This window comes from Cyrtonyx montezumae, unplaced genomic scaffold (assembly GCF_038088225.1).
Source record: "Cyrtonyx montezumae isolate F1298 unplaced genomic scaffold, pur_monq_1.0 scaffold_9, whole genome shotgun sequence".
NCBI classification, from domain to species: domain Eukaryota; kingdom Metazoa; phylum Chordata; class Aves; order Galliformes; family Odontophoridae; genus Cyrtonyx; species Cyrtonyx montezumae.
The window spans coordinates 490,193-608,777 of NW_027072100.1; the positions used below are offsets into that span (position 1 = coordinate 490,193).

Consider the following 118,585-nt stretch of genomic DNA (forward strand, 5'->3'; position numbering starts at 1 on the left):
TTCTTTTTTAAGCTTCTATGACTTCTATGAATCTCTCCTTTGAATCCTTTAATGCTGCCCTTGATACTTGACCTCTGGTGCAAGCTGAAATGTATGCAGCATTAAAAATCCCACTCCCAGCAATAAAATCTAAAGTTTTCTGGGCTAGAGATTTGAAGAGATGATCTCCCTTTGTATGGGAACTGCTGAATCACGGCCTGAACCACTGATTGGTCACCTGAGGTGAGCACCCAGTCAGCCATGGGGGCACAGGTGAAGGTGATATACCTGTGTGATTGGAAGGGGTGGAGCCTGGCTCCACCTCTCCCAGACCCCATTTAAGGGCTGACCACCACCAGGGAAGGTTCTCGTCTTGGAGATTCCTCCCACATGGAGTCCTCTGTGAGCCTTGTCATCCTGAAGGTGAGCCATCTTCTCTTTTGTATTATTTGTATCCTATCTATATAGAACTACTCAAAATATACCATCATTTATACTATTTCTTCATGAAGTACCATCCTTGGGAGTTATTTACCCCACACTTAGTGAGCCAGGCAGACTTAGTGATAATAATTCATACTTACCCAACATGTCCTTTATTTGGAATATGCTTAAATGGGCCAGGGGGGAGAACATTACCCCCCCAGAACCAGACAATCCCTGGTCTAATTCCAGGGTTCATGAGGTCACCCTACTATGGGTTGGCATCCATTATTGAGAAATAGGGACCCCTGCGGGTTCCAGGGACTGCCTCTCCCTCCCCAACTTATTTGACTGACTACTTTCTAGGATTAGATAAGGACATACTCGTTACCAAGGAGCGGCAGCTAGCCACCTCTGCAGTAGCCTGGCCTTTAGTAATGGCCATACTTAAATTAGATGCTGCAGATGTTAACATAGAAACTGAAAACCAATTATTAAGAGAGCGTATTGAGAAACTTGAGCAACAGCTGGGTACATTAACAACCAAAAAGCCTGGCCTAAATGTCCCTGCAAGACAAATATGGAGTATATCGGTAGAGAATGTCCAAAAATCAGAGGAGGCTGACTTAGATATGACAGGAAAAAAGATCTCTAAGGCAGATCTCGAAACTCCATCTATGATGGATTCATTTGAGATTCGGCCTATTGTAACTCAAAAAAACAAAAAAGGTACAAGATAGACCAGCAGGGGTACCTCCTGACCAATGGCCCCCTGCTGAAACCTGCCTCCATGTGACAGCACATCCATATACAGCTAATGAGTTGATGGGCCTAGTACAGTGGTTCCATCAGAAACCGAGAGAAACCATACCATCATGGCTCCTAAGGTTATGGGATGCAGAGCTGAAAGTGTTTTAGTGAATGGGACGGAAATGTCAAAATTAGCATCCATAACAATAAACCCGGCCTTGAGGCAAAGGATATATGCAGCTGTCCACTACAGTGATGAAAACCATTCTATTATAGATTGGTTGGTGGCAACATACCACCTAACATGGCCTAACAAAACCGATATTCCTCTCAGTACCAGTTTGTGGTCCTCTATGGAGGACCTCCAGACATACATCTGAGAGTTAGGTATGAGGGAAGCTATGTACACAGACACTTTTGAAAGCCCCGATACGGAGAAATTTACAGTGGGCATGCAAGATCTAATACTGCAGCAGGCCCCCTCCCACCTATATGGGATGCTAGTTTCCATACTAAATCCATTGGTGGCATCAGAGGCCATAATACAGCAGGCAGGCAGCCCAGTTAGTGGCAGACATAGGGGAGATGGAGCACGTAAGAACCAAGCACAATGTTTGTATAGTGGAAGAAGCTGAGGCCTTCCCTATTAAAACTAAAAAGCCTGCTCCACAGATACCCTGATCAGGCCCCGTAAGGGTATCCCCATGTTTAACGACCTCATACAGGCTGGGGTTGCGTTTACCAAAATTGATGGGCAACCCAACCATGTTTTGTTACAGCTGTGGAAACAGCTTAAAAATGATCAAAAATTTCAGAGTGCTCCCAGAAAATCGGGAGTACGAATTATACAAGAAACACTGACAACAACCTTGAATCTGGCTGACTTTATAATACCAAACAGAAGAAAAAAACATCTGCAGGTGTCACGGGCTACAGTGCCTGAGCCACCTGTGGCAAAAGATTTGGATCTGGCGAAGTTCATGGATTAACGAAAAACACTGGTCCCCATAGGGCCTCCAGATGTGACCGGAGGCCCTATGTAGAATTAACGATATTTTGGTCTAAAAAAAAAAGGTATGGAAGGTGATATCTCTAGTGTATTCTGTTGCAGAAACATCAATTATATATGGAGACCCAACAAAACTTAAGGGTAATAGAGTTATGATTGGTGGGCTTGGGAGACAGACTATTCCAGTCACCCAAACATGGTTGATATTAGGGGTTGGGCATCTCCTGCCCCGGGATTATAAAGTGTCAGTTGCCCCAATTCCAGAATACATCCTGGGCATAGACTTTCTATGAGGTCTGGCTCTCCAGACGACTGTGGGAGAGTTCGGACTACGGCAGAGGTACATTAGAATCCGGGCAATACGGACAATATTGAGGGGCCATGTGAAATATGAGCCTGTTTGTTTGCCAAACCACACTGAATTACTAATGTAAGACAGTATAGACTCCCGGGGGGGGCAAGAAGAAATATCAAAGACGGTGCAGGAATTAGAGAAAGTAGGTATTATAAGACCTGCACACAGCCCATATAATTCCCCCATATGGCCAGTACGGAAGTCAGATGGAACATGGAGAATGACAGTGGATTATAGGGAACTAAGTAAGGTAATGCCGCCCATCCATGCGGCCATACCCAATATTGCCTCCTTAATGGACACTTTTAGTAGGGAAATTAAAACCTACTATTGTGTCCTGGATTTAGCAAATGTGTTTTTTAGCATACTGTCATGGTTTTATGATTTTTGGTACTGGTATTCCACATCATAACATCATGTAGTGCATTTAGAGTTAAAGAGTTAATGCTCCAGCTCCGTGGATCATCGATAGTTCCAGGTATGCCTGTCTCAGAAGAGAAGAAGAACTACATTCCCCAGAGGACTTTGCGATGCTTTGCGTTCTTATGTGTTTACACTCAGAGGGAAAGATAAAAACTGTCTGCAGTCACGGGATGTTCTTTTTTCCTTTGGGATCGACTCAGCAGTGGGTGCTCGCTGCCGTCTGCCTTCAGCGTTAGCATAAGGCCTTCAGTTTATCGGACACTCTCTCTTGCTCATTTTATTTGATCTATTAGCTTTAATTCCAATTATATTGTATTATATTGTGTTATTTTGCTTTCTGATATCTCATTTAGTAAATTAGCTTTCCTCCTCAGATCGTTGCCGCTGTTTTGTTTCTAGGCCCATCTCCCTTTTCCCTTTCCCCCTTCCCCTTTCCTGGGGCGTGGGTCTGTGGGTCCCCCGCACCAATCGTCACGGATCCGGGCCAAACCTGCCCGTAAACCGTTGACATTACCCCACACCTTGCTTTATTTGTCCTTCGAGGAAAGGCTTCTGGCCACCCAGAAAAAGTGTTTGTTAAGACCAGCATATATTGGTATCCCCCTTTTCTAGGGAGTTCTGAGAAATCTATTTGCCATTGTTGTCCTGGAATGTTCCCTTTCCTGATAGGCCCTTCTTGTACCCTGTTCCTGGTACTAGGATTGTACGATTACTATGGTCAAATACTTATAAAGAGTGTCTGCTCCCTGTATGTTTTATTATGTTCCCTTAGAACTAATTTCCATAAGATAATAAAGGGCACGACAATGCATCCATATATGCCCATCCATCAGTTTGTTCCTTTCCTTCTAAATCATTAATTAATTCCTATCTTCTTCAAAATATTTTACAGATTTTGACTCGGGTTAATCAATTTTAAGTTTACCATCTGGAATGAAAGCCAGTTTCCTTCAGCTGCCTGTCCTGCTGCTTGATCTGTCACCTTATTTCCAGTTCCCTGTGCAGTGTTACCTCTCTGATGTCCTTTTCAATAGATGCAAGTTTTCAATCCTTGTTCTTTCCAAATGGTACCGTGAGCATGTACTACTCCAAATGCATACTCAGAATCTGTCCATATATTTAAAGCTCTCATCGAGGCAGTTATTTCTTCCTTCTGAGAGGAAGTCCCCACAGGCAATGGTTTTGCTTCAATTACCTTGTACTGCATATCTTGTCTTACGGTTTGTGTCTCATAAAACTGCTTCCATCGATGAGTCCAGGAATCCTCAGCACCATCCAATGATTCCTCCTTTAGATCTGGCTGACTGGCATGACAGTCTCCAGGCAGTTGCCCTGCTGGATCAGAGGTAGCTCCACGTTGGTGTTCTTGGTGTTCAGCACATTACTTCCTTCTGTTCTGTTCCAAGTCCTCTTTGCTCTGTTGAGATATTTGATAACCATTTAAACCAAGAAAATTCAGACTCACAGTCCATTGTACACAGTCCTCTTTTGTTATTGTGGCATCCACATACTGCAGTAAAATTCCACCTTGAGATGGAGGATCCCAAATTTCAAGTTCATAAGCTGACTGGTTCTCAAAAATCAAAGGCTGTTTTTAACAACCCTAGGTAACACTGTCCAGGTTAACAGAGTCTTCTCTCCCTGTACTGAGGTTTTCCAATTCAAAAGCAAATTACTGTAGACTTTCCCAGGGAGAAACGGCATCCTTCAATTCCAGAGTGGTAAACCCCACCTACTCATTCCTTGACTTGGTTAATAAAGTATATGGATTTATTTCTATTAACTGACCTCAGATTTTGTACCAAATTGTAGCTCTTGTTATCCAAATTTTCACTAGCAAGATATTGCATTTAGATTCACATTCCATTAATAACTGAACTTGAAAAAGTTATTATTTCTTTTATCCCTTTACAATCTTGCACCCTCAAAGGGTACTGCTTTTACCCTGTCTGGGCTGGAACCTGCTCTTAACTCCTAATAGGCTGCGTTTTTGTTCTTCCAGGAGTCCTGATGACCACATTCCTGGATATACTGTATGGGAACTGCTGAATCACGGCCTGAACCACTGATTGGTCACCTGAAGTGAGCACCCAGTCAGCCACAAGGAGCACAACTAAAGGTGATATACCTGTGTGATTGGAAGGGGTGGAGCCTGGCTCCACCTCTCCCAAACCCCATTTAAGGGCTGTGTTGTGGTTTTGTGGTTTTGATGCCGGTATTCCACATCAGAGCATCACGCAGCAGTGAAGGAGTTAATGCTGTTGGGAGCAGCAGAGGGGCGGAGCTCCGCACCGGATGCAGGCGGCGCTGGGTCTGGGCGCGTTTCTCTGGGCTGCCGTGGAGGTTCAGCACGTGTGCTTCCCCTGCAGTTCCTCCTTAACGTCAGCTCACAGATTTTGGTTTGGAAATTATCTCTCTCTCAATTGTTCAATTTTATTAGATTTAGTAAAGTTACCGTTCCTTCTCAGATCGTGCCGTTGTTTTCTTGTAGACCCATCTCTTCCTGCTGTTTCCCCCTCCCCGTCCCGGAGCGCGGCTCTGCTCGAGCGGCCGCGCGGCCACTGACGCAGTTTTTTTTCTCTCCTCTCTCCCTTCTCAGCTTCCCTTGGGTCACTGTCACAGACAACACCGTGACAATTATTGGTGGAGGATGCGGGCAGTGCAGTATTGGTACTCCATTGTAAATCTGGTGCAGAGTGGACTAAGGTTTTTCATGTACCTTATAGCATGCTGGCGTTTTTTTAAGCTCCTCATGTTCAGCACCGGAGTAATGTATGTATACAGCTACTTGAGTGTGCTGGGGGGGTTATATACCTCCTGCCTAAACACCCTGGCTAATGTGACAGATTATGCGGCATTTGGATTGGTTTCCAGTTACTCTTTTCAGGTCTTTACCTATATTTAGGATGTCAGCCTGGCAACTGTGTTATCTGTTTTTCTGAATGCACTCTTGGCAACAGTAATTTACATCATGTGGAGGAAGCTTTCCTCAAAACCAGAGAGTGTTGAATGGCAGGGAAGGTGGAAAAAATTAGGAAAGAAATTAGAAGCGTGGGGACCCCCGGTGTTATGCAATTTTGATCTTGAGCACCTGTGGGATCCTGAGAAATTCAGTGAGTGTTTAGGTAAGGAGTCATGTGACTCAGGACGATCTGAGAAGGAATGTATTGTTTGGAGTCTGGCTTGTGCTTATCGAGCCATAATTGATATTCTGGAGAGAAATGGTTTCCAAACCAAGGTCCAAAGCAAAAATGAAAACCTCGAAGTTAGACCTGACCAATCACAGGAAGCACCGGTATCAGTGTCGGTTGCCCCTGTGGAAGGCCAGAAATGGACACAGCCGTCCTCGCGCCTAGAACGGAAAGAAGAAGCAGAGAAAGAAAAGGAAGATCCAGGCGAGGGGCCCTCCTCAGCACCACTGCCACCACCTAGAAAGGCCACTAAGAAAAGTGAGAGACATGGAGAAGACAGCGATGATGATGGAGTCACTGTTACCACTACTCGTCGGCCCCTAAAGATGACTGAAATTCAAGGTTCAAGAAAGGAGTTTGTACGGCGCTCGGGTGAATCTATTGTCACCTGGTTGCTGCGGTGTTGGGACAGCGGTGCCAGCAGCGTGTCCCTAGATGGCAGCGAAGCCCGCCAACTGGCAAGCATTGCCCGAGACCCAGCTATCGACAGAGGAATTGGCAGATGTCTGAATGGAGTCGCTACCCTCTGGGAACGAGTACTAGTGGCTGTAAAGGATAGATACCCTTACAAAGATGATCTGGAGCCTAAGGTGGAAAGATGGAACACCGTGGAGAAAGGCATCCAATTTTTGAGAGAAACAGCCGTAGTAGAGATGCTGTATGATCCCAATTTCGTCCCTAACAATCCACACCAGGACCGTGATCCTGATAGAGTAAGGTGCACACCTGATGTATATCGCAAGCTCTCAAAAACAGCACCAGAGAGGTACGTAAGTACACTGGTAGCAATGTTCCATAGATTCGAGGGTCAGGACAGAAGACTCCCAGTTTATGAATTGACTATTACACTCCAAAACTTTGAACAACAGTTCCCACCATCACGTGCTTCCATTGCACCTATAGTAGCAGAAGAAGTAGGTGAGATAAAGAAGACACAGGAAACTATACTGGAGGAACTGTCATTAGTGATGAATAGGGATGAACCTGTGTCAGTATTGGAAACACCTGATGAAGATGAGCATGATGCAAAGAATCTGATGAAGCAATTTATCAAACTGTTGAAAGTCTCGGCCACCAAAGGCAACCGCCCCTCTGCACGAGCAAATGACGGCAGTAACATCATGTCACGTGTGGCCATGTGGAGCTTCTTACGAGAAAACGGAGAGGACATGAGGAGGTGGCATAAAAAACCCACTCCTGCACTGCGAGCACGAGTGAGAGAGCTACAGCAGAGATCAGCCACCAATGAAATTGCTCCCGTCACTGCAGGTAACCAATAGAGGGGCCCTGCCCTCAGCCAGGGGAGGGAAAGGGATAATAGAGTGTATTGGACTGTGTATTGGACTGGATTAGATGGCCTGGCACATTAGAGCCACAAAGATATAAGGCACTGGTGCACAGTGCACTCTGATGCCCTCGAGTTATAAGGGGACAGAATTGATTCATATTTCTGGAGTGACTGGGGGTTCTCAGGAACTGTCTGTGTTGGAGGCAGAAATAAGCCTCACCAGTAAAACCTGGCAGAAGCATCCCATAGTGACTGGACAGGGGGCTCCATGCATACTTGGTATTGACTATCTCAGAAGGGGACATTTCAAGGATCCCAAGGGATACCGATGGGCTTTTGGAATAGCTGCTGTAGATGCAGACAACATTCAGCAGCTGTCTATTTTACCTGGCCTGTCAGAAGATCCGTCTGTTGTGGGGGTACTGAAAGTGAAAGAGCAGCAGGTACCAATTGCTACAAAAACAGTCCACAGACGGCAGTACCGCACCAACAGGGATTCCTTGCTCCCCATTCATAACTTGATCCGTCAGCTAGAGAGCCAGGGAGTGATCAGCAAAACTCACTCACCTTTTAACAGCCCCATATGGCCGGTGCGTAAAGCCAGTGGAGAATGGAGGCTGACGGTAGATTACCGTGGCCTGAATGAAGTCACACCCCCACTGAGTGCTGCTGTGCCAGATATGTTGGAGCTGCAATATGAACTGGAGTCAAAAGCAGCCAAGTGGTATGCCACTATTGACATTGCCAATGCATTCTTTTCTATTCCTTTGGCCACAGAGTGCAGACCACAGTTTGCTTTCACCTGGAGGGGCGTTCAGTACACCTGGAACCGTTTGCCCCAGGGGTGGAAACACAGCCCAGCCATTTGCCATGGGCTGATTCAAACCACACTGGAACAGGGTGGGGCACCTGAGCACCTCCAGTACATTGATGACATTGTTGTGTGGGGTGATACAGCAGAGGAAGTTTTTAAAAAAGGAGAGTGAATAATCCAAATTCTTCTGGGTGCTGGTTTTGCTATTAAACGGAACAAAGTGAAGGGACCTGCCCAAGAAATTCAGTTCCTGGGAGTAAAATGGCAAGATGGACGTCTTCACATCCCAGGAGATATGATTGACAAAATCACCAGTATGTCACCACCCACTAGCAAGAAAGAGACACAGTCTTTTCTGGGTGTAGTAGGTTTTTGGAGGATGCACATCCCAAACTACAGCCTCATAGTAAGCCCCCTCTATCAAGTGACTCGAAAAAAGAATAATTTTGCATGGGGTCCTGAACAGCAGCAAGCCTTTGAGCAAATTAAGCAGGAGATAGCCCGTGCTGTGGCCCTGGGGCCAGTTCGGTTGGGACAGGATGTGAAAAACATCCTCTACGCTGCTGCTGGAGAGAAAGGTCCCACTTGGAGTCTGTGGCAAAGAGCCTCTGGGGAGACCCGAGGCCGACCCCTTGGATTTTGGAGCAGAGCGTACAATTTTCTGTATAATTTTCTGTGTCTCCTTAATCTCACCTACTTCTTCTGCTACTATAGGTGCAATGGAAGCACGTGATGGTGGGAACTGTTGTTCAAAGTTTTGGAGTGTAACAGTCAATTCATAAACTGGGAGTCTTCTGTCTTGACCCTCGAATCTATGGAACATTGCTACCAGTGTACTTGCGTACCTCTCTGGTGCTGTTTTTGAGAGCTTGCGATATACATCAGGTGTGCACCTTACTCTATCAGGATCACGGTCCTGGTGTGGATTGTTAGGGACGAAATTGGGATCATACAGCATCTCTACTACGGCTGTTTCTCTCAAAAATTGGATGCCTTTCTCCACGGTGTTCCATCTTTCCACCTTAGGCTCCAGATCATCTTTATAAGGATATCTATCCTTTACAGCCACTAGTACTCGTTCCCAGAGGGTAGCGACTCCATTCAGACATCTGCCAATTCCTCTGTCGATAGCTGGGTCTCGGGCAATGCTTGCCAGTTGGCGGGCTTCGCTGCCATCTAGGGACACGCTGCTGGCACCGCTGTCCCAACACCGCAGCAACCAGGTGACAATAGATTCACCCGAGCGCCGTACAAACTCCTTTCTTGAACCTTGAATTTCAGTCATCTTTAGGGGCCGACGAGTAGTGGTAACAGTGACTCCATCATCATCGCTGTCTTCTCCATGTCTCTCACTTTTCTTAGTGGCCTTTTTAGGTGGTGGTGGTGGTGGTGGTGGTGGTGCTGAGGAGGGCCCCTCGCCTGGATCTTCCTTTTTTTTCTCTGCTTCTTCTTCTTTCCGTTCTAGGCGCGAGGACGGCCGTGTCCATTTCTGGCCTTCCACAGGGGCAACCGACACTGATACCGGTGCTTCCTGTGATTGGTCAGGTCTAACTTCGAGGTTTTCATTTTTGCTTTGGACCTTGGTTTGGAAACCATTTCTCTCCAGAATAGCAATTATGGCTCGATAAGCACAAGCCAGACTCCAAACAATACATTCCTTCTCAGATTGTCCTGAGTCACATGACTCCTTACCTAAACACTCACTGAATTTCTCAGGATCCCACAGGTGCTCAAGATCAAAATTGCATAACACCGGGGGTCCCCACGCTTCTAATTTCTTTCCTAATTTTTTCCACCTTCCCTGCCATTCAACACTCTCTGGTTTTGAGGAAAGCTTCCTCCACATGATGTAAATTACTGTTGCCAAGAGTGCATTCAGAAAAACAGATAACACAGCTGCCACAACTCACAGGCTGACATCCTGAATATAGGTAAAGATCTGAAAAGAGTAACTGGAAACCATTCCAAATGCCGCATAATCTGTCACATTAGCCAGGGTGTTTAGGTAGGAGGCATGTAACCCCCTCAGCACACTAAAGTAGCTGTATATACACATTACTCCGGTGCTGAACATGAGGAGCTTAAAAAGACGCCAGCATGCTATAAGGTACATGAAAAACCTTAGTCCACTCTGCACCAGATTTACAATGGAGTACCAATACTGCACTGCCCGCATCCTACACCAATAATTGTCACGGTGTTGTCTGTGACAGTGACCCAAGGGAAGCCGAGAAGGGAGAGGGGAGAGAAAAAGAAACTGCGTCAGTGGCCGCGCGGCCGCCCGAGCAGAGCCGCGCTCCGGGAGGGGGAGGGGGAAACAGCGGGAAAAGATGGGTCTACAAGAAAACAACGGCACGATCTGAGAAGGAACGGTAACTTTACTAAATCTAATAAAATTGAACAATTGAGAGAGCGATAAAAATTTCCAAACCAAAAGCTGTGAGCTGACGTTAAGGAGGAACTGCAGGGGAAGCACACGTGCTGAACCTCCACGGCAGCCCAGAGCAACGCGCCCAGACCGAGCGCTGCCTGGCATCCGGTGCGGAGCTCCGCCCCTCTGCTGCTCCCCCAGCATTAACTCCTTCACTGCTGCGTGATGCTCTGATGTGGAATACCGGCATCAAAACCACAAAACCACAACAATAGTAAGCCCCCTCTATCAAGTGACTCGAAAAAAGAATAATTTTGCATGGGGTCCTGAACAGCAGCAGGCCTTTGAGCAAATTAAGCAGGAGATAGCCCGTGCTGTGGCCCTGGGGCCAGTACGGTTGGGACAAGGATGTGAGAAACATCCTCTACACTGCTGCTCGAGAGAAAGGTCCCACTTGGAGTCTGTGGCAAAGAGCCTCTGGGGAGACCCGAGGCCGACCCCTTGGATTTTGGAGCAGAGCATACAGGGGTTCAGAGGAGTGCTACACTCCAACTGAGAAGGAGATTCTGGCCGTATACGAGGGGGTTTGGGCTGCCTCTGAAGTAATTGGTACTGAGACACAGCTCCTCCTGGCACCTCGACTGCCAGTGCTGAATTGGATGTTCAAAGGAAAGGTTCCCCACACCCATCATGCTACCGATGCCACCTGGAGTAAGTGGATTGCACTGATTACACAGCGAGCTCGGATGGGGAACCTCAACCGTCCAGGAATCCTGGAGGTGATCATGGACTGGCCTGAAGGCAAGAAATTTGGAGCATCCCCATCAGAGGAGATACCACGTGCTAAAGAGGCCCCACCATATAACGAACTACTAGAGAATGAAAAGACGTATGCTTTCTTCACTGATGGATCGTGTCGTATCGTTGGGAAGCATCGCAGATGGAAGGCTGCTGTGTGGAGCCCCACACGACGAGTTGCAGAGGCCACCGAAGGAGAAGGAGAGTCAAGCCAATTTGCGGAGGTAAAGGCTGTCCAGCTGGCCTTAGATGTGGCTGAACGGGAGAGGTGGCCCATGCTATATCTTTATACTGACTCTTGGATGGTGGCAAATGCTTTGTGGGGGTGGTTGCAGCAGTGGGAACAGGACAACTTGCAACGGAAGGGTAAACCTATTTGGGCTGCTGAACTGTGGAAAGACATTGCTGCCCGAACAAAAAGGTTGGGTGTAAAGGTGCGCCATGTAGATGCTCATGTGCCCAAGAATCGAGCTACTGAAGAGCAGAAAAATAACCATCAGGTAGATTGAGCTGCCAAAATTGAGGTGTCTCAGATCGATTTGGACTGGCAGAACAAAGGAGAGCTATTTTTAGCTCGGTGGGCCCATGAGACCTCAGGCCATCAAGGAAGGGATGCGACCTATAAGTGGGCTAGAGACCGAGGGGTGGACTTAACTATGGATGCCGTTGCACAGGTTATCCATGACTGTTTAATTATGGCACGTGTCACAGGCCAAGAGGATGAAACCCCTCTGGCAGGAAGTGTGATGGGAAAAGTATAAATATGGGGAGGCGTGACAGGTTGATTATATCACCTTGCCACGAACTCGTGATGGTAAGCGTTACGTGCTCACCATGGTGGAGGCGATCACTGGGTGGCTTGAGACATACGCAGTACCCCATGCTACCACCCGAAACACCATCTTAGGGCTCGAGAGACAAGTCCTACGGCGACATGGCACGCCAGAGAGAATTGAGTCCGATAATGGGACTCATTTCAAAAATTCTCTTGTGGATATCTGGGCCAAAGAACACGGCATTGAATGGATCTACCATATCCCCTACCATGCACCAGCTGCTGGTAAGATCGAGCGCTACAACAGGTTGCTAAAAACCACGTTGAGAGCAATGGGTGGTGGGACATTCAAGCACTGGGAGAAGCATCTGGCAGAAGCCACCTGGCTGGTCAACACTAGGGGATCAGTCAACCGAGAGGGTCCTACACAGTCCAGCTCCCTACAGACCATAGAGGGAGATAAGGTCCCTGTGGTACATGTAAGGAGCATGTTGGGAAAAGCGGTGTGGGTCCTTCCAGCCTCTGGAAAGGGCAAACCCCTCCGTGGAACCATTTTTGCGCAGGGACCTGGGTGCACCTGGTGGGTAATGGATAAAAATGTGGATGTCCAGTGTGTCCCAGAAGGGAATTTGATATTGGGGGAATGCAGTCTGTAATTACGTGTGTATGTATGTATATATATATATGTGTGTGTGTGTGTGTGTTTCTATGTAACTTATGTTATTACTGTTTTGGTTATGTATAGATGTGTGTTAAGCATGATGTGATGATGTGGAATAAGGGGTGGAATGTTGTGGTTTTGTGGTTTTGATGCCGGTATTCCACATCAGAGCATCACGCAGCAGTGAAGGAGTTAATGCTGTGGGAGCAGCAGAGGGGCGGAGCTCCGCACCGGATGCAGGCGGCGCTCTGCCTGGGCGCGTTGCTCTGGGCTGCCGTGGAGGTTCAGCACGTGTGCTTCCCCTGCAGTTCCTCCTTAACGTCAGCTCACAGCTTTTGGTTTGGAAATTTCTCTCTCTCTCTCAATTGTTCAATTTTATTATATTTAGTAAAGTTACCGTTCCTTCTCAGATCGTGCCGTTGTTTTCTTGTAGACCCATCTCTTCCTGCTGTTTCCCCCGTCCCGGAGCGCGGCTCTGCTTGAGCGGCCGCGCGGCCACTGACGCAGTTTTTTTTCCTCTCCTCTCTCCCTTCTCGGCTTCCCTTGGGTCACTGTCACGGATAACACCGTGACAGGCTGACCACCACCAGGGAAGATTCTCTTCTTGGAGATCCCTCCCGTGTGGAGTCCACAGTGAGCCTTTATCATGCTAAAGGTGAGCCACCCTCTTTTGCTTGCTATCTGTGTACTATCTGTGTTGGTCTACTAAAATATACCATCTTCCATACTCTTTTAATTGAGTACCACCCTTGGGGGTTATTTACACTACATATACCTAATTCAAAATTTCTTTAACTTCTAGGGAAACAACTTTATTTTTCCCAGTATGGGTTATAGCCAGACTTAAAATTTCAATCAGTTGCTCTTCCTTGACCCTTAGCTCCAATTTTCTTTAATCTCTGTATCCTTATGTTCAATAAGTCTCACTCAAGTAATGGTTTCAGTGAACCTGACATATACAGGAGTTTGTGTTCCTACTTGTTTTCCCCACCTATATTTAAGCTTTTTATTGGCCAGTAGCTCCTACTACTGCTATAAAATAAATACTGTTCCAATCACTTCTCCAAGGGGTGCACACAAAAAAGGTTCAAATTTCTAAAAACACCAAATGCAGAGAATTCTTCCCGAGGAGCCACGTCCTGGGAGGTTTACACACAAAAGTTTCTGGAAGCTATCTTCCTGGAGAGGAGCTGCAGCTCCAGGAGGTACAACAGGGCAAAGTACTTAGGTTACAGGATCATTCAGCTTTTGTGATCAGAGACAGTTCCCTCCCCCTTCAACCTGGGACAGCTTCTACACCAGTGTCCCATTTCCCTGCAGTTTGCACACTGCTTTTGCTCCAGTGCGGGTGGAACCCTCCCCGTGTCCTTCCAGTGCTATCACTGGGATACCAGGTTTCCTAGATCTCTGCAGATGATGGCTGTTCTCACCTGTCCTGCCCCCTCCCCGCCCTGCTCGCAGTAATGCGCAGTTACTGCAGCAGTCTCCAGTCCTGGCTCTGTCTCTCAGCCCGAGATGCTGCGGTGGGGGGGCCCTGCGGGGTTTTTCAGTTTCGGTCCGCATCTGCCTTGGCTGGCGTAGGTTACAAGTTCTAATATCTTGTTTAAGTTTTCCTTAACCCTCTTGCATTATTTTTTCCACAGTTCCACAAATCGTATCCTCAATTACACTTCCAACAATTATACTTCCACATACCATTAACAATTACGCTTCTATACACCATCACTGTCTCACTTTTTTCTTTCAAAACCCACGAGTCAAACGAAACAGTTCTTCAGCTTTCACAAACACCCAATACTTAATCTAATGATTAGAATATTCAGTTATAAAAATTGGTCCTGTAACTTCATTTATGTTCCCCATTTCTTATCCAGTGTTTCCCCTGGCTCACCAGTGGTGCCCTTTTCAGTGAGCCAAAATGTAACACAGAGGGATTCCCCCCCCCCTTTTTTTTTTTTTCCTCTCAGCCATTCTCAAGCTGCTAATCAATAATCTTCTGTGTTTTTACTGGGTAATGGAGTCTGCCTGCTTCCCCAGGGCACAGGAACACCGAATTCTCTGGACAAGAGCCACAACCAACATCCCCCAGTAAAAACAGGGATTTTTACAAGAACTTCGTCTAGTGTTGCTGAGTAATGGAGGAGTCCTACTTCCCCAGGGCACGGGAGCACCGAATTCCCTGGGCAAGAGCCATAACCAATGTCCCCCAGCAAGACAGGGATTTTACTTCTGTATTGCTGTGTAATGGAGTCCTCCTATTTCCCCAGGGCACAGGAACACCGAATTCTCTGGACAAGAGCCATAACCAATGTCTCTCAGCAAGACCGGTTTTACACAGGGAGTAGAATTCTACACAGCACAAACATTTAACAATTACACACACAGTAATGATAGCAAACACAATTCCTATAAGTACAAAAAAGAAACCTAATCCAGACATTTACTCTTTTCAGTAGTCACTTTCATGGCAAGCCCCTCCTGGCAGTACGTTACAATGACAGTTCTACCCTAAACTGTAAATGTCCTTCCTGGCAGCTACCATGCCAGGGCCTAATTCCCTTTTAAGCAGAATCATGGTTTCCATCCCGTGCTGAAATAATTCGGTGCTGTAAGGGAACCCCCGTTAACTTTCAGGCAGACTCACGGTTTCTGTCCCATGCCAAACCAGTTCAGTGCCTTCAGGGCTGATATACAGTCTCATGCCACATACTCTGCGTTGCCCAACACAACTTATGAGTGCCTTTTCCCCAAGGCCTTTAGCAAAGAAAAGAATCAGAGAAGGAAAGAGAATTGAAAGAGAATCCAAGCCAGGGCAATACCTTTTTCCAGAGGGTCTTGTCTGCTCCTGTGGTGATCTGTCTGAGAGCTGGAGTTCCCCTCCAGACAAGCTGCCAGTGGGTGCCCAGGGAGTCCCCCTTTCAGCAGGTCCTGCAGTCGAGCAGAGAGACTCCTGGCTGGCTCACCAATTCATGCCAGGAAATCCGAAAAAGTAACTTGACACACCAATGCAATATGTCAAGCAGGTATTCCCTTTATTACAGCACTGGGTGCATGGGGGATCTCTCCACCAAACATGCACACCAAAGAGAGAAACTAATACATATTTAAAGGTATAGCACATGCATATTCATCACATTCCAAACTCTGGTTATCGAGGGGATTAAATCTAAGGGTCAATTTTGCTGTAAATTTTCAAACCTTGAAGAGGGAGAGCTCTTCATTATTCCTGAAGAGAGATACCTGTTTGCTTATCTTGTTGGGACAACAGGATGTCCATCCTGCTTTCTTATCGACAAGCTTATTAGTTTGATTTATGCCCAACCAACACATCTGGCCCAACAGATAAATCAAGAGGGAGTAGCACTTTTGTATCTGGATGATTTGCAGTTGTCTTTACTGTAGAGAAGCTGTTCTCATGATTCAAAGCAAACCTCACATCTTCATGACCAAGATTTGCTTATCATGCGTGTATCTGGGCCTCCCACTATTTTTTTTCCTCATCATTCAACAGGTGCTAGCACAGTGCTTGAGCAGGTAGAGCTGTGTGCTTTGCTGCAGTGTGACTGATGGTCAAAGTCAGACACAGCATCCCAGGGGAAGGAAGGAAGAAACAATTGAGCTGGGAAAACCTGATGAGAAGCTCAAGGGACCCCCTGTCTTGCACTGGGCAAATCACTTAACTTCTGCCTTGTAGTCCCCCATGAGGCTAAATGTGCAAGGTGGAAAGCAGCTACCTGGCTTCCTGGGGACTGTGTGTCACCTCCAGTTTGTCTCACAGCTCCGAGGCCATTTCTCTCATCCATTTATCTCAGACCTAGACTGCTGTGATGACAGCCTTTGTTGTCAGAGTAATTCTACCTTCTGATTTTGGCTCATCTGCACCTTTGTGCACTGCACAGAATTCACCAATCAGATGTATCCTCTGTATCTGGAGGTCTTCCCAGTGCCTCTGTTCTGACACATTCAGCTGCAAGTGGTGGGTCAAGAACAGAGAGGATTCCTCTGCCCCACTGAGCAGCAGTGCCCCACTGCAGCCTGGAGCAGGCTGCCCCCATGGGGATGCTTCACCCTCCCACTGCGTCTATCCTCTGTGAGCAGAAGATAAGGAGTCAGAGCTGAGTTCAGCAGAGCTAGTTTTGCATGGGATTAGGAACTAGGGCCTCAAGAGTTCTGAGCCCTGTGCTGTGCACCACTCCCTGGGGCTGTCCCATCCTGGCCCCCAGTAGCAGGGCATTTGTGGAGATGCCCTGTGGGCACTGGACAGGGAAACTCATAGGTGACAAAGGGTTATCTTGGAGCACAGAGCAAACCCTGGCATCCTGCCTGCACCTAGCACTCATCACAGCCCTTGAGGGAAGGAGGAAGGGAAGGAGGAAGGGAGGGAGGGAGGGAAGGCTAATGGATACTATCTCCCAATCTTGTTTTTTCCAAGGCACAGTTTTCCTTCAGAGTGCTACTAAGTCTTTGTGGGGCAAGCACCTATCTGCTCATTAGTACATCTGTGGTGAAACCCCTTGCCAAACACCCAGGCAGGGGGTGCAGAAATGTACTAAAGAGCAGCCTTTGTACTAAATGTACTAAAGAGCACTTTGCAGAGCTGAAACATCCCCTACATTGTCATGCTGTACACTGCAGTCACTGCCCTCTGAAGTGGAGCATTGGCCTCAGCATATGCCATGGATGGCCCTCAGGGGCCATTTTATAAACTGGTATTAACCCAGAAGTTTACATGCATGTGGATTATCATTCTTAGTACACAATGAGTTGTACTCTACTTGTCTGGGATATTTCCTTTGGCATGAGGAGAGATACCTGTTACCACCTGAGCATGAGAGCTCCTAGAATGGAAAATATCAGGTTGGGGTTGTTGGTTGTTAATTTTAACACTGGAGATGTTTATGTGCACTCCTTCCACATCAAACCCAACACTTCAGCTGGCTGAGTGATTGCCAATAATCCTTAATGCAGGCAATTAGCAAGGAAGTTGTGATCTGCTTTTTAGGTTGATGGGATACTGCCAAAAGGATTTAATGTTCAGTCTTGACCTGCTTGACTGATTCTAGAAGCTGTCCTCTCTGAATGTGCAGCTGCACAGGGCTCTTGAAAGCACCAGCTCAGATCCTCATGTCTTTGCTCAAAAGAGGTCATTTATCGCTGCTTCACCCCTCAAAACCAGGATGAGTAAAGAAGCTTTGGTTGTGAATGCAGATAAAACTCTGGAAAATTGAGGAGTAATGTTTCCCATTGAAGATGTTGTTTTCTCTCCAGGGTTGTTACTGGAATGGAGAATATCTGTTAACTTCCTGAGGGATTTTCCTTATTTAGAGCCACTCTGATGCTTGTGGTCTTGAACTTTAAAACGTCAGACTCAGAAATGTAGAGAAGAATGAAAAAGTCCCTAAACAACTCAGCTCAAAATTACTCATGGCTTTGAAGGCCTGGACTCTGACATGGGGATCCATGAATTGGAGCTCTACAAGTGATCTCATCTGCCTGTAGAAGTGGATGGTTTTGTCAGAACTGACCAAAAGCTCAGACTGGGCTCAGGCAAAAATAAGTGTGCTCTTCTTGGGTTCTGGGAGACCAGACTCTCCTTTAGCTTGGCCAGCCCTGATGAATGGGAGCTGCATGACAGCAGCCCACCCAGCTGCTGGAGGACTTTGCTTAGGAGGTCACAGAAAGCTGTGTGGGACTGAGATGTGCAGTGGCTTCTAAATCACAGTCTGGGCCAACAGTGCCAACATCCTCAGGCTCCTGTAGCAGTTACTGCAGCAGCCTGGGCTGGGTGAGTTATGTCTGGGGTGGCAAAATGGAGAGGCTGCTGGCCTTGGGTGGTACTGTGAGTACTACTCCATTGTGCTGCACATGGGGAACCCTGAAAGTCTACCCACTTGAGAGCATTTAAGTGAAAGGAGTTATGGCATGAAACTGGACAGTGCCATGCATGTGCTCAGAGCTGTGAAAATGCAAAGCTATGCTGTATTCCTCTAGAGAGAGGTGGCTATAAGACCACAGAACAATAGAATGACCTAGTCCAACCACCAGCTCATCAACACCATGCCCACTAAGACATGTCCCTCAGGAGCACATCTCCACCTTCCTTGAACACCTCCAGGGACAGTGACTCCACCACCTCTCAGGGCAGCCTGTGTCAATGCCAGACATTCATCAGGGAAGAAATTATTCCTAATATCCAAACTGAACCTTCCCTAGTGCAACCCCTCATTCCAAATTACCTGGGAGCAGAGGCAAACCCCACCTCATTATAACCTCCTTCTAGGGATTTGTAGAGAGTGATAAGGTCTCCTCTGAGCCTCTTCTTCTCCATACTGAACAATCCCAGTTTTCTCAGCTGCTGCCCATAAAACTTATGCTCCAGACTCCTCACCAACTTCATTGCCCTAATCCGGACATACTCCAGGCCCTCGATGTCTTTCTTGTAGTGAGGGGCCCAAAACTGAGCATAGCACTCAAGGTGCAGCCTCATCAGTGCTGAGTACAGGGGGATGCTCACCTCCTGCTCCTGCTGGCTACACTAGTTCAGATACATGCCAGGATGCCATTGGCCTTCTTGGCCACCTGGGCACACTGCTGTCTCATCTTCAGCCAGCTGTCAGCAAACACCTAAAAATCCTTTTTCTCCATGCAGTTTTTCAACCACTCTGCCCCAGGCCTGTAGCACTACCTAGGGTTGTTGTGACCAAAGTGCTTGGTCTTGTTGAACTTTATTCCACTGACCTGAGCCCATTGTTCCAACCTATTCAGTTCCTCTGCAATTCTTCCTACCCCTAGGCAGATCAACATTTCCTTCCACCTTGATGTAATCCACAAATCCTTCATCTGATGTCGATGTGATCCACAAACTCACCACCATGTCTCCACCCACTAGCAAGAAAGAGACACAGTCTTTCTGGGTGTAGTGGCTTTTTGGAGAATGCACACCCCAAACTATAGCCTCATAGTAAGCCTCATCTGTCAGGTGACACAGAAGAAGGTTAGTTTTGCATGGAGTCCTGAACAGCAGCAGGCTTTTGAGCAAATTAAACAAGAGATAGCCCTTGCTGTGGCCCTGGGGTCAGTATGGATGGGACAGGATGTAAAGAACATCCTCTATACTGCTGCTGGAAAGAAAGGTCCCACTTGGAGTTTGTAGCAAAGAGCACTAGGATTGACCTGAGGCCGACCCCTGGGATTCTGGAGTAGAGCATACAGGGGGTTGGAAGAGTGCTAGACTCCAACTGAAAAGGAGTAAAAATATGGGGAGGTGTGGCAGGTTGATTATATCACCTTGCCATGAACTTGCAATGGTAAGTGCTATGTGCTTACCATGGTGGAAACAACCACTGGGTGGCTTGAAACATATGCAGTACCCCATGCTACCACCCAAAACACCATCTTTGGCTCGGAGAAGCAAATCCTGTGGCGATACAGCATCCCAGAAAGAATGGAGTCAGATAATAGAACTCATTGCAAAAATTCATTTGTGGATTTTTGGGCCAATGCACATGGTACTGAGTGGATTTATCATATCCTCTACCATGCCTCAGCTGCTGGTAAGATTGAGAGCTACAACAGGTTGATAAAAGCGACGTTGAAAGCAATGGGTGGTGGAATATTTAAGCACTGGGAGAAAAATCTGGCAGAAGCCACCTGGTTGGTCAACACTAGGGGACAGTAAACCAAGAGGGTCCTACACAGTCCAGCTCCCTACAGACCATAGAGGGAGATAAGGTCCCTGTGGTACATGTAAGGAGCATGTTGGGAAAAGTGGTGTGGGTCCTTCCAGCCTCTGGAAAGGGCAAACCCCTCCGTGGAACCGTTTTTGCACAGGGACCTGGATCCACTTGGTGGGTGATGGATAGAAATGGGGACGTCCAGTGTGTACCACAAGGGAATTTGATGCTGGGGGAGTGCAATCTGTGATTCCTTGTATATATATGTATATAGATATGTGTGTATGTAATGCACATTAATTACTGTTTTGGTTCTGTATAGATATTTGCTAAGCATGATGTGATGATGTGGAATAAGGGGTAGAATGTTGCGGTTTGGTGATTTTTGTTGTCGGTATTACACATCAGAACATCATATAAAACAATGGGAGTTAAAGAGTTAATGTTCTGGCGGGCGGATGAAGAGGGGTGGAGCTCCTGGCCGGACACCAGCTCCCCTCTCGCTCTCTCCCGGTTTTGCCGCAGAGGAAGGCGCGTGCGCCTCCCCTGCAGCCTACCAGGGTAAGATCTTGTGTTTTTGGATGCTATTGTCTCTCTCATTTGTTGGATTTAGTAAATGGCCGTTCCTGCTCAGATCGTTGCCGCTGTTTTTTTTTCTTTTTTAGGCCGATCTGGTATCTCAGTACCCTTCCCTTCCCCCTTAGGAAGGAAGCACACATTTGCAAGTTGGTGGGGATCTCTGTTGTCTGGGCACTCCCCACACTGCCACAGCCAGGGCCATCCTGCTGCCCTGGTGGCAGCCAGCACAAAGCAAGGAACAGGAGAGTATGCAGGGGAACACATGCGAAGCCCCCACCACTGTCACTCCCCCAGTGCTGGGCAGAACCAACACGACCACGTGGCAGCCACCCATGTGGACTCAGCTGCTATCACCACCTGCACTTTTTCAGTCTGGCATGCAGGCGAAGCTGTAAGTAGAGCTTGGGCTTATGCTGGCGCAGTTTCCTACCCAGCAGAGCCAGAGATGTGGGCTAATCTAGAGCTCTTCCCAGCACGCTGCTGCTCCTGATCCCAGGCACCCCAGCATTCTCTCACCTTCCATTAGATGTTGGGGAGGGACACTCTTGTTGATTTGCTTAGCAATATGGATTAGTACATTAGGTTAAGAACCAATATATTAGTTTAGCAAAAAGAATCCATAAGTTTTAAAACTTTTCATCTTCAGTGGATGAACAGTCTTGCTTTCAGTAATTCTGGACTGGGAACATAATAGAATACTTTTGCCTCAAAACGTGCAAGGATATTCTCCTTGGGTTCCACAGACATTGTTTTTAAAAAGTGGCTCATTACAACCTAATAAGCAATGGAAATCTTCCAAACTGGGGAAAAGTGAATGAAAGTGAGTCAAGGGTTTCAGTAATGAAGTTAATGATGTATTAAAAAAAAACACACAAAAAAAAAATGGGGGGGGGGGGGGGGGGGGTAAGAAGTAGGTGGGCACTCAACTACCCTAAATAACACTGAGTGTGCCCAAAGAGATGTTAGCATACCTGTGGGTCCTTGAAAAAGAATGAATATGTATGCCAATGTACTGCAGAAGTAGGTTGAAACTGTACAAATGAAGAACCTGAACTCTGAGAGGCTGTACTTGCTTGTCCAGTTGCTGCTTTCTAACACCACATTGGAGTTAGGGAGCTTTCTTCCTGGATTTCAGATGATGCTATCACAGGAGGTAGTTTCCCTCAGAGATGGACCAAAGGCCGAAATTCAAAAGAAACTGGGACAAAACAGTAGGAATTCAGTGTTATCCAGTGCACAGAAGCTGCTTATATTCCTGTGAGGACTGAGTTAGGTCTCTACCAAGGAGAGAGACCCAGAGTTGCTGGTTCACACCTGTTCAGTAAAGGGACATTGTAAGGTCTGACACATGCACATGGTACACAGTCCCTGTAATTTTATAATGGGATGAAAAGTACTGTGATAATAGTAGGGTGGCAAAATCATTGGCTACAACAGATGAGATCAAGCCCAAATGCTGCAGCCACAGAAATGAAGGAAAGGAGCTGCTTACTTGTAGAAGGCCACAGGCAAAGGTGATCTCACCTTCACTGCCAACCCTTAAATGAGCTCTGGGAAGGAATGGATCCTGGCTCCACCCCTTCTGGTTACTCAGGTACATTGTGTGCACCTGAGCTCCCCTGGGTTAGCCCTGCTTTCCCACCAAGTGCTCAGTCACTGATTTAGGCTGTGACTTAGCATTTCTGTTATTGTCCCTCTGCAGCCCCACTTGTCCCTGGGCTTTCACTGAGTGTAAGATGTGAACATGGGCTGATCCTCTCCTCCTCATCAGCATGTGTTGGCAGGCACTCACAAGCAGGATAGACAAGGGAGAAGGCTGAACAGAGACAAACAGATCTTATAGGCCTCCACAAAGTTGTCATGGATGATCTGGCTTGGTTCAAGGGGAAAGCAACTCTTTAGCCACCTTTCCTGTTGCCCTTGAATGTCTATTTTCCAGCTTCAGGCCATAGGCAGGACCTAGCAGCATCTGCTCTACCCATCCTGCTCCATGTTCAAGATGGGTGATCCTTAGCTGAGAGTAGACAGGGCTGGTGTAGGTTATTTTGAAATAATCCTTTTTCTGTAAAAAAAAATCTGCTGTCCCATCTTTGACTAGCTGTGTGGATGTGGCTGATGAATACAGTGTCTCTGGTGAATTTCTGACATGTATGCTGGGATATTTGGCAGGAAATACAAGACACGTGTATCCTGCATGTAAACCCACAAGCATCTTGCCATCTAAACGATAGCCTGAACTGGATTGGGAAGGGAGTTGTGCCCATCTCTTGACCAACTTCAGCACAAGTTTGGAGTACAGAGATCTGAGAATACTTGATAAAGAAAGTGTCCCTCTTCTTACACCAATCCTGTAGCATTGCTATATGGAGCAGAGCCCAAAATGTGTCTTGAAATCACAGGAATTCACTGACGTTATCTATGACATTGAAAGAGATTCAGAATAAGGTTGCAAGTGCAGTTGGGGTCATAAGAACCTGCCTAAAAGTGGGAGTATGAAGAATTTCTGCTCACTGAGTATCTGATGCCCAGAAAAGCGTTTGGGGGCTGCAGGCACCAGTGTAAGGTAAGGCATGTGTATAACAGAGAACTCATTACTCAGGTGCATAGAATCATGAAAGTTGGAAAATAGCATTAATAGTGCCTAGTCCAACCATCATCTACCGTGCTCACTAGACCGTGTTCCATAGGGCCACATCTTGAACACCTCCAGGGATGGTGGTTCCACCACCTTCCTGGGCAGCCTGTGGCAATGCCTGTTTCAAAGAATAAATTTTTCGTAATATCCAACTTGAACATCCCCTGATGCAACTTAAGGCCTTTAACTCTCTTTCTATCACAAGTTACCTGGAACCACAGGCTGACCCCCACCTCACTACAACCTCCTTTCAGGTCTTCCCTGAGCCTCCTCCTCTCCAGACTGAACAATCACAGTTCCCTCAGCCACTACCCATAACATTTGTGCTCCAGACCCTTCACAACTTCACCGCCCTTCTCTGAATGTGCTCCAGGGCCTTAATGTCTTTCTTATGGTGAGGTGCCCAACACTGAACTTGAGTAATCAAGGTGCAATCTCATCAGTTCTGAGTACAGAGGGATGATCACCTCCTGGTCCTGCTGGCTGCACAATTTCTGTCACAAGCCCCTGGGAAAGACCACTCGTGACCAGTCATTGGTTAGATGTAATTCCCTTTGCCACGTCTCTGGGCCCAGCCATCCAGCCAGTTCTTTACTCAGTGAAGTGTACACCTGTCCAGCCACAGGCTGTCAGCTTCCCTAAGGAATATTCTGCGGGAGAGAGAGTCAAAGGCTTTGCTCAAGTCTAGGCAGACTACACCAACAGCCTTTCCCTCTTCACCAAGCAGATCATCTTCTCATAGAAGATCAGGTTAGTCAAGCAGGACCTGCCTTTCATGAATCTATGTTGGCTGGTCTGGTGGTCCTGATCCCCTTGTTGTCCTGCACATGCTGCATGATCACACTCAATATAATCTGCTCCATTGCCTTCACTGATACCAAGGTCAGACTGACAGACCTGTAGTTCTCCAGATCTTCCTTCCAACCCTTCTTGTAGATGAGCAGCATGTTAGCAAGTCTGCAGTCATTTTTGGCCTCCCCAGTTGACCAGTACTGCTGATACAAAATGGAAAGTAGCTTGGCAATCAAATCCTTCAGCACCCTTGGATGGATTCCAAAAGTTCAGTCAGGACATTCTTCTTCCCTAATGGCTCATCTTACAGCACAGGGTGACAGCCTGTTCCTGTGCCTTTCAGATTTCCTTCTTGAGGAATGTCCAGCCTTCCTGGTCCCCTTTGCTCTTCAGAACTGACTCCCAAGGGAATTTCTCAACCAATTTTCTATACAGTTCAAAATCTGCCCTTCAGAAGTCCAACACAGATATTCTGCTGAACTTCCCTCCTGACTTCTCCAAGAATAGATAACTTAATCATTTTGTAATCACCACGTCTAAGACTGCTGCTGACCACTGTATCTCCCAACAGTCTTTGTAAACAGCTACTCTAGTGGGGCACCTCCACTGGTAGGCTCTTACTGGTAAGCTTTGCTGGGAAGTAATCTTCCACATGCTCCAGGAACCTCCTAGACTACTTCCAGCAAATGTCAGATCATTTGAAGTCCCCCATGAGAACAAGGGCTAGCTAGAAATCACATCACTTCTGCCAGAAGCTCATAGAATGCTTCATCTGTCTCTTCATCCTGGTTGGGCAGACTATAATAGATCCTCAGAATGTCAGCCTTATTGGCCTTCCCCTGATCCTTACCCATAAGTACTCAACATTCCCAGCATTGAGCTCTACAACATCAAAACACTTCCTAACAGAGAGAACCATGCCACTCCCTCTCCTTCCTTGCCAGTTCCTCCTGAAGAGCTTACCGTGTCCAGGGAGATTTGGTGGCTGGAAAATGGACTGATCCAAATTATGGCTGAGATGCTGTTTGTATGGAAGAGGTCATTAGCTTTCTCAGGGCAATGGTCCGTTCACCACCACTCCTCAGCTTCCCATGGACACCTCTGCTCAGCCACCAGACTCCAGATTCATGGAGGCTATGGAACCACTGCTTCAGGTTTCACTGTGCAAGGCACCAGGCTGGATGATTGTAAGGGACTTGTGCTTTGTGGTGCCTTTTCCACTTAAAGAGGACTTTTAACCCTTTCTTGATTTATTTTCTGACTTTCCAGCTTTTATACTTCAATCCTCTTTTGTATTAGAAACTGACATTTCAACTGAGCCATCTGGCTCTAGGAGCTGGGACACTAGGACTTTTAACTGTTAGTATGGAAATACAAGATCCAGAACAGATTTTTTTTTTTTGTACGTCCTCTTCATATCTATGATTCTTAATATTCACACAGTCTCAAAATGTTTGCACTGATAAGTAATATCTTGGAAAGTCAATTTATTAAACAGAAACTGCATTTTCTGCTGGGGCAGTCCCCCAAAGTCAGCACTCCTACTGCAATGCAGCAATTCATACTACACCTTCCTCTGTGACTCCCCAGAGCGGAGCAGTTTAGCACACAGCCAGCTTTAAGGAGCATCTATTGAACTAGGGCAGCCAGAGGATACAGGATCCAAGTAGGAGGACAAGACATTTTGTTGGGAGGTACTACCACATGAACCTCTTCTGTCTCAGAGTAGTGAAGTCAGCAGAGTGGTGTTTGCATCAAGGGAGCAAGCATGACCATGTCTGCTCCCCAATTCATGCCTTGTTCTTTATCTTTCTCTGCTTTCTCTTTCATGGGGTTCTGTTGGGTGGGTCTCAGCTGTTGCCCTTGGTAGGCAGGCTGGCATCAGACATGTTGTACTAAACCCCTGCTATTCTCAAGCTGGCCATTAATTAAGTTGTCAGAGCCTCCCCTTTAATTAGAGCATGTCAGACCCACACCAGAATCTCCCCTCAGGAGAACAGATAATTTCTTGGCAGCATTAAAATGAAAAGACACAGGATATCCCATTGCCTTGCCCATCTTATGGTATCTAGGGTAAAGCCTCAGTCTTGTTATGCTCATAACAGGATGGAACTGAGGCTCTCCAGGTGTTTGTGGCTCAGGACTGCATCCAGCTGGTCTGTGCAGGAAGCTTGTGAAGAGAGAGCGCTAGCCTGAGTGGGGAAACATGCATAATGGGCTGGGCCTGCAGCTGGAAGCAGATTGGCTCAACCCTTTCTCATTACCCATACAGCTCAGAAAGAAGTAATTGATTGCCAGTGTTGTTACTCTCTTTATCTCTCCTAAGCCCACCACTGATTCACTGTGGACCACAACTACCCCACAGGCCTGCTCATATGGCTGTAGCAAAAGTGCTTTCCTAGGTTACTCTGCATTTTTAGCTCTGTCACAGAGCAACCCATATCCTGCCCTAGTTCTTAGGTTTCCTGCCTGGAAAGTGGGCCATATTCCTTCCTCCCTCCCTCCCAGAGGTGCTACAATTCTTTCCACTGCAACCCTCTTGTTCCTGCAAGGTGTTAAGTTGGGATATGTCACAAGTATTAGATGGGCCACAAATCTCCTCTAGATACATTTTTAAAATGCATTTCCTGTCACTTTTCTGTTGTCAGTGATGTGCATAACTATCTGAAGCTACACTCAAATTGATGACATTGATGACATTTTGGTAGTAGGTCAGATTATTTGGGAAGCAGAAGGAAGGCTGTGTTTCCATAAAACATCAGGGCTCTAGACAAATAGGGATGTAAGGACTTCGTCTAATTTCTCTGATGACATCTCAGTCCCAGGGACTTCAGCAAGCTCTCAGACACTCAGACAGTCTGGAGGAAGACTGACCAGGTGGCCTCGCATGAGCACCAAGAGCTGGATTTGTCTTTTTTTTTGGATGGAAACATCTGTCTGGAGCTGCTGGAAGGTCACCAGTGCATTCCCATCATCCAGAAAGTGCCTAGGAGCCCACACCAGGAGCCATATTCTCTTTCCAGCTGGAGTGACTGTTTCTTCAAGCCCTCGTGCAACTCCTGTGCCTTGTGGCAGGCACAGCTTTGCCAAGGGGGAAGGAAATGAGGAGCATAATGGGAGAGACTCACTGCTGCCAGATGACTCCCTGGGCCACAAAGGGCCTTTTCACACTCACCTTGCCTATGGAAGTGAGGGCAAACCTTCAATTTCTGCTGCATATCTGACGATGAATACTTTGCAGTGATTACTAATAACCAGTGGAGCACTTCCCTGACATTGATATAGCAAGGGCTAATGTGGGAATATTGCCTTGTGGCTCAGAACTTCTATAGCTGGTGAAAACATCATGAAGCCCTGTGAGAAGTGGAAACAAGTAATGTAGTGAAAAGATCCTTGGGCACCTTGCAGTTGGGAACTGTCTTGTTATAGAGAGGAGTTGCTGTTGTTTATCAGAATGGTTAATGAGTTGTTAAGTACTGTATGTGAGCACAAAGGTATAAGAGGGGATCCTGTTCATAATAAAAAAACTTCTGACTCCTTGACTGAACCCTGGCCCCCTTGTGGTTACCCTGCCACAAGGTAATTAATTCATAGTTGCACTTTGAGGGAGTTTAGTGCTAACAGTTACTGTTTCTGTCAGGGACACCAGTGCTGAATTAAATAGGAGTCATTAAAAACGATGGCGCAATAAAGACTGTAGAAATACCCTCAAGGGTCACCACTGACATATGTGTTAACCCCCTTTGCTTTCTATTCAATAGAAGCAGACCAGGCTCCTCTCAGACATCATTTGTAGTAAGAAAACTTGCTGTAATGAAAAACAAACAAACGACACAAAAAACACAGAGGTTCGCAAGGAGGCCTGGTAAAAGCCTGGTGACCAAATCTGTCCTAACACCAAAACATCAAATGGCTGCAAGCTTTTTCAATTTGTGCCAGTCCTCATTTATTTGGATTGGCACTGTTGTTTCAAGATGATTCTGCCAAACCACGAAAATGTGGCCACCAGATCTCCCTTTGGTGGAAAAAGTATGACCTGACTGCCTGGTGGCTTTCCCTCAGAATTGCTGGCCAGGCAAGGAGCAGTACTTGCAGACTTCTTCTTCCACATCATCACACAGGACACACTGGGCACCTAAAGGTCTCCAGTGGCAAATATGCAGTTACATCTGGCTCTGTAATGGCTGCTAGCTAGAACAAGTCTTCCTGATGAAAAAGCTAACTTCTGGAGACATTTATTTATGCGAATAACCGAAGTAGTGCCGGTTGCTCTGAGTTTTTGTTCTTGCTAACTTGTTATCTTTGCTACCCCTTTCCTCTGCTCCATCTATTATGTGTGGGGTACCTGGACAGGTATCTCCATTGCTGCCATCATGGAGCAGGAATCTGACAAGGATGCAGAAAAGCTTATTCGTCTGTTATTAAATTGTCAGAAGAGTGCCTATGACATGATGGTGGTCCATATTTTGCAAATTAAGCTCTTTTCCTCATTCTAGGGGCAGAGGTCTGTATGGCCGAGTATCCATATAGATTGGATTTTCCACATCTTCAGTACTGCTGAGAAGTTTCAGTTTTAGCTGAAAAGGAGGGATTTAGCTTCCTGGCAGCTAGCAGACAGCTCAGGACCGTCTGCACAGCACTGGGAGGGATTCCTCCCTGAAGGGATTTATCCTTGCATGTTCCAGTTCTGGCTACTCAGCTCCACAGGGGGAATACTCTCTGCCATGCACTAGGAAATGATACTGAGAATATTTGTATGCTTATGGTCATCCACCAAATTTTTGACCCAAATTTGCTTTTAACATTTAAATTTCCCTTTATGATGAGAACCCAACCTCTTGAATAGCAATTGTTCCCAGTGGGTGACCTGAAGGGTAAAAACAGGCAGCAGCCAACCCTCTCAAAGCTGTGCCCAAACCACATCTTTTTAGCAATGCTACTATGCGATCTTTTTCCTGTGACTATTCCTCAGAAATCCTGCACAACAGCAGCAAGGCGTGGCACCCACTTAGCTGCACCTGAAAACATGGCATGGTGGCGGAGGGCCAGACTGTGAAGGAAATCCGTGCAACCAGAGGACACGCCTTCTGTTTGTAAATGAACACCACCCCGTCACGCTTGAATCTGGTGCGGTGGTTTATTCCCGAAGGTTGTTGCTATTACCCAGCATTAAGGAGCTGCACCTCCCGGAGGACGCTGCTCGGCGGACACCCCCCGGTACGCGGCTTCGGCGGCCGCCGAGCTCACCCGCAACCGCACCGCGCCCCGCACAAGTACACGCGGCAGGAGCGGGCGTCCGGGACGTGCCGGGCACCGCAGCGCGCTCCGGGAGCGGTCACGCTCCTGGGAGTTCGCAGCGCTCGCCCCAAACTTGCTGCCCAGAGGAGGCTGAGCTCCCCACCCCGAGCAGGGTCACGCAGCTCCGGCCCGCAGCCCCCTGCGGGATCCGGGAGACTCCGAAGGGACGTGGGCGGAGCAGGGTGCTGCAGCCGCGCGGGCTGAGCCGCATCGGGCGGGGTGAAGGCAGAGCAGCGGCAGCCGCGGGGGCTCACCCAAGAGCATGGCTCTTCCCCGCCGAACCCAGCGGAGGTTCTATTCGAGACGGCGGGGCTCCGGAGCAGGGCCGAACCGAGCCACCGCCCCCACTCCGCCCAGCGCGCTGGTCGCGCGGTGCTTCCGCAAAGCGGAGCCGAGCGGCCCGGCCGGGGGCGGCTCCCAGCGGGCGGGGCGAGGGCGGGAGCGCGGCGGCGCGGGGCTGTTCCCTCCGCAGCACAGCAGCCCGCCCCACGCTGCGCTCCCGCCGCACGGCGGGCAGGCGGCTGGCGGCGGTCGCTGCGGTTCGGGGCCGCGCCCCAGATGACATCGGTGTCGGAGCGGGCTCAGGTGAGCGCCCGCGCGGGGTGCGTTTGGCCGTGAAGAGCGGCGGTTGAGGCGGGGTGGGGCAGGGCAGTGCCGATCCGCCTCGCCGGGCCGCAGAAAAGCGACTGCGGCTCTCCCCGCCCGGCCTCCCTTTCTCTGCGCGCTGGGAGCGGCGAGCAGCGCTTCTCGCTTCTGTTTCTGGGCGCGGGGCCGGGCCTAGAAGTGGAGTACACTGGGGCGTGGGGATGCAGCAGCCCGGCCGTGCGGCGGGACCAAGCCCAGCCCCGGGATCCGCCAGCCCCGCAGCCCGCCCTGTGTGCTGCTTGCGGTAACTGCGTTTAACCGCGGGACTGTGATTTCAGGGAGACGATTTACGTTAGAAGGAGAACGTACAGAGAGCCAGTAACAACTTGGACTGGGTCCTCGCGTATTTCTGTGGTTATTTTTGGAGTATCATCAAATGGCAGGAGGTGGGCTCTAGAGGTATCCTCGAGATCAGCGTTTTCTCCACAGACTGGTTACCCAGGAGATTGTATTAGGGCTACACAGGTCCCTTCTTTGTCAGTGCTTTCCATATCAAACACTCTTTCCACTGCTCCTTCTGCGGTGGTTGTGTTCCACTCCGCGCCCAGCTATGCGTTGCGGTGGTGACCCTTCTGCAGACAAACAATGGTCGGGGTACGTGTGGTTGAGCATTTGCAGCGCTGCAGGAGCAGACAGTGGAAGGGATCTGTTATTGGACTGCAGGCAGTGTGAGGCGACTCCTGATGAGCCCTCTCTTTGCTGACATGCCCTGAGAGGTGTGGCTTTCTCAGCGCACCTAGAGGCCAGCCTGCTTCTGTTCTTCTCACGTTGGGCTTGTCTGAAAGGGGCTCTTGCATTCAAACAACTGGAGATGTGGGAAGCATGTTGTGACCAAGATCTGCCTCTCAAGGATGTTTTGGCTGCTGTGGCTGTGCTCTCTGGGGATCTGCACTCATGGCCTTCAGCAGCATGCCTGCCCGTGGAGTTTGGAGCTTAGGGAAGGCTGAGTTTGAGCAATGATCATGACAAGAAGGCAATTAAAGAGTAATTGTGTTTTTTGGCTTCTGGTTTGGCAGCATCGAGCCTTTCTGCAGACTTCCCTAGGTGCCCAGAGCCCTGCTGTCAGCGGGGGCCCCAGGCTGGTAGGGTATGTTCTGCAAGCTGTACCAGACCCTGATTATTGTACCACATGGAAGGACTAGAGTTATCCTCTTTTCCCAACTTATCCCTTGTGTGAAGACAATCCCCATATGGATTGTCAAATAATCAGTATGTACGTGTACCCAGGGGATGTGAGCTGCTGTCTCTGCTTGCAGCTACCACTGGGAGCAGCAAGCATCTCCTCACAACTATTGTGCCTTTTTTATTGTTTTAACAACAACTTCTGATGGTAGTTGAGCCATTAAAGCAGATACTGGTGCATGTAACAGAGCCCTGGTTGTGACAACAGCCTCATGAGGGGCCCAGGTGTGATAGACAGCCAGGAGGGGGTCTGGGTTAGCTGAAGAAGGCTGTGGTATTGCTGCAATGTGGAATGGAGAAAATTTTCAGAATCAGTTTCCCTCCCCAAGGCAGCTGATTTCTCTTTTCAGCTTTGACTTTGCCTGGAATGAGGTGGTCACCTTGATTTACACAGTAACCTTTCTGCTTCCAGCAATCCTGTAAATGACAGAAGTATCTGCTCCTTGCTCCTAGCTCTGCAGGATAGTCATACATAAGTAGAGGAAGTTTTCACAGATGGACAGGCCAATTGGGTTTCTGGCCAATTTTGTCCCTGAAAAAAAATAATAAAATACTTACCACAGATAATCATGATTTCTAAATGATGGAAGACCCAGAGAATGGTCTGTTGGTTAAAGTGCAGGAGGTGGGCTTGGCTGTGTTCAGAATTGCTCTGGGTTTCATGTATGTTCTCATAGGCTTTGCATGAGTGTCCCTCTCCTTATTTTTGTTCAGCTAGGAAATGATATTACCTCACTACTTTGGGCACAGTGATATGCTGCCTGAGCAACAGCTGGGATATTGATGGTGAAAGTGTTTGTGAGGAGATAGCCCATATTCAACCCTAGGCTTGGTGGCAGATCAGTGTGGGCATTTGAAAGGCCTCTGTGTTTAGCTGTATTGTAGACTTCCGTGTGGTGCTTGTCACTTGGAGATCTGAACCTATTCTGAAGCTCTGTTTTGAGAGTATATGTGAAAAAAAAAAAAAACCAAAAAAAAGCACTGGAGATTCCCAAGCCTGGTGGTTAGGAGCTCCTGCATGGAAGGATTTGTGCAGTTACAGACACGTGACTTCCATACAGCATGTAAAATGTGCTTGCACTGGGGCTGTGACAGTGATGGCTGTGTGGCTTATTGTTCTCATTAGAGAAATCAGATGGCACTGAGTCAGCAGGTTTGGATTTGTCACAGCTTTGCTGATTGTGCTGGAAGACCCATGGGGTTTGGCAGTGTGGGGTGAAGGGGCTGGCCTGTACTTGCAGCCATGCTAGAGTTCGAACCTGGATTCAGGCCTGCTGCTGCCTTGTGCTCTCTGTTGGTTGTGGATAAAGCGGTGGCATTGGTGGCGACTGACAGGCTCTCTGCCTTGGGACCTGTAGGGGTTGTAAAGGCAAAAAGACCAGTGCAAACAAGGAGGTGTTAGAAAAAGAAGAAAAAAATGAATGCTCACCAATCTCTGAAGATGTAGGCTCTCAGAAAGGAACTCCAAAAAGGAGGGATCCTTCCTCAGTGGCAGTCAGCCCTTAAATAAGATCTAAAAGAGGTGCAGCCTGGCTCCACTCCTAGTCACAGGAGTGAATCACCTTCACCTGTGCTCCCAGGGCTGACTGGGTCTTTCCTTCAGGCGCTTATTCAGTGATTCAGGTTGAGACTCAGTTCTCATACAGGACCCCTTTCTTGTATTGTGGGTTCACCTGCTTTGTGCCATTTGGCTCTGTTGAGTGCCAGTAACTCACAGTGACATAGCCTGCCAAACGAACAGTCTTTCTCGTGCATGTCATTTTGTCTAGATTACAGGAGATGGGAACAAATGTTGGGAAGAGGTTGTCTTTTGGTGAGTATGTATTGCAGTATTTTCTTGTGTCTCCAGATCCATCTTTCTTCTTAGCCCTTCACAGCCCTTAGCCTGTGGTTTGTCAAAGACCTCAGTGAGCATGAATTCATAGAATCCCAGCATGCCTGGGTTGGAAGGGCCCCCCACCCCTGCCATGTGCTGGCTGCTCCCCAGCTCAGGCTGCCCAGGGCCCAGCCATGATTTCACGCACCTGGAGGGATGGGGCACGCACAGCTCTGGGCTGCACTGCCTCTGGCAGGCTGACCTAAATCTGCCCTCTTTCTGTTTAAAGCCATTCCCCCTTGTTCTGTCATCAACTGCCTGTGTAAAAAGTCACTCTCCCTCCTGTTTAGAAGCATCCTTTAAATACTGAAGACTGCTATAAGGTTTCTCCATGGCCTTCTCTTCTCAGGACTGAAGAAGGCCAGCTCCTTCAGCCTGTATTTGTAGGAGAGGTTCTCCTGAGGACCTCTGAGCATCAAAGTAATAGAAGATTTGGGCAATTTTATCTGCAGCAGATTTCCTGTTCAGGACCTGTGGGTGTCTCCCATGCCAATTGCTCCACCCTCCCCTTCACCCTCCAAGGAGGTGAATGGATATGCCAAGAGCTGTTGGGCTGAGCTGTTATACAACTGGGGCAGAAGCCAAGGTTTGCTCTCCTTGTGCCAAATGGGGACATGGGACTGTATGAAAACTCTGGTGAGTTTGTCCCAGTACACAGCAGAAGGTGCTTTGAATTGAAACTGATAAGTAGTTAGTGCCTTGCATAGTGTACAGCTACATACATTGCACACCTCCCAGATTTGCTATCTGAGTGGGTGGGGGTAACAGGCAAAGCCTTAAAACTCTGAATATGATGCTCTGGAAGAGCAATTCCTTTCCATCTTTTGCTGATGGTATATGTTTTGTACTCCAAAGGGCACTATGTTGTTGTGTGGGCTCAGCAGTGTCTCAGGCTTGTTCTGCCCCATGCAGGAGCCACTGGGTCTGGTGTGATCACAGAGGAGAAGAGTCCAGGCTGACTCTATTGTGCTCAAACCACGAGGCAAATGAGGCTGAAGCTGCATATCTGCAGTTTCCAGTAGGTCAGCTATTTCATTTGGGCACTTGGCCTCTTTGTGGAGGTGAAATGTGGTACCACTTTAGTGTTTGATCCATTCCCATTTCAGAAGCCAGACCTCTGCCCACCAACTGTAATTGAACCCAATGGTAATCATGTTGAGCTTTGTCTTGCTTGTTTCCCAGCCTGGTCGAAAAGGTTTAACACTCCTTTCCATCCAGGCTGTCAGAGACATAATCAAATCTGACACCAGATTCTTTGAGAGTGTAAAATGCATCCCATGTGTGAGCAGATAGTGAATGGGGTCTTACAGTATGGTAATTCTGGTATGTTCCACCCACCTGATTCCTTCCTCTCCTGTTCCAGCTCTCTCACTGCCTGTGCCCTATTTACTAGTCAGCATTGGTGACAGAGCAGAAGTGTGCTGGTATCCTTTGCTGTGTATCAGATGGAGAGGAAAACACAGGGTGGAGTCTTCTTTTGCACAAAGGAAGAAGTATGGTTTCTGCCTTCAGTGGATTTTTAGGTGGCTGGAGGAAATTAAACAGAATTTTACCACATTCATAGCCATCTTACTACCTCATTTTCCTGTGAATCTGTTGCTGTCTTGGTATCCTTCAGAAGATATTTTTAGCTTAGCTTTTTTTTTTTTTGGTTTTTTTTTTTTCTGCTCGTACAGGCTTCTGAAGGGAAACACGCTTTTATGGCGGAACAAGACAAGCCGTTTCGTGAGACATCCTGTTATGGGCAGAAGATACTGGAATCTGTGTTTTTTAAGTGACATTGTCACTTTGTAATTATCTCATTGTGCTTGCTCTGGTGAGTGCAGAGGCAGCTAGGTGCATGTCCTGGCAGGCTTCTGCTGGGGAGGCTGGCCCTGCTCACCCTTCCCTTGCTCAGCCATCTGGCTTCAGGACTATCGTCCGTGTGGGCAAACGTGAAGGGCTGCAGCACTGGGAGAAGTCCTGCAAGTGTTTCTCCCTAGCAGTCCTGGTAGGGAAGCAGTACCTCTGTGTATCAGAAAAGCAATTTAATCTTCTTATTAGATGCACTATTGATTTGGCTATGTCTCTGCTGGCAGGAGCTCCTGCTGAGCTTTAGATGGCTTGGTACCTGATGAAGTATTGGGTCTCTTCTTTGCCAGGGACCAGAGAGAAATGGCAAGATCTCAAAGTGGGTTAGTGAAGCTGTGTGGAGTCTTGATGGGTTGTCAGAAAGCAAGGTCTGTTGCTTGCTATGGAGCTGTGGAATTTTTTTTTTAATCAGGAATACAAACCCAACATCAATGCTCAGCTTTGGGGTAGAAAGCTTCTAACCTCATTTCCCAGTAGTGCTACTTTTTAGGAGAGATTTATTGCAAATCCTCATATGTGATGTTCCTGCAGAGTAATGGTGGAAAAACAACAACACCCTTTGATGTCTAATCTGTCTCTGGGTATATGCATGCCTATGTGAATCAGGGGCCATTACCTCTGCAAATTCACTGGGATTTCTCTTCAGGGGACTGGTGAAGCTCAGTCTCATGGTGCTGCGTGGCTGAAGCCTAGTGTTCACAGGCAGGACAACATGCAAGGCCAGAGATGGCCATGGTGCTGAGGTCCACAGTCACCTGCTGAGCACTGGCTGGGCTGTTCCCTCGGCTCATCACAGCTGATGTTACCCCAAGTGTGGGGTGCAGCTGTGTGCTGCCCTAGGGCTGCTGTGCTGCTCTGCCTTATTTGTGTTCCTGGACAAGCAAAAGGAATGGCATGAATCCTTGTCCCCTTTCTTGACCTTTGTTGTGCTGATTGGAGTTCCTTGCAATGCACTGGCCTAGATTCGAACAAGCTGGGTTTGACATACAGCTTCCTCCTAACCCCCGTGAGTAGGTGCATCTGCCAGCATTGCTGGCTCAGTTCTGACCCTTGCAAGGGCTGTAGTGTTTGACTGACTGGTCCATCCTCCTGCCTGTAGTTAATGTCCCAGTGCCTGCTTTGACAGCCAGTGCTTGTAGTGTCAAAGTCAGACTGGATAATTACTAGGGGTTTGTGATGATGTGGGTCGTTGTGGAATGTTTTCAGCCTGAAGCACTTGTCTGTGGCTGAGCTGGTGTAAACAGCAGCCTTGTGCTGAGGAGGAGAGCTGCCTGGCAGGAGCTTGCAGTGCAATCTAGCATGCGTTTTTGCTAGCAGGAGTTAACGCTTCTGAGAAGCTGGAAGCTATCAGGGGTGGGGGAGGGTCTTGCTCCCAGATGCCTGTGTTCTCAGGCACATCATTAATATGATGTTAATTGATGCAGTAACTCCAATTCTGAAGTGTCTCCCTGCTGAAATGCACCCAGCCTTGGTGAAAGCTGCTTCATGCAGCAGCAGCAAACAGGAAGGTCTAGAGCAGCTTTGTTTGGTAGCGTGTACTGGTGCTGCAATACAGGCAGGTAGTGTGGGAGTGCTAAGTGTCACTGCCCTGTGCACAGCAACTGCCTCCTCCATCCACCCTTCTGTAGGGACGTGATGCAGCTCTGGTGAGCCCTGCATCCCAAACTGCTGACAGATGCTCATTCCCCAGACTGGACAAAATCAGGCTGGTTCTGTGTGTTTGCCTGCCTGCCTCTGCTCTCGTCTCTTGAGCTGTGTTGGAGAAAGCCAAGTATGCAAGCTCGGGAGCAATGTGGGGGCCCCACGGAAATCTTCGGGCTCAGCAGGAGGAGGAGCAGGGCTGTGGGGACTTGTCCCTGTGAGGGGAGTGACTGGGAGGAAGCCCCACTGAAGTCCCACAGGAAGTCCCTGTGCATTTTTGTGGCCTTCTCTGGATGACAGGCTGCTGGCGTAGAGCAGGGCAGCACTGCTGCACAGCTCCTCTACCTGGCCTGCTGTTCTGGGCAGCATCTGCCTGGGTGTAGAAGTCTGGCGTGGGATTGAGGTGTGTGTATGTAACGACACTCGTAACAGTAGCCTTGGTGCCCCAGTGGCATCCCCCGGCCTATGGATATGGGAGTGAGGAGTGTGGGGCCTGTTGTCAGGGTGGTACTGCCCTGGGGAACAGTGAACAGTGTGCCTGGCATTGATGTGGGGGCATAGCCAGCATGCGCTGGGGTTATGACCTTATGGTGAGCCTGTGTACAATGCAGTATGTGGCCAGACTATGACTGACATGCAGTTATGGTGGGTGTGAAGGGCAGAGCTGGTAGCTGAAACAGCCACAGACTCTGCCCTGCATCCCAGCTCTGCTCCCAGTGCAGACAGACACTCTTGTGAGAAAACCAGGCCTTGCTGGGGCTGCAGCAGCACTGTCCCAGTGGGCAGAGGTCTATGGCGTGCGGCCAGTGTGAGCCCTCAACTACAGGAGCCTTTGCTTTCCCTTGTAAGATGGTGGCAGATAGCTGGGGAAGGGACACAGCATTATAGGGGTGGGCTGAAACTCCCTCTTTTCTATTCCCTGTTGCTTTTGTGCAAATCATCTTGGGGCATTATTTTTTTCCCCACCATGAAGGCATTGTTGTTTTCATGGAGGTGCTGATGCTCCTGGCTTATGGTGTCAGATTTGATGGGTGGCAGAAGATCCTGTCCTTGTTAGTGAGAGCATGGACCTGAGCCAGCTGCAGTTTCTGGCCTAGCTGCTGCAGATTGACAGTGTGAAAAGAGATGCTGTCGTTGCTGCATGTCACCTAATGTTGCTGTGCTGCTTGGGGACTCCATACAAATGGAAGCAGAACAGCTTCTGTGTCCTGAGCAAGCTTTTGAGAAAATTCCTGTGGATCTGTGTCACTCCTGTGGAGCCGAAGTCTGTTTTTGGCATCTCTGTGTAGGACAAGCTGTGTAGGGCTATGTGCAGCTGATGTTTGCTTGTGGAAAATGAAAGGGTTTCACTGCATACATGTGAAATGTGAAGTAAGTGAGCTGTGAGTCCTTGATACTGAATACTCAGGAGATTTCTGGTTTGGATTATTTTTGTCTATGATGTTTATGGAGTGGTTGAGTTTTGCATAGGCAGGTTATCTTGCCTGCTTTGCATTTGTGCTTGTGAGAGGATTGCTTGTGAGTGTTGAATGTATATGTATAAGTTCACCCTTGTGAAAAAGCCTTGTTGGGCTATAGGACTTTGCTTCTTCATTCATGTAACTCTTGTACCCATTGGACTGCAGCTCTTCTCTGGGCACATGAAGGTTGTCTTCATTTATTTATTTATTTATTTCCTCCTTTGTTATATGTAGTTGGCATCTAAAAAGTGGCTCAGAATTGCAGAATCACAGAATTGTAGGGATTGGAATGAACCTCTAGAGATCATTGAGTCCAGCCCCTCTGCCAGAGCAGCTCCCAGCCCAGGTTGCACAGTTAGGTGTCCAGGTGGGTCTTGAACGTCTCCAGAGAAGGAGATCCACCAGCTCTCTGTGCAGCCTGTGCCAGTGCTCCGTCACTGCACTATGAAGAAGTTTCCACATGTATGTGTGCAGAACTTCCAGTACTTCAATTTGTGGCCATTTCCCCTCGTCCTGTCACCACACACTGTTGAGAAGAGTCTCATCCCTTTGCTTCCCACACTGTAGATATTTGTTGACATTGATCAGATCCTCTCTAAGTCTTTTCTGAAGGCTGAACAGACCCAGGCTGCTCAGCCTTTCCTCCTAAGAGAGGTGCTTCAAGACCATTACCATGTTTGTATCCCTCTGCTGAACTCTTTCCAGGAGATCCCTGTCTTTTTTTTTTTTTTTTTTTTTTTTGCTGTTGGAGGATTCAGTTCAGAAATCATTTCCTTTTAAAACTGTTTATTTTACTACTTGTGTGCCAAACCTGCTCTCTCTCTGTGAATAAGTGAGCCAGGCTGGTTCCTCATGTCATGTGTGTCACTGTCTGGGATAAAGGTCCTGCAGACCAGATGTTGCCCTTGCTGCCACCAGCCAGGGCTGTCATTATCAGAGAGGCCATGAAGGTGACATGGAGAGACAGAAGACAGTAACATGGCACAGATGGCCCTGAAATGAGAACTTGGGTGGCAATTGGCCATGCAAGCCAAGAGCCTGTCTGTTTCACTTCTCAGAGGTTCTGCAGTACTGCCTCTAGTAAATATTTGCTTTTATCGTTCAAAATTGGCAGAGCTGGCTCTGAACACGTGTAGAGAGCAAACCCGCTGCTTTTGGAAGTACTGTTTTCCCATCAGTCTCTTTGAGAGTAAAGCTTTATATAAAGTAATCTGTAGCAGAAAATCTCCAGCAAGTAGATTTGTATGGAGTCTAAATGCAGTGCTTAAGCAGTCTGGGCAGCATCTTGTGATGAAACACCTAGCTGCTTGTCATCATTCCTGGGAAGGTTATTTTCTTAATTCTTTTTAACCAAATCCTATTTCTTCTTTGCAGATTCTGAATTGTGCCTGAACAGAGTGCTGAGATCAGCCCCTGGAAACAGCGTGAGTTTATCCTGGAAGCCTTTATTCTCCTTTCTAGTTCCCATGTAAGGCTGAGTAGAAGAACAGGATTTCTGTGTGCTGAAGTGCCATTTGGTTGCTGGAATACTGCTTATGGAACTAGAGGGGTAGAAGTGCAGCGAGAAAGGACCATGGAGTCTGTGTACCTCCCTGGCATTTCTTGTGGACACTGAAAGCAGAGGGTGCTGTGCAGAGCAGACGTGAACTGCTCAGTATGGGAAAGGAATACTTTTCTTCTGAGGAAGAGAGGAAAAAAATTATCATAGCAAGGATGGAATGGCTCTGCAGGAGAGCCCCCCCCCCCAGCACTTATATCATACAGGCAGGGACTCATCTCTGCAGTGCAGGAGCAAAGCTTCCTGACAGGTATCGTGCAGCAGCCAAGTGCTCCCATGTCAGCATTGGCCCTGAGCCTGGCACCCATCCCATTCCTGAAGGAAACTGAGGCACGTTGTGATGCAGAGTCACGTGCAAACAAGCACTCAAGTTGAGACTGCACTTCTACCCCTCTCATTACAGAACTGATATTCCAACATCCAGACAGTCTCATAGCTCTACTGGGAGGAGCTACTCGTAAAAACTAATAAGCTGTTCCAAACCTGGGAATGCCAGGTAAGGTGGACTGGGTAGGATGCTGGGGATGGGAAGCAGGAGAAGAGACACCTCTGCTGCTTCTCTGTACTGGGTGCTACATCAGGAGCTGCAAGAGAGCCCTTTGGTGACTCGTGGCACCCAGCAATGCCTTTACTAGTAATCTTGGTGTCTCAGGTACAGCAGGAGATTGATGGCCCATGTCTGTGTTTCTTATTTCCCTTTATCACTTGTGCTTTGTTAACAGATGTCCCAGTTAGCCGTTCAAGGCATAGGTGCACAAACAGCTTAGAGAAAATGCACATTAAAGCAGAACTTATCTACTGCTCTACTCTTGTACCAGCTCTGGGGAGACTTGCTGAGCCATGCACTGGGGGGAAGTAGTATGAAGCCCTCAGGTCCTATCTTCCTGACAGGTCTGGGCAAGTAGAGGCATGTTGGGGCAGGTGTAGCCCAACTTGCTTTTACTCTGTGTTGGGGAAGGCATCTCTGCACTTCTCAGAGGGTTGGTGATACTCCTGACTTAGCATGATTATCATCCTAGGATAGTAAGCCTCTAATTTATCCATGTTTCTGCAGCTCCTTTGCAGCTGATCCTAGCTCTTGAGTATCACAAAGGGCTTACTGATGGATTTTGTCAGGCAGAGGTGAAGAGGAAAAGCTTTACTCCTGGGAGCTTGCTGTAAGGGAATGGCTTTCCTTCTAGGAAGTGATGCACAAGATCTGGGTGGAGGAAATGGCACTTTGGTCCAGGTCTGAAGCAGTGGATACAAGGCACTTGGAGATGCAGATCTCAGTCACAGTATGGTTATGGTTGGAAAGGACTTCTGGGTCTGTGTAGTCCCACTCTGCTCCAGCAGCACCACCCAGAGCAGGATGCTCAGCACTGTGTGCAGGTAGCTTTTGAAGATATCCAAAGAAGAGACTCTACAACCTCTCCAGACAACCTGTGTCAGTGCTCTGTCACTCACATGGTGTAGAAGTGTTTCCAGACCATCAGACAGAAGATCAGAGGACTAAGACAGTATCCCCAAAGCAGAACCCCCTACAGTGTCAGGATGTACATGGGGATGATTTAGCCCTGTAATTCCGATTGCAGGCAGTTTCTAGTAGCAGCCAGTCACAGGTGAGCATAGAGCAGCTGCTGAGGTCCCTTCTCAGTGCCCCAGGCAAGATTAGCTCCTTAGTGCAAGAACTGGCTCTGGATGTTGCACTTAACCACCTTTTGCCTGTGATTTACTCTTGGTCTGCTTTCCAGTGTAGACAGGAAGATGAAGCTGTTCTTTTTTCCCCAGTCTTTACCTCATATAGTGATGGGATGCTGGCCGGGGCTGTTCCCACCATGTCCCCTGGGGTGGGCTGGGGAACAGAGTGCAGGAGCCTTCACTGCTGGGCAGTGGTGCTGGGACAGTACTGTGCCTGCTCCACCATCCTGACTCAGGGCTGCTGGTGTACTTTTCTCTTGATTTGGGGCCCATCCTCCTGGGATATGTGCCTTGGTCATTGAAGATTAGTCTGTACCATTCCAACTGCTTTGGAGTTGTCTGAGCAAATTGTTTTGTGGTATGTGGCAGTGTGTGCCCTGAAGGCTGGTAAGAATGCTGCCAGTGTTCTCATCTTGGGAAATGATGGCTGCTGGCTGAGCACTCTGCTTGCTTTGACTGATGCTTCTAATCTCTTCTGGATCATTTCAGTTAGGAGCCCAGCTTCCCCCTGTTGTCTTATATCTGCGGTGCATGCCCACTGCTGATCCCCTCTCTCTCTGCTCAGCTGTTGAAGGCTTCTCTAAGATCTGAGCTGAGGCTGTAATCTCTCCCTACCTTTGGGTATACATTCAGTGAGGCCTGCTTGAGTGTCAGGATGTGTGACTTTCCTTTGAAGATGCAGCTTTACTGCTCTGATGGTCTTGTCCTTTCTTCTGGAGTCCTGGTAGGTCTTGGAGTGACTGTCTGAGAGCACTTCACTCCTGAGCTATGTAGTACCCTCATTGCTGCCTTTGGCCAAGAGAATGAAGGGCTAGGCTGGGCTTCTGCCCTATTGAACTGGTGATCTCACTAGCACTAGGTTGAAGGGAAGAGCTGTCCATTCCTAAATTCCTCCAGGAGGAGGACTTTTCACCTGTGGCTGGAGTTTCAGCAGCATATTTAGCTCAGCAGGACTTGAGGGATAAAACACTGTAGGCAGTATCCCAGCAGATGTAGCGTGATGTTTGGATCTGCAGGACTTGCTCGCAGGAGTGGATGCTACTAGAAAAACAGATTGCTGAAGCTGCTTGAAGTGAGGCCAGTGGGATCTGAAGGAGGTGCTTGGGGCTGCTGGGCTTAGCTGCATCCTGGCTGCAGGCTGGGGATGCTGGGGCTCACCTCTTTTCCATTGCCTTCCTGCTGCCAGCTTGGGAGATGCTCCTTTTGAAATAGCTGGGAGCTTTTGGGGCTTTTCTCAGCCTGTCAGGATTGTCCTTGGTGTGCCTGGAAAAGGCCAGGCATCCACTGAGCCATATGTCACCCTGATGCTTGGTTCTTGGTTTGTGTCCTTCGCCACCTAAAGTAATGGCAGGATGCATGGTATGGTGGGGAGGAAGCTGACAGTGTGCTGGGGGGAGGTTGTGCTGTGGTGAGAAGCTTTTAGAACCAGAGAGGTGGCTGAGCATGTGGTTTAGGAAGAAACATCGTCTTCTCCTGAGCTGTGTCACACAAGGGCACGTGTCCTGCTCCCGTGTGCACATGGTGGCCCGAGGGCTGTTCAGTAGAGCTGGTGTTGTTCTTCTGGCCACATACACAACATCTATCAAGCAGCTGCTGTGCAGGCCCTGCTTCTTCCAGCTGGATGCCCTGGAAATGCAGCAGGCCATGTGAGGAAATGGTGGGACAGTGCTTGTTCCTCATGACAAGGTCATGATTAAACACTGCTTTTGGGATGAAGAGGGTGTAGAAGAGGAGAGGAGAGGGCTGCTGGCTTCCTGTTACAGGTCCATATTGCCACCTCCAGCACAGGGTGGCTCAGCTGTGAGTGCCAGGGTGCTTTGTCTTGAGTTGCCATGGAAACAGATAGCTCAGCGTTTGGGAGAAGGAGATGGCTCCAGCACTGCAGCCCTGTGTGTGAATGTTGAGCAGGGGTTGTCGTGGTCCCCTGTGACTGCCTGGGGGCTGCTCCTAGAGCTGTCAAAGAGGACCCCTTGGGTGCCATGTGTGCCCACATCTTCCCACAGAGAGTCCTGCGGTGCTGGTGACAGAGGCCCCTGGAGGGTGACTCCCCAGCAGACCAGGTCTGCTCTGCCAAGGGTTGATGGCTGCCTGCGGGCCACAGGGATCTCCTGCTGGCTGGACTGGGCCAGGCTGAGGCTGCTTGTCTGCAGCTTGGGGCAGTACAGGTCCCCGGGGAAGCTGTTGTTGCCTTTGCTCCCCTTGCCTATGCTGCAGTGGTGACCATTGGAGCTGAAGGACGAGAGCCACACCAGCCTGTGTCTGTTCTGTTCAGCATAAAGCACCCAGAGAGCGCCTACTGTGATGCCAGTGCTGCCGTTCCTGTCAGGAGGTTGTTCCTGGACTGCAAAAAGTGGTTGAGCTGTCCTGGGTGCAGGCAAGAGCTTGCCTTAGTTTTGCACAGCTTGTACCTGCACCCTACAAGTATAGGATAAGCCATTGGAAGCTGAGGGCTGATTTACTCCTTTGCAAGCTTTCCCTCTGCAACTCCTCTGCAGTGGGGGAGCATTTGCTGTAACCTCACTTAGTGATGTCAACGCTTCTTAGGAAGAGTTGGCATCTGATTGTGCGTAGAAGGTAGAAAAGATGTGCTGTGAATGGAAAGAGTTAAGTGAAGCTGTGAACTTGGTGTCCTATCCAGGTTCTGCAAGTGCAGCTGGGCAGAGCAGCAGAGGGGCACCCACCCAGCAGTGACTGCTATGTGGGAAGCCTACTGGGCATAGAATAAGTTAAACTTTTTCTTTCAACTGAATAGGGAAAAAAATAAATTTAAGGCTTTGTATTTTGGGAATAATACATAGCAAACAGAATGAATCACAGAATCATCCTTATCAGTGGCATTGTTTTCAGTCTCAGAACAAGATTAGATCAGTGCTTGGGTAGGTGTCAGCAGCTCAGTCTCTAGCTGAAGAAGCCTGTGGTGTGTAGCAGCTGCTGTGATGTGCTGTCTGCCATGGCCCTCCTGGCACCTTAGACCAAACCTGTGGACTTTTTCTTAAACCTGCATTCAAGAAAGGTTTTTTTTTTTTTCATGAAAGTATGTAAGTAATCATTTATATGGCACAGAGCATCTCCTTCCCATGTTTTAAAAAGTAGAATAACACATCAACTGAAGATATGCTTCTTCACTTCAGTGAAAATGTCTTATTGGTGAGGGATTGGGGCTGGCAGCAGTGTGCCTGCAGTCCAGAGTATCCCAGTGTGTGGCAGAAGGGAAGGTATTTGAGGAGAGCAGACTCACCCATGTGTCTTGGGCTCCTTTAATTCAAGGGCCCTTTGTCTTATGCTGTTGCCTAAGCTCAGCAAGTCGCCTGTCACTGCAGTATTAACCGGAGATCTTGAAAACCTCTCATCTCTTTTCGCATAATTTTAGGGTTTGTGGTTACATTGATTCCTCATAGAGCTGAAAATTAATCACATTTCCACATGCCAAGTCAAAAGGAAAGTATGGTTTGCTCTCTGGCTTTTATGAGTAGTCTGTGCTTGTGAGAGGCTAGACCTTTGCTGCAGATACTGATGTTGGGACAGCTGAAGGAAACCCAGGAAGTTTATTTTCCTGTCTTAATTTTCCATGGCTAATAGAGCAATTTCCTGCTCCTCTTTCTAGATAGCTACTAATCTGTCCTTGCTCAGAAACAGGCTGAACAGCAGCATGAACTGTATGTATTGTTTCCAAGAGCAGTTCCTTCCTTGATCTCTAATTCCTGATTACTGTTTCACTTACTGAATTGCTGCTTTTCTGCCTTTGAACTTACATTACTTTCTTCTCTGCAAAGTCATTTTGTGACATTTGGAAGAGTTTGCCCAATGCACGGCTCTGTAGTGCTTGGGAAATAGCAGTAATGCTGAGGGTTGTGGTTTGCATTTGGAGCAGAGCATTCCCCTCTTCTGCCTGCAAGGCTCTGGCCCTGTGAGTCAGCATGTAACAGAGGTAGAGAAGTGTTGCACTTCTGTGCTTGTTGCTGATTAAAACTTAACCAAGACTGGGTTAAGGGCAGAGGTGAGCTTTTGAGCAGCAAATCAGGGCATGGTGTGTGGTGAAGGATAGAGGCAACCTGGCAGGTTGTGAATCCTGCTTTGGCGGCACAGTTGAGAGCTGGCATGCAGAAGGAGTGGAGCAAGTTGTTTGGGCAGGTGTTCGTGGATTTGTGAGGGTTTGCCACACCTGGCTGTCTCCCCAGTGTTTGTAGCTTGGGGACCTGGGAAAGAGGAGCTAAGCCAGAAAGGGTGGTGCTGGACAGAGCACTTGAGGACCTCAGATGATTGGTGTCCCTGGCAGTGCAGATTGTGTGGTGCTGTGGATGGTGCTGGTTCCCAACCAGCCAGTCTGGCTTCTTGAGATGAAGCAGAATGGTTTAGATTTCTTTTTTCCTTTCTGAAAAAAAAGAAATTTCCTATATTAATCAGCTTGTGAAGGCAAGAATTGGACTTGGAGTGGGATGTAAAGTGGGAGGTCAATCTTGTCTAAAAGCATTGCTCCCTTTCCTTGGATACAACACAAGGTTGGGGACCATGATGTGGGGCACAGGGTCAGGCATCAGGGAGCGGTGGCAGCAGATGCCATGTGAAGGAGATGCAGGGCTTTGTGGCCCCACCCCTGCTGCTGGAGCTGTTGCAGCAAAGCCAGGGTGTGCAGGCAGGTGGCTGTTGCGGGATGGCTGTTGCGGGATGCTGGTTGCTAAGCAACCTCTAGAGGTGGAGCTTTTTTGTTTGGGGCTTCCACATCAACGATTCTGATGATTTGCGACTAAACAAGGAGGAGAGTTGAGGGCTGCAAGACCTTGGCACCAGCAGCTCAGGTGCAGCCCTTTGGTCAGAATGGGAACTGACTGTGAGACGCTGGGGGAGGTAGATGGCATGTCTTCACTTTGAGACAGTGATGAGTTGAGGGTATGAAGCATAAGTGTCCTTGGTCCTTTTTATGTGGTGGCTTTGTCAAGAGAAAGGTGGGCAGAGGAAAGGCTGGGTGCTGCAGAAGCTCAGATAACCTGTGTATGCATTACCTACTGCCCTGCACTGGGGCTGTCTCCCTGGTCAGTTGCGAACTTGCCTGGGTAAGTTACTGCAATGGGTCTATTTTCTTACAGTCTATTCCCAAGCCCAGATGTTTATAGGACATTTGGGGAATCCTTTCCTAGAAACGACAAAATGCTTTGGATTAAATGAGATCCTGAAATGCAGCAAGAAGCTGTGCCTGTAGTTGCCTCAGGGCTGGAGGAAAGAGAGATTACTCTGGATGATGGCTTAAACTCTATTTCACAACATCCAGATGCTTCAACTGGTGACATTGCATTGAAGGATTTTGCATGCTGAATGTTAAGCAACCTGCTTTCTGGTTTGCCCTTTTCCCTAGCAATTGTGAGGTCCCTGCTCCACAGCTGGTACTTCTTGCTGGACCTTTGATGAAAGTGATGAATGTCCTGGGTGCACTTCCATATCATAAAACTCTCTTATCCCTGCTCCTAGTGTCCCCTCTGAACTCTGCTGGCAGGGCTGATGTATTTTAAAATGTATTTGCTTACCTGGAAGAGGCACGTTCCTGGCTTTGCCTGATGTGTTGGAGGAGACCGACTGTGCAATATTGTGTTTTGCAAGAAGCCTTAGTAAACTTCCATGCCCTCTGCACTCTTTCCTGGAGCAGAGGACAGGATGCAGGCAGCCAGCGGAGGGGGAATCCCATGCAGGGTTTGCTGGTGGTGTCTGTCTGTCTGCTGGCTCTGGTGTGTGCAGGACTCTGCTGCACCAGGTCTGTCTGTGCTGCGCTGCTATGCAGCTGAGGTCTGGGGGGGCTATGCTCCGCTCCAGGTGTTAAGTGAGCTGTGGGGTCCCCATAAAGGTGCAGGGCAGAAAGCCATTGGTTCCACAGTGCAGGTGGTCAGTCCTTAGAGCCAGGTGTGGAGCACTGCAACATGCATGCAGCATCCCACCTGCTTTCTGATGGGAGCTCCTGAAAGCAGTACATGCAGAGCACTGAGGATTGGCTGAACTAAGCAGCATGTTGCAGTGGGGTGCTGAAGGCCACAGCTGTCCCAAGGCCCCTCCAGAAGCCTTTGGCGAAAGTGTGACTGCATGTGGGGAGGGAATGGGTGCTGGAGAGCCACTGCATGCCAAGTGCTGCGCTGCTGTGGGGTGGTACAATGTTGCAGCCCTTCCCCAGGCTCCTGTTCCTGGGCACTGACTCACTGACCAGAGAGTCAGCATCAGCAGCCTGTTGAGGGGCTCTGACACCCAGGATGCTGGGGTGGCTCCACAGGGAATAGTGGCAGAGGGAGGAAGGCACTAGGCAGCTGCCTTGCCTTGCAGTGAGTGGGGGTTTTCCAGCTGATGACAGCTAGGCATTTCTACTTTTGCTAATGAGCTGCTGGCGTTGGGGAGGAGAGCCAGTGCCTGAGGGAAACAGTGAAATCAGAGAGCTCTGAAATAGCTCCTGCTGTGGCTGGAGCAGCTGCATGCCTCTGACGTCACTGCTGCTGCCCTGGTCAAGCTGCAGAAAGTGCAGCAAAAGGTCAGGAGCATGGGGTTTGGAGGGGACAATGGGATCTGTGAGTGCAGTGGAAGGCAAAGTCATGCTGTGGGTACTGAGCATCTGTTGATAACCTGCACAGTACACAACACTGTGACATTCAGGCTGTTAATGATGACCCATGATGTGCTGTGGCCATGGGGACGGTGTCCCTTGCTAACAGTCAGCATGGTCTGACTGGCAGTGTGGCCAGCTCTACTTGTCACCACTACCAGAAGCCTCAAAGGATGTGGGAGGAACACGGGAGTAAGGAATTTGCTAGCAGCAGAACAGCTGCAGGAATGCTTGTCTAGAAGTGAGCTGGACATGGGGTAGACACTTGTCCTGTCCTGCAGTGTAGTTGTGGGTGCTGGTGTAGAAGCCAGCCCTGTCCTGGGCTAACTTAGGTGTGACCTTATAGAAGCAGGGAGGGAAGCAATCCACAGTGTGGAATGTATCACAAGTTGCAATCTGTGCCCACTTTTTCAGTTCGCTGTTAGATGTTTCAAGTAGTCCCTTAATCTGGAGAAATACATAGTAGTTTTGCAAAGCTGAATCATGTTCTGTCCTAACTACCAGCTGAGAGAGTTTCATTTGCGTGCTAACAGCACTGTGTGAAAGCTATTTTTTGGCTTCTTGAGGTGTCCACCCAGAAGGGTCACAGCAATTTATTCCTGAACTTACATATTGAGCTGGGAGGTGTCACTTGAAAGGGTGGGAAGCTGGTGGCTGAAATGTGGTTTTAAAATGACTTGGGTCTTGAAAAACAGCTGTTTGCTGCTGTGTGTGGGTGGGAACTGGACATGCATGCTCTTGCGTGCAGACAGGCTTGGGCACAGAGCAGCGTGGTGCCACTGGCCTGGTGGTGGTCATACTGCTGGACAGATGGGCTGCTGAACCCTCCTGGAGCACAGGGAACATGATGCAGGTTGCAGCATTCTTTCCTATGTTTTCTGATGCCAGAAGGACCGTGTGTTGATTTTATTGTTTTCTTTTGAAGCAAGGCAAAGTCTGCCAGGTGGCAGAAGAGAGGCTGTGGATCATGGCCAAGTTGCCATCGTGCCATAAACTCAAGACTGGTGCGTGGGATATTCCTGTTCTCTCCTTGCAAATTTAGTGACTTCTTTTTGCCCTAACTTTCTCATTATTCATATTTGACCCAAGTCCTGTGTGGCGCAGTGCCATTGATTTGGCATCATGAGGGAGCTGACCCAGGCTTTCTGAGAATAGTGTGGTGAAATACATACAGTTTCATTGGCACTGGAGCTGGGGGTTCTTGCTATGGGAGGCTGCTGCCTGTCTCCAGAAGGCAATTCCATTGGAGGAGTGGTGTGGTTTGTGGCAGGAGAGGTGCTTTTCTGTCTGTAAGATGTGTTGGGAAAGCACAGCTTTGTGTTCCAGGGCCAAATGTGTGCACTACTGGGCTCACATATGAAAAGTAAGCAGATATCCCAGCTCTTGGCAACTGCTGACATAATATAACATATAATTGCCCAAGTACAAATTCAACATGTGTCAGTTAAGTCTTAATCTCACTGCATCAGAGCAGCTTGCCAGCCTCATTCCAAGAGGCTGCAAGCCCTTTGTCTGGAGTGGGCCAGTTTCCCCATAGCTGATCTGCGCAGAGGGCCCTGTGCTCGTCTCGCTAAGGCAGAGTCACAAAGGTTGTAGAGATTTTGCAGAATCATCTCTTCCTCCTATCTTCACACTCCTATTTTTCCTGCTTGACCTAGCTCATAGCTCAGCAGCTCTAGCCTTGGCCATCATGTGGCCTGTGGGTGAAGAGCTGCTATCTGCTTATCACCAGTGCTCAGCATCTTCTTCAGCCCTGGATTTAACATATTTTTACCAGCCTGACATCCTTCTTGTTCCCAGAAACTCAGGATCACGTTAGTGATTGCAGAACATGCCAGCTGAACAGCCCAAGCTTGCCAGACTCTGTTCGACGTTAGGAAAGCAGTCATTTCTCCTGCCTATGTGTCTGTAATATTTGGCAAAGCATCATGCTGATTTAAACCCACTGGGCAGAGAGACTTCTGCCTGTCTTCAGAGGGGGAGTATTCCAGGCAACCTTGTTGAGACCGTCCTGCCCTCTGTCACCAGCTAGGCTTTGAGGTTGACCTGTTAACTGCTAGTGGAGCAGGAGCTGCAGGAAAATCATCCCTGCAGTTATAGTAGGAACAATCTCTCATGTTTAGTTTGTGGCAGTCTCCTCTAGTGCCAGACTCTTGCCTTCATTGCTCTTTGCTACCTGAAGATAAGAGCTGTGCTAGGGCCAGGCCCTCCCAACACTTCTTGTTGTGTGGTGTGCTAGTCTTGGTCTAGTGAACAGGGCAGGGCAGCAGAGCTCCATCTGGGCAGCATGAGGTCTGCTTAGTATTTGAAGTGGAGAGGGTGCAAGTATTTGTCATATTTCTAGCGTGAGCTGCTCTGTTGGGCAGAAGAGCATTGTGATGTTGTGGGGTAAATAACTCCCAAGGATGGTACTTCACAAAGAAATTGTATAGATGATGGTATATTTTGAGTAGTTCTGTATAGATAGGATACAAATAATACAAAAGAGATGGCTCACCTTCAGGATGTCAAGGCTTGCAGGGGACTCCACGCAGGAGGGATCTCTGAGAAGAGATCTTTCCCTGGTGGTGGTCAGCCCTTAAATGGGGTTTGGGAGAGGTGGAGCCAGGCTCCACCCCTTCCAATCACACAGGTATATCACCTTCACCTGTGGCCCCATGGCTGACTGGGTGCTCACCTCAGGTGACCAATCAGTGGTTCAGGTCGTGATTCAGCAGTTCCCATACAGATGTGTTGTTCTGACATCTCTTTTCTAAAATGCTCCCAGGAAAGGGGAGGGAGGGAGCAGGTTTGGAGATGATGGGGAAAGTGTGAGTTACAGGCGCTGTATCAGTGAGACTACATGTTCATGTCATGATGGGACTGGATGCATGGTGTAAGGCTCGTGGGTGGATGAAGGGTAAATATCTGCACCTTACGGTTCCAGTAAGGGCTGGGTAGTAGTGGCAGGGGGTGGGTGAGTGTAATTCTTCAGACTTCCCAGTGCTATGCCTCTTCTGCATTAACTGAGTCCTGCCATGCAGTGTGGCTGCAGGATCCAATGGCCATAGGATATGGTGGCTTTTCATCCTGCCTGTTGTGTACACAGTACTTGCTGGGCAGATGAATTAGGCAATTAGCAAAAGCCTTTGGTGCTAAGCAAAGGGGGAAATGCCTTACTATAAAGGGAGAACTTCAGAAGATTGTGATTATCTGGGGGAACTTGGATTCCAGAACATCCTATCTCAGTGACTGAACTGAAGAAAAGACTGAAAATAGTGGGAAACAGAGGACTTGATACAAGGGTGTGAGCATAACGGGTCCTAGAAAGCTTCCAGTATTACTGTTCTCCATGTGTGATTACACAGCAGAAGGTAAGTCGCAGTGCTGAGCAGAGCCTTTCTATCCTGACTAGTGGAGAATCTACAGGAGCCAGGCAAGGAGGAGGACTGAGCCATACAGTTTGTCTAGCTTAGAACAGCAGGGCACCTGAAGCAGACCCTCACCATGTGACTAAGACCCCAATGGCAGAGGGAGTAATCAAATGCTCCCTGATTTGGATACAGCAGTACTCTGTGCCCAACTGCACATGCCTTTGCCACTGTTTTCTGCCCTTTCAGAGTTGTGCAGAGAGGAGCTCCGAGGTTCCACAACCCATCTGGGGCCACAGACACCCTGAGCTGCTGTCTGTGGCTTAGTTTAGGGGCTCTGCAGACCTTCTGCTCTCTTAGGGCCTCCACATCACCTCTGGGAAGGATCAGTGTTATGGTTTTATGATTTCTTTTGTATTATTGATATTCCACATGATGTCTTCATGTGGTGCATTGGGAGTTAAAGAGTTAATGCTGTGGTCTGTTGGTATAGGGTAAATAATCCCCAAGGATGGTACTCAAAATAGTATGGAAGATGGTATATTGCAGTAGGTCTATATAGATGGTACACAGATAGCAAGCAAAAGAGGGTGGCTCACCTTTAGGATGATAAAGGCTCACTGTGGACTCCACACGGGAGGGATCTCCAAGAAGAGACCCTTCCCTAGTGGTGGTCAGCCCTTAAATGGGGTTTGGGAGAGGTGCAGCCAGGCTCCACCCCTTCCAATCACACAGGTATATCACCTTCACCTGTGCCCCTGTGGCTGACTGGGTGCTCACCTCAGGTGACCAATCAGTGGTTCAGGCTGTGATTCAACAGTTCCCATACAAAGTGGTTAGGAGCTGGGGAGTGTGGCTGAGCGGTCTAAGGTGCTGGATGAAGGCTCCAGTCCCTGCGGGGGCGTGGGTTTGTGCTGCTGATGAAAGGACGGTCTGACCTCCCTGGGGCTTGCAGGGGAGGTTGTGTGGGCAGCGCAGAGCAGGGCTGAGGGAAGCAGACACAGGCAGCTGTGGAAGCAGTAGCTTCTATGTCAACATCTGGAGCTGATGAGTCACGGTGGTGCTGCAAGACGTCTGAGCCATGGGCTGCTACAGGGTTGAATTGAATGATTGATTTGTCTGGAAGAAGGGCATCTTGAAAAGAGCAAGCCTGGCTGTGAGGTGTGCCAGCACTGAGCAACTCAGCCCTCTCCTGCTCCATGCTGCAGTACCTCAACAAGCTGAAGCTAGTGTCTGGCTGTCAGCATCCCAGCCTGAGAGCACAGCTCCATGCTTTGGAGCTGCCAGCACATGGCTGTTATCACATGCATCCCCTGCCCTTCCGCATCCTCACTGTGAAAAATGCGATATGTCCTTCCTGCATGGGGTGCGTACTGGGAGACATTGCTAATCTCCAAGACCGGGGTCCTGGAGTCTGCACTGAGTATTATGTGTTCTGGAATTCAAATTACAAGTTGATCCTGGGATATAGGGACCAGTTGCTGTAAGCTGCTGAACTCTCCTGGGGTGATTGGAATGGTGAGAGTAGTCAGAATGGGTTTGAAGATCAAGTGGAGATGATCTCATAATGTGCCCGGGGTGTGAAAGGAGGTTGCCTCCCCTGCTTTCAGGCAGCCCCTGCAAGCAGTCGCTCCTGATTGTCTGCAGCGTGCAAGTTATCTTAAGTACATGTGGACATCCCTGTAAATTCATTGACAGATTCTGAACGAATTTGAGGATGGGTAACAAGTACCATTTTCATGCTTCAAGAATATTACTCAGCCCCTTTCTGGGCTCAGATAACATCAATGTGAGATTTGAATTACCAGAACTACCACCGACCTGATTGTCAGAAGGCTCATCCCTGCCCTTAATGCTGTAGGTAAGCCAGGTCAGGGACTCAAGTACCATGTCCTCAGTGCATGTGTGTCTGTTACTGATAGCCAGCTTGAAATTTCTTTATGGACACCTTAGGGATCTTTGCAGACAAGGTACAGATGTCCTGCAGCAAGCTGAAGCCTGGTGGCAGTACTTGCTTGCTAGCATTTTGAAAGTTGTTGAGGGATTTTCCATTTGTCTCCAGTTTAAGATTCTGTAGTGTATGGGCTCTGTCAAAAGCCAAAGAAGAGATTCTCCCTAGCTCTGTGGCAGATGGCCAGAGAGACAGATGCTGCTTGCAAATACGTATAAGTGAGACTAGTGAAGTATTTTGTGCAGTAGACTTGGAGCAACGTAAGAGGCTCACAGAGTCAAACAGCTTTCTTGTCTTCCATCTCTGGAAGCTGATTTTTGTCCCTTCCTAGCCCACATCACCCAGGCTCCTGATTACTATTTCTGGTTCCTGCTCAGTCCCGTGACTTGTTCAAGTTGCTTTGATACCTTGTTGGTCCTACTTTCACATATCCATTAAATGGTTTTGAGCATGGAAATTTCCAAGTCACAGTTTTTTCCCATAGCTGATGTAATTCATCTCTCCCACACATATATTTTGGGACTCTGGAATAAAAGCGAGCACTGCTGTGCTGGTTGCTGTGGGTATGCTGAGGGGCAGCATTATGGTGGCCTTGGGAATCAGACCTGAATTCCTGGCAGCCACTGTGTTTGACTGTGTGGCTATGGCACTGCATTAATGTGGCTTTGTTTTCTGTCCTGAATATAAAGCAGAGATGGAAAGCGGCACAGGCAGAGCTAATTGCTGCTGAAAGACAAATGTGGGGTGGATAAAGGGAATATAGAAGGGAATGAAGGGAAATCTGTTCCTGAAAATCAGCTGTTCCATGTAAGAACATTTCTTGCTTAGTGCAGGGCTGGGCTTGCATCTGAAGGCAGAACCCTTGTCCCCTGGGGAAGTGATGGGGAACAGATGAGAGAGCTGAGCAGATCTTGTCTCCAGTCCAGAGAGTTGCTGCTGTGCTTCTAATCCCTGCGCTTGGATTCTGCTGTGGGGCTCACCCAGTGCTCTGAGCACTCCCTTTTGGGGCTAGGATAGGAGGGCTGGTAGGTAGCCTTTGTATTGTCATCTCCAAGGCACTCTGTGCTAAGCCTAGCTAAGCTATGGTCTAGTGAAGTGGAGTCTCAGCAATTGGCTCCACAGGTGCTCCCCCCAGCAGGCACCTTGAATCTAGGTGGCACATCTCCTGGGGAGCTTTGTATTAGGTCTGGTCTTTGGGGCCAGTAGGATCTTTGGGCACTCCAGGCACTGGGACGCTAAGGCAATAAGGAAGTGAGTGAGCCTGGCACAAGGCACTGGGAGGTTTCTGTGGCCAGTGGGAACTGCTCAGTGTGTTGGGGAGCAGAGGCTGCAGGGCTGGAGGCTGCCCTGAAAAGACTGGAGGGGGATGCTCATCCTTACAGCCTTGGGGCTGGCATTGGTACCTGTCTTTGCAGCTGCCACAAAGCACGAACTCAATACAGTGCACTGCCGTCAGGCCAGCCAGAAATGCTTGGGATTCAGATTGGGCTGCTTGGTGACCTGGTTGCACACAGTTCCATCACTAATGACCCCAGCATTGGGGCCCTCGTGCTGCATTGTCCCATGCTCCTGGGGGCACAGCAGGCATGTCTAGCATTTGGTGGGTGGCAGGAGACAGGCTGGAGCCCAGAGCCTGCTGCAGGGCACCATAAGGGTATGTGTGAAGGGTGGCGTGGGTTGGGACGCACCCCAGGGAAGTGGCTTGGGGGAGCAAGACTGAGGTGCAAGCTCCTTGCACCAGCTGTTTTTCTGAGCAGCCCCAGATTTGGCTGTGTGCCCTGAGGCCCTGCAGTGTCCCCTTATGTCCTCTGTGCAGGTCAGAGCAGGTAAGCTGTAGGAAGTATGCATGCTGCTCCGCTCCCTACCTTGCTGCAGTCCCAAGCTGCCTTTCCTTTTCTTCTCCCCACGCTCCTATCCTTTCAGCTGTTTCTTTTATTCTTTAACTCATTTGTCCCTCATATTTGCTAGTTTTCTGTAAGACTTGCACATCTCCAACACCTCAGAGCCATCCTTGCTTTGGAAGGAGGCCAAATCTCCTGCTAAAAGGTGGTTTCTTCCATGCCTGGGCACAATCAGAGATTGTGAGATCCCTTTGTTGCAGCAGCCTGGGAAGCTTGGGATGATACTTCCTTGTTCTGCTTAAGCCAGCGTTCCTCCTTTTTCACGTCTGCTCCTCATTTGTGTAGTGAGTCTTTACCTGTGGCCAGGCTGCTGCTGCTCCTGCCCCTTCTCTCAGGCCCTTCAGTGCTGCTGTTGGCTCTGCTCTGGCCTTCCTGGGAGCCTGCTTGGAACTCACCAAGTGCTGATAGGTGGAGAGACCATGTTTTGCACTATCCTCTCTTGTCATTTAGGCTTATTTGGTTACACTCTGTGATTTCTTAAGGTCCTAACCCTGCTTTGGGGTAGTTTATGTTTTCATTCAAAAATTCTGGAGTAGAGTGGGTGATTACAAGCTTGTGCCAGTGTGGCACAGCCAGGCTGTGTGTGTCTGTTCTGCCAGCATGCAGAACTGTTTGGTCCTGCTGATGATGTCTTTAAGCATTCAGAAAGAACAAGCAAGGATTCATGAGAAGAAAGGAGGTGACCTAAAGACACCCAAGCTATTGTAGAAACTATACGTTACATCTCTGTGGCTGCCCAGGCAATGGCCTTGCACTTATCACTGTGGTCCACATGCGCTGGGCCTTGCATTCAGGCCCTGTCCCCAGCTGGTATAGTCTCCATCCCCTCGCTCTGTCTGTTTTCAGTTGCTTTATCAATGTCTTACTTCTATCTTACATCCTCACTGCCTCCCTCAACTTTGGATTTCATGCAGCTATTTGGATGTTTGCACCTGAAGGATGTAAAGCCTCAGTCCATCTATTTGCTGGCTCAGATGCTTGTACACTAGGAGGCATGCTGCTGCTCCAGGCATGCTGCTGCTCCCACCTCCAGTTGTGATGATGTCTTGTTGCAGGGCTTCCTCTCACACTTCCCTTTGAGGAGCTCAGTCTTGAGCCCAGGGAAGACAAGCTCTCAGAGAACTGTGAACTGCCTTTCCCGCATGGATCTATCCGCTTGTACCCTGGGTGTGTATCCCCTAGTCCCAGCCTTGCTGCCTTTGGCTTTTCCACATGCCCTTGAGTTTGTGGGCCCAGCAAGGTTCTATGGGCATCCCACATCAGGCTGGATCATGCAGTTGTGTCTACCTGCAGAGAGTCAGGCAATGCTGAATGTCTGCAGTCTGAATGACATTGCAGCCTGAATGCCCACCCCCTGCCTGGCTGGGATATGGGGCAGATGGATGGAGACCACAGGGTCCTAGACACCCAAAAGTTCCCTGCTGTTGTTTGGGTCTTAAGGCCTTTCAGGTGCCCTGTGATTCCCAAAGGTCAAACTGGGTGTGGTTTTTGGAGCCAGGGAACAGAACATCCCGTGAGAATGGGCTCACAGGACCTGTACCCTCTGCAGAGCCAAGGGCTGCAGTCAGCCTTTCCTTCCCTGGGCATTCCTTACCAATGAGGGTACCTGGGGGGGATCTGAGTGTCTCTTCTGTAAGGTTAGGTGTGTCCGAGTGCTAGCCCTGCATGTCCAGCCTTACATGTACAATGGGGTGCTGGGCAGTGCACATCCCTCCCAGCCTGTGTGCTCCTGGCACTTGATTGCCTTCCTGCCACTGCTGGAGTGCTTTACTTCTTGCCAGGGACTGAGGTGATTCTGTTGTTTTCCCAGGCTGCCCTGGAGAGCTGGCACAGGAACATTTCACACCATAAAGGGTGGATCTGATGGTGGAGGCATTACATGGTTGTTGCCTGGCCTGCACCAGGCCACTCAGTTTCCTAGGTTGCAGACCTGGGGCAGTAGCATGGTGCTGGCACAGCATGGCTCTCTGCTGTGGGGAGCACTGACAATGGCCAAGCAGTTAAACTGTTGTGTTGGATGGTATGCATGACGCAATAAATTAGGCCCTTCCCATCGTGTGTCAAGTCCTATCTGATCCATGGTTATGATCTCATGGTCCTTGTCTGTGCCATCTTCCCTTTTCTTCCTCTTCTTCCTGTCTGTGTTTTGTTTTCTCTCAGCTCTGATTTTACTTGTCTCCCTGCATTTTCTGTGCTTTCCCTTCCCTGTCCCTGCTTGCTTGCAGCTCCGCCATGCAGCTGGTCCCGCAGCTGGTGCGGGAGCTCTGCGGTCACAGCAGGCACTGGAGAACAATTCTGGTCTGAATCCTCTGTGCTGTCCAAATTTCCCCTTGTTTGGGAGCTGTGGGGTTGAAGCTGCCTCATGACAGGGGACAGGACACTCTGTGAGACCAGGAGCAGCCCCGTCATGGCTTGCTTCTACCTGGATGATCGGAGATGAATGACACCAGATTGGGTTGGGTTGGGAAAGATGTCCTGCCAGCTGAGCTGCTTTGCTATGAGGGAGAGCTCCATACTGTTGGGTTAACAGGGGGGAGGGATCACGTCCTGAAGTGCATATGCTGCTGGGGAAAGGCCAGGTCAGTTTTTGGAGTCTCCCCAGGCTGTACAGTGAGATGCCTACAAGGCTGTGGGGCTGATGTGTGCCCACATTTCATAGAATCACAAGGTTGGAAATGACCTACAGTCCAACTGTCCTCCCATCACCATTGCTGCCACATACCATAAACCATATCTTGTAGCTTCTTGTCCAGGTACCTCTTGGACACTGCTAGGGATAGTGACTCCACCACCTCCCTGGTCATGCTATTCCAGTGTCTGCTTGCTCGCTAAGAGAAGTTTTTTCCTTATATCTAACCTAAACCTGCTCTGGTACAACTTGTGGCCATTTCCTTGGGTCTTATTTGTTGCGTGGGAGAAGAGGCCAATCCCCTCCTCATCACAGCCTCCCTTCTGGAAGTTGTAGAGTGTAATGAGGTCTCCTCTGAGCCTCCTCTTCTCCAGACTAAACAGTCTCAGCTCGCTCAGTCACTCCTCGTAAGACTTGAGCTCCAGAACCCTCACCAGTTTTGTTGCCCTTCTCTGAACACGTTCCACAGCCTCAATGTCCTTCTTGTTGTGAGGGGCCCAAAACTGAGCACAGCATTTGAGGTGCAGCCTCACCAGAGCTGAGTACAGGGGGATGATCACCTCCCTGCTCCTGCTGGCTACACTATTTCTAATACAGGCCAGGATGCTGTTGGCCTTCTTGGCCACCTGGGCACACTGCCGGCTCGTGTTAAGCCGAGCATCAACCAACACCCCCAGGTCCTTTTCCTCTCTACATTCTTCAAGCCATTCTGCCCCAAGCCTATAGCATTGCATGGTGTTATTGTGGCCAAAGTGCAGGACCCGACACTTGGTCTTATTGAACCTCATCCCATTGAGCTCAGCCCAGCAGTCCAGCTTATCTAGATCCCTCTGAAGGGCCTCCCTACCCTCAGGCAGATCGACACATCCTGTCAACTTGGTGTCATCTGCAAACTTACTGAGGGTATGCTTAATGCCCCCATCTAGGTCATCTGTAAAGACATTAAACAAGATGGGCCCCAATACCAACCCTGGGGGACACCACTCGTAACGGGACGCCAGCTGGACTTAACTCCGTTAACTGCTATCTGCTGGGCATGGCCCTCTAGCCAGTTCCTTACCCAACGAAGAATATACCTGTCCACACCACGTGCAGCCAGTTTCCTCAGGAGATTACTGTGAGAGACTGTGTCAAAGGCCTTGCTGAAGTCCAGGTAGACTACATTAACAGCCTTTCCCTCATCTACCTGTCTGGTCACCCAGTCATAGAAGGAGATGAGGTTGGACAAGCATGACCTGCCCTTTGTGAACCCGTGCTGGCTGGGCCTGATCCCCTGAACACTACACATGTGCTGTGTGATCTCACCCAAGATGATTTGCTCCATGACTTTCCCTGGTATCAAGGTCAGGCTAACAGGCCTGTAGCTCCCTGGATCCTCCCTATGTCCCTTCTTGTAGATGGGAGTCACATCAGCAAGCCTCCAGTCTTCTGGAACCTTTCCAGATAACCAGGGGTAGTGATAGGTGGCTGAGAGCGGCTCAGCACTCACCCCTGCCAGCTCCCTCAGCACCCTGGGATGAAGCCCATCCGGTCCCATAGACTTGTGACAGTCCAGTTGGAAGAGAAGCTCTCTAACTGTCTTCACCTGAATCACTGGGGGTGTATTCTGCGCAGCATCCCAGACTTCCGGATCAGGGCATAAAGTGCCCTGAGGGTAACCTATCTGACTATTAAAGGCAGATGTAAAGAAGGCATTGAAGACTTCAGCCTTCTCTTCATCCTCCGTGGTCACATCCCTTGCTGTATCAAGTAAATGATGGAAATTTTTCTTGGTTCTTCTCTTACCATCGACATATTTATAAAAGGATTTCTTATTTTCTTTTACTGCCATGGCCAATCTGTGTTCAGGTTGGGCTTTTGCCTTCCTAACTTCCTTCCTGCATACCTTTGCAACTTCCTTGTAATCTCCCCAAATAGCCTGTCCCTTCTTCCAGAGGACATAGACTCTCTTTTTTCTCCGGAGTCATAAGTTCATAAGTTCATAAGGTTGGAAAGGACCTATAAGATCATCTAGTCCAACCATCCTCCTATCACTATCTCTACCCAACTACTAAATTAAGTCCTTTAGCACCTCATCTAAACGCTTCTTGAACAGCGCTAGGGATGGTGCCTCAACCACCTCCCTAGGCAGGCCATTCCAGTGCCTGACCACTCTTTCAGAAAAGAAATGCTTCCTCAGGTCTAATCTAAATCTTCCCCGGCGCAACTTGTGGCCATTTCCTCTCGTCCTGTCATTATTTATCAGGGAGAAGAGGCCCACCCCCTCCTCACCACAGCCCCCCTTCAGGAAGAGGGAGAGTGCAATAAGGTCTCCTCTGAGCCTCCTCTTCTCCAGACTGAACAATCCCAGCTCCCTCAGCCGCTCCTCATAAGACTTGTGCTCCAGGCCCCTCACCAGATGTCTCAAGATGAGCTCCCGGCTCATCCACCCTGGTCTGCTCGCCTTATGGCACTCAGGGACAACCTGTTCTTGAGCCTTTAAGATTTCCATTGTGAGGAGCATCCAGGCTTCCTGGACACCTTTACCCTAAAGGAACGACTAACAAGGGACTTGTGCAACAAGCATCCTGAACAGGTTAAAGTCTGCCGTCTGGAAGTTCAAGATAGCAGTTTTACTAGTCACCCTTCTGACATCTCCAAGAATAGAGAATTCTACAATTTTATTTCCAAGGGGAGCAGGGAATATGCTTGCTCATCTGATGTGTATCAGAGGAACTGGGGCCTTACTGATCCCTATCTGCTCTGAGAGGGCCCGGGAACTAAATTAGGGCCCAAAATTATGGGCTTGCTATTCACAGAAGCATGGGATGAGGCCTTGGACTGTTCTTTGTCCTGTCATCTTTTTGAGAAGCAATGAGTGGTTTCTGCTTCCTTCAGTATGTTCCTGACTGTAACCATGCTCTTGCCACCTGCATGGCACTGAAGTCCCAATAGGTTTTTCAGAGTCCTGTGTGCACATCCCATCTGGTGTCCTTTCTGCAGCAGGCACTGTAGCTCTGTTTGAGATGCTCATGTGTGTAGCTGGCACCTGATGCGCTGTCTGACTGTGGGCTTCTGCGTTTCATTTGAGCTAGGTCCACTTGCCTTTCTGGCCCCTGCGCAGTGTGACCTGCTGTGGACATTAAGTCCCTGTTGTCTGTGCTGTCCTGTGCTGATAGCAGCGTAGAGGAAACCCTGCACAGTGTACTTCTGGTCAACACAGAGCTCACCAGGAAGGTGTAACAGAGCAGGACAGCAACTGCTGGGATATGGAGCCATGCTGCATTGGTGGGCTTGGTGTCTGCCTCCAGCCAAGCTGCCAGCATGGCCTGTGCAAACCTGGGCAGGGAGCTTTTGGAATGAACTGCATGGCCATGCTGTGGTCCTGGTCAGAGAGTGCAGAGGTGCATTTCCGTCACCAGGAACCAGGAATTCTTCTTGTTGCAGAAGGGAGCTCCTTTTTTGCTGATCTTTTCAGGAGAGGTAAAAGATGTCTGTATTGTGTGTGTCGTGGCATTATGGTTGTTTTGACACAAATAGAATGGTACTGGTTCTGAGCAGAGGATGTGCTGCAAGCAGATAGTGTCACCTGGACCTCTTCAGCTCCTCAAAGTCATTTCGCATATTCTTCCCTTCAGTAGGCTTCACTGTCACCTGTGTGAGTGGTTGCTTTATCTTCTACCAACATCAGCCAGGCTTTTCCTTAGGGCTGCAGCCTGTTCCTTGCCCTGCTGTTTCCCCTGGGGACAGGTGCTTGCAAGGAAGGAGCGTGTGGTCTTGACGGTAGAGAGTTGTGAGCATCACACAGTGAGCTGGTGGGCAGCTGGACAGTTAGGGCTGAGAGGGGGCTTCTCCCTCTGCCTTTCGGTGGGTATGTGCACCCTAAGAACAGGAGCGTGCACAGGGTTTGCTGGCTTTGTCTGACTTGTGCTTTCGCTGGGGGATTCTGGTTGCTTAGAGTACTCTGAAGTTTTCATCAGCATTTGTCCAAACTGTTGGGTGCTCCCTGAGCACACAAGCTGCCTGGCCACTGCTTTTGGTGCCTGGCAAGCATCACCCAGTGCCTGCTCTGTCTGACCATTTGCCCCTGCTTTCTGGACCACTGCTGTCAGCTGTAGGCCACCAGGTTGGGGAGCAAGAAGGCCAAACTGGGAGAAGCCATAGCTGAGAAGTGACCGTCCCTGGTGTGGGACCTGTCAGCTGGGTGGTGTGGTGTGGTTGTGCATCGCAGCCAAGCAGGGCAACCAAGCTGCATCGTTAGTGGGTTACTGGATTCACGGGATGGAATTCTGCAGTCCTATGTCTCCCTGCTCAGGAGCTTTGCTTGTAACAGTCTGTGCTGCATGAGAGGAATCAGTGGCCCAACACTGAAAGCCACCCATCTCTGAACTCAAGCTGGTTGCCTCTGTAAGCCCCAGCCAGCTCCAGGTGGGCTGCAGGTTGACCCTGGGGCTGCTCATTCCCTGCAGAAGTTAGTCAGGCAAGGCAGGAATGAGTGCAGCCCCTGCACTGCCTGCCTGCCATGGGCTGCTCAGGCTGAGGTGCTGGACAGTACCTAGACTGTTCTGCAGCAGCTCTACCAGTGCCCTAGGGTTTCCCACCACTCACTGAAGATAGGATCCATCTCTCTGCTGTGATGATGTTAGCTTTTGGTTGATGGATATTCTCAGGCATTTGGAGTACCACAAGGTGCAGTACACCTCTGCGGTGCAGCCATTGGTGTTTGCTCCATGCTGTTGTTCCTTCCTGGAGAGCAGAGCAGCATGTGGAGCCATGTGTGCCATTAATGGAGCTGTGCTGCCTGTCATGTTCTCTTCTTTGGTATGGACAGGGGTGGTGAAAGAGCTTCTGTTCAGCTCCTGCTGTCAGTACATCTCCAAGCTGACTGTTGAACTAGAGCAAGCAGGGTGCTTGGATTTTGGAGGCAGTGCAGTGTTTTCTGCCTTCTGAACTGTTCAGGAGCCTCTATGATGTAGAGAATTGCTACATTGACTCAGGGTTAAACTGTATAGCAGATCTAGCTCCTTGCTGAAAAACCCATGTAGCAGCTGAGTGACAAAGCTCCTTCCCTCTGGTACCTGGACCAGGATGAGGCAGGTGTTTGCAGGTGAGAGAGGCTGAGCACTGAAAGGAAGGCAGATAGAACTGGCAGTCTTCCATGTGGGGTCTGTGCCTCAGTGAGGGGCTGTGTTTCAGGCACAGTGCTCCTAGTGAGATGGGAGCCTGAGCACTGTGGGGGGAGCTGACGGATGCCAGTGGGCAGGTGGGAAGGCAGCCCAGTTTTGAGCTCCGCTGCGGCTGCAGTACACATCAATCAGTGTGCGGGGGTGTTGGAGTTGAGGAAGCGGTTACTCTGCAGAAAGCGCTGCCTTGTATGTGGCAACAGCCCAGCAGAGAGGAATTGTGCTGGCAGCATGAGGATGGGAAGCTTTCACCGAGGTAGGAATCACTTAGTATGCTCTGTGGCACTGGGGCTGTTTGGGGGGACAGCTGGTCCAGGCAGCTGCAGCATCTAGGCTTTCACCAGCAGCACCTGCCTAACAGAGCAGCAGTCTGGGTTTGTTGCAGGTTCTAGAGTCTGGGCAGGGGGAGAGGGACTGTTTTCCAGCTAGGGAACAGTTTGAGACAGTGCAGATCACTGTCTTTGCCAAGCCTGCATGAGGAGCATTGATATTCACTCAATAGGAGCTGGGAACACCCTGTGTTTCTGACCTCCTCACGCAAACATCAGCAGGGCAACCGCTAGGATTTTTTGGCCTCACTGCAGGTCCTGCAGCAGCATTGCATGTCAGAAGGCTCAGTGCTTCCAGGCATGGTGCTCTGGGTTGTCCACCACAGCACAGTGGACTGGCCATGTTCGGCTGGGGCTGTTCCAGGTTTCTGCAAGTCCCCTGCTGCCTGCAGTGCCAGGAATTGAGGCTCCCCCCACCAGTGGTGGTGTGCCCTGGGAGTTCCTGCAGCCGCTGTCTGTCCTGCAGCTTAGCAGTAGTTTTTATCTGGCAGTCCCACAGCGCCCTTGGCAGCTGCTGTACACAGTGGTGAGAGAGAAGCACATTTCCATTTGGTTGGTGTGCAGCTCTGACCAGCCTGGGCACGCTGTGGGGGGTGTTCATGTATTCAGCATAGGGGGCTTTGCAGGGATGCTTATGTGTGATGCTTTAGAAACAGAATCCTCCGGTCCTAGCTGCTGCATGGCAGCATCCTCAGTGGGGGAGCAAGGAGAAGAAAGCTGAACCCAGGGGCAAAGGGCCCATTCCTAAAAGCAAATCTGGCAGCACTGAGTGAATGGGAAGTGGAAGGAGATAGCAGGCTCAGGTAAAATCCTGCTTGTCTGGAGGGAACAGGGAAGGGAAAGTTTTAGGAAGGGAACACTGTGGAGGCTTGAGCTGTGATGCATTGTGGAAGTGTGGGGGCAGAGTGGGAAATCTGTGAATCCACACACCAACTTGAAGGGAATGAAGAGGAAAACACCAAGGAAAAGAGTAGCAGGGGGATGGTGGGAGAGCACTGGTATTGCAGGCAAGCCCATGTGTGATTCCAGTAAGGCTTCTTTGCAGTTGTTCTAATGTGCCTGCCTCAGGAGCTTGGCTCAAGCTGAAGAGGAAAAGGGTCTGGAGTAACACATGGGTGGGCAGAGCCTTCAGCCAGCCAGGACAGAGTGGAAGGGGACTTCGGAGCAAACACAGCCAGGCTGTGTGAGAAGGGCAGGGCAAGGTGTGAACTAAACCTCTCCTGCCAGTCTGTGGTGTGTCAGTTAAGATGTCCCTTTGGAAGCTTGCTGAGACCTACGGCCTTTTTTCCACCCACTGATGTCCACATCTGGTCTCTGCAGGGGCGCTGAGCTTTCTGCAAAGGGGAGATGGCAGGAGCTTGGGTTTTCCATCTGAAAAGTGCTGTGAGGTAGCAAACACTGCACAGTTAGCTTCTTGCTGTCTGGAAACACGTTCTCTATCTTTAAAACTTAGGCAATTCCTTCTTAATTCACAGAGGTGCTCCAGTAATAAACACCCACTGGCTATGAAGCTTTGGAGAGCTGCACCAAAAACCATGGGGAAAATGAACTGATCAGGCTCCCTGGGGAAAGAAGGGGATGAAATTGCTTGCTAACAATATGCTGGAAGCTGTAGCCATGTTCACCCACATGGATAAAGATGGGGAGGCCAGGCAGGAAGTACTGTACTGCGGCTGCATGACAAAGCTGGGGCAGCTGCCTCGTCTCAGGTGCTCACCCAGTCTGTAACCAAGTTCTGAAGGTGCACTGGCATGCTGGACATCCAAGTACTGTGGGAATGATTGGTGCACTGGTACTCCTGCTCTCCTTGGAGGCTTCCTCCCATAGCTGGGCTTCCAGCAGGAGTGGGCTGTGTGATGGAGTGCAGGCAGTGAAGAGTGGCAGTGTTGTTCTGGGTTCAGCCATCCTCAGGCCTTGATATTGCAAAGGTACAAGAGGAGCCAGGCCAAGGCTTGCCCACAGAGCCTAGCCAGCCTTGCGCATGGCATCCCTCACCCTGCTGATCTCTGGTTCTGTCTGTGTGGATGTAGCATCAGCTTCCCTATGCATCCTCACTGTGTTCATTGTGGCTGTGTCCGGGAGTGAGTCAGTGACAGCATGGCCATCCTGGCCTGTGCTGCCTGTGCCTGGGCCAGACACATCTCCAGGGTTCAGCTGGGTGTTGCTGTGCCTCCAGGGCCCCCTCATAGCTCTTTCCCTCTCTTTCACTGGGAGTGGTTCCCACCCTATGCAGGCCAAGCACTATGGAGGGGCTTCTGCATGAAGTAGCCATCAACCCTAGAGACTGAGTGGCTTTATGCCTGCTCCTGCCTTCCGCCAGGACATACCTCTTCTGCTGTGCCATGACCCTGGGGCTTGGGAGCAGCCATGGGGCTGTGTTCATCAGGGCTGGTGAAATGTGACATAACACAGGCTCAGGAGGTCTCACCTCAGGCACTAGTTGCTGTTGCAGCTGCCTAAGAAAAGCTCCAGTGAGCTTGTTAGTTCTAGATTGTGGCACAGGCATGTCTGCTGTGATGCTCTTCCAAATGACAGCTCTGTCCCAACATGCCACAGCCATATAAGCTCCAAGCATAGAGCTGCAGCTGCCTCTGTGGGCTTTGCAGTTGGGTGTAGACCATGACCCTGGGAGCACTGAGGGGTTCTGCCATCCCTCCGGCCCATCCCTAGCAGTGCTAGGGTGAGAACAGACCTGGGACTTGGACCTGATGGGCCTTCCTGGAACAGGCCCAGTTTGCTCTTCACACATGGTGAGCCCTTGGTCCCTGCTGCAGCAATGGGCTGCAGGTGCTGGTGATCTGGTGATACTTAGGAGCTGGGTAGCACCTGTGTCCAGCAAAGCTGGAGGGGAATGCTTGGTGGGCATGTACCATGCTACGACCAGTGAAGGGAGTGGAGGGGAGCAGCCAGGCCATGGTGAGAGAAAGAAGCGATGGGTTTAGGGGATATGTCAGTCACATTCCTCAGGGTTCTGCCCTTACACTGGTGATTTCATGTTGGCTCAACCACCCTGAAACTGCTGCATCATGCCTTCGTCAGCTCTCCCTACTTAGAGACAAAAGCGTGGTCCCCAGAGCTGGTCCTCGAGGCAGATGCCACACATCCTGACAGGGGCTGGTGCTGCTGCAGGGCCCAGTGCCTGTTCTGGGGCCAAGTGTGGATGGCATGGGGCTGGTAGTTGGTGTGACAAGTTCTGTCTCTCTCTTATGCAGTTTCAGAGCAGGGTGAACAGCAGCCATGATGACAGAGAAAGGCCCTGATTCGGAAGTGAAGAACGTGCAGGAGGAGGCCCCGCAGCAGCAGCTGGAGGCAGCCACACACAGTCCTTCTGCCACAGCTGCCGGCACTGCCAGCCAGGACGCTGAGGCCAACGAGAAGCCCGATACCCGGAACACAGAGCCAGTGAGTTCAGCAAGGTCCCGGGGGGTCAGGAGGGAAAGGCTGGCTCTGAGTGACCATCAGAGAAGGTAGCTTTAGCTTCCTGCTGTTCCCAGCAGCTCCTGGGGTCAGACAAGAGCAGGGCGCTCGGCTCACCCAGCCCACAAATTGCTGCCTGCAGGGAGGAGGGGGCCCTAGCTGTTACATGCCAGACCCTTTATCTGTAAGTGCCATTTTCTGCTGTGCTGTGGCTCTGCAGTCTCTTGTCTTTCCCTGAGGGTCAGGCATGCAAGGTGTGGGCTTGGCATAGCCACTTTCTCAAGCTCTGAGCTTCAGTTAGTGTCCTGCGGAGTGCAGCCTGGGCACACGCATATGAGAAGCCTGTGCATTTCAGGAGGTGAGCGTTATGCTTATGCCAAGGGCAGAAGGCAGCAGGTAGCCAAACATCCTAGAAACTGAGCTACCTCGACAGTGTTGGGAGCAACCAGTGCACCCCAAGGACTGCCACTAGGCAGGGAGCTTCAGCTCTGCACTGCTGCCAGAGCTGCCAGCAGCCACAGAACTGCATCAGCTCCCTGGGCAGGAAGGTCTTAGCTGCTGAACCAGCACCAGACTCACAGACATAGTCTTTCCAGAGACTGTGTCAGCAGCATGGGATGGGGGAGCTGTTTGTAACATGGACTCTTGCCTTGCTAAGGGACAGAAGCAAAGGCTTCCATCTTTCCAGCAGTGCCAGGTTACCCTGTGCTTCTTTCACCCTCCAGGGCACAGACATGGAGGAGAAGGACTACAGTGAGACAGATGGGCTCTCTGACAAAACAACACCTAGCAAGACCCAGAAGTCGCCCCAGAAAATCAACAAGAAAGTCAAAAGTGCTATCTGCAGAGTGACCCTGCTCGATGCCTCTGAGTATGAGTGTGAAGTGGAGGTGAGTCCTGTGCTTGGGGGAGGTACAGTGGAACTGAACAGGAGATGTGTCGGCCCAGGGCTGGCCTCGAGCAAGTCCCCAGTGTAAGGGTTCTTCCAAGGGCAGCTTTGTAGTACCTCTCATACAGACAAAATGATCCACATAAATAACTATTCAAGTTGGAAGTTAAAAAAACGTCTGGGAAGACAGACCCTAGCAGACAGTTTCAGCCCAGAGAGTTCAAACTTGTTAGCTAGTCACTATCAGTGTATAGAAAGCAGAAGCTTCATAGTTGGTGATAAAGCTCTGCCTTAAAATATATGCCTAAACATACGTGCTTGACACATACATATGCCATTGTATCTGTTGATACCTCAGGAGCACAGCATGTTTGCTGTCCCACATGTCAAGGCGAAGGATATGTGTGCATGTGATTGTGTGAAGAGGCCAAGTGTAGGCACACATGGTTTTCCCAGACAGGTTTGCATGTGCACACAGACCCACACACATTTTGGCAGCAGTACAAACTCTTCCTCACCCCAATCTTACTGTTTTCATCTTCTCATCTCTCATTGCTCTGCCCCATGTGGCTGGCAGTGCAGGAACAGTTTGGGAGGTGTGTGGAATCCTGGCAGCAGCATGTGTATATGTATGTATGTGTGAGTAAACAAAGGTGATACACATGTGTTGTTCCTGCACCTTGTGTGTGTGGGCAGGGCAGCAGGCTGTGCACCCTGCCCTGGGCGCATGATCTGCTCACTATTTGTGCACCATCACAAGCATGCAGCGTGGGCACATGATTGCCTCGTAGTGGCTGTTGCTGCAGGAAGGAACAGATGGACTGGTGCCCGCCAATGGCTGCCTTATGCTGGGACACGCTTCAAGGCTACTTGAGCTGCTGTCAGCATAGTGAGAAGACACCCAGCATTAAATCAAGGCTAGAGTTTAGACTGGTTCCTGCTTTTAGGGGACTGGGGAGGGGACTCTGAGGTGGAGGAGTGTTTGCCAGGAGAGCACATTTCTGTCCCTTACTCTTGCTGCTGTCTCCTGCCTGCAGGCACTTCTCTGACCTATTGCATCTTACTGGTCAGAGGGACATTTCTGAGAAACTTAATGTAAAAACGCTAAAGATGAGACTGCTCAGAAGCAGAAATCCTCAAGCCTTTGCTAGGGAGACCTTTGCAATTGCTGCTGGTGAGTGACTGAAGGGGTCTTGTTCCCAGAAGGGTGACAGCAGCTTGTGAGCTGGCTGCACACAACAGATCTGTATCTGTATGCAGGTCCTGGCTCTATGAGGTCTCAGCTGTGCAAGATTAATGAATGTAAAGAATGTAGCTTCCTGCTCTCCATGGCTGCACTGGAAAGTGAGTGCCCCAAGGCAGCTGATGAGGGTTGGGGAGCTGGTGTTTGCACTGCAGCACTGGCAGTGATGCCTTTAATCTCTCTGCTCCTGCAGCCCTAACTGTCATTTCAGTGGTAAGGTCTGTTACAGCAAGCCTTAGTGACTGTGGCAAGATGGATCCTCACAAGAATGAAAGCTCCCTCAGAAAGGAACTGGAGCAGAGCGCTTACCATGACTGCAGTGGGCTCATGGAACAAAGGAGTGACTTTGGTCAGCCCTGAAGCAGCATGAGGTGGTATCATCCTTCCCCAGACCCCATTTGCGTGTGCCAAGCAAAACCTGCATGCAAACAGAAAGCCAGGTTGTACAGTGGCCGGCTGCTTCATTATCAGAACACTACTTTTCACCAAGCTTAGGGAAAGCACAGTATTACAGTCCCAGATCTCACTGAGGTTTGTTTTTAGTCTCATTTTGTTCCCAGTGCTTGATGTTGGCTTGTGCTGTGGCTTGCAGGGCTTTACTCATGATAAGGTCAAGTTCTCTGTTGCAGTGCGAAGGATAAGGTTGACTCAGCAAACAGGGAGTTAAACTAGGTATGAAAGGGAAAGGGGACAAAATGAGGGCCACTGGGGCCGAGGGGGTAGGTCAAGGCTCAAAAGAGGTCTTGTTGGGTGAAGAGAGTGGAGTTCAAAGGCATGGAGAGAGGCAGGGGGATACTGCTTCCCTTAAGTGTCTATACACTAGTGCGCCCAGTGTGGGAAATAAAGAGTTGGAGATCTGTGTGCGGTCACAAGGCCATGATCTCATTGCCATCACAGAGACGTGGTGGGACAGCTCTCATGACTGGAATGTTGTCATGGAAGGCTATGTACTTTTTAGGCAAGGCGAGGTGGTGGAGTTGCTCTTTATGTGAGAGAGCAGTTAGAATGTATTGAACTCCACCTGAGGGAGAGTGACGTAGCAGTGGAGAGCTTGTGGGTGAGAATCAAGGGGCAGGCTGGTAAGGGTGACACTGTTGTGGGTGTGTACTACAGGCCCCCTGATCAGGAAGAGGAGGTTGATGAGACCTTCCATAAGCAATTGGAAGTAGTGTCACATTCCAAGGCGCTGGTAAAGGGGTAAAGGGGGTCTCTGAGGGGTAAAGGGGTCCAGGAAGCCTGGATGCTCCTCAAGATGGAAATCTTAAAGGCACAAGAGCAGGCTGTCCCGGAGTCCCGTAAGTCGAGCCGGAGGAGAAAAAGACCAGTGTGGATGAACCGGGAACTTTTGTTGAGACTCCGAGAGAAAAAGAGAGTCTGTGTCCTCTGGAAGATGGGACAGGCTACTTGGAGTGACTACAGAGAACTGGCCAAGACTTGCAGGCAGAAAATTAGAAATGCTAAAGCCCAGCTTGAACTCAGACTGGCTACTGCTGTAAAGGAGAACAGGAAACCCTTTTATAAATATATTAACAGCAAGAGAAAAACTAAGGAAAATTTCTCTTCTTTACTCGATGAGGCAGGGAATGTAACCACAGATGATAAGGAAAAGGCTGAGGTTCTCAATGCCTTCTTCACATCTGTCTTTAATAGACAGAACAGTTGTCCACAGGGTACTTGCCCTGACCTGGAAGTCTGGGACGGGGCGCATAATGCACCCCCTGTGATCCAAGCAGAGATGGTCAGAGATCTTCTCCTCCATCTGAACTGCCACAAGTCCATGGGGCCAGATGGGATCCACCCAAGGGTGCTGAGGGAGTTGGCAGAGGTGATTGCCGAGCCACTTTCTGACATCTATCAGAATTCCTGGTTATCTGGAGAGGTCCCACAAGATTGGAGGCTTGCCGATGTGACTCCCATCTACAAGAAAGGCCGTAAGGAAGACCCGGGGAACTACAGGCCTGTCAGCCTGACCTCGGTATCAGGGAAAGTTATGGAGCAGATGATCTTGAGGGAGATCACACGACACGTGCATGGCAATAAAGGGATCAGACCCAGCCAGCACGGGTTCACCAAGGGCAGGTCGTGCTTGTCCAACCTCATCTCCTTCTATGACTGGGTGACCAGACAGGTAGATGAGGGAAAGGCTGTTGATGTAGTTGTCACCGGTTTGCGGGACAGTTCGACCCGGTACCGTGACAATTGAGGCAGGGGACCCACGGGTCCACACCCCGGGGAAGGGGAAGGGGAAAGGGAAAAAGGAGAAGGGAGATGGGCCCAGGAACAAAACAGTGGCAACGATCTGAGGAGGAAAGCTAATTTACTAAATAAGATATCAGAAAGGAAAATAACACAATATAATATAATATAATTGGAATTGAGGCAAATGAATCAAATAAAATGAGCAAGAGAGAGAGTGTCCGATAAACCGAAGGCCTTACGCTAACGCTGAAGGCGAACGGCTGCAACAAACACCCACTGCCGAGCTCGGTCCCGAAGGGAAGAGAGAGTCCCGTGACTGCAGACAGTTTTTATCTTTCCCTCTGAGCGTAAACACGTAAGAACGCAAAGCATCGCAAAGTCCTCTGGGGAATGGAGTTCTTCTTCTCTTCTGAGACAGGCATACCTGGAACTATCGATGGTCCACGGAGCTGGAACATTAACTCTTTAACTCTAAATGCACTACATGATGTTATGATGTGGAATACCAGTACCAAAAATCATAAAACCATGACAGTAGTCTACCTGGACTTCAGCAAGGCCTTCGACACGGTCTCCCACAGTATTCTCCTGAGGAAACTGGCAGCCCGTGGTGTGGACAGGTTCACTCTTCTCTGGGTGGAGAACTGGCTGGACGTGGTGCCCAGAGGGTAGTGGTTAATGGAGTTAAGTCCAGCTGGCGTCCTGTTACAAGTGGTGTCCCCCAAGGATCAGTTTTGGGGCTCATCTTGTTTAATATCTTTATTGATGACCTAGATGAGGGAATTGAGTGTACCCTCAGTAAGTTTGCAGATGACACCAAGTTGGGAGGATGTGTCAAACTGCCTGAGAGTAGGGAGGCCCTTCAGAGGGATTTGGATAGGCTGAACAGCTGGGCTGAGCTCAATGGGATGAGGTTCAATAAGACCAAGTGTCGAGTCCTGCACTTTGGCCACAATAACACCATGCAATGCTATAGGCTTGGGGCAGAATGGCTTGAAGAATGTAGAGAGGAAAAGGACCTGGGGGTGTTGGTTGATGCTCGGCTTAACATGAGAAGGCCAACAGCATCCTGGCCTGTATTAGAAATAGTGTAGCCAGCAGGAGCAGGGAGGTGATCATCCCCCTGTACTCAGCTCTGGTACGGCTGCACCTCGAGTACTGTGTTCAGTTTTGGGCCCCTCACTACAAGAAGGATATTGAGGCCCTGGAGCGTGTTCAGAGAAGGGCAACAAAACTGGTGAGGGGTCTGGAGCACAAGTCTTATGAGGAGCAGCTGAGGGAGCTGGGATTGTTTAGTCTGGAGAAGAGGAGGCTCAGAGGAGACGTTATTGCACTCTCCCACTTCCTGAAGGGGGGTTGTGGTGTGGAGGGGGTGGGCCTCTTCTCCCTGATAAATAATGACAGGACGAGAGGGAATGGCCACAAGTTGCGCCGGGGAAGATTTAGATTAGACCTGAGGAAACATTTTTTCTCTGAAAGAGTGGTCAGGCACTGGAATGGCCTGCCTAGGGAGGTGGGTGAGGCACCATCCCTAGCGCTGTTCAAGAAGCGTTTAGATGAGGTGCTAAGGGATTTGATTTAGTAGTTGGGTAGGGATAGTGATAGGAGAATGGTTGGACTAGATGATCTTGTAGGTCCTTTCCAACCTAATGGACCTATGAACCTATGGTGCTTATGGGGGACTTCATTTATCCAGATATTTGCTGGATGAGCAACATGGCCAGGCACGCACCGTCCAGATGGTTCTTGCAATGTGTTGAAGACAACTTTCTGATGCAGATGGTGGAGGGACCGACACGGGGAGGGGTGTTACTGGACTTTATTCTCACTAAGGAAGGACTTGTTAAGGAAGTAAAGGTCGGGGGCAGCTTGGGTTGAAGTGATCATGAGATGGTGGAGTTCAAGATCCTGAGTGGAAGGAGCAAAGCAAAAAGTAGGATTGCTACCCTGGACTTCAGGAGAGCCAACTTTGATCTCTTCCGGGACCTACTTGGAGCTATCCCATGGGTTAGGGTGTTAAAAGGTACGGGGGCCTGTAAGAGCTGGTCAGCATTTAAACAGCTCTTCTTCCAAGCTCAGGATCAGTGCATCCCTGTGAGCAAGAAATTGGGAAAGGGTGGCAGGAAACCTGCGTGGATGAGCAAAGAGTTCATGTGCAAACTCAAAGGGAAGAAGAAGGTCCATGAAGTGTGGAAAAAGGGTCTGACCACTTGGGAAGAATATAGAAAGGTTGTCAGGGCCTGCAGGGATGCAACGAGGAAGGCTAAAGCACATCTGGAATTGAATCTGGCAAAAGTGATAAAGGATAATAAAAAAGGCTTTTTTAAGTATGTTAACAGTAAAAGGAAGACTAGGGAGAATGTGGGCCCCCTACTAGGTGAGGCGGGCTTTCTGGTAATGGGGGATGCTGAGAAGGAGGAGATACTGAATGCCTTCTTTGCTTCTGTCTTCAGTGAAAAAGCTCTCCCTCAGGAATCCCGGGCCCTGGAGGTTAGTGAGAGAGTCTGGGGAATGAGAGACTTTCCTTTATTCAGGGACAAGGTGGTCCGTGAGCACCTAGGCAACACTAATGTTCATAAATCCATGAGACCTGATGTGGTGCATCCACGGGCGCTGAGGGAGCTGGCAGAGGTGATTGCTGAACCACTCTCTATCATCTTTGAGAGGTCTTGGAGAATGGGGGATGTGCCTGATGACTGGAGGATAGCCAGCGTTACTCCAGTCTTCAGAAAGGGCAAGAAGGAAGATCCTGGTAATTATAGGCCAGTCAACCTCACCTCTGTCCCTGGAAAGGTGATGGAACAGCTTGTTCTGGATGCCATCCCCAGACAATTGGAAGAAAAGGAGGTTATCAGGAGGAATCAGCATGGGTTCACCAAGGGGAGGTCATGCTCGACCTTCATGGTGGCCTTCTCTGATGTTGTCACTGGCTGGATGGATGGGGGGAGGGCAGTGGATGTAGTCTACCTCGATTTCAGCAAGGCATTTGATACTGTCCACCATGACATCCTTATAATAAATCTGAGGAAGTGTGGGATAGACAAGTGGACAGTGAACCTGGTGGCTTTCTGTGATGTTGTTTTATTCTGTAAAAATCGAAAAGAGAGGTCAAACCATTTGATGTGATACTCCTTGAGGTGCAATGTACTCTACTCCTGTGTTGGAAGTCTGGGAGGATAACAGAAAGGGTGATGGTTACAGCTGGGGTCTGGAAGATATGGAGGTCAGGAGGAGCTCAAGGCTGGGATCTGTCAGCAGTGGGACAGTGGAGCAGTGCTGGTTTCTGTGCAAGTAGTGCTCTGGGCTCCAGTGCTAGGTTGCTTGGTGGAGGAACTTGAAGAAGTGGGTGCCTCAGATATGAGAGGTCCAGAGTTCCTGGGCTGAGAAGGCTGTGAGTATGGAAGAAACATATGAGCATCTCCATAAGCAATCCTGGGCACTGCTGACACTGGTATGAAGCAAAAATGTATGGGGGAGTTGAAAGGACTGAATAATGAGCACCCTTCTATCACAGCGTGTGGCTCAGACTCTTCATGGCTTTCATTCTTCTGTGCCTCAGGACCTGGCTACCACTGCAGCTGGGGAGGGTGTTGGGATGAGCTTGTCCTTCAAGCAGCATCATCTGCCATGAGGTCTGAAGTGTGTTTGTGCCAGCACTGTGTTATGGGTCAGAGATGCCAGGGCTGACTGAGTCCTGATGCCTTTGCCTACTGGTTCCCTGGGTGCACAAGGGAACTGGCTCCCTGTGAGCATCTCCATATCTTCTGCAGAAGCACGCCCGAGGCCAGGTTCTCTTTGACATGGTATGTGAGCACCTCAACCTCCTGGAAAAGGACTACTTTGGCCTTACCTTCTGCGACTCTGACAGCCAAAAGGTGAGCCTGGGGTACCCCTTTGCAGCCACCCCACTGCTGAGTGGGGCACCCCACCGCCTGATATGCTGTCTCCTAATTTCAGAACTGGCTGGACCCCTCCAAAGAAATCAAGAAGCAGATTCGCAGTAAGTAATTGGAGAGGGGCATTCCTCCCCAGTGCTGGACCCCACAGGGCTCCTAGGTAGCTTGGCCCCAGCTGGTGCTCATGGTTGAGATGAGCTCTTGTTGCTGCTTGTAACTTTTTGCCCTTGGTGGGTTCCAGGCAGGACATGGGACAAGGACAGGATGCAGCTGGGCACCTGGTGCTCCAAGGTGTCAGGCATGGGAAACCTGGTCTGGAAGTGGCTGAAAACAGGGTCCCATATGGATTCATCCATTGCAGTAGGGAAACACATTCTCCCCATTCGTACACCCACCCTTCACCCTGTCACCAGTGTGCCACCCCTGACTGCTTTGTTTGCGCTGCGCCCTCCATAGGCGCACAGAAGGTTCCAGCAAGGTGTGACACTGACACAGCGTTGGGGCCAGGAGCCATTGCTTGTTTGTCTGCCTGTTAGCCCTGTCAGCCTCCCCTTCTGCTTGTGACAGGTGTGGGCATCAAAGGACCCATCTGTGCCACTGGAGAGCTGGGACAGAGTGACTGAGACCTCATCACTCCCTCAGTGCCATTTTTTTCCTGCCCTGAGCAGGGAGGATAGGGCTGGGGGAGGCATGGGTGTGAACTTGCTTGGATGGGTACTAGGATGCTGGAGGGTGTTTATGATGCTGCCCTGCCGGACCATGCATTTGTGAGGGAGAAGGGCCATTGTCTGTGGTGTCACCCCACTAGGATGTGTGTGACTTTTGCTGTGACGGTGGAAGTTTCTGCCTGGAGCAAGCTGAGATGACTCCCAGGGTTGTGATGCTTCTTTTTACCCAGCTGTTTGAGGATGTTTGACCAAATCACATTAGTCCTGCTGGCTGAGCGGCCAGAGCAGCTGAGAGTTGTTCTCAGAGGTTCATCTTCCTCCTGGCAGCTTCTGGAGCTCTCTTGTTCCAGCCCTGCTCTGGACTTGGGTGGAGTCCTGGGACAGTTTAGTAAATACCTGGATGCTCTGCACAGCCTGCTGGCAGCCATCACAAACCCTGCCCTTACTGCTCCCTACCCTTGCTAGGTGGGCCCTGGAACTTCGCCTTCACTGTGAAGTTTTACCCTCCTGACCCAGCTCAGCTCACGGAGGACATCACAAGGTGAGGTTTGCTATTGGGAGCCCACTATGCAATGTGTCCATGATGGGCACAGCTGTGCGTGGAGGGGCAGTGCTCAGGCAGGTCAGCAGCTGGGGTGGACAGGGAAGATGTTTGGGTCTCACTGTCTTTTTTCCTGTGCATGGCACCTCTAAATCATGCAGAGTGGGGCTGGAAAAGCGTCAGTGGGAGGTGGCACTACTCATACGAAGCCAAACAGTGGGGGTGTCCTTTATGTACAGTGTCATGGACTGCTTTAAGGGCAGTCTCTGCTCTCTCCTCTGCTCTACTCTTACTCTCTGTTCCCTCCTGCAGATACTACTTGTGCCTACAGCTGCGTGCAGATATCATCACAGGGCGACTGCCTTGCTCCTTCGTCACGCATGCTCTGCTGGGCTCCTACGCTGTGCAGGCTGAGCTGGGTGACCACGATGCTGAGGAACATATAGGCAACTATGTCAGTGAGCTCCGCTTCGCCCCCAACCAAACACGGGAGCTGGAGGAGCGCATCATGGAGCTGCACAAGACCTACCGGTGAGCCCCAGGTGGCAATGAGGGAAAGACCCTGAGGAGCTGGCCTGTGTCCTATTATTCTTCTGGCCATGTGTCTCCTTCTCTGTCTCTCTGCAGAGGCATGACCCCTGGGGAAGCAGAGATCCACTTTCTGGAGAATGCCAAGAAGCTCTCCATGTATGGGGTGGACCTACACCATGCCAAGGTACTGGGCTGTGGAGCTGTGGGAGTGATGGCCAGCACTGGGCCTCATCTTGCCCTGGTGCCACTACACCACTGACATCTAGGGGCTTGCTGTAGATCCAGCTCTGTTTCCTACAGTCTGTTCAGTGATGTGGGGGAGAGATTCAATATTCAAGTTCCTTTGGGTGCACCTTGGGCACAATAGCAGAGCAGGACTGAAAGTATTGATTCAACAGGGGTACATGCAAAGTCCTGCGTATGGGGGGGAGGGGGTGGGGACCATGACATGCTCAGGGCATCCAGCTGAAAATCAGTTTGGCAGAAAAGGCCGAGGGACTCCTGGTAGAGTTGGACATGAGTCAACAATGTGCCCTTGTGGCTGTTCTGGGTTGTGTTGGGCTGAGTATTGCCAGTATTGTTGGGTTGAGGGAGGTCATCCTTCTCTACTCAGCACTGGTGAGGCCATGCCTGGACTGTTGTGTTCAGTTCTGAACTCCCCAGTACACTAACATGGAACTACTGGATGAAATGCAACAAAGACCGTTGATGATGAAGGGTTTGAAGCACCTTGAGGAAAGACTGAGGGAGCTGGGACTTTTCAGCCTGGAGAAGGCTCAGGGCATTCTCAGCAATGTGTATAAATATCTGAAGGGAAGGTTCAAAGAGAACATAGCCCGAATCTTTTTAGTGGTACCCACTGACAAGACCAGAGGCAATAGCCAGAAATTAGAACACAGAAAGTTCCCTCTGAACATGAGGAAGCACTTCTGCTGGACAGCACAGGTTGCCCAGAGAGTTTGCAGGATTTCTTCTTTGGAGATTTCCATAATCTGTTTGGATATAGTCCTGCACAACCTGCTGTGGGTGGTCTTGCTTGAGCAGGGGGGTTGGACCTCCCACTTTTAACCATCCTGTGATTCTGTGACCTCTTCCAGCTGGTAGCTGAGCAGGGGGGATCATGGTACTCCTGGATGGACTGACTTACTGGGCAACTGAGCAGTTTCTTCCTTTCCTTCTTGCCTCCTCCAGGACTCAGAGGGTATTGACATCATGCTAGGAGTCTGTGCCAATGGCCTTCTCATCTACAGGGATCGACTGAGGATCAACCGTTTTGCCTGGCCCAAGATCCTTAAAATTTCCTACAAGAGGAGTAATTTCTACATCAAAATACGCCCTGGTGAGGTGGGTGCCATGGGTACAGCATAACCCAGGGGCACAGCAGGGTACCTACTGTGCCAAAGTGGGGCTGTGCAGGGTAGTCCTGATCTGGTTTCATCCTTAGTGTCTAAGTCCCAAGCAAATGCCTCAGCTGGTCAAAAGAACGCAGCTTCTGTGGTGAATGGAGGCTTTGAGCAAGTGTTTTCTTGTTTGCGCTCTTGCTCTCATTGCAAAAATGTCTTTGGCCATAGTGGTTCAGAAATTTCAGGGCATCTCACAATTCTTTCACCATAAGCCAGACACTTGTGAGCCTGTATACACAGGGAGGTGTCCCAGGAATGGGGTTTCAGAGTCATTTTTAAAACTCCTCTTCCATACTTGATAAAAAAAAATATCTAAGACATTAGGAGTTTTTTTCTTTTGTTTTGTATCAGTGCTTTCTCACTTTTATTTCACTCTCCTTGCTTTTACATGCACTGATGGAAGAACTCACTTGCACTTATATTCTTCCCAGTGGATGGTGGGAGATGAGTGAGAGTTAGAGTGAGAAATTCCCTCTCAACAAAATAAACTGCAAAGGTTTTCTATTTCTTGAGGGAATTTCTCTTGCACTGAAAATGTATTTGCAGTTGAGGAAGGTGCTCAGGCCAAAAGCATAAGGGCACTTCCACCAGTCTGTGGGTCTGGGTATGAATATTTCCACTCTTTGAAGAAGACATTTCATATGGCCATGGCTCCTGCCAGGGAACCTGAGGGTCTTGGCGTGTCAGATCCCATCCCATTGCATCTGCTAGGGCAGGATCTGCCTGTAACAGCATGTTTCTATCTTCCTCAAGTATGAGCAGTTTGAGAGCACCATTGGCTTCAAGCTGCCCAACCACCGCTCTGCCAAGCGTCTCTGGAAGGTCTGCATAGAGCATCACACCTTCTTCAGGTGAGGAGCCCTTTTCCAGACCTTGAATGCAGGCATGCTTCTGCTTCTGGCCTATCCCAGCATGCTCACTTGGGAAAGGGGAGCTCCTGCAGTGCCCTGGGTGCCTGCACCCTGCCTGGGAAGGAGCTGGCTGCGCTCCCACCTGCAGTGGGGGCTGTCAGTCCCCTGCCTCATGGTCTCTGCATCGAGCCACCCTGCCTTTTGTGTGCAAGGAAGGAAAAGTTCTCTCAGCCCCAGACCTGCTGTGCCCCATGTGTGGTAGGTGCTGCCTTGTCTTTCCCATGTATGGAGCTGTATCTGCTCCATTGGTTCCACCATGCATCGTTGCCAAGAACCACTTGCTGGTTCAGCCCTGAACTTCTTATGGTGCTGAATTCCCTCCATCACTCCTTTAGCCCTGCACTCATCCCAACTCCTTCACCATGGTTTCAGCTCTGCTCTGCATACTGGTGTGTGGGGCCAGTGCTGGGGGTCACAGCTGGGACTCACTGACAGCACTTCACCTCTCTGTCCCCAGGCTGGTGTCTCCAGAGCCACCCCCAAAGGGTTTCTTGGTGATGGGCTCTAAGTTCCGTTACAGCGGGCGGACGCAGGCACAGACACGGCAGGCCAGCGCCCTCATTGACCGCCCAGCGCCCTTCTTTGAGCGTTCCTCCAGCAAACGGTACACCATGTCTCGCAGCCTTGATGGAGGTATGCCCTAACCTGGGGAGGGGGAGTGAGGTTGGTATGCTGGTGGGAACAAGAAGGCCACTTCAGAGGGAATATAGCCAGGGTTACTTCCAGAGACTGTCTGTAACCAGATTCCCCCCTGGCAGAGGATCTTCACCCTACCCCTCCCTCTCCCCCCCCCCCCCCCCAAGTGGTACCTCAGACTGAGCAGCAGGGATATGAGTATGTCTGGCTCCAGCTGCCTGGTCACAGGGCAGGCATGAAGGCCTGGGTGGTGCAAGGAGTGATTAAATACTGAGCTTGGGTTATCATCACCATCAAGAATCCCTAGGACACGCCCTCCGTACTGCAGGTCCTTTTGGGGCTCCACTGCCACTGCCTCCAAACCAGACTAGGGTAGAGGGCTGCAGCAGGTAGGGCCAGGGGGAGTGGCTCACTGCCCATGACCTAAGCTCTCCCTGCATGCACAGAGTTCTCACGCCCAGCCTCCGTCAGCGAGAACCATGATGCTGGAGTAGAGGGTGAGAAACAGGAGGAGGATGGTGAGTTTGGCAGTGGGAGACGATCTGAGACAGAGGATGAGGAGGTGACTACCCCGACGAAGATCAAGGAGCTGAAGGTACAGACCTCATGGGCAGCAGACCATGGAAGTGAATGGGTGGGCTGGCTCATAACCAAAGCAGATAAGCAGGGGGGTGGGACACAGGCATCAAGGCTCTGTGTTCCTCTCTTGGGGCTGGGCTGCAGGTGGTAAGGATTGCTGGGGCACACTCATCTGAAACCCTTTTTCCATGAGGCAAGCCCCAGTGCTTGCTATGACCCATCTAGCTTGTGGCTCTTGGCCTCACCAGTGAGCATGGAGCTGTCATGCCCTACCCAGAAGCAGCTACAGTTCTCCCAACATCCTCCAGATTGCCTCATGGCTAGTCCCCAGGCAGGTCTGGTTGCAGGGCAGCCCCACTTTGGCATGCAGGATGAGAAAGGGCCAAGTGTGCCAACAGTCACTGCCATGCAAGCAAGAAGCTCCTTGGCTGCTGGGAGCTTGCTGGGCTCCTCTTTCCTTGGTGCCCCATAGCTACATGCCTATACCCGGCACCCTGCCGGCATGCAGCCATACCCCTCTGCTCTCTGCCCACCCTTGGACTGGCTTGGGATGTACCCCAGTCCATCTCAGCCCTGCACTGATCAGGGGATTCAGTTCTTTTGTGCTGATAGCAGTCCTAAGTGGGCAGTGACCTGTGTACATGCCCAAATTCAACTGAACTGTGATGCTTGTGAGAATTTCCCTTGACTGACTCTGCTGGTTACTTTTAACCCTCTCTTTGCTGCCAGCCGGAGCATGAAACAACCCCCAGGCACAAGCAGGAGGTATTCTCTCTCTGGAGTATCTTAGTTCTCATCGGTGCATCATATTGTCTGTTCTTTTCAATGCACCACTGTGTGTCACCCTATTTACTGGAATACAAGATGCACCAAGGTGGGGGGAGGGGTTGACCTGATAGAGACTCCCAGTGAGCAGACAGCTGGGGATCTGCCCCAGAACACATGCAGCATCTTCTATCCCACTAAGTAAGGTAGTCCTAACTGTATGTGTGAGCAAGAGCCTTCCCAAGGCACATCGGCCAGGCTGTTATGCTGGGTCCTTGGCCCACTGGGAATACCTGGCTTCTGCTCATGTTACTGACTCTTCCTTGTCCTCTCCTCATGTTTTCTCTTTGTCCAACCCTGTGTCCTTAACTCTTCTGCTGAAGAGACAGACCTGGTGCAGGCTGGCCCCATCACTTTCACCTCCCTGTGAGACCCTGTGCCCTGGCCTGTTCTCTGCTTTTGCTTTTCCTGACCTGGGGACTGCATCACATACCCTGCACAGAGACTCTGCTTTTATGAAGCTCCTTGCTGTCTTTCTGCCCTGCTAGAAGCAAATGAGTCCTTGAGCCCATCAGAGGCACACCCTGACACCCAACTCAGCGGAGTGCCACAGAGCAGCTCCCCAGCTGAGTGTGGCTGTCCTGGCTGGGGTGTGTTTTCACAGGTGGGAGGGAGTCTGTGCTCTCCTCTTGCACAAATTGTCTGTGTTTGCAGTGCCTCCTTCCCCTCAGAAATGTCCAGCAGAGATCTTCTTGGCCTGAGTCTGCCGATTTATCTATCCCAGCCTAAAGTTCAGAGCTGCTCTCTGAGAGGTTTTTCCTCCACTCATAGCAGAGTTTGTTTGGATCATCACTGGACCAGTCAACAGAGGCCAAGGAAGCACTAGCATCATCAGCTGCATGTCCATGAGCTGGGGTTTGCTGTGCTTGAAGTATAAAGTCATTGCCATCCTGCTCAGAACAGCAGGGCAAACCCTACTGGTGCAGCAGCCTGGCATCTTGCCCCACAGCTCCATGCTGAGCATGGTTCCTCCACTGTCTACATCATTGCTTACTCCTGCTGCATGTGCATGTGCTGCTTCTGCAGCCCCGTGCGCCTGGCACTACCCTGAGCCTATAGAGGTGGGCAAACCATGAAGCACATGTAGATGGATTGGCGAGCTTTAAATAAATTCTGCTGAGCCTTTAGGATCTGGAAATTTGTCTGGGCTTTCCATGAGACTCCTTTGTGTCTCTTGGATTTTGCTGAGAAGTATGGGAGAGGGAAGATAATTTAGTTGACTCATTTCGAACCTCAAACCAGGTTTGAGTTTGAAGTGAAAGTTAGGTTCTTGTTCTGAGCTAGTTTGCCCACCTCTGTGGCAGAACAGAAGAAGCCATCTTGGTGCTTGTAACATCACCAAGGGATGCTTTAACACCTAAATCCCACCTTGCTCTTGAACTCTCTGAGCTGTCCTCTTTCTACAGCAGGACCCAACCCCACCCCAGACTGTTGCTGGGCTCAAACTGGACCATGCTGTTGCAGGCTTGGATCCATGTCGGTCATCTTTGAATAGCTTTTCACTCTTGCTCATTGGCAGAAACCCACTTTGAAGGCACTCCATTAGAAATGCCAGTGGGTGACTCCCAGAAACTCTTGCTCAGAGGATGTTTTCCTGCCCTGCTGGAACTGAGGCTCTTGGTCCCTTTGTGCCTTGCATGTGGGGGCAGCAGAATTTTAGTTACTGATATTTCTTGTGCTGGTCCTCAGGGAGACTCCCTGTTTCCCCAGGTGGTTTATCTTAACCTCACAAGGCCGTGCTGGAGATGTCCTAGGGACATGTTGTGCCTTTTGCAGGGGGAAGCCCATTGTGGGTATTCTGCCACTCACTGCCTTATTGTTGCTTCTGGCAGTGGTCTTAGTGAGAACTTCAGTTCAGGGTGCTCATGTTCATTTGGCTCTTGAGATCCTAAATTCAAGCCCAGTATAAAGCAGACTCACTCCAGTGTCTCTGCTTGTCTCTTTGGCATTGGCTAGTGCTTTAATCAGTTAACTTCCTTTCTTCTTCCCCAAGTTTTTAGACAAGCCGGAAGATGTTTTGCTGAAGCATCAAGCCAGCATCAATGAGCTGAAACGGACCCTAAAGGAGCCCAACAGCAAGCTGGTTCACAGGGACCGGGACAGGAGGCTGCCTTCCTCACCAGCTTCTTCCTCACCCAAGCATGAGGAAGAGACACCAAAGGGAACCCCGGAAAAGGCCAGTGAGGTTTGTTCTGCTGCTTGTCTTATAGAGGGGATCAGGCTGTTCAGGGCGTGGTGTTCATCAGCTGGTGGGCTCCTGGTCTCTTCCTCTGTTGTAGCCCAGAGGGAAGCATGGTGGGAATTATGTGTTTGGCACACTGGGAAGGAGAGGGGCCTCTTGCCAGGCTGTTGTTTCTTAAGTTTTTTAATGAGCTAACTGTTTTCATGCTGCTGGTAGTGAGCTCTCCTTGTGCCCAGACACTACATGGGATCAAGCTGCCCCTTTTCTGGGGGCTGTGTTTGTTACCTGTGGGTTGGGCTGTGGCTTTGTTAGCCCATGAGATGGAGTCTTCTTCACCCTTTACCCTCTCAGAGCTCCTGCTTGTCAGCAGCTGTTACAGGTCTTGTGCAAGGGATGTTCCCAGCAGTGTGGGACTGGACTCCTGTGCTTAGGTGCCCCATGGAGCACTCAGCTGCCAAGACTTGCTTGGTGGGAGCAGGAGGAGGGTGAGCAGTGTTATTCTGGGACCTTGTACTCACATCCTCTCCTCCTGCTCACTTTGCAGTGGGGCCTCTGCCCTGAATGAGAATGGGAAGTGTGTGGGTTCCAGAGTGAGAAGGGTGGGATGTGCAGACCCCCCTCACTGCTGGAGGGAAGTGGGTGCATTGAAGCTGGGTGCTGTGTGGAGTTGGGCTTTCAATTGGCTCAACCCAGGCAGCACATGGTGTGTGCATCTGTGGGCTGTGTACACCAGACACTCTGCTTGTTCTCTAAACATTGGCATTCTCTTCTCCATGAGAGCCGTGGAGCCTGCATGGACAGTGCACACAGGGCCCCCTCTATCGCAGCTCTGTCCTGAGGTGGTTTCACTGAGAAAGTGAGGACATGGCACTGCATGGAAGTACTTGCATGACTGGAGATACAGTGCTGGCTGAGTTGGGGTTGCAGAGAAATCCAGGCAGAGATGAGCTGAGAGAGCTCACAGACTCTCATTAAAGCACCAAGCTAGGAGGAAGGAGTAGGGCTTCCACAGTATATCTGTTTTACAAGCAAATGTATATATGTGCAAAGGAAGACCTAAATGGAGCATCCAGAGCTGTCATAGGCGTGATCCCTGTTCATCCATCCATCCCTTCAACCCTTCATTCCTTATGTGTTCTTTCTCTGTCTGTTTCTCTCTCTCTCTTTCCCTATGGGTGCTGGGGTTTCCATGCTGACACAGAGGATGGAAGAGGACACCCTAGACGATTTTGCATCAGAGCATGGAGCTTTCCTAAGCATGGAGACTTTCACGCAGAAAAGCCTTGTCTCTTCTCCTGAGGTTATCACCATCCCTTTTCTTTTCTCACCCTTGATTCTCACAGTTTCCTCTCCTCATGGTGCCCCTCAGGGGCTCTCTGAGCAGAGTTTAAGCTGTTCTCTGGTACCTCTAAGTGGGTTTAGGATCCCTCACTGGGGCGAGGTTGGTGAAATCCGTTCCCATGCCTGTGGCTTTGGATCTGTGAGACAGGGTCCTGGGTGACCTACAGGTGAAGCCCTGATGGCCAGTGTTGGTAGGAGATCTGGTACCAGGCAGTACTTCTGAGACCCATGGCACTGTTGCTCTGCAAGTATCTTACAAGAGGCACCTAGCTACAGACTGTCTTCAGCAGTCCCTTGTGTTTTCCTCTCCCTTCAGTTGCAGTTGCTCAGGCCCAGGCACCTTGAATTAGGACACTTCTGGATTCATCAAAAATATGCTCAGGCCTGTACAAAGCAGGATCACCCTGCTTTGAAGTTCTTGTTTCTGTGAATGAAAATGTACTTTCAGCACTTCCCGCATACAGGGTTTTACCACATATGATGGCAGTTCTTTCCTGGGACAACTAATATAAGGTACTACTGAGTAGAAGAGAACTAGTCTTATAAACTTGGCTCTAATGTAGTTGGACCCAACCACAATAAAATGTGTGCACAGCAGTGCTGGGGTGCACATCCTCCCTGGATTCACCCAAAAAACGCAGCAGAGCAGGAGCAACATCAGTCTGTGGTGAGTAGACAGGGCAAATGCATGGCTGTCTCCACTCTGCCACTCCCCCTCACTACAGGGTGCAGTGCCACTCTATGTAGTATAGCGAGAGCCTCCCTGTGGTCTGGAGATGGTGTCTGTACAGAATGGGCAAAAGTATAAGGTGTGAAGTTAACAGAATAAATAATACCAAATGGTATTATAGCCAAGACATTTTATAGGTGGTATAGTTAGACAGATTATTGCGATGAAAAAGAGACAATCAAGACAAAGGGGAAAAAAATACTCACTTGTGTCCTAGGCTCACAATAGGAAACTCCAAAGGAGCAATCTCCAGAAAGAAATCGTTTCCCAGTGGTGGTCAGCCCTTAAATGGGGCCTGGGAGAGGTGGAGCCAGACTCCACCCCTTCTGGTCACACAGGTGAATTGCCTTCACCTGTGCTCCTGTGGCTGACTCAGTGCTCACCTGAGGTGATCCATCAGTGGTTCAGGCCGTGATTCAACAGTTCCCATACAGATGGCATCTCTGCCAGAACAAAATCCTGCTGCCTTTGCACAGAAGTCATAGTAGCGGGGTGGGCACACAACACTTAATATATGGCTTCCTACCTTCTGCCCTGAAGAGGCCCTGTGCCAGGGCTGTGCTGAAGTGTGGGCAGCCAGCTGGTCTCACCTGAGATTTCTATCCATGCATGAGATTTCTCTCCACTGATATATGGGATCTTGCCCACTCGTGACTGATTGTCTCCATGAGGAAGTCAGAGTCCCTTGAGGCTGACTACACAAACATTGCAAAGTTGGCATCATGCTCAACTCAGAACTCCCTTGGTGTCCATGGAGTTGCTGAGGTTGGGTTGTCTGTTGCCCACCACCTACAAGCAGTCACTTCTTCCCCTTTCCCACTTTCTCTGTCCTGCTGGAGGGAGGCGTGCTGGATTAAAAGGTGAATGGAGTCCCCTCAGCTTTGGTGATGGTGTGTCATATTGATCTGCATTCATTAGTTCATTTTTTTCTCCTTATTGTGAAGCTCATGCGTTCCTTTCTGGTGAGCCAGTCTCCCTGAGGAGACAAAAATAAAAAAAAATTTTAAAAGGCAAGTACATCAAACATAGACAAAAGAAAAGGCCACCTGCCTGCCCTGGGCTCCTCCAAAGTTCTGAGTTTTGCCTGCAGTCTCCGTGGTGGAGAAGGCTGTCTGCTCTGCCACGTTTCATTTCTTTCCTATCTCCCAGTTTGTTCTCTCATAACAAAATGTCCTTCGTAGCTGTTCCTGTTCTCTGGTGGGAGAATGTTAGAAGAGATGAAGAAGACCTGAAAGTAAATTATCCCTTGGGATGTGAAGGTTGCTCTATGGTCTGACCAGCATCATCACCTCTTAGACTTAGTTTCTACCTTGGCACACTCTGACCTGCCAAGTTCTCTGCTTTCCTGGGACATGTCCAAGTATCTGTTTTTTTGCCCTGAGCATGCCCAGGAGCCCTCAAGCTCTGGAGATCCCAGAGCTGCAAATAGCTGTAGAACCAGAGCTGTGGCCAGAGGTGGCTTTGAGCCATCTGGAGCAGAGAGTTCAAAGCATACCATGGAGTAATTGTTCTTTCCCTGGAATAGGCCATACTCATCCCAACAAATTTGATGAGGAGGCTGGTTTGGAGATTAATCTGGAGACTGCAGTTCTTCCTTACTGGTTATGATGTAGTACTGGATCAGCACATTGTTTCAGGCTTCAGAAGACTTAAGGCTCTTCGATATCTGCTTGTGTTAGGGCCTTAGCTCAGAGAAGGAGCCTGACGAAGCTCGTCATCTTTGTCCATAGAAGGTCCCCTCTTGAAAGACTGTGGTTTTCAGCCAGAGAAAGCGAAGGAGAAGGCTGAAATATGTACCTGTACTCATGCCTTATTCATCATTATCTTGACTGCATTAAAAGGGATGAGCAGTGAGGCTGCAGTGCAGGAGCATTGCACTCAGGAGAGTAAGCAGTCATCTGGCTTAATCACTCATGAGCATTCCTAGTGTTGAGTGTACCAGAAACTGACCTGGGCATCCTAGCAGGACCAAGGCATTCATTGAGTTAGTGGTAGTGCTGCTTCAGGGGATCACACTCAACCATGAAATGTGCAAATACTTCTGGGAGTCACTGACCACCTTTGCTGCATCTTCTGTGTAACAGTAAGAAATGAAAGCAACTTGAGAAGCCTGCTGAGACACACGTGTAGAGAAAAGGATCTGGAGAGCAGACAGTGTTTGAGAGAGGTTACACTGCGGAGTGATACCAGGAGGACTTCTGCAAGTGTTGCTGTTTGAAGCTTACAAAGGATGGGTCCCCTGAGGGTTTAACGTCCTCTGGTGCTTCTGTGCAAAGCTGCTGGCATGGCAGGGAAGGGGAACCCCACCCAAGGCATGCAGCCAACAGGGTTTGCACAGTATTGCTGTGCAGTGCTTGATCCTAAGGCAGTTTGACCCCCATGCTGGGTACACATGGTCACAAATGAAACAGAGTGGCTGGCTGTGGGCTGTGTTTGCTCACAGCCCTGTGGAGCCTCCAGCTGAGGCACAGCTCCTAGTGGTGCTCATGGCAGATTTTCATGGTTGCTGTGCAATAGGCATATGCTGTCATTAGAGCCTGGGAGAGAAAGGAGCCAGCGTGAGGCCCATTGGTCACCCAGGTGGTGCTGGAGCCAGAAGCTAAGATGCTGTGTGGCAGGAGCCATAGTCCTTTCCTTGGCACCAGTTTTAAACTGAGAGATTTAGAATTAGGTAATATATTAGGAAGAAATTATTTACTGTGAGGGCAGTTAGGCACTGGAACAGGCTGCCCAGAGAGGCTGTATATTGCCCTATGGCTGGCAATGTTTGGACAGCCTGACCTAGTAAAAGTTGCCTAGTGAAAGTTGCCTGCCTGTGGCAGCAGGGTTGAAACTAGGTGGTCCATAATGTCCCTTCCAACTCAGTCAACTTCATGATGGATTTCTTATTCCTCTCCCTGTGGAAGCTTTTCCATTATCAGTTGTTTATCTTCCCTTCTCTCTCTCCTTTAATTCTACCTTTTCTCCCTCTACTTCTCTCTGGCCTCTGTTTTTCCTTGTTCATTATCAGTTATTAGGTTTCCATTTCAGATGTAAGGGCTCCAAACATTCAACCTGACATCCCTGTTTAGGGCACTGGCAGTCCAGCTGTCCTTGGCACAGCTTAGTTTCTGAAGTTTGAGCAGGGAGAACACAGCCAGCCCCACTCCCCTGAGGCTGCTGTATGCAGTAGTGCTGTGGGAGGTCAGTCTCACCCTATAGAAGCTGTCCTGCAGGCCCGTGCCTTGGGCATCCCATGTTTTGGGCTGAGCCACCCTAGGGTAGCCACAAGAGCCCTGTGGTGAGCTCTGCAGTACTGTGCCCACAGCTCTGCCCTTTGGGTGTGTACCTTATGATGGCTGGGGAAGCTACTTTTCTCCCTCATCAGTACTCATTGCTGTTTTCCTCTTGCTCTGTCGTTCTGGGTTATTTTCAACCTTACTTTACTGAAGTGACTGAATTTTGACAGTGCTTTGTCCTTGGAGCTTGTGATATCTTCAGGTATCTTGCAAAACAAATGCATGAGTGTACTGAGTATGTGTAGAAACAGTGATCCACAGCAGCACAGATGGATTTTGTGTTGTATCACGTACTCACTGTGTCCTTGCTGCAGGTTGCTCTTAGCTTTTACTTGGTCCTTGCTGCAGTCTCTGCAGCTATCTGAGCTGCCAAGCCCATGGTCTTTTACATTTTATAGGTAACCTCTTAGAGGTTACTTTTCTGAACTGCCTGCTTTCACCAAGAACCTCTGCTAAATAATTGGTTCTGTGCATAAATCCGGGCAGTGGTGACTAGTAGAAAAGGGCCTTTCTGATTCTTCTGCTGGCTTCTCTATCTTGCTTATGCTACTTCTTGCTCAGTCTGATGCATTAGGACATGTGGATGATAGTGAAAGTAAAGCTAGTCAAATAAAGACCGCTTCTTACAATAAAATTTCACTTTGCTATTGTAGAAACTGCTAGAGCCAGTAGTAAAATGGGCAGTCAAAGTTTGATTTATCTCACTATGCTCTTTTGCCTCATGGAGAGTGTCCTGGCAGCTCTCAGTTTACTGCTCCCTCTTCTTTATTTCCAAAAAAGTCATGGATTTTGCAGATACGTCAGTAGGTCATCGCCAAGAACAAAATGTGTTCCCAGGCCACATAGAAGATAGAGGTACTTCCTTTCATCAGTGAGTTGCCAGGCTCTTCATATAGAGACTGCCTCAACTCTTGCATGTATAATAATAGTAATTGGTCAGCTCCATCTAAGGCAGATCAGCTTTCTGTGACTTGTGAAAGCAATCACCAGCTGTTAGCTAAAGTATGTCTGATGCTAACTCTTCTTGCTCCAATTGCAATGCAGGGCTCAGAGCATTGGGTATTTATAGAGAGAGAAACTTCTAGGCTGGAAGAGGTAACTCTAAAGAAAGCTCTGATTGTCAAGAGAGAAGAAGAACATGCAGGTACTTCAGAGGTGAAAATCAGTGTGAGCATGCCGAAAGTGGAGATGGCAGTAGGGAGAGCCAAGGAAGTGACAGGCCAGGAAGAACCAGCAGATGCAGATCTGGATACCTGGAAGAGAGCAAAAATGATTGCTAGTCCTGAAGATTTTGAGTCTGTCTGGGAGGATGAGATCTATGAGAAGGAAATTGGACAGGAGCCCAGCACAGAGGCAAAGTGCTTGCCACATGACAGAGCAGAGGAGGAGTCCAAAGAGAGGGTTGAGAGAGTAACCACGGGTGAACTGGGTCTGTCCAGGCCACATCAGAAGCCTGAAGTAAAGCCAAGGGCTGAGGCATTGGGGCCAGGCCCTCTCCAAAGAGAAAGCAAGATGGTCTCTGAGGAGCTTGTTTCTACAGCCTCCAGGAAGCAGGATGCCAGAGAGCCAACTGCAATCACAGAGGTCATTAAAATTAAAGTGAAATCTAGTGACGACAACACAGAGACTTCTGCTACACAGAGGATCATCTACTTAGGAGATCTGGAGGGAGAGGAGAAGGACAATAAAATGGATCTGCTCACAGAGGCAGGACAGCTTGGCTCAGTAGTGAGGCAAGAAACCATGGTGAATAGGCCAGGGGAAGGATCAAGGCCCACAGCATGTCTGGGAGAAAGGTCCCAATACAGTTCCTCAGTGTATGAACAACAGAAATCACTGATAGAAATACATTCTTTAGTACCAGACCAGCCTGAGACAGGCTGTGGTGAGATAAGCCCTGCAGGACATCCTCTCTCGGAGCAGGAGGAAAATTTTTCATTGCAGCAAGAGCACGCATCAGCAAGTCTGAGCGGCTGCAAAACACTGGAAGAAGGTGAAGCCATTTTGTGTTCCAAAGAGGTGGGGTCAGATGAGAAAGATCTGCAATGGTCAGTAAGAGGGTTGAAGCCATGTGTCCTCAAGAGGGCTGAGGATCCCAGACAGGGCCCAAGAGAGAGCCCAACTGCAGGAGAGCAGTGGGTCCTGGATGTCTCCACAGAAGAGTGGGGACTGTCAGGAAGAAGCCTACCTGATGGGGGTGAGAAGAAAAGCGCCACATTGGTTCTACAGATGGAAGAGAGAGAGACAAAATTATGCCCATCAAATGTTCCTCCGCAAAGCTGCCCTTATGCCACTGTGGGGTTGGAGGAGGATGAACTCAGCACTCCCACCCGTGGCACTCTTCCTCAGCAATTGAGCCCTGCAGAACCAGTCCAGGACATGGAACCTGAGGGCAAAGACCTGTCCCAGAGTGCCAGCCTTGTAAGAGGTGTGGGCACACTTGATGATATGAACCCCTCAACAGAGGTGGTATGCAAGGAGGCAAGCTCTGCAGTAGTAGGTAAAAGAGCACTCAAGGACACAAGCCCCGTAACAGAGGTGGAAATACTCAGGGGTATGAGTTCTGAATCTGTAGAAATTAAGCAAGACATGCATTTTGCTATGAGGAAAACACACCAAGATACAAATCCTATTGCAGAAGGACCACACCAAAGCAAAGGCAGTGCAGCAGAGAGAGTCCTGCTAAGAGATTCTGCCGCAGGGGAAGTGGTCCAGAACTCAGATCCTGCCACAGCCAAGGGAACTCAGAGAGCCACAGAAGAGGCACTCCAGGAAGAACAGCCTGTGATAAAAGGGCCCTCCCAGAACAAAGGGCCCACATCAGGAAAGCTGATGGGAGGTGCTGGAATGGAACAGTTGCCTCCCAAGGCAGAAGAACCAGAACAAAGGACTGAGACTATAACAGAACACCTGCCCCAAACAGGTCATAAGTCTGGAGTACTACTTCACTCTGCCGATACCAAAGCACAGGAGCCAGCCTGTGAATTGGAGTTTAATGCACAACAGGCTCTGCAAGGCAGGAGCTCAGTGGCTGGAGAAACTACTACAGACAGTGACCTTGCTCTGGAGCAGTCACTGCAGTCTCCAGGAGATGCTGATGTCTTGCATTCCCACTCCTCTATAACAGGTTTATGTCAAGGCAGTAAGTTGTACCAGCTCTCAACCTTTATGAATGAAGGTGGGGAAGAGATGCAGGTGAGCAGTGGAATACAGAAGAGAGAGTCTGGGCAATTGATGCATATTGCTGTGAAGATGGAAGCTGTGTGCCAGGAGTCCAGAGGCATCACTGAAGCTCCACTCCTGGGTAGCTGGCAAGAGAGTGAGAGCTACAGGAAAACCTCAGTGGCATCTAAGATTAAAATGTTTGACCAAAGTGAAGCTGAACAAAGGACAGCCCAGGATGGACAAGACCATGTAACTGAAACTGAGACACCAGAAAAAGCAAAGAGGGAGAAGAATCTGCCACAGGACACACTTTTGAACACAGGTTCCATCTCACCTTCAGTGATAGCAGATGCTTCAGTGGGATCTATGTCCAGTGTGGACTCCTTTGCCTTCAGGCAAGGAGCTGGTCCAGGAGACTCCTCCCAGCACCTGTCTCGAAAGGAAGATGTTTCTGTTGGTCTGGAGCATGATGGAGAAGATAGTGTTGACCTGGCGTCCTCTGACTCCGGCTGTGAACTCACACTGGCAGATGCCGTGGTAACTCTTCCAATGAACTGTCCAGATGGAAAGTTCATGCGCATGTTGTGTTCTTTATTTACCATGTTCAGTGGCACTTCACACATCCATTGACTGAGAACAGTTGCTTTGCATCCCCTGTCCTTTTATGTATATGTGTGTGTGGTCAGGCTTATTTGCTGAATGCAGACCCGCTGGCCAGTTGATTTATTGGCTTTTGTTTTTGTGACACCTTCCCTCTGCCCAACATTTTGGCTACTTCAGGAATGCCACCCGAGCTTCATGTCCAGGAACAAGAAAGGGAGATGGGGGGCAAGTCCATCACAGATGCGCACACACCAAGCAGCAGTGTGCCCGTGCTTCCAGCTTCACCCTTGCATTTCTTACGTTGATATCCCTTCTTGCTTAGCTCACCAGCTTCACCCATACTACCCTGTCTTCAGCAAGCTGGTGGCTGGATGATAAAATAGCTTTCTTCGCTCTTATAAGCACTAGATCAGCTTCTTTAGAGTTTAATTTCATTAAAACTAACTATTTTCTCTAATCCAGAGCAAATCTAAGAAGCCAAGTGGTGAAGAAAAGGATTTATCTGACCCGTCATTAAAATCCACCCCGAAAGAGGAGAATTTAAAGACTGCTGTTCCATTGGTCTTAAAGGTCTCAGTGCCATTCTACTAACTGCTTCCTGCCATAGTGTGATAGCTCACTTTAAGCAGCTGAGGACTATATGCTTTCAGCTCCTCTCCCCATTGTAGAGCTGTTATGAGTATATTTGTACACGCACACACAAACATGTATGCAGGCGTGCTCCTCTTGAGTTTGTTTGTCCCCCTGTTTCTCATACCTCTCAACCTCCCAGCACTGTAAACAAAAGGTGCCTGTGCTGTCAGAGCTGGCATGTTGCAGGGGATGCTGTAGATGCAACTGATTGGACCAGAGTCCAGTGCTTCCTGTGGCATCAGCTTATCCTAAAGCTAATGAGGAGCTAATCTCATAAAGAGATGCAAAATCAAGTAAATGCATGGGTCTAGATTTCCCATCACTTCATAGCAAAACATGGCAAAGGGAATGTACCCTCTGATGGTAGAGTTGAGAGGTATGTCTCTGTCTGGAGGGGAGCTACTGGAGGGATGTCTTCCCTTGGCTCTGATTGTGCTGTCAATTACACTGACTGAACACAGTCTGCATCCTTAGGAGCCAGCCCTGGTTGCAGGAGGCCTCTGGAGAATGCTGGGAGGTGGGGGGGAGGGGTGTGGCATGCCTGGCCTTCCTCTGGGGCAAGCCCTGCCAGCACTATGCAAATGCTCCACTTGGGCTGAGCTCAGTGCAATTGGCACACTCCTTTGCTTCTCTGCACACATACCTGGCTGATAGGGCACTTTTATAATGCTCAATTTTACTGACATACGATAGCATTGGCATCTGAGCTGTTTCTGAATGTCTCTTAACAGAACTGTTGTTTTGCGTACGTCTGCTTTCACCAGGTGCAGTGATGTGCCTCTAAGCTGGCCAAGCTTTTCTGTGTGACTGACCTTTTTTTTCAGTGATAAATTACCAGTAGGCTTTTGGCAAAATTGGATCAAATATCCTTTCTCCCCACACCCCTGCAAAGTTGCTGCTGTCAGAAAGGTTTCAGTTTCTATGCTTGAGTTGTGTTTGACTCTACTCTGTGATGTTTGCTGCAGCCTTTTCTCTTCTTCCTCCCCTCTCCTCTATTGGCACAGCCAGCAATGCCATGCCATGCAGTGCTCACTGTCTCCATCTCTCTCCGCCATTGTGTCTCATTCAGAGAGCAGGCTTGAGGGAGAGCACCGAGGAGAAAGCTAAGCCACCTCGGCACCGGGCTCCCGAGAGCGACACTGGAGATGAGGAGCAGGACCAGGAGAAGGACTCAGTGTTTCTGAAGGACAACCACCTGGCCATCGAGCGCAAGTGCTCCAGCATCACAGTCAGTTCAACCTCCAGCTTGGAAGCAGAAGTGGACTTCACAGTGATCAGTGACTTCCACGGGACAGCTTTTGAGGACATCTCCCGGAGCCTTCCTGAGCTGGACAAAGACAAGAGCGAGATGGAAGATGAAGGCCTGGTTTCCTTCCAGCATACTGAGAAAGTAGTTCCTGGACTGGAAGAGGATGGCAAAGCCAGGGATAAGGTCACCCAGCCCATCCCAGCCATCTCACAGCTAGAGGTACACAGGGAAGCCATTCCACCAAGGTTGTCTTGGTGCTACCACCTCTGTGTTCTCTGTCCTGTTGTCTGGTATTGCCTTACTGGTGTGCAGTCCCACATGGGTTTGGAAGAGCATGCTAGCTTTCATACAGCCCTGGTTTTCTGTCCGATGTGACTGTTTCACTGTCGTGCACGCTGTTGCCTGTTTTGCATGGTTGTTTCAGTTTGGACCGGTGCATGGCACTGTCTTGTGTTTTGTCAATCTGATAACCAGAAGTCATCTTCATCTCTTCATGTGCCTTTCGGGATGCCTATCCTGCCCCTTGCATCACTGCGGCAAATCAGAATCTGGAAGAGCATGTTTTGTGTTATAACCAATGGCCCTGTCCTTGTGTTTTGCTTTAAATTTGGGCATGAATCTGTCTGGTTGTGCCTGGTCGGGAGAGATTCACAAAGTAGCCTGTGGAGCATCCCCAAACGTTGTGGGAGGTCAGTCAAGCCAGGACTACTTATCAGGAGGTGAGGAAACTGCACATGGCACAGAAGAAAACTGCAAGAAGTGGAGCATGTGTTTCTGAAAGGGGACAGTAGGGACAAAATATATAATGGCCTCCATGCAGGGACAGGGTATACTGTGTGCCCAACCCAGCTGTTGCTGGCCACAGCTCTCAGCCCTGAGCAAGGTGGGTGCTCCTGGAGCCACTTGCAGCACAAGTCTCACTCTTTATCTGGGAGAAAGCTACAGAAGAAAGCAAGTTTCCTCTGAACCAGGGCTTTTGTGAGGCATCGTGCTGTGGGCTGCCAGGCCATAGTCTTGGCTTATAGCCTCCATAGTGCCAGTGCTGGGTAGGGACAATGACTGACTCAGAGGTGCTGGGCACTTGCTGAAAATCTGTCTCCATTCCTCATGTTAGCCTCCATGTGACATGCATATGTCACCACAGCTGTCAGGGACTGATGCAGAACACAGAAATACCTTAGGTCACAAGACAGATTGATTTGTTAGGTCTTACCCACTCTGAAAATGAGTTTATCCTGACCAGTGGTATCTGTGACTCTATCAAAGAAAGACTCCATGAAATTCTGGGGATGGAGTATTGGGTCTAATTTAGGGTATGTCATTCATACAGGGTGCTTTGCGTTGTAACCATTAGCCTAGGGTAGCAGCCTGGCCTCTGCTCATTGACCAGGTGAGGCTCAGCATGACATTTGCAGGATATCACACACAAATGGCACTTACAGAAGATTCCAGGAGAACTCTGTGCATGCAGGCTAGTTCAGGAGGAGCACTGAAGTGTCCCTCATATATCCCATGGCACCCTGGGAAACAGAGTGGCTTGGAGCAGTGACTGACTTGCTGTATTTTTTCTGCAGTCATCAGCCCCAAAAACAGATGATGTAGTAGTCAGCTTGGTCCCAGGCACAAAGAAGCCCAATGATGGCTCTGCTCCTCACCAGATCAGCACCCCAGTAGCAGCCCAAGTGACAGAGCTGGGCCCTGCTACTAGAGCCTCGGTTCGGCAAAACCTGTCCTGCACACAGCAGTGCTGTCAGTGTCAGTGACTGAGTGAGGCCATTGGGATTCTCTGCTTGCACTCGTCTTGCTGGAGTACCCAGAACATCAAACCAAACCGTGCACAAACATATTCTGCACTTTTTCATGCAGTCACCGTTAAAACCAGCCCCTTGCTCTGTCTGCCATGTGGTGGCATGTGGGGATGTCTCCAGAGGGTGATGGGCCCATGTGCCCATCACTTCTCTGGCAGCAAGGATGTAAGGCACCATCCCTGCAGATATCACCCCTTCACGGGCACCTCCTAAACTCACTGGCTTTCCTTTGCCTCTGGCAGGTGGAAGGAGGCATTCCTGGCAGCAGAGATGCATCAGTCTCTGTTCATGCTGTCGCCACAGAGACCACACCAACGACCTCAGTAAGTGGAGCTGGCCTCTTGGGGTGCCAGGGCTGCCACCGTCCCACATGGGCCTCCTACTTTGAGGAGGGAGACCAGAGTAGATCTGTTGCTGGGGTGGGAAGGTAAAGACTCCAGGGTGACTTGCCCTGCTCCAGAGCTGCCCTCTGGAGTAAGCTGTGCTCACCTGTGTGCTGTGTCCAAGCTCACATGCCTGTGTGTTCTTATTTCAGGGTAACACCACCAAGCCTGGGAAAGGGGCTGGCCCCACGACAGAGCTTCGTTCCATGTCACCGGTGAGTGAGCACTGGAGGCAATCAGTCCTGAGGGGTTGGGGCTGGCAGTCAGGGCAGGGTGGTCAGATCATCTCCCCACTGCAGAGAGAGAGCTTTTCTGTAGGTCTGGGCTTGGGGTAGCTATTGCTGGCCCTGAAATACTACTCATCCTATTAGAAGCACAGTGCAGCAGCTCTTTCCTTGCTGTGCACTCTGTTGTGCAAGGCAGGCATGTGCATAGCTTTACAGCTCTATGCCAGTGGAATTATGCTGGCAATTTAGGACCTGTGGACTGGCTTCTTCTTTCTGTCATGCAGATTGCCAGCAGCTCTGCTGGAAAGGAAGTGCTCACCAGCATATTCAGTGCCACTGCAGAAACCCTCTCCACTTCCACCACTACCCATGTTACCAAGGTAAGAGCATCTTCAAACAGGGCATCTAGGGAGAGAGTCTGATGAAAGCCACTGGTTTGAGAAAGGTGAGTTTATACTGCGGTTAGTACAGAAGAAGATTACTTTCTCCTCATTACAAGCTGAGAAAGTGTATGCTGACCTGTCATCTGGCACAGTGCCCTGTGCTGCGCTCATGGAACCCCTGTCCCTGTTCAGCCCAGCTGTGCTACCCATCCCATTCAGCCATATGCAACTGAAGGGGACTTCAGACAAGGATGACCTGTGTTTGACAGGTGTCGGGTGTTCATCACCTGCATACCGTCCACATGGACTGTGCCCAACTGCCATGCCCACCTCAATGCCTCAGTATATTGAGAAGGAAGGGAGTCATTGGGTTGAGAAGGAACTCAGTGTTGCTGAAGCTCTGTCCTGAAGGCAGCAACAGGGATGGAAGTGACTGCAGTAGACTGCCACCAGAATGTGGGCAACTCTCTGTGTAACTGCTTTGTGTGAACTCAGACATGCCTAGAGCCAGAGTGCAGATGCCCCTTGCCCAGAAATCCCACACAGCTGTGGGTACCTCACATCAGTGCCAGAGCACCTCACCTTATCTCAACTATGGGAGCCATGTTCACAAAATTTATTAGAGCTGGAGTGACCTAAGTAAGGGGGATAGATGATGGAAAATTAAGGAGGGATAGCTGCATCAGTGGACCTTACCCATGGCCACTTCATTTCCAAATAAAGTACACATAAATGAAATGATCCATTGAGAGGTCTGAGCAAGCAAGAGAGGTGCTCAGTACCTGCCAGTTGCCCTTTTCCTTACCCATCTCACATTCTTACTCCTGCCTACTTCTGCCCTACCTGTCTCATGCCAGCTCTAACTATGCACTGCATCAGGCTTAGTGGGACATATATGAAAAAACTCAAGGAGTTCCTTAGATTGGCACTACCTCTTCTCTGGCAGGCAGTTACCTCTTCCAGAAACAATTTGCTGGGTGACCTCTGCCTCCTCTGCTTCACACAAAGGCAAAGGCAATGCGATGACTCATGGCTTTTTAGTCTTATTATCCATCCTGTAGCTGCATGCTGCAAGCAAGGCCTTGAATTAGGCTTTTTGCTCCAGAAGCATGTAGCCTGCAAGGTGTGGGGCTGAGGCACGTCTTGGGGGTTGCAAGTGAGTGCTGTTTCTTCTTCTTGTGCAGACTGTGAAAGGAGGATTTTCGGAGACCAGGATAGAGAAGCGCATAATTATAACAGGAGATGAAGATGTGGACCAGGACCAGGTAGGAGCAGTTGTCTAGGTCCCCAGGGCATGCGGTCATGCTCAGGGGAAACCCCAGTTCTATCTCAGAACTAGTGATGTCAGTCAGCACCCACTTGGCCTATGAGAGAGCAGGAGTGTTTGGCTTATATCAGCCAGGAACTTTCAGCACAGCCCCCATCAGTACCTGCTGCAGAAATGAAGCAGCAGTAAGGATTACGTTCCAGCAAAAAACCCAGCTATGAGATCACCTTTTAATTTCCCTAAAATACATTTTCAGTTGCCTTTTCCCTGTTGAAATACCTTGAAGTGACCCAGGTTCTCCCTTTCTTTCCTGCACTGTCTCACTCATGTTTGACATGCTCCAGGAGATGTTATTCCTCCCTGACAGAGAAACAAGAAGTGACAAACTTCTGTAATGAAATACCAGATATTTACATAAATATAACAAATTTATTTACATAAATTTAAGGTTGCAGAGTTCTGTGACCTAATCCTTCGGAATTTGTTGCTTAAAAAAATGAAATTTAAGGTCTACAGTTTTTAAAATAATCTTGTTTGAGCTTTAAGATGATTTTTTTTTTAGAACTATAGTAATAAATTTTATAAGAAAACTATCTTAGTTGTTTGTTTTTGTTTTGGTTTGGTTTTGGTTTTGTTTTTTTGTTGTTTTTGTTTTTTGTAGAGTTTTTCTGCAGAGATAACTGCTGTTCCTTTGCTTGGGTTTCAGTAGGGAGCCTGGGACATTGCACATCTCTACAGAAAAGACAGCAAGTAAAGGGGAGAGCACAGGGCCTCCCACTGCTGTTTGAACTCATGGTCAGTAGTGAGCTCCAGCCTTTTCTGCCAGGTCATTATATGTAGGTTTCACTTTGAATCTCTGCATCCATGTATGACTAGAATCCCATTCAGCTCCAACTGCTTTCTATCCACTGGCTGAGAGCAGTGCTTGTACCAGACACTTCAGGAAAGTGGCAGTAAATGTTTTCATTATTCTGGTTTCTAGGCACTGGCTTTAGCAATCAAAGAGGCAAAACTACAGCATCCTGACATGCTGGTAACCAAAGCTGTGGTATACAGAGAAACAGAACCTTCTCCAGAGGAAAAGGACAAGAAACCTCAGGTAGGTGGAGAAGTTATCAGGTACAATTTATCTTTGCTGTGTAAGAGATATATGTAAATGTACAAGTGCCACTGCATATCTTTTTCTCCATATAGTGTAGAGTAACGTAGTGGATTCTCTTGGAAAGGTTCTTCACTGACGCTGGCCCAGTCCTCCATATGATTACATAAGCAGAGCGTGCATTGCCACACTGCATGGGCTTTACTTACCTTCCTACTCAAAACAGCCAGGGCACATTTCCACAGCCAGCCATGATCAGTGTTTGGGACTGACCCCACCAGCTGCAGGCTCTGGAAAGCATTTCTGCTCTGAGATGTAGGAGTGGCAGCTCTTGGCCGGTGCTTATGTTGTGATCGTGACTGTAGGCATGGCTATGTGGTTGTTGTTAGAAAGCCAGTACCACAGTTATGAAAATCAGTGCTGCAGATGTCCTGCTCAGCAGAGGTGTCAGAATCATTTGCATGTAAAGAGGAAGGACTTGCTTGTCCCCTCTGTGGAGGGAGTAAGAGAGGTGATACCCATATTGCAGACAGCCTGAGAAACTTGACTGCAGGTTTTGTAAAGCCATTCCCAAGATTTGTACCTCCCCACATAGGCTTCAAAGCAGACACAGGTTCACACATCCTCTTTTCCAGAGCAAAGCTGGCTTAAGGAGTCCTGCCCCACTCTTTACCCTCTATACTCTGACCCCTTTGCTCCCCCATAAGAGATTGCCATAGCTCTTCTGTAGCAGAGCAACAGCACAGCCCAATATACTTTTATATCAGAGCAGCTAAGGGGCAGAGGAGTGTGGTGAAAAAGGGAAAGGAGTTTTGGAAGGCAGCTGCACAACATGTATGAGGAGCTCCTTATCCTGACAGACTGTAGGTGCATTTTGAGAGGCCTCTTGGAAACACATTTGGTGTTTATCTATCATTTGAAGGTTTTGATTGTCAACTTCTAAGCTTGGAAAAATAACTGGCTCTGTTGGACATTGGAAGGTTAGAGAGGCTGTTGCGTCTGTCTACTCTTACCTCCTTTAACACTGTATAGATGTTTCCGAATCTCTTAGGGAGCCGCCTGATTTTAAGTGAATGGCTTAAATTAAAGAAGCCTTTAGCAAGTATCTCCCCAAAAACACCAACTCACCAAACTGAGAGAACTCAGTGAACTGAGAGGTCCAGCTAATGGCCAGAGGTTCTGGTAAGGAAGTAGAAACAGTGGCTTGAAGGGTTTGCTGTCCATTGCTCTCAACAAACAGGAACTCTGAACTCAAGTCAGAATGTTATAGCACCCCATGACCAGTCATTTCCATCTGCCTTGTACAGGAATCTTGACCAACATGTTCATGAAGTCACCATCTGTATTCAGACCTGGAGGACAGTGAAGAAGGAGCCTTCATGCTGTATTTGTCAGCAAAACATAGACATCCTGGCTGCAATGTTCATGGCTAGAGACAAAAAGTTTTTAAAAAAGGAATAGCAAATATATATATATATACATACACACACACACACACATATATATATAAAACAGGAAACAAAATGCATTCTTGCACTGCTGCTATATGCTGGAAATTAATAGCAAACAACATCACCAACAAAAAAACAGCCCTCTGCGGAAAAATTGAAGAATTTACTGGATTGGTGATAAAATAAGATTTAAAAATCATAATAATATTGATAATACAGTAAGCCACCATCTTGCATGTTACATTAAAGGATATACAATCATGCGTTCATTTGTTGCACTCTGAATGGAAACAAAAACTGCTTTGCAACAAAGCAAGAAATAAGCAAAGTGAAATAAAACAAACACAAGCAGAAGCAAAACCATCCCCCACCTCTGGAAAGAAGAGAGAAAAACATTGAATTTATTACTTTAGAGTTATTTTCCAATTTGGAAGTGTGGTTTCACCCTTCTCATTCCATGCTGGTTCTTTTGCATCTTTTGTGGTTCTTTTAACTATTCCTCTTCTGTTCCTTATCTTCTCTGTGCTCTTGTCTAACCTCTTGTTCTCTGAAGGTATTTAAGAATGGAGTTCATTTCAGACAACACCAATGATATGTATATGTTTTTTCATTTATAAAAATGCAGTCTTTAGGAGTTTCATATAGATGTGCATTTAAGTTATGTATATTATTATATATAATGGGGGGAGGTGAAGAATACTGAAATAATTCAACAGTGCTGGTAAATATGATGACATTTTAAATTTATTAACTATTTGATTGACTGTGGTTAGTGTATTTTGAGACTCTTAGATCACAATGGGACTCCTCGTCCTGCAAGAAGAGAACTGGGAAGGTATCAGCCACCACTGTTTTGGGGGAGAAGGGGAGGGGGAGAGGTTGGAGCTGTCCTGTTGGCTGATTGGCATGGCAGCAGGAGGTTTGGGTTTGCTGTTCAGTACGCGTTGCTTGCAAGTGGTCTGTCGGTGGTGAGTTGGAAGGGTGTGGAAAGAAGTTCAGGCTGCTCCTGCAGCCCTAGGTAGGGTCCTCTCCTTGGCCCCCACCCAAAGGTATCAGAGTCAGCTGGAAACAAGGTGACAGCTGCAGGGTTCATTGCTCATCTCCAGCTCACTGAGCTCTGATGATAGTTGGATTGTTTGTAATGTTTCTGGATCCCAGTAATGGAGTTACCCGAGTTTTGTAGTAGGAAGGGTTGAAAGCAGAGCAGTTGTTTCTGCCCTGCTTCCCACAGCCCAAGGTGTGATTGAAAGGCTGCCTGAGGCACAGTGGGTTGGTGGTGGTGCTGGAGGGCAATAGCAGGTAGCAACAGGGTGATGGCAGTCCTTTCCCAGCCTCCAGGTGCTGCCCAAAGGCTTGGAGTGGAGAGATGGCATTGTCTCTATCACTGAAGAGCATCCCAAGTGTACAAAGCTGGGCAGTAGTCCAGGCCCTCTATGTAAGGAGGCACTTGTCAAGGTGCTGCCTGCCCAACAGCTCCTGACAGCTTGGCCTTGAGAGACAGGCCTCCTCTGTGGCTGCCTTTGAAAGGGGATAACAGGCTAAGCCTAGGGCCTTGTGCACTGTGAACCAGGTGGTAGACTTGGAACCAAAATCAAAAAGGAAAGAACATAAACAGGTTTCCTTTTTTTTTTTTTTTGGAATTCTCTCCTGCAGAAACAGAAGGGGCCACAATTCTGCATCATTTTGCCTTTAGTCTCCCACTCTTCACTCAGACTGTGCCTAGAGACAGGTGCATTTAGCCTGTGCTGCAATCAATTTGTGGATGACAGTGAGAAGGAAGAGCCTGAGCCATTAGGGTGCTGTGGGCAGACCACACTCAGGTCTGCTGTCTTGGTTTCTGGCAGCCTTGGTGTGATGTCCCTGTGAAGGCTGTTTTCCTGGTCTTTAGGTTTCCCCTGCAAGCATGGAAGACCTGAGCACAGGCCGCTTGGGCAGGGGACAGCTGCTGGATGATGCCAGTACTGCAGCGTTCCTGGTGAAGGTGGTTGTGGTAACTCTTATGCTGCTTCTGTCCGAATGTGGTCACCTGCTTGTGACCTGCTGCTTTTAGAGATGAGGCCCAAACCAGAAAGAGTGAAGGGAGTTGCAAAGAGGCTACTATTCTCTCCCCTTTATAAATGCATCCAAACCAACTGTCAGCAGTTGCACATTCAGAGACAGCGAGTGACAGAGGACCTGCTCTCAGTGCCTGTGCAGGGTATCCAGCCCTTCTCACCTCTTAACAAAGGCCTGCACACTTCACTCATTGTTTTCGACACACCGTGGTTCACACTCAGAGGATCTAACATGGCTTGATACTCTTACAGCCACCCACTGCTACTCTGAAGCTGGTTACCTGCTTTTGGCATCACATGCACAGTAATCAAAAGAAAGGTTACTGTACAAACTAGTGGCCTTATACAGTTAGACAAGTTACGTTTGGAGTGAGTGGACCCCATTTTGTGGTTTCTGCAGTTTGTTTAATGGGTGACAATGTTTAAAAACTAAATTAAACAGCAGTATTTAAAAAAAAAGCACCAACAAATGAATTGGGTGAAATCGAACCAAATACAGCAAGCAAGCTCCTGAACACGGGCATCTCAGCACCATGTGTTTTCTTCCAGGGGCCTTTCTGCTGAAAGGGGTGGGAGACATGAGTGCCTGTTTTTACCCAATCCCACAGATCTATTCCAAACCTGGCCTGTAATTGCATGAATAATAATAACAGTAACAATAACAGTAATATTTATATTTGAAAAGCACTTTACCAACCATCTGCAGTGCTCTGTTGCTCCTTCACTAATTCCCCTTTTCCCTTGTTCTTCTCCCCTTCCAGTCATGCTTCTTTTCAGTGCTTGGTGGTGTACGCGTGTGTGCTCACTGTTCTTGTATTCAATAAAAGTGAAATAAATGTGTTTGAGGCTAAACCAGCTCTGCAGCCTTTTCAGACTCTTTCCGAACAAAGAGGACGGACAGATGGGGGCAGGGGGCTCCAGCAGGGGTCTCTGCACACTGGCATAGCATGCTGTCCCCTGTGGATAGTGTAGGTGGTGGCTGGCGGTGCTGCGTGGCCAGCCATCCTGCTGCGGGGGTTCAGGGTTTTGGGTTAAAGGCTACCATTTAGTGTCAGTATTAAGTGTAGAGGGTTACAATCTTTGCATTGTTTCAAAGTTACCCTTTTAAGTTAGGGTTGAGTGTTATGGGTTATCTGTTGGGATATGTTTAAGGAATGCAGCTTTGCATTAGAATTAAGGGCTAAGAATTACTCTTCTGTGCGATGGTTGAGGGTTAAGTTACCCTTTTTTGTTAGAATTAAGGAGCATAGATTAACATTTTGGGTTATGGATACTGTTACCCTGTGGGGTTAGGGTTAACTGTTAAGGTTTCTCCCTTAGTGTTAGGATGTAGGCTTACCCATTTTGGATTAGGGTTAACGGTTTGGGTTTACTAATCTGAGTTAGGGTTAACAGTTACCCTTTTATGTTAGTGTTTAGTATAACCGTTAAGGGTTACTGATAAAGGTTACGCTTCCGGTTTATGGGTACCCTTTTGGGTTTTGGTTAACGGTTACTCTTTCGTGTTAGCGTTAACCGTCCAGGGTTACCCGTTGGTCAAGGATTACCTCCACAGGGAGACTGGGTGGAAACAGAACGGCTGCCGGGAGGGGCTCCGGGACCGCCGTCCGGGGCACCACGGGACGCAGCGAGGCCGTGCATGGGGAAGCAGCCGGGCGGGGCGGGGCGGGGCGGGGCCGCAGAGCGCCGCGATTCCTCGGGGAGAGCAGCGCCGCTCCGGGGCCGCGCGGAGGCGGAGCGGTCCGGAACGACCGTGCGCGGCGGAGAGGGCGGCCCGGGCGCGGTGCAGAGGGTGCGCGCTTCCGGCCCTCGCTGCTCGCGGTCGCGCAGCGCCGCTCCCGCACGCGCTATGGCGGGGCCGCGCCTGGACCCCGAGCTGGCCCAGCGCCTCTTCTTCGAGGGCGCGGCCGTCGTCGTCCTGGGCGTGCCCGAGGGCACCGAGTTCGGCATCGACTACAACAGCTGGGCCGTGGGTCACCGCTTCCGCGGCGTTAAGATGATCCCGCCGGGCGTGCACTTCGTGCACTGCGCGGCCCGGGCCGCCGGCGGCCGTGAGACGGGGCCGCGCACGGGGCTCTTTCTCTGCTTGCGGCCGCGCCAGGTGCGCGCGCTGCGCTGGGAGCCCGCCCGCGAGGCGCTGCGGGAGGCGGCCCCGGGCGAAGAAGAAGCCCTCGGACGGGACCTGCGGGAGATGGACGCGTTCCTCGGGCCCTACCCCTATGAGACCTTGAAGAAGTGGATCGCCCTCAGCGGCTTCATCAGCGAAGCGGCGGTGGAGCGGCTGCGGCCGGAAAGCGGGCAGATCTCCGCCTTCTCGGAGGTGCTGCCGGTGCGGGCGGGGCGGCACGGCCGGGACCGCGAGGGGCAGCAGCTGCCCCCGTACGACGCGGGATGCGGCAGCTACGCCGAGGGCGTGGCGCGGCTGCCCGAGATGCGGCCGAGAGCGGGCACCGAGATCCGCTTCACCGAGCTGCCGCAGCAGACGTATCCCGACGGCGCCAGCCCGGAGGAGATCACCAGGCACAGCATGGACCTCAGCTACGCGCTGGAGAAGGTGATCGCGCGGCGTTACGCCGGGCAGCCGCAGGACCTGCTGGGTGAGTGCACGGCGTCCCGCCTGGGCGCTTCGGGAGCATTAAGTCGTTTCTCTGCGCGGTGGGAGTTCCGGGCGGAGCCCTGGCCGTTCCGTGGCCGTGCGGAGCACGGGGCTGGCGGTGTCCTACGGTGCTGGATGGGGCTGCTGTCTCCGGGCCCCCCTCTCCCGCTCTGCGGGACCGGGCGCCGCGCTGTGGTGCGGAGGGGCCGGAAGCTCAGCTGGACTGCGGAGCTGCAGAGCAACCTTTTGTCTTTCACGTCGTCCATCGCGTTGTACGATTCATTCCTTGTCAGAATTAACTGTAAACGATTGGAGGATAGACAGAGGTACTCATGTCAAGTGTAGGTAACATTCTTCAGAGCCTTTCTGACAGAGCTGGGGTATCCAGTGAGACTCAGTCCCAGCTCTGAGGAGGAGACATCCACGAACACGGCACTCACCTCCTCCAGTGTTCCTGTCCTTGTGGCTTGTGGATGCTGTCTGCATGCCCAGGCACAGGAGGCGAATGCTTGCCGAGCGCCGGCTGTGTCTCTGTGCAGATCCGCACACCTGCGAGCTTTCCATATGTACGCTGACTGCCAGCAGTGCCACTTTCCAGAGCTGGCAGTCACAGTTTGTAGGAGCCCTGCCCAATTATGCTGTGCTCTCTCTACAGATGAGCTAAGAGCAGGGCATTAGGAAAAAAATCAATGTTTGGAGTATCGATTGCCATTAGCAGAACCCTTCGGAGCGCAGAATGTTGTTTATATACAAATGCTAAACCTACAGTTTATGCAGGTACCCATAGAGCTTTTTAGAGGATGTGTGCCTTGGATATGCTTTAGTTTATGTCTTTTGTTTTGTTTTCTGAATATGTGCAGCTGAGTTACAGTTTGCTTTTATCTGCTTCCTGATTGGGAATGTGTACGATGCATTTGAGCACTGGAAAAGGCTGTTAAACATCCTGTGCCGTTCTGAAGATGCCATTGGAAAGTATCAAGGCCTTTACACCGATCTCATCTTCGTCCTGTATCACCAACTGAATGAAATCCCATCTGATTTCTTTGTGGACATCGTCTCCCAAGACAACTTTCTGACCAGTACTTTGCAGGTACGTCTGTGCTATCTCTTGAACAGTGAGGGCGTCCAAGGCAAATTCAGAGAGAAGCTTCAAGAGGAAGTAAGCTGCTGTTGTGCTCTGTCAGAGATATGGAACCTGTGTCCTATGAGGGTAGTTACGTGTCCTTTTACTTTTTCCCTGTGATGCTCATGCAGAAATGCCCACTCTTGTCATGTATGAGCTTTTAAAGCACTGTGGACTGGGGTTAGTCTGCATGCACATGCCAATGAAGTGAGGCAATGAGAAGAAAGGCTAATGAAGACAGCTGCAACACAGAATTAGGACTTCTTTATTATAGTTTCCTTGAAAATAGTATTGAAAGTGGTCTTGTACATTGGCACAGATTTAGAGTTCTGGAGTGGCACATCAGACATGATTGGGTGGGACAAGCATGCTTTTCCTAAAAGTGATTTGGGCTTTCAGCTGTATTAAGCTGAACATCTCTGAGAGAGGCTGAGCGAGTGCAAAGTGATATCAGTTTGTTGATTTTTTTATTTTTTTTCCCTCCAAATACAATTCATTTAAAAATATGTAGTTTGGCATAAAGGACTGGTGATGATTTTTGGTCAGCTTGAATGGTGTGCTTAGTGTACAGAGAAGCTATAGTGAAATGTTATTGAGCTGAAGGCATTGATAGCACTTCAGAAGCCTTTCTGCTTGCACTAGCTTTATGCAAAGGTGAAGATTTCCTGATCTGAAATCAAGTTCTTGTTCTTAGGGGATTTATGGTTATTCCAAAATGCAGAAATACTCTGCTTATGCTGAGACAAGCATGGGCAAATCTGTAATTTGGCAGTAGTAAAATCAGTTAGTCCCAGTCATTGTAACTGCTAACAGATCAGCAATAGGTCAAAGCTTTATGGAAAATGTGATTCTTAAAAATAAAGAAATAAAATGCCATAACCAAAAGTATGAAAACTCTGCAACAGAAACTTAGTCCCAGCAGGAGCAATTGTGTGCTCAGGGAATGTTAGAGGTGTTTAATGTAAGCATGCAGTGCCTACTCAGTTCTCAGAGATCAGATTCATTTCTCTGCTTGGCACTCCAGATTCCTGCTGTACTCCTGTTTTTGCAGGGTGAGATATGTGTTTGTAACTTGCTGTATGAAGTGATAGGAAAAACATTGCTTTAATCAAGCAAATGGTTTTACTTGTCCCACTGGAATTTTTCAGAATTTGGATTTATAAGTCTTTCTTATTTTTATTTTTATTTTCTTTTACTGTCCCATTGGATGACTGGAAAATCTGCCTCTATCTGCAGTGCAATCACAGAGCAACAAGCACCACAAAGAATTCATCAGCCAGATGTTCCTTGCATGCAATGGGAGTTCTGCGGGCACTCTCTCTCTGGTTATCCTTCCAGTTTAGAGGCACCTAAGTCTTGCATACCCTTGGATTTCATCTGCCTTGGTTTTTCATGTTGGCTGATAAAGCTGATGCCCTTAGTGTGGCTGTGTTGCCTTTCATGATCACTGTTAACCCCTGACAGCAGTTAGCACGTTTCTGGTGGGAAAAAAAGAAATTTGCCTTTGGGCTGAATGGAGGCTGTCCTCGTGAGGAGTTGTGCAGTTCTCTTGTGGATTTTCCTGATGTGCCGAAATAGTGCCAGGGGACCTCTGGGACTTACTACTGGGTGTGTGCAGGTGGATTTGGAAGTGTGTGTGGTAGCGCAGAGGGGAATGCATTGTCTGAGTGTTCAGCTTTGAATGCAGCAATTCTATTTTTGGAGTTTGATCTGAGGCAGGAGCAGTATGTTGTGTTCTTCACTGAATATACAACCCTTATAGTATTTAAAGGGGGGGGTAGGATTGATGAAATAAGTAAGTGTTGGTGATACCGTATTATGAAACTGCATTGGAAGCTCTCGTGATCCATCCAGCTGTGAAAACCCATGGGTGTAGCCAGCTGTTGGCCATGCTAGCTCATGCTTTAAAGCTGCCCACATGTCAGGTGAATTCAGTGCTTTTCTTTCCCCTCTGCTCATGCAGGGGTCTTTTACTCACAGATGAGCATAATTCAGAATTCTGTAATATATATTTAATTGCATTTATGCTGATGCTTTAAAAAAGTTATTGCCTTAGTGTTTGTAACCCCAACTGAAGGCAAGGTGGCTGTGGGGTGAAAGAGGACATGCAGGCTTTGCTTAGGTTGTCCCAGACAGGACTGGTTCTCAGGCTGTCTCATCCTTTCCCAGTGGTCCTGTGTTGAAACATCCCCTCCTGCGTCCTGTTGATGATGTGCAGTATGTGCCACAGATCTCACTGACATCTACTTTGTTCTTTCAGGTGTTTTTTTCCTACACATGCAACGCTGATGTTGACAGGGCCCTAAGGAAAAAGGCTGAAAAATTCAAAGCTCACCTAACGAAGAAATTTAAGTGGGACTTTGACACAGAGCCTGATGACTGTGCTCCTGTAGTGGTAGATCTTCCTGAGGGCGTGCTCATGGACTAAGCAAAGTGCTTACATTAGAATCAAAAATCTTTTTAAAATTACTTTTTCTCCACACCATTCTTAACTTTTCCAGCTTCCTGTGTCATTTTCTGTCACTTATATTTTTACAGCAGGAAGAGAAATTATGTGGAAAACCCAGAAGGATTCCTCACCACGTGAGAAAACAACAGTTGTTGGAACAGTTTGAATGTAGTAGGCACATGCCTGCTGTGGATACCTTGTTTTTCTTCTAGCTCTTCTGCAGCAACTTGTCATTGTGTACTTGCTCTGGTCTCATCTGTCCTGCTGGGCTGGAGGTGATGTGTTCCATACCTGGAGCCTGTTCATTCTTGTTCGATGCCTCTGGAGTGAGGAATGTAAACCCACATGATTGGTCACAGCTTTCTGCAGCCTGAATCCAAGTTCGGAATAGAGAACTTTTATTCTTCCTGGGGTCAAATTACAGGAACATAACCAGAAGCACTACAAAACTGTGTCAGATACTTAGCTGCTTACTGTTGATTTATTGCCATGTTGTGGAGCAGTGCTCAAAGCTACAGCAGAATTCATCCCGTTTTATATCACTAATACTGAAATATCTTTTCATCTAATTCTGTTGAAACATTTTGTATTTACTGCTGACATTCCATTTAGCATGATGTAAAGGAATGTTAACAGTTTGGTAACAAGGGCAATAATTACTGGACGGTAGTCATCCAGGTTCTGAAGCAGAGGAGAACCAGCATGAATGTCAGACTTTCGCAAGAACTATAGCCTGCTGTTTTGTTGTACTCAGAAACCTTAAGTACTTTCACAAAAGGCAAACTCTTCTTTCTCCCCATCTCCCCCAAGGTAGCTGTAAGAAAACTCTGTGGGACTCATTTGGGCCTATGCAGGGATTTAGCCCTGTAACCTGCTTGTTAACCTCAGCTGGTAGACTCCATCAGCTATTTGTCTGTATGCATATATAATGAGCTAACCCTGCTTGTTAGTCTTTTGTAGTTAAAATCGTCTTGTCTACAGAAAACATCTGTACAATCTTGTTATAATATAGCAGAAGTTTATGGTACTGTATTGCTGGCCTGTCTCATTGGATGTCCAGTGTCCCCAGATGTAATGTCACAGTGGTATCTGTGACATCTAAGTTCAGCTCATAACAGCAAGGCGCAAATGTGGAGTGGTCTGGGAAGGGAGTATGTGGTGGTGTGTTTCAAAATAATCAGTAATCTACTGCAGGAATCAGCTGCCAGAAGCCATGTTACTGCCTCAGTAACAGTTCTTCACTTTCCTCATAGGCTTTAAACTCCATTACTCTGGTGTCTTGGTTTGTCCATTTTCAGCAGACCACAAGCCCTTAGGGGAGGTGACTCCAGATCGGTGAGTATTCTGTTCTTTCTTTCTTTCTGTTCTGTCTTTCTTTATGTGCTTTCTTGGCCTTAACATCCTTGAGATCTTTTATACTCTGATTTTGCTCTTGTCATCTTGCCCTTTGCTTGCCTATATCCACGGGGAGTGCTGTCTTTCCAGTTGCCATTTGGACAAATTGTCTGTAACAGGCATTCCCAGATTTGATGAAAGACACCTGTTCAGTTTGTTGGCTCTTTGCACCAATCCGATGACCGATTCTGTTGCTTTAGAGCAGAACAACAGTTACTGATGAAACTAAGCAGCATAGGTAGCATGGAGCCTGAGGACCTTCCTGTATGGAAGGGAGAAAAGTTAAATAGTGTTCAGTGCTTTTCCTGGCTGAAAACAAGTTTGGCCCAACAGTGTCAGTGCTTTGCAGATGACCCTGGCAGTGCTTCCCCTTCTCTGCTTCTCTGATGGACAGGTTACTTTGGGTGTGTCTTTGGAAATTAATTATCAGCTTTCAGTTTTGAGATTTAACATGTAGCAGCTAGATCCCTGTAATAAACTGCAGTTTTAGCAACAGGGAGCAGAAAAAGTAATTGTTCCTCTGTTGCACTTTTTGTGAGGCTGTAATAGATATCTCTAATTAGACCCGCAAAATAGGTGGGGAAGAAGCAGGCCTTTGGGGCATCATCCATCTGTTACATGTGAAACAAGCAAGGAATTTTCAGCTAAATACAGATTGAGATTGAGTGCTCGGAATTCAACTCTTCTCAATCAGTTGCACATTTAAGGGAAAGAGGGAAGTTGACACATGCAAAGCAGTGCACTTTGAATGTTTGCAAGGGACGATGGTGGGGAAGGAGGTGAGGGCTGTTAGTCTTGTTGAAGTCAGCAGGAAGGAGGGCATAAATGGAAAGTTGGAGCATGTTATGGCAGAAACCTTTATGTGGCCTTAGGCCACCTACAGCTACGATAATACTGCACCTTCCTTCCAGCTAAATTAGCTGGATAGTCTGATACAGTAATCGGAAAGCAGAATGGAGATTTGTGTGTGCGTAAGTATAGATTACTTCACGCTAATGAGGTATAATAGGTGATATGTTTGCAGCACTGATTCAGCAATGAATTTGGGTCAGGCTGAGCAGCTCTGCGTTGTGAAATGGCACTGATGCATGAGGTATGTTGGCTTTCTGAGCATGTGGATAGTTGTCCAGCTGCCAGAGTTGTGTAATGAGGTAAAGTGGTATTGTTCCTGTCATCTGACTTGTACTTTCAATGCAAATCATGCTGGAAATGTGGATTCTGCTCAGTAGTGGGTGAAAGCTCATCAGTGAATCAACAATGGCATGAGCCGACCACTGGGTGCCCAAGAGATTCACTGCAGATGACATCTACAGTGCAAAGCCCAGGTGTGATTGCATTCAACCTTGAGAGCCACCATTCAGTTTTCAATTCTTTCATTGGCTTGTACCATCAGGCAAACTGGAGTTGAGACTCAATTATATATGTTCTGAATGAGGGCCTCTGTTGTTCTGCACCACTCTGAAGAGAGGTGCTTCGAGTTTCATCAACTCTGCAGATGAGAAGATGTGAAATGGGTTGTAGAAAGCTGTACTTTCATCCTGGTGACATGGCACACCCTTCTTTCATTAGGAGGGGAAACAGAACATTCTTCCCTGCCAGCTCATGCAGCCTTCTGTGTAATCTGCAGCTCCTTCCTGTGCCATTGTCAAAAGGGCAGGAGGACTGTGTCAATCTGTTTGGTGGATTGCTGTTGATAACTTCATTGTGTCATCAGTGAACATCCAAAATGTAGTTTTTGCATATCAAGTTGGTTTTTCATGGTAGCTGTGTCAGCAGAATTTTAACTCCTGCAGAAGCAATGAACAGCACCAAGGTCATGTAGCACTAATGCCATGTGGACATGCAGAGGAGTTCTTGTCCCACTGTTTGTCTGCTCAGTGCAAGCTAAAGATAAAAGGAAACACTGGGGAAGCTGTAGAAAGTGATCAGTAACACTGGAGCTTGTTAGTGCTCTATGCTCTTAAGTAAGCTTAGGGTTAATGATTACATAACTACTACTCTTCCTCAATGCATTTGCTTTTCTGCTTAACAGTGAGTTGAATTTTTTGTTGTTTTCTGCGTGGTCTCTTAACAGCAACCCTAGCCTTTCTTTGTCTGTTTTGTTTCAGCTCAAGTCTCTTCTATTTCTGTCAGATGTTCCTATTTGTTACTCTTGTACTCTTATGTTTTCTAATCAAAAAAACCTAAAAAATCTAACCCTAACCCTAACCCCCAGCTCACTGAGACCCCCAGCTCACTGAGACCCCCAGCTCACTGAGACCCCCAGCTCACTGAGACCCCCAGCTCACTGAGACCCCCAGCTCACTGACCCCCAGCTCACTACAACTTCCCTTCAGGTTACAGTCACAGAGGGCGATAAGGTCTCCCCTGAGCCTCTTCTCCAGACTGAACTGACTGACCGAGTGGTTTACTAGGAATAGGCAGGAACTTGGAAGGAGTCTGCTAGAAACGGGGCAAAGCTTTCACTTATTGATGGCACATTGTGAGGTGGTAGATTCCTTGAATTCCATGTCTGAAGCTCTCTGATAAGAAACTGGACCAACCACTACAAGAGAAGTCATATTCAAAAAGACCTACCAGACACAGAAAGGAGTGCATGCCCAGAAAGGAGTGGAAAGCAAGAAGACATTTGCAGAATTAGTTATCACAGGACGACCTATTGTCTAGAAAGATTTAGCATTTCTCCCTTCACGGAATCATGACTGTGTGTTTTGTGTAGTAAATATGTCTGCTTAGGAGTCACTGATTGTGCAATTGGGGCGGTGTTAGCACCATGCACCAGTGTGCACCTGAAACTAATAAGCTACCTTCATTCTGACTGTGAGTCTGAGTGCTGTTCCGCAGGTCAGACAGGCGTCTATCACTTCGTAGTTGCCATTCAAATGGAATGTGTTTGGCTGGCATGATACCATGTACAAATCAGTGCAGTCAGTGGCAGTAGCAGTGAGCTGATGTCTTGTGTAACAAACCATCATTCTGCATTCATGTGTGTTCAGGCCCTTGCTTCATGAATTGCTGCCATATATCTATCCGAAAGGAAGTGGAGCCCAAGCCTGACTCCAGTGACTGTGACTATGGCTTTGAGAGGACAATATCCTTCTGGAAATTTCTTCTAATTTGGGCTGCTTCTAGAGACAAAAGGTTCTCAGAGAGCATCACTGAAGCTCATGTGTCAACCTCATTGTTTCATCCTCCCCTGTTGAGCACCATCATCCAGTTCTGACTTCCCCATCCCCAGTGACACAGTCGCCTAGGCGAAGACTTCCCAAGTTGTGACTCTATCAAAATTTAGGTGAGGATGGAATGAAACAGGAACTGGGGAAAGGATAATGCAATATCCACTTTTCCACCTTCACACCCCAGAGAAGGAAAGTGGACAGGTAGAGATGAGGCTCACACACCACTTGCAGCTGTCAACAGTTCCATTCAGCTGGTTCAGCCTGGTTCCGTGATGATTGGTGCAGGGGACCCACGGACTGACGCCCCAGGGAAGGGGAAGGGGGAAAGGGAAAAAGGAAAAGGGAGATAGACCTAAAAATAAAACAGTGGCAATGATCTGAAGAGGAAAGCTAATTTACTAAATAATATATCAGAATGCAAAATAATTGGAATTGAAGCTAATAAATAGAATAACAGAGTGTCTGAGAACGAAAAGCTAAACGCTGAATGTGAGATGGCTAGGGAGCACCCTCTACTGGGTCAATCTGAAAGGAAAGAGCATGTGTTTCGTGATGCACAGTTTTCATCTTTCCCTCTGAGCAGAAAACAGAAAAAATGCAAAGTAATGCTAAGTCCTCTGGGGTATGTAGTTCTCTTCTGAGACAGATGTACCTGGAGCTATTGATGATCCACAGAGCTGGAGCGTTAACTCTTTAACTCCCAATGTACTACGTGATGTTATGATGTGGAATACCAATAACAAAAACCATAAAACCATGACAGCAGCACATTCTTATGGCTGCCCACAAGCTGCTGGAAGGGCTTGCAGAGAGGTCTGCTGGACAAAAAGCTGGATGCTATCAGGTTCCTGTGTTCATGGCAGCACTTTGTCTCCATCAGGATTAAAAGTGAAGCAGCTGTGGCCTCTCAGCACTCCTGCTCTGACCTTCTGTGTTCTTTCATCACAGCAGACATAGACTTTTTTCCTAGAAACTCCTTAATTGTGTAAATCCTTCTAGTTTTGGGGCTGGAGTGTAGGAAATGCCTTCTTCTTTAATGTCTGGATCTGAGCAATCTTTTTTCTTAGAAAATGGAAGGGTGAATTGAGAACATCCTGGAGGTGTGGGGAATTGACTGCAGTTTTCAATCTGCTTTGTATTTCCTTTGCAAAACTGTCCATGCACTTGAATTTCTCCATTTGCTTCCTGAAGTTCTGAGCCAAGGCGGGGAGGCACATTTTGACTTGATGGCCTAACCTGGTGATCTCACAGAGGTGTTTCATCTTTCATTGCAAAAATGAGGACTATTGTATGCCTTCAAGAACAGAACATCAATGGGACTTTCAGGTCTCAGTTCCTATACAGGGTGCCTGGTGATGTTTGGAGCTCCCTAGGTGCTGGAGACACTGTGCAGGGGTGGCAGACTGGCACAGGACCTACGGGGCTGCTGGGATGCTGGGGGCTGTGACAAGACCAAGCTCAGATCTTCAGAAGCTGTTGTATGGCTGTGCCCAAATGCTCCCTCTCCTCCTTGCCCCTTCTGCCCCTTTGGGCACAACCCTGCTGCCCTTCTTCCTGCCCCACAGCTCCACTTCTCCGCTGATGCCCTCACTGTCATGGAGCAGGAGAGGAAAGAGGAGGGGAGCAGAGATGGGGTCAGCGGGGTGCTCTCTTTCTCACCACAGAGGTGAATCAAGGAATTGAATTAGATTGAATCTGTAGGCTTGTTAAAACTAGGCCTCATAGCTTGAGCGAACAAGTAACGTTAAGCACAGGGACCACAGAAATGCATTATCCATTGAAAATAAATGAAAATTAGTAGAGCTGCCCTTTGCAATTCAGTGCAGTGGTTGGTCCCATGAAAAGAAGGACATCACAGTGGTGGGTAAGGCTGCTGCTTATAACACAATGGAGGGTCCAGAGAAGGTAAGTGGGGTTGCTGTTTGCAACTCAATTGCACACTTCACAGGGTGTCCTGTGAAGTTGAAGAAGACTTGCTGTTGGGACACAATGCAACCTCCTAAAGGTTTTCAGGAATACCACCAGATGGGCCCAGAGACCCTCCCCACATTCTAGGACGTAACCAATTTCTTGGAAATGTAATGAATATGTATACAGTATGCCTATAAATGTGTAGTTGCTGCTTTCCTTGGTGTGCATGTTTGGTGAACAATCCCCATGCACCCAGCATTGTAATAAAGGGAATACCTGCTTGACATAACTCATTGGCATGTCAAGTTACTTTGTTGGATTTTTTTGCTTCAGAGGGGAGGGTACTGCTGAACTGGAAGGCATTGCCTTTCTGCCCAGCGGCTGAATTGCATTGCTCATCTCTCCTGCTCTCCCTGCTGCTGCCCTCATTTGGCTGATTCTGTAGATGAAAAATGCCTTTAAAATATAGGACAAGGTCAAGCTTCCCTTTCTGCAATCGCAGCCCTGTGCAGCTGTGTACTGATGCTCACTAACAGCAGCTTTGAGGAGGCACTGTCTGCAGGTGCTGAATGCCCTGAGGGATGCAACACCAGCTGTGGTATGCAGGCAGTAGTAGCAAGGGTGCAAGTTGGCGGTGATGGGGTGCCCACCTCCAGCACTACTACAGCATCCGGCCAGAGCAGCACTGGGCTGGTGGCCAGGGGGCTGGGGCTGGCATTCTGTTGTGACATTGCTGTTCCAGAGTGGGTTTCTTTGTATGGCGCGTCCTCTACACCATTTCCATGACATATACTGCCAGCTTTGTGCCATGCAGTACAGATAGCCAGTCCTGCTTGTGGGTCTCCAGAGCAGTGAGACTTGGGTTGATGTGTATGCAATTTCTCCTGGCCCAGTGGTGCTCTCCACTGTGAGAGGAAGGTTGCTTTCCTTGCAAGCAGGAAACATTGCTCTTGCTCACCACCAGTTCCTGTTTGCCTTTCCTGGCACTGCCAGTGCTAGCTACAGCTCTATTTGTCCACAGGGTGCCTTGGCAGAGGAACATGGGCATGCCAGCAGTCCAGTAGGTGTTTCCAGAACTCATGCGCTGCAGACAAAGAAATGTGACAAGAGGGAGGTGAGCATGTTCTGAGTGTTTGTGAACAGCATTGGAGTGGGACACAAAGGTGCTCTCTGGGAGGGCTCACCAGTATTAAGCTGTCCTGAGTCCTCCTTATTCCACCTTCCTTCTCCTATTGTTGCTGCTAGACACTGTCCTCTGTGGTCCCAACTGTCAGTGCTTCATCCCGCCTGAACTGAAGTAAAGTGTGCAAATGAACTTCCTTTGGAGCAGTCCAAGCCGGGAAGTCATCTGCTCTAAAGAGATTGAATAATAAACAGGCTCGCTGTCTCAAAGGGAAATGAGAATCTAAGGCAAAGCTTCCAAGAAGCAAATGCTGAGCAGCAGAACCCCATCTTGATGTGAAATTTTCTCATACTAGTCCCTGTTGGTTTTCCAGGTGGATGCCAGGGCTCCCATAGTGCTTTTAGTTATAGGAGGAAGAGAAACCTGGTGTCCTGGACAGCACTATGTCTGTGCAGTGCTGACGGCTGTCCAAGCTGCTGACTATTGTTCTGTTTCTTTGTGCTGCTGTGTGCTGCCAGGATCCAGCTCTCTGACGGGAGTGCCTGGTGTTCCCAGGAGAGGGCAAACTGCCGCCCCAGACCCAAGAACTGTTCTGTTTTCCAATATTCTGCACTGTCCAGGTGGAAGTGAGCCAGAGTGAGGGAAATGGTTGCTAAAGGCAGCACTGGCCTAGTGTGCTGAGCACACTTCTCAACTGAACTGTTGGCTGAGTACCTTCTACCTGCAGACCTTTCACAGCAATCTCTTGATTGGAAAAGAGGTGCTATTGATGAAGAGAGGATGCAGATTGTCAACCCAAAATGACCAGGTGGTGTTGAGCCTCTGAATGTAGCACAGGGTGGACCTGTAGCTCACAGTGTTCTTGAACTGAGTGGTGTCTGAAAATCTCTTTTATGTCTCTGAATAGCAGTGCAGAGGGTCAGACATTTGCCAGCTCCTGACAGCCAGATTACTGGATCTGATGGATCCCTATCAGTGCAGCTCTGGGGGTAGGACAGAGCTGCTACTGGGATGAACTTGGCCTCCTGGAGTCAAGAAGCAATTACTGTAATGGCAGTATGTCAGACAATGGTTTTGCTGTCAGGGTTTGATATTATTGCTGACCTGATTCCTGAGAAACAGAATTGCTGGTGCAGCAGACCCTGATGCCATGCCTGCACATCCCAGGGACTGGAGGGATTCTGCCTTTCTGACACTGGAGGCTGTGCATTCAGTAACACTGGAAATAACCACTTCTTGTGTGGTAGGCTCCCTCCTGCACATCCAAATCAGAATTGCTGTAACAAAAATACTGCCTCTGCACATCCTGTGTGGATGTTCCAGGCATGGACCCTCTGAGTGGTACCAGGTGAAGCATCCAAAGGACTGATCTGTCTTCAGCTTGAAACTCCCATGTCTGTCTTAGGCTGAGACTGGAAGATATACCCTTAGAACAGAGTCTGGGGGTGACTGTCCTTGACAAAGGGGTGTCTAGCTGGTTCTTTGTCTTGTGCATTCCCCAACAACGCCTTTTGGTCCAAAGGCACTCATTATTTATATCTTTCAAGGCCAAGAATTCTGAGCGGCGGTGCTTCCGGGAGCACAGACACGCTCAGCGCCTGCGCGGGCTGCCCCC

At 49.1% G+C, this 118,585-nt stretch overlaps 2 protein-coding genes across 9 annotated transcripts; both read left to right on the forward strand.

The window, feature by feature from the left end:
* The first annotated feature begins 30,257 nt into the window (after positions 1–30,257).
* Positions 30,258–103,218, forward strand: EPB41L1 (erythrocyte membrane protein band 4.1 like 1). Of its 8 annotated transcripts, XM_065754193.1 has the most exons (25): positions 30,258–30,399; positions 39,844–39,893; positions 66,816–67,005; positions 67,746–67,910; positions 75,122–75,226; positions 75,309–75,351; positions 76,381–76,456; positions 76,769–76,987; positions 77,084–77,171; positions 78,179–78,331; positions 79,144–79,241; positions 79,759–79,934; positions 80,384–80,532; positions 81,246–81,281; positions 83,335–83,526; positions 84,725–84,823; positions 89,917–92,574; positions 93,103–93,210; positions 94,343–94,741; positions 96,573–96,653; positions 96,866–96,928; positions 97,225–97,320; positions 98,508–98,588; positions 99,573–99,689; positions 100,997–103,218. In XM_065754193.1, exons 3-25 carry the CDS (start codon positions 66,841–66,843, stop codon positions 101,003–101,005), a joined length of 5,376 nt encoding a protein of 1,791 aa, XP_065610265.1. In that variant the 5' UTR covers positions 30,258–30,399; positions 39,844–39,893; positions 66,816–66,840; the 3' UTR covers positions 101,006–103,218. The 8 variants fall into 8 exon arrangements, with proteins under 8 accessions (XP_065610265.1, XP_065610268.1, XP_065610270.1 ...); XM_065754196.1 differs by lacking the exon at positions 97,225–97,320; XM_065754198.1 differs by lacking the exon at positions 84,725–84,823.
* A 1,810-nt stretch (positions 103,219–105,028) lies between these two features.
* Positions 105,029–109,434, forward strand: AAR2 (AAR2 splicing factor). The gene is made up of 3 exons (XM_065754238.1): positions 105,029–105,791; positions 106,651–106,880; positions 109,174–109,434. Exons 1-3 carry the CDS (start codon positions 105,044–105,046, stop codon positions 109,339–109,341), a joined length of 1,146 nt encoding a protein of 381 aa, XP_065610310.1. The 5' UTR covers positions 105,029–105,043; the 3' UTR covers positions 109,342–109,434.
* Positions 109,435–118,585: the final 9,151 nt, after the last annotated feature.

What these genes read in the sequence shown, in the direction of transcription:
- EPB41L1 (XM_065754193.1), top strand. Translation starts at nt 66,841, where the DNA reads ATGATGACAGAGAAAGGCCCTGATTCGGAAGTGAAGAACGTGCAGGAG. An exon ending in ATACCCGGAACACAGAGCCA is followed by an intron (nt 67,006 to 67,745) that starts GTGAGTTCAGCA and finishes TTCACCCTCCAG; the next exon opens with GGCACAGACATGGAGGAGAA. An exon ending in TGGACCTACACCATGCCAAG is followed by an intron (nt 77,172 to 78,178) that starts GTACTGGGCTGT and finishes TGCCTCCTCCAG; the next exon opens with GACTCAGAGGGTATTGACAT.
- AAR2 (XM_065754238.1), top strand. Translation starts at nt 105,044, where the DNA reads ATGGCGGGGCCGCGCCTGGACCCCGAGCTGGCCCAGCGCCTCTTCTTC. An exon ending in GCAGCCGCAGGACCTGCTGG is followed by an intron (nt 105,792 to 106,650) that starts GTGAGTGCACGG and finishes GAATATGTGCAG; the next exon opens with CTGAGTTACAGTTTGCTTTT. An exon ending in TTCTGACCAGTACTTTGCAG is followed by an intron (nt 106,881 to 109,173) that starts GTACGTCTGTGC and finishes TTGTTCTTTCAG; the next exon opens with GTGTTTTTTTCCTACACATG.